This window comes from Bombina bombina, chromosome 4 (genome assembly GCF_027579735.1).
Source record: "Bombina bombina isolate aBomBom1 chromosome 4, aBomBom1.pri, whole genome shotgun sequence".
Taxonomy (NCBI): Eukaryota; Metazoa; Chordata; class Amphibia; order Anura; family Bombinatoridae; genus Bombina; species Bombina bombina.
The window spans coordinates 865,235,439-865,352,654 of record NC_069502.1 but is presented as its reverse complement, the minus strand read 5'-3'; the positions used below and the strand labels follow the sequence as shown (position 1 = coordinate 865,352,654).

The window sequence follows — 117,216 nt, the reverse complement described above, 5'->3', positions numbered from 1 at the left end:
TTATGCCCAGCATTGACGGGGTTAATTAGGTAGCTTGTAGGGAGCTTAAAGGGTTAATCAGCCTCCCATCTGATAAATCCCACCCCCTGATCCCTCCCAAACATCTCTCTTCCCTCCCCCACCCCACAATTGTCCCCGCCATCTTAAGTACTGGCAGAAAGTCTGCCAGTACTAAAATAAAAGGCTTTTTTTTTTTTATTAATTTAAAAAAAAAAAAAAAATATCTGTTTAGCTGTGATGGACCCCCCTTAGCCCCCAACCTCTCTGATCCCCCCAAACAGCTCTATATCCCTCGCCCACTACCTATTTGCATCCATCTTGGGTACTGGCAGCTGTCTGCCAGTACCCAATTTGCCTCCCCAAAAATTTTTTTTTAATGTAATTTAAATTTTTCTGTAGTGTAGCTGCCCCCCCTCTATACCCCCTCCCTCTCTCCCATTCACTGGTGGCAGTGGTTGTTGCGTAATCGCGCGTGCACATTCAGGAACCGGATGCCGGGTAGCGATGGGCCGCCCATCCGCCCTCCCTGCAGCTCCTCCCACCCACCAACGATTGGCTCTATCGCTACCGGTACAGAGAGGGTCACAGACATGCGCCGTTAAGGAGTTAAACGCTCCCTAAAGACCTTCTTGTTCAGGGAAGCCTATCACCAAATCCATGATGAATTCCACTTGCCTAATACTGTAGTTGCCCTCATCTAACTCCACACTAACATCATTCCCACCTTTGCAGCCCCCACCTCCTGTTTCTCACCCTCCTACCCATTTAGATTGTCAGTTCCCTCGGGAACAGGGCTCCCTATTCCCCCTGTATTTGTTTGTTAAATTTTGTCTGGTGTCTCATATTGCACTGTCCTTTTATCTTTGTTACCCATGGACAGCGCTGCAGAATCTGTTGGCGCTTTAAAAATAAATAATAATAATATTAAGAATATAAATAAGTGTTCTAGATTTAAAGGGACATTAAACCCAACAATTTTCTTGCATGATTCAGATAGAGAATACAATTTTAAACAAGATTCCAATTTACTTCTATTATCTAATTTGCTCCATTGTTTACATATTCTTTGTTTAAGAAATAACAATGCACACGGGTGAGCCAATCACACAAAGCATCTATGTGCAGCCACCAATTAACAGCTACTGAGAATATCTAGATATGCTTTTCAGCAAAGAATATCAAGAGAATTAAGCAAATAAGATAATAGAAGTAAATTAGAAAGTTGTTTAAAATTGCATGTCCTTTCCAAATCATGAAATAAAACATTTTGGTTTCATGTCCCTTTAATAAAACTTTCACAAGTAAGGGAGCTTATAATAAACGTTTGCATGCGCAAAGGGATCTACTGCACGATAATGGAGTACACATATATAATTCATATGTGAGACGTTTCTTTTTGCATGCAATATTTCCAATACTTAAAAGGTATTAGAAATTTTGCATGCAAATAGAAGCGTCTCACATATGAATTATATAGGAGTACAGTACTCCATTATTGTGCAGCAGATCCCTTTGCGCATGCGAACGTTTTACTAAGCTCCCTTACCTGTGACGTCTCCTAGCGCCACGTCATCACTGCAGAAGATGTGCCCAGCGCTGGCTCTGAGCACTTGCCGAACGCGGCCAATGAAAGTATCCCATTGCCTCACACTCATCACTCTATACCTTATATACAGATATATAATATTACAGAGGTTCCCATTGCCTCACACACCCACAGCGCCCTCCCCAATACCTTTTATACAGATATATATTATTATATGGAGATTTCCATTGCCTCACACACAAACACGTCCCAAGTACATCATATACAGATAAATAATTGTATAGAGTTTTCCTCTGCTTTACACACACAGCCTCATCCAGTACCTTATATACAGATATATAATATTATGGAAAGGTTCCCTCTGGCTGACACACATAGTTACTATTGAGAGGTTCCTACAGACACACCACAGGTAAATAATGCTAGTGCAGGACACACGTAACACTTACTATATACTTATATTGTGTGATGTCACTTCATCCCCCCCTGTAACGCCCACACAGCCCCAGCCCCCTAGAATCAATCAATCTATCGCTATATATCTGTAAATACACTTACACTGACTGATCCTTATGCTTCTTTCTCATTGGTCCTCATGATCCCTGCGCATACTTTTATTAATAAATTACCGATTTTACGTTACAGAAAACTTCTCTTCATGTCCAGGTCGTTGTATCACACATCCGGGTCCTCATAATGGTCCTACAATTTACAAATACTAAAAAACATGAGTAGCAGCTACATCCCGTGCAGCTAAAGGACCGGTGAAATCACAGAAGCCATTTGACTGCAGTGACATCATCGGTCCTTTAGCCGGATTGGATCTAGCCGCTACCAGGCAATAGATGCCGTGACAACTAACGGGACCCGCCTACGAGTGGAACTGTGGGTGCCGAGAGAGTGGGGTTAAGAGGTCGAGGTGTGGGTGCAGAGTGAGTTGTTAAGAGGGGCTTAGAGTCTACAGGGGCTACAGTGGGGGGGGGGGGGGGGGGGGCTAAGAACCTTTACATGGGCTAGGCCCGAGACAGCGGGGAAGGGGCTAAGAGTTTGTATAGGGGCTGGGGTGTGAGCCAGAGGGGGCTGATGGATGGGGCTGTGGTGTGATATAGGGGGCTACGCCTAAGAGTCTGTACAGGGACTGGGTTGTGAGACAGAGGGCGCTGAGAGTCTGTACAGGGGCTTAGGTGTGAGTCAGAGGGGATTGAAAAGTAATTCAAGGACTGGGGTGAGAGAGAGAGGGCTGAGTTGTGACACAGATGGGAACTGAGATTCTGTACATGGGCTGGGGTGTGAGGGGAGCTTAGGGTCTATACAGCAGACATCCCAATCTGCAAAAACTAATTTTAGGGAGGTGCGCCCCTCACTATACTATCTCACTGCATGCCAACCTCACTGTACCACCTCTGTATAGTACCTCACTGTTCCACCTCTGTATAATACCTCACTGTACCACCTCTGTATAGTACCTCACTGTACCACCTCTGTATAGTACCTCACTGTACCACCTCTGTATAGTACCTCACTGTACCACCTCTGTATAGTACCTCACTGTACCACCTCTGTATAGTACCTCACTGTACCACCTCTGTATAGTACCTCACTGTACCACCTCTGTATAGTACCTCACTGTACCACCTCTGTATAGTACCTCACTGTACCACCTCTGTATAGTACCTCACTGTACCACCTCTGTATAGTACCTCACTGTACCACCTCTGTATAGTACCTCACTGTACCACCTCTGTATAGTACCTCACTGTACCACCTCTGTATAGTACCTCACTGTACCACCTCTGTATAGTACCTCACTGTACCACCTCTGTATAGTACCTCACTGTACCACTGCTGTATACTACCTCACTGTACCACCTCACTATAGTACCTCACTATACCACCTCTGTGTAGTACCTCACTGTACCACTGCTGTATACTACCTCACTGTACCACCTCACTATAGTACCTCACTGTACCACCTCACTATAGTACCTCACTGTACCACCTCTGTGTAGTACCTCACTGTACCACCTCACTATAGTACATCACTGTACCACCTCACTATAGTACATCACTGTACCACCTCACTATAGTACCTCACTGTACCACCTCACTATAGTACCTCACTGTGCCACCTCTGTATAGTACCTCACTGTGCCACCTCTGTGTAGTACCTCACTGTACCACTGCTGTATAGTACCTCACTGTACCACTGCTGTATAGTACCTCACTGTACCACCTCACTATAGTACATCACTGTACCACCTCACTATAGTACCTCACTGTACCACCTCTGTATAGTACCTCACTGTACCACCTCTGTATAGTACCTCACTGTACCACTGCTGTATACTACCTCACTGTACCACCTCACTATAGTACCTCACTGTACCACCTCTGCGTAGTACCTCACTGTACCACTGCTGTATAGTACCTCACTGTACCACTGCTGTATAGTACCTCACTGTACCACCTCACTATAGTACATCACTGTACCACCTCACTATAGTACCTCACTGTACCACCTCTGTATAGTACCTCACTATAGCACTTCACTGTACCACCTCTGTATAGTACCTCACTGTACCACCTCTGTATAGTCCCTCACTATAGTACCTAAATTCCTCAGTGCTGTGATTATGAAATAGTTGAAAATGTTATCACATTATAGAGTATGGGAGTCTGCACAATATAGAGGTATGGGAGACTGCACAATATAGAGGTATGGGAGTGTCTGCACAATATAGAGATATGGGGGTGTCTGCACAATATAGAGGTATGGGGGTGTCTGCACAATATAGATGTATGGGAGTCTGCACAATATAGAGGTATGGGAGTGTCTGCACAATATAGAGGTATGGGAGTGTCTGCACAATATAGAGGTATAGGAGACTGCACAATATAGAGGTATGGGAGTCTGCAAAATATAGAGGTATGGGAGTGTCTACACAATATAGAGGTATGGGAGTCTGTACATCTCACCTATATATATATATATATATATATATATATATATATATATATATATATATATATATAATCAGGTCTGCTGCTGTCTCGCACCGCACTAGAGTAGAGATCAGAAAAGGGGAAAAATGTCTAGAAAGGAACGCAATAACTATTTACATTGAGCTATAACGGATCAGTGACACCTAGAGGTAGAAATGAAAAGTGCAGACACACATTTGATTTTTTCTGGCACCGCTATTTCTGGAAGATTGTGTTTCATTTGCATGTATCAGAGAGCAGCTTTTTCAGTGCGGAAGACTCCCGGACCTTCCGGGAGAGATGGGATGTCTGATACAGGGACTGGGGTTTAAGACAGGGTGTGAGATGGGGGGGCTGAGAGTCTGTACAGGGTCTTAGCTGTGAGTCAGAGGGGATTGAAAAAGCAATACAGGGACTGGGGTGTGAGACAGAGGAGAACTGAGAATCTGTACATGAACTTAGGTGTGAGAAAGGGGGGCTGAGAGTCTGTACAGGGGCTTAGGTTTATATCAGAGGGGATTGAAAAGCAATAGAGGGACTGGGGTGTGAGACAGAGGGGAGCTGAGAGTCTGTACAGGGGCTTAGGTGTAATTTAGATGGGATTGAAAAGTAATACAGGGACTGGGGTGAGAGAGAGGGCTGAGTTGTGAGACAGAGGGGAACTGAGAGTCTATACAGGGGCTGGGGTGTGAGGGGGGCTGAGGGTCTGTATAGAAATTGGGGTTTGAGATGGAGGGGAGCTGAGAGTCTGTACAGGACTAAAGTGAGAGAGAGGGGGTTGAGAGACTGTGCAGGGGCTGAGGTGTGAGAAAGAGGGGGGTTGAGAGTCTGTACAAGGGCTGAGGTGTGCTGCAGAGTGGGACTGAGAGTTTGTATAGGAGCTAAGAACCAGTACAGGGGTTTAGGTGTGAGGCAGAGAGGGATTAATTAAGGGAGTATGGCGGTTTGTGATTCATGGGCAGATTCTGGTTTGAGCATGAATAGCAGATGAAGAATTGAGGGGCAGCAGGACAGAGCAACAAATTTGGGATAATTCCATAAATTACAGGATGACTGGTAACTAGGGAGCTGTGGTACTACATGTTTTTCCTCTACTTCCTGATTTATCAGATAACTGCATATACCTGTATAGACATTTTAACAGTGCTCTATATGCAGCTGGTCACATATGTAGTATTAGATTGTGCATAAGTAAAATAAACCTGTTTAACATCACATAATCATCTCTACCATAAAATGAATACAGGAAGAGCTCTGATTCTTTCCCATCTCTCATGTTGCCATTTTCCCTTCTTTTTTCAGGTGTTACATTTATATCATCTGACACAGTCACTGACGATAAACAAGATGAGCAAATACAGGAAGCAGATGGCAGAGCAGTTCCTGAGTCAGGCCCTGGGCATCATCTGCCTGTTGACCGGAGAGGTGAGAGCTGCTGGGTAATGTCATATGACACTAGTCCTATTTACTGTGCTGCTTCTGATATACCAGACCTATCTTACTAACCATAACTTCATCTCACGCAGATCGTCTCACGAACCCTAACTTCATCTCACCCAGACCATTTCATTAACCCTAACTTCAGCTCACCCAGGCCACCTGACTAACCGTAACTTTATCTCATCCAAGCCACTCTACTAATCCTTAATTCAGCTCACCCAGTCCATCTCACTAACCCTAACTTCAGCTCACCTACACCATCTCACTTACCCTAACTTCATCTCATCCAGGCCACCTCCCTAATTCTTAAAGGGACAGTCTAGTCCAAAATAAACTTTCATGATTCAGATAGGGCATGTCATTTTAAGCAACTTTCCAATTTACTTTTATCACCAATTTTGCTTTGTTCTCTTGATATTCCTAGTTGAAAGCTAAATCTAGGAGGTTCATATGCTAATTTCTTAGACCTTAAAGGGACAGTATACACTCATTTTCATATAACTGCATGTAATAGACACTACTATAAAGAATAAGATGCACAGATACTGATATAAAAATCCAGTATAAAACTGTTTAAAAACTTACTTAGAAGCTGTCAGTTTGGCTCTGTTGAAAAGGCAGCTGGAAAGCCCACTGCAAGTGGCAAATAAGACCCTCCCCCCCCCCCCCCTTCTTTTGCATATGAGAAGACCCTTTACACAAACAGGAGCAAGCTGGAGAAGGTAGCTGACGGTATTAACATAAAACTTTGGGGCTTGGTTAGAAGTCTGAAAATCAGAGCAATGTTATTTAAAAAATAAGCAAAACGATACATTTATTTAAAAAAAAACTTTATGGGCTATATAAATAGATCATCTATAAAACATTTATGAAAAGAAAAAATGAGTGTATAATGTCCCTTTAAAGGCTGCCTCTTATCTTTTCACCACTAGAGGGTGTTAGTTCATGTGTTTCATATAAATAACATTGCGCTCACGCACGTGGAGTTACCTAGGAGTCAGCACTGATTGGCTAAAATCTGTCAAAAGAACTGAAATAAGGGAGCAGTTTGCAGAGGCTTAGATACAAGGTAATCATAGAGGTAAAAAGTTTATTAATATAACTTTGCTGGTTATGCAATACTAGGGAATGGATAATAAAGGAATTATCTATCTTTTAAAACCATAACAATTCTGATGTAGACTGTCCCTTTTAATTCAGCTCACCCAGACCCCTCTCACTAACCCTAACTTCAGCTCACCCAGACCATCTCACTAACCCTAACTTCAGCTCACCCAGACCATCTCACTAACCCTAACTTCAGCTCACCCAGACCATCTCACTAACCCTAACTTCAGCTCACCCAGACCATCTCACTAACCCTAACTTCAGCTCACCCAGACCATCTCACTAACCCTAACTTCAGCTCACCCAGACCATCTCACTAACCCTAACTTCAGCGCACCCAGACCATCTCACTAACCCTAACTTCAGCGCACCCAGACCATCTCACTAACCCTAACTTCAGCTCACCCAGACCATCTCACTAACCCTAACTTCAGCTCACCCAGACCATCTCACTAACCCTAACTTCAGCTCACCCAGACCATCTCACTAACCCTAACTTCAGCTCACCCAGACCATCTCACTAACCCTAACTTCAGCTCACCCAGACCATCTCACTAACCCTAACTTCAGCTCACCCAGACCATCTCACTAACCCTAACTTCAGCTCACCCAGACCATCTCACTAACCCTAACTTCAGCTCACCCAGACCATCTCACTAACCCTAACTTCAGCTCACCCAGACCATCTCACTAACCCTAACTTCAGCTCACCCAGACCATCTCACTAACCCTAACTTCAGCTCACCCAGACCATCTCACTAACCCTAACTTCAGCTCACCCAGACCATCTCACTAACCCTAACTTCAGCTCACCCAGACCATCTCACTAACCCTAACTTCAGCTCACCCAGACCATCTCACTAACCCTAACTTCAGCTCACCCAGACCATCTCACTAACCCTAACTTCAGCTCATTCTGACCATATTACTAACCCTAACTTCATCTCACCTAAACCATCTGACTAACCCTAACTTCATCTCACCTAGACCGTATCACTAACCCTAACTTCAGCTCACCCAGACCGTATCACTAACCCTAACTTCAGCTCACCCAGACCATCTCAATAACCCTAACTTCATCTTACCTAGACCATCTGGCTAACCCTAACTTCATCTCACCCAGACCATCTCACTAACCCTAACTTCACCTCATCCAGACCATCTCACTAACCCTAGCTGTATCTCATCCAGACCATCTCACTAAACCTAGCTTCAGCTCACCTAGTCCATTTCACTAACCCTAACTTCAGCTCACCCAAATCATCTCACTGACTCTAATTTAAAAGGACAGTCTACTTGATTTGTATTGTTTAAAAAATATAGATAATATCTTTATAACCCATTCACCAGTTTTGCATAACCATCACAGTTATATTAATATACTTTTTGCTGTATGATTACCTTTATCTAAGCCTTTGCAGACTGCCCCTTATCTCTCCTTATCTTTTTTTCCAAAATTGAATTTTAGCCAACGAGTGCTGGTTCATGCAACTCCACAGGAGTGAGCACAATGGTATCTATGTGGCACACATGAACTAGTACTTTTTGGCTGGGAAAAGCACTGAAAAAATGCAGCTTAGAAACAGGCAAAGATTTAGAGTTTTAGAGGTTATAAAATATTTACATTTTGCAATGTTGGTTATGCAAAGCTGGGGGATGGGTAGTAAATGCTTTAATCTATCTTTTTAAGTAATACAAAAAAAAAGTAGACTGTCCCTTTAAGCTTACTCACCTGCACAACCCTTCAACACAATCCTCCCAATACCCAGAGCCCCCTGCACAACCCTCTGCTGCCAAGAAAAAATACTAATCCTAATACACCAGATCGCTCCCACCATAAAGTAAAAGCCCGAGCATACAAAGCCCTACAACATGACCTCTAATGGAAAACTCCCTCCAGAACCTAAAGGCCCATCTTCATGACACCAACTACAAAAAAAGCCTTAATACCCAAGGGACCGCAGCACCAAATGAACCACCTGTAAACCAAGGGCTCAACTCCCCCATCACACCCTCTCAAATTGTATATCTTACATTAATGAATGATCCAGTAATGTCTATATTCCTGATTTCATGTCCTCAGTTTTTAGCAGCTTTTATCCTTAGAGGTCCCACACAATGATCCACTATATTTTATTCATTTATATGTTTTGTGATGATCAAGAGAAGGAAACAAAACTTTTAGTCCAGGCAAATGGAGTCTGATGATTTTCTTGTGCATATTATAGGAATACACCATTGTGAAGAAGACCTCACGCAGCAGCATTCAGCAGCTGAGCAGAGAGGTGAGTACTGCTAGGAAATGTGACATTATACCTGCACCAGGGCACAGTGACTCACTTTACTGACCTACCTGTGTCTCTGTATGTTCTCAGTAACATTACTCTGGCTCTGTCAGTAAAAGTGTGTGATAGAACCAGTCCCTGTGTCAGCGCTGAATGAGTTGTGTGTGTTTCAGGTGCCTATAAAGTGTGATGATGTTGCTGTGTATTTCTCTATGGAGGAGTGGGAGTATATTGAGGAACACAAGGAGCTTTACAAGGACGCCATGATGGAAACTCACCCAACACTAAGGACTATGGAGATCCCAGGAAATGAGAGCTCGGGTAACGCTGTGTAGTAATAAATATCTCACTTAGGTGATGCACTTACTGTACTGACGTGACTGACAGAGAGTAAATCTACAGTGAATCCGTCATGTGTGATCTAATAAGCTGCCTGGGTATAAACAAGAATAAAAAAATGTAAAGAGGAATACATTTAATTTAAAATCAATTATATATTGATCTATACATGTTCATGTTAATTTATATAAATATTTCATATGCAAAAAGTAACACGTTTTTTGTTTTTTTTAAAAATGAATACATTTTTAAGATTGTATTCTTTATTTTAATTAGCAGAATACAGTGATGAAATTCTAGACACAGGAGCACATACAAAACAGAACATTCAGCCAGTAGAGGCCCAGTCAGATTTCTCTGCAGGTGAGGGAACTACAGCAGAAGCTACTATTAATGTTTTTGCAACATTTGAAAACCCAGATTCTGAAATGATCTAAAGGAACATGAAAACCAATATGTTTATTTCATGATTCAGATCGATCACTCAATTTTAAAGAGACACTGAACCCAATTTTTTTCTTTCGTGATTCAGAAAGAGCATGCAATTTTAAGCAACTTTCTAATTTACTCCTATTATCAATTTTATTTCATTCTCTTGGTATCTTTATTTAAAAAACAAGAATGTAAGTTTAGATGCCGGCCCATTTTTGGTGAACAACCTGGGTTGTTCTTGCTGATTGGTGGATAAATTCACCCACCAATAAACACGTGCTGTCCAGTGTCTGAACCAAAAATGGTCTGGCTCCTTAGCTTAGATGCCTTCTTTTTCAAATAAAGATAACAAGAGAACGAAGAAAATTGATAATAGGAATAAATTCGAAAAATGTTTAAAAGTGCATGCTCTATCTGAATCACAAAAGAAAAAAATTGGGTTCAGTGTCCCTTTAAGCAACTTCCAATTTACTTAAAGGGACAGTATACTGTAAAATAGTTTTTCCCTTAATGTGTTCACAATTGCTTTTTTTTTTTACCAACTGCAGAGTAAAAAAATTATGAAAATTAGCTTTTTAAGGCTTATTTGTGTATATTAAAGCTCTGATTTTGTGTTTTAAAACCTAATAAAATGGGTTGAGCTTGTAGGTATAATCAGATCGCATTACTGTATCACATTGTGCACATATACCTGCTTCTTTATCTTATATCTGTCCTTAAAACAATCACCAGTACTTTGAGAGAACAATGGAAAATCAACATTGTATTACCTTATCTCTGCTATATCCCACTGGGAGTGTAATTTCTTCTGCTGGCTGTGTTTACAAAGCTTATCTATAGCTGGTACGCGCGGCCACAAACTTTCAGAATAGGTGGGGATACCACATGCTAAATCAACAATTTCAAATGCCAATATAAGGGTAAAGGAGCTACTTGTAAAGAATTTAATACACTCCAGCAGGTAAAGTGGATCATTGGGAACAAATTAAAGGGGAGAACATTTTTGAGTAAACTGTCCCTTTAATTCTCTTATTATTATTATTATTATTATTATTCTTTATTTATAAAGCGCCAACAGATTCCGCAGCTCTGTCCATAGGTACAAAGATATAAGTAAAACAGTGAAACAATACAATGTAAGACAACATTTTACAGACAAATACAGGGGGGGAATTGAGGGCCCTATTCCCGTGGGAACTTACAATCTAGACCAATTCTCTTGGTATCTTTTGTTGAAGGAGCATCAATAAATTACTTGGACAAAGCTGAACATATTGGGTGAGCCAATGACAAGAGGCATACGTATATGCAGCCACCAATCAGAAACTAACTCCCAGTAGTGCATTGTTGCTCCTGAGCCTACCTAGGTATGCTTTTCAACAAAGGATATTAAGAGAATGAAGAAAAGTAGATGATAAAAGTAAAGTGCAAAGTTGTTTAAAATTGTATGTTGTGTCCAAATTATTCAATTTTAATTTTGACTTTACTGTCACTTTAATTATTAATTATGTAAATGAGGGACAGACAAATTACAACCATGAAAAACTGATGTGTTGTTGAATACGACTATGTACAGAGCGGATAGGGATCAATTGCTCAGTGAGGTTAACACAATGCAGATATTTTTTTTTTTTCCTCTGCATTAAGTTTTATTTGCTTAAAACACAAGAAAAACTATTTTATTCTCTATTAGAATTAACAGGTTACAGTGATGTAAATCTACACACAGGAGGTGCAGAACTTGTACAGAATATTCAGCCAGTGGAGACCTTATCAAACATCTCTGCAGGTAACAGATCTATGGCAGTAGCGTCTTAATTTGAAACTTAGATTCTGAAATAATTTAATCCTCATTAATAACTATCGGCTAGATTGCGAGTTTTGCACTATACCGGGTGTGCAAATAACATAATAAAATAAGCGGCGGTACCGCACTTTCCATAGCGCTGCCATTACGAGTTACTCAAAAACCTCCTTGTGCTGTGCATTATGGTGCGTTAAGCTCCATACCGCACAAAAGCCAAGGGCTGAGTTTACGAGCTTGTGCACGCTTTTCCATAGACATCAATGGGGAGAGAGTGTTAGAAAAAAACTAACACCTGCGATCGCGGAATGGCAAATCACCTTAATGCAACCCCGTTGATGTCTATGGGGAAAAGAAAGTTCTGTTTAAACCTAACACCCTAACATAAACCCCTAGTCCGCCGCTCCCCGACATTGTCAACTCTAAATAAAGTGATTAACCCCTAATCTGCCGCTCCCCGACATCGCCGACACTAAATAAACCTATTAACCCCTAAACCACCGCCCCCCCCACATTGCAGCTAAGGAATAAACCTATTAACCCCTAAACTGCCCCCCCACATCGCAACTAATAAATAAAACTATTAACCCCTAAACTGCCACCCTCCACATCGCAAAACACTAAATTAAACTATTAACCCCTAAACCTAACACTCCCTAACTTTAAATGAAAAATTACAATATAACTATCTTTAAATAAATAAAAACTTACCTGTGAAATAAAAAAAACATAACATTAAACTATAAATTAACCTAACATTACTATTCTAATAAAATTAAAAACAAACTACCAATTAAAAAAAAACTAAATTACAAAAAATATTAAACACTAAAAATACGAAAAATAAAAACCTAAGATTGAAAAAAATAATAAACAAAATTATCAAAAATAAAAACAATTACACCTAATCTAATAGCCCTATAAACGTAAAAAAGTCCCCACAAAATAAAAACATCCCCTAACCTAGCAATAAACTACCAATAGCCCTTAAAAGGGCCTTTTGTAGGGCATTGCCCTAAGTTAAACAGCTCTTTTACATTAAAATATTACAAAGTCCCCCCTAAAAGTAAAAAAACCCCACACAACCAACCCCCCAAAATAAAAAAACCTAAATCTAAAAAAAATCCTAAGCTACCAATTGCCCCTAAAGGGTCATTTGTATGGGCATTGCCCTTTAAAGGGCATTCAGCTCTTTTACACTGCCCAAAGCCCTAATCTAAAAAAAAACCCATCCAGGTCATCCATCTTCATCCATGCGGCGAAATCTTCCTCCATCGCGGGACCATCTTCTATTTTCAACCCGATGTCGTGGAGCTGTAGAGGCGCGGAGCATCGTTGCCTGCGGCGCAGACATCCAGCGTGGAGGATCCTCTTCATACGGTCACTGCTGTACACTGAAGCTTGAATGCAAGGTACCCGTTTAAATATGGGGTATCTTGCATTCCTATTGACTGACATTTTCAAATCAGCCAATAGGATGAGAGCTACTGAAATCCTATTGGCTGATTTGAAAATGTCAACCAATAGGAATGCAAGGGGCCCCATTTTTAAACCGGGAACCTTGCATTCAAGCTTCAGTGTATGGCGGTGACTGTGTGAAGAAAATCCTCCGCGCTGGAAGTCCGCGCCAACGACGAAGATGCTCCCCAGCTCCACGACACCGGGATGAAGATGGTCGTGTTCACAAAACCCGATAGGAGTAAAATAAGTCTTCATGTGCGCTGAACCCGATACAAATTATTTTTGTATTGCTATAATACAAATTCATAGGGCTTAAAGGCAGGAAATTTTCAGAAGTAGCATGCTAAAATAACTCCCTCATAAGAGGGAAGGAATTTTAGTCTGTACTTACTGCCCACTTCCTTTTAGCGTGCAAAATAACGGGAATAATAGTTGTTGGCTCTCGAGAGTACGTTGCCTAGTAACAGTTCCCTTGCCGTATAAAAGCTTTTGCACTGCACATCTTTTCACCTGTGATCGGCTTTAGCACATTTGGCACAGGAAATTTTGAGCTGGTTGAGAGAAGTTCGTTTTTTGTTTAGGTACACACATAAATATACTGTATATAGTTTAGTTAAAAATACACTTAGGCTTACAATACATACAGCTACACACACACACCCCTTTTCCACACGTTACCCCTTCCTACCTTGACTGCTTTAACATTTCCTTTTACTTAACCCTTTACCTACCCCAAAGAGAATAACTTTAATTAACCTTTGCTTTGTGTTTTACTTTTGTTTTTTTTTCCTTTCCTTAGACTGGGAGAGGGGTAGAGGGGGGCAAGGGAGCGATAGTATAGGTTTAGGTGCTAGCTGGGATATTAAGGGTGGTCAGTTAGAAGTAGGTTGTGAAGTAGCTAGGGGAATAAGCAGCTGGAGGGCTAGTGTAAGGAATGGTGGTGGCTTCGTGCTACCTAGTGAGGGTAAACCAAAGGGGAGAGAGAAGCGAGTTAGTGTGTCCCACCCTAGGAAAAGTTTATCTAGAGTAGGGACAGAGGAAGGGAGGCCTGGGTCTGTAGAGAATCTGGGAGGTGATAAGAAGACTCAGGCCTTAGGGACAGATCAGGGAGAGAAGGCTGGTCCCTCATCACAGACAGGGGGGCACAAGTCTTCTGGTCTTCCTCAGAGGCCCAGGATAAGGGAGGAGCGATATAGTGAGGCTGAGAAATTGGCTTTGATTAAGGCATATGTGCAGAGAACTCCGCAATTAGAGAGGCGTAATTTAGACGGCAACATTAGAAGTAGACTATGGGAGGAAATCAGGGAGGCTTGCGTAAGAGTGAACAATCGCCAGCGTACCATGGACAGTATTAAGCACCGGTGCCAAGACTGTCGGCGGGTGGTGAAAGAGAAAATTAAATTGGAGGAAGAGCAGGCAAATCAACCCGGAGGCCAACTCATAGTCTATAGTGGTTGGGAGGAGCTGCTGAGGGATAAGATGACTGCAACGCCCAAGATCCCAGATGGACAAACAGCTGCATCTTCTGAAAGGCAGTTGTGTGAGTATAAAATGTCTTTTGTATTTGTATAATTTTTTTGTATTAAATCTGATCTATATTTAAAGGGATTTTCTATTAAAGAAGTTATATCAGGGAAATGAAAGTGAGGTAATTACATATATAGATATGGATGTTGGGTTAATAGCTAGACTATGCAGGTTAAGGGAGCTGAGGTGGTAGAGGGGGAGTGGTTGGGTTCCTTGTGCAGGCAGCTCCGGTGGTTTGAGGGGTCTGGAATGTCGGCAGGTGCTGAATGGGTGGTCGCTGTATTTGGCCTTTTCTATAGTTAACCATAATGGCAATTAGTTTGTACTTTATTATTTTATTCTTCTTAAGCTTTCTCATATAGATTCTCGCCTCAATTATTGGTGAACAATTCTCTTAATGCTATTGTATTTAGGTTTATATTAGTTGTTTCTTATAGGTGCTGTATTTAAAGAGTGAGATAGGGGTACTTCTGATAGGCCACACAGAATCACAGAAATGGCAGTATTTTGGCGAAAGAACATAGTGGTGCCAGTTAAGCGATGGTTAACTTTACTTGTCCTGAAACAAAGCAATATTTTACAGGGATTTTAGATGATCACTTCTTATAAGGATGCTCTCCAATCAGCGCTCTAGCTACCAAAAAGTGCCAAATGACTAGAGTGCTCAAACCGTTTGCTCACAAACAAAATATGAGTTTTGAAGTTAGCAGCTGGAGCACAGTGTTTTAGAATGGCACAGCTAGATTAAAAAGTACAGCACATCTTCAATAGAAGTGATACATTAAAGTACCTTTAAAATTTTGCTTAGATTCCAGATCTGATTTTAAAACATGTCCAGTTTACTATCACTTTAAAATCAAATTTGTGACTCTGCCTGCATATTTCATTTCTACCTGTAGGTGTCACTGTTCTGTTGTAGCTCAATGCAAACATTTACTGTGCTCCTCTCTCTTCTCTTTACTCCTCCTTCCTGAGCACCTGTGAGATGAAGGGTGACAGCACAAAGGGAAATATTTAGCAGGGAAGTTACACTGTCAGAATCAGCATTCATGATGGCAGCTGTTGCTTTCTCCCTTGCCACCTCTTAGCCACTCCATTAAAAGGGTGGATACACATAACAAGGGGTCACTTTTTTCTTCTGTGTTATTTGATAATATTTAGAGACTCAGTATTTATTTGTATGGATCTAAGATCATTATCATATCTGCCCTCAGCACCCTTTATGTCACCTGTGCCTTTAATAAAGCATAGCTTGTGCTATTAGTATGGTGCTATTATATTATATCTCAGGGTTCTTAAAACTTTTTTCCCCAAGACCTAGTGTCATGATACCACATACCATCGCAACCCTATTTTTATTCTTGGTCTAAAACATTCTGAAGTAATATACAAGATAGCTGCAATTTTTGGCAAAGTGAGTAAAATGTGTGCTTACTTTATTCCTGATTGTAGTGAAACTTAAACATCTTGTAAAAAGTAATACACACGCACACTCTCATATTAAACATATACACACACATACACACACTACACATACTCTCCTACAACACACAAGTCCTGACCCAGTAACCATGGTTTGTTTGTTTGTGCTCTGCAGCTTTTTTTTATTTTAATCCCCCCCTTGCCTTGTGTATATAATTGAAGTGCTTAGGTATTTAATTTGAGATAAAAAGGAGATAAATGGACACAATCTCCCAGGTCCGGCTGTCTACAACCACCTTAGTAAAGTTTAGTATCCCAACCTCAGCGGTAAATAGCCAAGATATTAAATGTGTATTTACAACATCAAATCTCACTGTGGCAACAATCAGTAATACATAGAAGTTCTTTTCCCTGTGTATTTACAACGTCAACATATTACCTTTACTTTTGGTTACTCAAACAATAATAATATAAAGTGGCATAAGTTGGGTTGTCTACTATTAACATTCAAGTTTACATAAACGAGTTACAAATAGTAATCAGTTGCCAAAGTAATCATATTGACTCTTCTTGAAACATTGAGCAGTATATGGCTTTATGGTTTCCTGTCTTTTATACAGTCAACATAATGTCCAACAATAGCTTGTGCTTTAAAGGGACATGAAACCCAAAATAATTATTTCATGATTCAGATAGAGAATAACATTTTAAACAACTTTCTAATTTACTTCTATTATCTAATTTGTTTCATTTTCTCGGTATTATTTGTTGAAGGAGCAGCAATGCACTACTGGTTTCTAACGGAACACATGGGTGAGCCAATGGCAATCGGTTGGTATATACAGTATATATATGCATCCACCAATCGGCATCTAGAATCTAGGTTCTTTGGTGGTCCTGAACTTGCCAAGATAAACCTTTTAAGCAAAGAATAACAAGAGAATGAAGCAAATTAAATAATAGAAGTCAATTTTCTCTATCTGAACCATGAAAGTAAAATTTTGGGTTTCATGTACCTTTAAAGCACAAGCTATTGTTGGACATTATGTTGACTGTATAAAAGACTGGAAACCATAAAGCCATATACTGCTCAATGTTTCAAGAAGAGTCAATATGATTACTTTGGCAAATGATTACTATCTTGTAACTTGTTAGACTAAGCTCTAAGAGTATAGTTGAACCAACAGCTGGCATATAATCCTTTTATATATACAGTTGGCTATAGAGGCGTTTTCTTATAATGAGCAATAGAGTTGCTAAATATATTTAATACCAAGAATGCCTTCAATGTCTCTAAATGCAATTTGTAACCAGCGACCCAGTCTAGTGCCTTTCTATAAACCTCTCTATATCAGCAGATGGCCTTTAATATGTAGTAACCAAGTAATAGCCAGGTTACGGTCCCAAAGGGTGTCCCACAGAGTGTAAGAGTACTTCAGAGGCATAAGCAATTCTTGCTGTTGGGTGGAATATAGGAGAGGTGTATGCACAACTTCTGTGTCTCATTCCTCTACTGCTGAGAACACGACAAGGGATCGCTCTCCGGTCCTGCGTCCCACATTGAGGTCTGTGAATAACGTTGCTTTACTGCTCCTTCCACACACAACAATATAATCTTCCCGTGGATTGGCTTCCCCTTTCACTCCTTTAGCTCTTTTGGTCTTTTGCCATTTCGCTCCTTAGATAAGCTTTGGCATCCATCTACTGGCTCTAGGACTGAGCGGCAAACCTTGTGAGAGGCAGTGTCTTCAGCCTCACTCCACTTTACTTTTATTGGAATCTGGTCGCGGCCTAGGCAAAACGGCCCTCTGCGGCCTAGCTTGGCTTCTTGGTTGATCCTCTGGACCGCTGTCCTAGGAACAGGTATGGGTCATTTAATGCCAGCAACGGACCGTACACCTTGGGCGAGAACGCTGTTGAGCTCTTCGTACAGCACGCCTGGAACCTGTGTGCAGTTTAGCTTTGCCCACCGGAAGCCCTGTACTCTGCAGCTTTTAAATCACTTGTGCCTTTAGTAAAGCATAGCTGGTGTTATTTGTATGGTGCTTGTTCTATCCTATCCGACCTCAGCAGCCTTTATATCACTTGTGCCTTTAGTAAAGCATAGCTTGCTTTATTTGTATTGTGCTTGTTATATCCTATCTGACCTCTGCAGCCTTTATATCACTTGTGCCTTTAGTAAAGCATAGCTTGTGCTATTTGTATGGTACTTAGTTACTCATTCTATCTGTCCTCAGCAGCCTTTATATCAGTTGTGCCTTTAGTAAGTATAAATTGTGCTATTTGTATGGTACTCAGTTACTCCTGTGTTTAGTAAATAACTCAGCCTCAGCCTTTAGTAAAGAATAGATTGTGTTATTTGTATGTGCTTAGATTGTCGTCCTATCTGACCTCAGCAGCCTTTATATTACTTGTGCCTTTAGTAAAGCATAGCTTGTGTTATTTGTATGGTGCTTATTATATCCTATCTGTCCTCAGCAGCCTTTATATCAGTTGTGCCTTTAGTAAGTATAAATTGTGCTATTTGTATGGTACTTAGTTATCCTGTGTTTAGTAAAGAACTCAGCCTTTAGTAAAGAATAGCTTGTGTTATTTGTATGTGCTTAGATTGTCGTCCTATCTGACCTCAGCAGCCTTTATATCACTTGTGCCTTTAGTAAAGCATAGTTTGTGTTATTTGTATGGTGCTTAGGTTATATCCTATCTGTCCTCAGCAGCCTTTATATCAGTTGTGCCTTTAGTAAGCATAAATTGTGCTATTTGTATGGTAATTAGTTACTCCTGTGTTTTTGTATTGGGCTTAGCTTGACTTGTCGTCCTATCTGACCTCAGGAGCCTTTATATCACTTGTACCTTTAGTAAAGCATAGCTTGTGTTATTTGTATGGTGCTTATTATGTCCTTTCTGACCTCAGGAGCCTTTATATCACTTGTACCTTTAGTATAGCATAGCTTGTGTTATTTGTATGGTGCTTATTATGTCCTATCTGTCCTTAGGAGCCTTTATATCACTTGTACCTTTAGTAAAGCATAGCTTGTGTTATTTGTATGGTGCTTATTATATCCTATCTGACCTCAGCAGCCTTTATATCACCTGAGCCTTAGTAAAGACTAGCTTGTGTAGTTACAGTGGATGGAGATGAACAGAACTACTGCACCCAGAGGAAAGAGACTGTTGCTAGGAGCCTTTATAAGCATAGCTTGTGTTATTTTTATGGTGCTTATTATATCCTATCTGACCTCAGGAGCCTTTATATCACTTGTACCTTTAGTAAAGCATAGCTTGTGTTATTTGTATGGTGCTTATTATAGCCTATCTGTCCTTAGGAGCCTTTATATCACTTGTACCTTTAGTAAAGCATAGCTTGTGTTATTTGTATGGTGCTTATTATAGCCTATCTGTCCTTAGGAGCCTTTATATCACTTGTACCTTTAGTAAAGCATAGCTTGTGTTATTTGTATGGTGCTTATTATAGCCTATCTGTCCTTAGGAGCCTTTATATCACTTGTACCTTTTAGTAAAGCATAGCTTGTGTTATTTGTATGGTGCTTATTAAGTCCTATCTGTCCTTAGGAGCCTTTATATCACTTGTACCTTTAGTAAAGCATAGCTTGTGTTATTTGTATGGTGCTTATTATGTCCTATCTGTCCTTAGGAGCCTTTATATCACTTGTACCTTTAGTAAAGCATAGCTTGTGTTATTTGTATGGTGCTTATTATAGCCTATCTGTCCTTAGGAGCCTTTATATCACTTGTACCTTTAGTAAAGCATAGCTTGTGTTATTTGTATGGTGCTTATTATGTCCTATCTGTCCTTAGGAGCCTTTATATCACTTGTACCTTTACTAAAGCATAGCTTGTGTTATTTGTATGGTGCTTATTATATCCTATCTGACCTCAGCAGCCTTTATATCACCTGAGCCTTAGTAAAGACTAGCTTGTGTAGTTACAGTGGATGGAGATGAACAGAACTACTGCACCCAGAGGAAAGAGACTGTTGCTAGCAGCCAGTAATGTATTGTGCAGCCAGCATCAAAGACCCACATAAAAGCTGCAGACAGTAGGGGCAGTGTTGCATCTGAAGCCAAACTAATAAGTAGACTTTAAGTCAGTCCTGCGTTTCAGTCTTCAGATCTGAGTGCTTCTCTTTATGTGGATGCTGGTGGCTGTGTGTGTGTGTGTGTATATGTGTGCAGATGTAGTTTGCAGTACTTTATGAGACTGTTAGTGATAGTGTACATGTGCAGAAGTCAGATTATGTGTTTGTGTGAACATGCAGTTTACAGTACTTTATGAGCTGTTCACTTCAAACAGCACTAAGTTTTCCTTATCACAGTGTAGCCAGAACGTGAATAATGCACCTTTTTTTTCTGTATTTTGATTTGTTAATAGACTTTTTTTTTTTTCTAATATTTTAATTCTTTATTGAAAATATAAAAGAAATTACAGCACTTAGACAATCATGTTATAGACATACACAAGACTTATTTTCATATCTATATCAAATAAATCACTATAATTGGTATCGACGTCTGTTGGTTAATAGACTTTTTAAATACAATTTTTTTTATCTGCACCTAATTTGCAATGCAATTTTTAATTGCTGCAATATATTATAAAACTTTAAAAATTGCTTTGTTCTTCTGTCAACACATAACAATTGATATTATGCTTTATTGTAACTGCCTAAGTACAAAGTACCTAAAGTACTGCAAACTGCATGTGCTGAGGCACACACACACCCTGTCAGCAACAGTCTCATAAAGTAAGGTAACCAAACAAACAAAAAACAATGCATCTTTATCTGTTTAAACAGAGTGAGAGCAAAAATTAAGAAAAAGCATTTTGGGAATGTTTTTCTCTGAAATCTCCAGTAGTGAAGGGGTTAAAAAGAGACCATACAAACTAATATTTCTTTGCTTTTTGCTTCAGGTGAATATGATGCTGTGATTGTATGTGATTCAGAAGAAACAGAAGATCCATGGCTAAGAAATATGACAGAAGTGGCAGAGCAGGAAATATGTGAAAAAGTTATCATTGGTGAGTATATGTGTGTGACATGAGTTAGGGACATAGGGTGCAAGTGAGTGCAGATTATTATTATTATCATTTATTTGTATAGCGCCGAAAATTCCAAAGATAGGGGTATACAATGACAAGGATTACTGATAAAATACAAAACATAACAAACTAAACAAATCTAGTACAGGAGGAAGATGGCCCTGGCCTGGAGCGCTCACAGTCTACAGGTTGAGTGTGCAGAGACATAAGGTTTGGGGTAGCTTTTCACATGGATTGTAGTTGCAGCAGTGAGTCTGGCAGTTCAATCATTATTTTGGTTAGGATGATAGATGGTAAGCTTCTCTGAATAGGTAGGTTTTCAAGGAGCATCTGAAGCTTTACAAGGTTGGAGACCGTCTTATCGAGAGAGGTAGAGAGTTCCAGAGGACAGGAGCAGCACATAAGAAGTCTTGGAGATGGGAGTGGGACGTAGAGATAACAGGAGTAGCGAGACGTAGGTCAGAGGTTGATTGAAGAGGACGGGAAGGGGAATATTTGGGTATGAGAGAGGAAATATAGTTGGAGTTAGACTGTTGAGTGCTTTGTAAGTTAGGTTTAATACTTTAAATTGTATTCTGGACTATATAGGAAAAAAGTGTAGAGACTGGCAGAGCGGAGCAGCTAATGTACATCGGCGACTTAGGTGGATGAGTCTAGCTGAAGCATTCATAATAGATTGAAGGGAGGAGAAGCAAAATTTTGGAAGGCCAATTAGAAGTAGATTGCAATAATCAATGCGAGACAACATGAGGTAATTAATTAGTATTGTTGTCGTTTTTTGAGTATGGATGGGACGAATTCTTGAAATGTTGTGTAGGTGTGCACGGCAGAATTTAGTAATCGCTTGTGTATGTGGTTTGAAAGTGAGTTCTGAGTCAAGTGTGACACCAAGACAGCAGACCTGGGGTGAGGTATTGAGAATAAAGTCTCCAAATGAACTGTCAGGTGTTGGATGCCTCCAAGAGGGGGGAATAAGAAGCAGCTCAGTTTTGGACACATTAAGTTGGAGACAGAGCCTTGCGGTACTCCAACTGAGAGAGGCAAAGGATCAGAAGATATGTTGTTAAAGGAAACTGAAAATGAGCCGTTTAAAAGATATGAAGCAAACCAGGAGAGGGCTGTGTCTCGGATGCCAAATGAATGTAGGGTTTTTAGGAGGAGAGGATGGTCAACTGTGTCAAAAGCAGCAGACAGGTCAAGAAGAATTAGTAAGAAGTAGTGGTCCTTTGCTTTATCTGTTAAAAGGTAATTTGTTACCTTAGTAAGAGTGTTTCTGTTGCGTGTTTAGGGTCGGAAACCAGATTGTAGTAGATCAAGTAAGGAGTTAGTTGTGAGAAATTGAGTTAGCCGATTAAAGACCAGTCGTTCCAATCATTTTGAAGCAAAGGGAAGTAAGGAAACTGGTCGATATTTAGAAGGGGTGGAGGGGTCAAGCGAGGGGAGCTCGCAGTCTACAGGTTAAAGATATCTGGTCTGTTTGGTTTGCCACGGTTGTCGGGGAGTGATTGATGTACGACGAACAGTAGAGGGTGCAGCTTTGTCAAGTGTTAATTTTAGTGTGGAATTATACTGTAAGGCCACAAGGTTTGGACAAGAGAGGGATGAAATGTTGGAGGGCAGAGGATTCAGTTGAGTGGAAAAGTCTGTGATATCCAAGTCATTTAAATTCCTGTAAAGTAGCAGTTTTTGGGGGGCTTGCAAAAATGCAGCAGGTAGAGTAAGAGAGAAAGTTAGTAGATGGTGGTCAGAGAGAGGAAAGGGTAAGTTTTTAAGAAGTTTGAAACGGCACAGAGATTAGTGAAGACCAGGTCTATGGAGTTTCCTTCACAGTGGGTTGGAGATGTTGTCCACTGGGACAGGTCAAAAGAGGTGGTTAGGGAAAGAATTTTAGAGGCAGCAGGCATGTTAGGATTCTCAACGGGTATGTTGAAGTCCGCTAAGATGAAAGAAGGACATTACAAGAGAGCAAACATGGAAGCCAGGCTTCAAAGTGGTCCAGGAATTGAGATGCTGGGCTACGGGCTGATAGATAACAGTTACAAGGGAGAAGAAGCGGATAGCATGATCTTCAAAAGATGAGAAGGAAAGAGATGGGGGTGAAGGAATGAAGTGAAAGGTTACTGTGTAATTTTTACTCCCCCTCCTTGTTTGTCTCCTGGCCTGGGAGTGTGACTGAAGTGCATGCCATCATAGGACAGAGAGGCTACAGCAGTTGTACTAGAGAAGGAAAGCCAAGTTTTAGTGAGGGCTTACAGGTTAAGTGAACGTGAAATGAATAGGTCGTAAATAGATGTAAGCTTATTGCATACAGAGTGTGTATTCCATAAGGCACAATAGAATTGTGGTGTACTAACAGAGATTAAGTTAATGAGGTTTAGAAGTTTATGTGGGAAAGATGTATGAGGTGTCATTCGGGGGAGTGAACTGAGGGAACCAGAGGGTGGACCTGGGTTAAGTGAGACATCCCCAGCTGCAAGAAGAGAAAGATGGTGAGAGAAAGAAGACGAGTGTGTGTCTTATGTGAGTGTTTAGGTTTATCAGTGAAGCATGGCTGGCTGAGGGATGTGAGATAGGAATAGAGTTCATGTGTGTTGTAGAGGGGGGGAAGGTAGAAGAGAAGGAGAAATATGAATGGTCTGAGTGCTGTTTGTGGAAGGAAGAGCTGTGACTTTAAGGAGAAGAGAGGTGAAAGTAAATGCAGACAGGAGAAAGTGTAGCATGTCAGCAGATAAGTTTAGAGAGATTTGAAAGTATTTTTTTCTGTGTTGTCTAATCCTTTGTCTAACTTTTTCTTATAACTCCCTACACTTATGAACTAACACACTTAGACAATTACACATGCTGCACTGATCTAACAAGCAAGCTTGGAGGGCGATTTATCAAGCTGAGACGAACAGGGGCGCATATACGCGCCCCTATCCGCCGCAGCTCGCCTCTGGCTTGCTGAATTCCCCTGGAGGAATTGGGCATTTCACATGAGCGCTATTTTGCGCTCGCGTGCAATTCTGCCCGCACATGATTGGCTGTGCTGTCAATCTCTCTGGTCAAATATATGGAAGAATGAAAACAGCATCAATCTGCAGGGAGGTGCACGTACCCAGGTCCTGCCAATGACCTCCAATAATGTCCAATCCACAAAAAGAACAGCACCATCCAAAGATAAGTTAAAAGTGTATCTTTATTGGGACATCTCCAAACACAGCACAAAACACGACGTTTCGTTCAGATGACCTTAATCATGTGATATTATCACATGATTAAGGTCATCTGACCAACAAACAAACAAAGGGTGGTGTGAGTGCTAATCAGGAAAAGGTTTCTGTGCTTGAATCCCTAATATGGTCTGATAAAATCTCCAATTACAGACTATACGATAAAGAGGTGAGAGTGGTGTGGGATAAGCGCTCCAGCTAAGTAGAGCCAACCAGATTATTAAAAAATAAAATGAAATAACAAGAGGAACTAATGATAATAAAAGAGAATTTTTATAGTGATTTAAGTAGATAACTAGTTAATGCATACAGAATATGTTAGCATATACTCAATTACATAAGATGCCGGCATCAGTAACAATCAAACATATTAATCATATTAAAAACAGAAAAATACAGCCGATATAACATTTCTAAAAGGTTCCCTGAGTGTTTCTTAAAAATATATACGAATATGAATAAACTTGATAAAGGTAAATGACTCTTAGCACAGTGAAATTTGCTCGGCTAAATGTTACCAGTATTATTTTTAAGCAATGGAATATTTGGTCACAGTATTCAGTGGAGGCGTCTGATCTGTTCAGCCGTTAGAAGTAACTGTGAGTGATGGATCGGGAGGTGTGACGTCACGTCACCTGACTATTGTATTCCTCCAATCTCTGTGATATGCTTAAACACAACAAGTTTGAAATTTGTATCCAATTCTTAATTGTAACAAAGTATACTTGTTTATGTGATGGTTAGTATCAATACTTGCAAGTGTCCAATGTCCAAAGAATCTGTCCAAATTTGAAAAAAACGGTTTGTTTTATCAGCAGCTCTGAATCCTATGGAGTGTTGATCCGTTTGGTTTTATGTCCGTTCTGAAATGTGAAACTTGTCCTTATCCGAAGAAGCTCCTAAGCACTTGGTTTTTAGTGTATATTAGGGCTATGATGGGAGCAAAGGAAGAAACAAGGGGGCACACAGGAATTATTCATACATCGATCTCAGTGTTGATTCAAGGAGATAGAAATGAACCTGTTTTTGTGCCAGTAAAACAATTTAGCAGTTCAATAGCCTTAGTATATAATTGGTTACACACAGGAATTACTCATATGTCCTCCCTCTATATTAATCATAGAGATAGGGATGAACCTGTGGAGTGTAACACTACCAGTAATAAAATTCTGAATTGACAGGAGTAAGCAAATCTACGCGTTTCGGCAGTGTTAGCTGCCTTTATCAAGATGCTTACTACATGAAATTACTGCCTTTTTATAAGGAGTGTTTGATTCAGGACAGGTGTGGTTAGAGGATAGTCTAAATTAACCCTTAAGTGCTTCTAAAGTGAATGTGTTGAGGGGTGGAGCCAAGGCAGGCATAATGGAGGACGTGTGATATGTGAGCTCCAGGTGCAGTGAATAAGAAAAGTGGAGAAAAGGTTATCATAAGCTCCCAGAGGGTCACTAAAACACCACCGGAGTGTTTATACATCAATCCTCTGTGTTTTATGACCACTCAGTTTGCTCAGTGTAAAAGCTAACATGCAGTCTTTGACGTCTTGCAAGCTGAGGAGTACAAGAACCAAAATGCCGGTCTCCTAAGAATCAGATAAGCTGGAGAGAAAACAGAGGATAAAACTGCAAGGAAGCTGCCACATCACAGGGTAAGGAGTTCAGAGGGGAATATGGCAAGCAATTAATCTACAGGGTGATTGAGGAAGAAAGACAATTTTAAGACGCCATAGCAGGGAATCAGCCACGTGGGAGGCAGCATGTTAATAAAGTGATTATAAACAGCCAGAGAGACTTGAACAGCAACATGCCTACTATTTAATAAAGACTTTTAACCCTACATGATGTTAATGAATCGGGCTGCAGAGGAAGCATAAGTAAATAAAGCATTAAAATGTGAAAGCTGGATCACAAAATAACACATAAAAAGAAATAGCATTGTATGGTGATATAGCACAGATTGTACCTATCTATAGTACACAGCATATCACCAAAACTACTCAGAAACTTTGGATGGAAGGAAAATAACTTTGACACAGAACATTCACCCTATATAAATCACTCCCTGCAATTTATTTTTCTCCTGTAAACCACTCCGGCTTTGCATGTGACTCCAAAGTGCTATTAAAACACTAGTGCTGCAGCAGACTTTCTCCCACTTCAGGACATAAACAGGGGTCTTGCTATCCTTTGTTCAACAGCTAGATCATTTCAAGTGTTCCTCCATTTTATTATATGAGCTATATCATGTCAGTCAGAAGACAAAGTAAACTAAATGCTACAAATAAACCTGCAGCAGCCAATATATTTTTTAAACCCCAGAAAGGAGAAAAGGCTCATGATAAAGAAATTGTTGTAACTGAGGAAGAAATGGAAGAAGTTCTAGAACCAACTTCGCCAGCAGGTAATAATATACCCATTACCAGAAGTGACATAAGGAACCTTGTCTCCAAACAAGACATATCCACAATATTTGACAAAATGTGGGAAAAGCTGGACACCCTCCAGAACACTGTTACAAACAGTCTCACTGAAATCAAACAGGATATTTCGGAACTGGGATCCAGGTTAGAATCCTTGGAAGAAAAAGAAGAAACACTGGAAGAAGACATTACAACCATAACTCAACAAATGGCTGATCAACAACAGGAATTGGCAGACATTAATGACAAGCTGGAAGACCTGGAAAATAGGAGCAGGAGGTGTAATATACGTCTAAAGGGTATCCCTGAAACTATAGTTACAACAGAATTAAGCAATTATCTTCTACAACTATTCCAGGCTATCACAAGCTCTGCTGAGGATGGAAAATTCCAAATGGAAAGGGCACATAGAGCTCTAAGAGCAAAACCAAAGGACACAGAACCACCAAGGGACGTCATAATTAAACTATTACGCTTCCAAGAAAAAGAAGAAATCATGACTGCAGCTAGAAAAAATCCAACCTTTAAATTTCAGGGCTCAGTCATACAATTTTACCAGGACCTTTGTATCAAAACACTGCAGAAGCGTTCTGCTCTCCGTCCGCTGACACAACTACTGCGAAAAAATCAGATATTATACAGATGGGGATTCCCTTTCGCACTTCACATACACCATGAGGGCAGAACAATCACTATCAAGGAGAAACAAGACATACCAGGTCTCTGCCAACTGCTTAAGCTGGATTGTCCAGAGATTCCAGATAACTCTCAAGACAATACCAAAAGACCCACACAGCCATTAAGAGGAACAGCTCAAAGTGAACGTTGGACAAAGGTCTCTAAAAGGAAACAAAGGCCCTGAAGGATTAAAGAGACTGAGAGAACTGACTGATGTTCTTTAACAAGTATAATCTTTCTTTGCCTTACTCCATGTGGAGGAGTTATTGTCACGACTCATGTTGTGGTAAAAGACTTGAATATCAATCTCCTAGTAGTAAATAATGGCACGAGCATAAAGTATATTTATTTATGTCAGTAAAAAGAACATTAAGTAAATTATAAAGAACTGGAGATTGATAAGATATGACTAAATTACACTATCCATGACATTAGTTATTATTATATGTTCCCTCTAGGAATAAAAGATCCACTTTTTCAATTCATTATTATATAAGATACACTATGTAATATTTAGCTGCACACCCACTTAGATAGATTTGATGTTGCAGACAAACAAGAATAACTTGAAGGATTACAGATTGTTTAATAGTTTGTTGTTGTTTAATGTTGAGCTATGTTTTTTATGTTTTTGTTGTTTTTTTGTTTCAAGTACCGTCGAGCAGTGGTCAGGAAAGTTTCTCCATAACAGGATGGACACTAAGAGAGCAGTTGTTAGTCAGAAAATAGAGGCATTGATGTTCAGGTATGAGGAGGGGAGAGGTAAAATGCTCAATTATGGATTCTAGATGGAAGATAATCTCCCATAATGTAAGAGGTTTGAATACCAATATTAAAAGGAAAACTGCACTTACCCAATATAACAATATGAAGGCTAAAATCATTTTCCTACAGGAGACACATTTTACACACCATCAAATCCCTAAATATTGGGACAAACAATACACGCAACACTTTCACTCCACAACCGATAAAAAGAAAAGAGGAGTATCAATACTTATTCATAATTCCATTCAATTTATAAAAGAAGAGGTGATAAGGGATAAGGAAGGCAGATATCTTATAGTGAGGGGGACTGTGCAAGACAAACAAGTCACACTCTGCAACATATATGCACCTAATGAGCAACAACACAAATTTTTTGATAATCTTTCGCATTTACTGACCCAATGGTCTCAAACCTTGATAATATTGGCTGGGGATTTTAATGTAAACTTAAAGATTTTAAGGGATACTAATACATCTAAACTTACAAATAAACAATTAAGACTTAACTCTATTACCAAATCCATTAGGGGATCTTTAGAGAATCATAATATATATGACACTTGGACGACATTATATGGACAAACAAATGACCACACATACTACTCACCTGCACATAAAACATATACCAAACTCGACTATATATTTATTAGCCAAATTCTATTACCAAACCTAATCTCTTCATCCATTCACGCCTCAGTATGGTCAGACCATTCCATAATACAGATACAACTAAAAGGTCTTATTAATGTAGAAAGACAAAGATCCTGGACATACGACCCTACAATACTAAAGCAACCAGGTATACAAACTAAAATATTAAAGAGTCTGGAAGAGTACTGGAAATTAAACGTAGACCCTGCAATCAACCCAGTAATCATATGGGCTGCACATAAGCCATATATTAGAGGGTTACTTATAAAGGAAAAAGCTTTATATATAAAACAGAGTAGGTTTGCGGTAGCTACCTTGCAACAAGAGATTGAACTCTTGGAAAAGGCACATCAAAATACACTATCCCAACTATCACTAGACACATTGACAAATAAAAGAAAAGAACTGGCTAAAATTTTATCTGATAATTCAGTGAGGTCCATTAATAAATTAAAAACATACTATTTCCTATATGCAAACAAGCCAGATAGATATCTGGCCCATAAGCTAAGAGAAAGAACAAAATCTTTCACAATAGCACAAATTCAAAAACCAGATGGTACTATGACATCTCATCCGCAAGAAATTACAGAATGTTTTGCCAAATATTATGAATCTCTGTATGATGGGAAGAAGGTGGGTCAATCCCCCCAGATAGAGACCCTAAGAAATAAACTACTAATGTTAGCGAATCTGCCAAAATTAGACAAAGCGGACGCAGAGGCACTGGATGCAGAGATCTCTGCTACTGAGGTGTCTGCAGCTATTAAAGATCTTAAAATAGGAAAGGCAGCAGGTCCCGATGGATTTTCAGGAGATTACTACAAGCTATTTAGAACCAATTTGACTTCCCACCTACATAAATTTTGTAAAGATGTCATGTCAGGCACGCCGGTTCCCTCTGAACTTTTACAGGCCAAGATAGTAGTAATCCCTAAGCCAGGGAAAAACCCCAAAATAGTACAAAATTATAGGCCAATTTCCTTAATTAACCAAGATCTCAAGATTCTCACCAAAATCCTAGCAAACAGGCTTAAACAATACTTACCTTCATTGATCCATCCTGATCAGGTAGGGTTTATTAAAGATAGGGAGGCCCCTGATAATGTAAGACGCATAGTGACGCTGATAGAATATCTGAAGGGAACAGAAACGCCTTCTCTGCTCCTTTCTCTGGATGCGGAGAAGGCGTTTGACAGAGTAGATTGGCAATATATGATGGCAGTTCTCGAATATATGGGATTCGGTAGTAAATTTAGGGGGGCAATCAAAAATATATACACAAATCCAGTAGCAACAATTAGGGCAGCGGGATATCAGTCTCGACCTATCAATATATTGAATGGAACTCGTCAGGGATGTCCGTTGTCTCCACTTTTATTTGCGTTGTGCATAGAACCTTTGGCGTCTTGTATTCGCAACTCTAAGGATATCCATGGGGTTAAATTAAATAAAGGGGAACAAACACTAACTCTATTTGCAGACGATATCTTGCTTACAATTACAAAACCAATGCTTTCCCTCCCTAGGTTGTACCAATTATTAGAAGATTTTTCCAATGTTTCGGGTTTCAAAATAAATTCGGATAAATGCGAAGCACTCCCTCTATCATTACCAACACACACACAAAAGTTGATAGAAGCGAACTTTGATTTTAAATGGGTTAATCATTCCCTAAAATATCTAGGCATACAAATCACAGACACCATAGAAACATTGTATAAAGCAAACTACATCCCAATTTACAAAACTATAAGAAGAGATATATTGAAATGGAAGAAAGGGAACTTTTCTTGGTATGGCAGATTATCGGCCATTAAAATGAATGTCCTACCAAGACTGTTATATCTATTTAGAGCTTTACCTATTAAAATCCCAATAAAAGAGCTTGAAGAACTACAATCTGAAATTATTAAATTTATAAGAGGACATAAAACAGCTAGAATAGCTGCTCATATTTTAAAACAACACAAGCTATTGGGAGGTGTAGGAGTCCCTAATCTTAGAGATTATTATCATGCTGCCAGACTGGCACAAAATGCTCTTTTATGTAAAGATTGCCAGGGGATGACATGGCCAGGTATTGAAGCAGATATTGGAAGACTAAGCACTCCGGGAGATATATTATGGAAACCCTCAGATCCAAAAGACCAGAGGATAATTAAACTAAAAACTACAGAAGATTCTAAGCTTATGTGGAGGTCACTAACACATACAATGAAATTACTCTCGCCACACACTATTATAATACCTCTAAGTACACTACTCCCAAAAGAATTTCAAAAACAAATAGATAAGTGGGGAAATAAAGGCCTCTATAGGGTAGCTGATTTCCTAGACAATGGGAAGTTGTTGACATTTACACAATTAAGAGATAAAATACACCCAAATACATTGCACTGGTTTTTATATCTCCAAATTTCCCATGCTATAAATACATATAGACTAGGCAGCATCCCAGCCTGCCCAAAAACTGCTCTGGAACAAATGATAATGACACCCGGTAGAAATAAAAAAATGATTACACGCTTATACTTAGCCATTCAAGAAGCAAATAGTTCAGCAAAATTGGTAATTTATGACAAATGGGAACAAGATTTAGCTATAACCTATGATAGAGAAGATTGGAGCCAGATTTTCTCCTCAATGAGGAGAAGCTTAATAGGGGCAGACCTTATCGAAAACTCAATAAAAACCTCATATAGATGGTACCTTACACCACTGAAATCCTCACATTACACCACACAGGGTAGTAGATTATGTTATCGGGGATGTAATGGGATAGGGACCTATTTTCACATGTGGTGGGAGTGTCCAAAGATACAACCTACATGGGACAAGCTTTCTCAACTATTTAAGGTGATTCTAGACGACTCCTTTACATTATCAGCCTCACAGGCCTTACTACATATCCCCCAGGAGTCAATGAACTCAATTACTAATAGATGGGTTAATATTATATGTACAGCAACCAGAATATGTATAGCTAGAAAATGGAAAGTGGGGGCTCCAGAATGGGGTGAGGTAATGATCAAAATTGAAGATGTTTATAATATGCTAGAATCAGCTGCATGGATACAGGGGACATCTGAGAGATTCCAAAACATGTGGATACACTGGATTTTAAATAAACAGAAATATGTAGGTACATACAGATCAACACTAAGTAACCAATAAGGCTTTTTTAGGGCAATTAAATTGGAGAGAATAGGAACTTTCTTAAATATAGATATAGCGTTCTAAAGAAATCTACAACATTGTCACTGCTCGACGGGAAAAGTTTAAAGTTAAAGGTTTTTCTTTGTATACAGTTATGAAGTTTAGGTTTAGGGAAATGGGATAAGAGGGGGGAGGGGGTGGAGAGGGAGTTAGGGAAGGGGGGAGAAAAATTGATGAAAATGATATAAACAGGGTGCTGAAAACTTTAATTGTTTTAAGAATACTAGGACATTGTAACCCAGCACACTGTTTTATTATGTTGTATTTGATGTGATCCATGACAATAAAAATTATTTCAACTAAAGTGAATGTGTTGAAGTCAGTTTCATAGATAGATGAGGTACATCTTATTAAAAAAGAATTTTTCAAAGACAATATTCCATCTAATTTCACTCATTAAGTGTTTTTGAAATGATTGCATTAGGATTAAATACATGAACAAAATACATAAACAGAATTGGAATATTGAATTAATGTTTAAATTTATGAGAAATCCCATCATTTCAGAATGTGAAATTAAGTATAAAGATATAGTCGCCTATATCTCAACATTATACTATAACCAGTTTTTCTTTAATGCAGTTTTTGTTGAAAGTTATTTTTATATATGTAAATATACATTGCTCCAAAGGTTTTTTTCATTTTATTATAATAATCTTGCAAAATTGCAATATCAGGTTGTTCTTTAGTAAGCGCTAAATCAACTTGTCTATACGCTAAGGGGTAAGGGGAGGATGTGATACAAAGTAAAAGTTTTGTAGATATAGCTTCAAGACGGCTATTGTACAGTCTCGTTTATGTTTATTTCGATAGTGTATGAGTTCAATTTTAGTGAAATAATATTTTATATGATAGATGTAATTTGGAATATGTGTTCAACTATTTTGTTTGTCTAGTAATTGTTTATAAAATAGAATTAAGATCAAAGGAACTATTAAGTCCCAATGGATGTACTGTTTTATATTCAAATATGAGTTCTGCTTCTTTTTTTAGGAGTACCTTTTCTATATTTCCCCCTCTCTTGTTCGGTCTAATTTTTTTCATTCCCCAACATTGAAAACATTTAAGGTCTCCATGGTGTATTTCATTGAAATGTTTGTAAAGTATGGTTTTTGTGGTTTTATGTTCTATGTTCCAAATATGTTCTCTCATTCTATCTTTGAATGTGCGACTGGTTTGACCTATATAGAATAAATTACACGAACATCTTATGCAGTAAATTATATTTGAGTCGTTACATGTTATGGTATCCTTGATTGTAAATGTAACCTGTTGGTTGATAAATGTTATCTTTTTAGTTTTATTACTATATCTACAGGATTTACACTTGTGACATGGATAGAATCCAAAAATTTTTTCTTTCTTTAAGTTCATATCTTTTGAATAATCATTTTTTGTTTTGAATTCACTTGGTGACAGATAGCTTTTGAGATTTTTAGCTTTTTTGAAAATGAGATCTGGGTGATTTTTAACTGTAGTTCCTAATATAGGATCCTTTTTGATATAGTGCCAGTGTTTTTGAAGGATGGTTTTTATTTCTTTGTGGTTTGAGTTATATTCAGTTATAAATGGAATAAAATTATTGACATTAGAAGGCATTGAATTATTTGTATATAAATTTTTTCTTTTGTTAGGTTGCTTTTGTAATAAGTTGGATCTATCAGTTTTTCTTACAGAAGTTATGGTTTCTTGGATTTTTTTCTGATTGTAACCTTTATCTGCAAATCTATTTAGTAGAATGTTACATTGTGAGTCATAAGATTCTATGTCTGAGCAGTTTTTTCTGACTCTTAGCATCTGACTTTTTGGGATGTTATCCTTCCACCTATTCAGATGGCAGCTTTGATAATGTATAAAATTATTTGAGTCTATAGTTTTGAAGTAGGTTTTGGTTTTAATTAAATTCTCTACTATCTCTACCTCAATGTCTAGGAAATGTATTGAACTAGTGCTGTGTTCATAAGTGAAAGTGAGGCCTACATCATTAGTATTCATGTCCTCAAGGAATAGTTCTAGAATTTCGTAGTCACCCCTCCAGACTAGGAAGATATCGTCAATAAATCTTTTATAGAGCACAAGGTTCGCTCCCCACACATCATTGGATAGAAAAGTTTCTTCAAAGAATCCCATAAATAGATTCGCATAGCTGGGAGCGAACCTTGTGCCCATAGCGGTACCCCTAGTCTGGAGGTAAAATTTGTCATTAAACATGAAACTATTGTTTTTTAAAATAAACTCAATGCTATCTAGAATAAATTTGTTTTGTTCTTGTAATAGATTGGGATCGTTATTTAAATAGTGTGCAATTGCTTCTAGCCCTAAATTGTGATTAATGTTCGTATATAATGAATTAACGTCACAAGTGACCATTATATAATTGTTTTGCCATTTAATTTCATTTAATACATTTAAAAAATGAGTGGAATCTTTTAAATGTGATGGTAGCTGCATAACATAATTTTGAAGGTAATGATCAACATATTGGGAAAGGTTGGAGGATATTGATTCTATTCCTGATATAATGGGACGTCCAGGGGGTTTGGTGAGATGTTTATGAATTTTTGGCAGAAAATAAAATGTTGGATTTTTTGGAAAATTAACTTTAAGGAAATTGTATTCAGAATCTGTAATTACTCCTGATATTTTTGCCTTATCCAATAACAGATTGAGTTTCTTTTTCTGAGTTTCTATTGGATTGTTTTTAAGACTAGTGTACGTCGTGTTGTCATGTAGAAGCCTATATGATTCTTCCAGGTAGTATTGTACATCCATAATTACAATACCCCCGCCTTTATCGGCGGGTTTTATTATAATCTCTTTATTATTTTGTAATGATTTTAATGTTTTACGTTCATTTGGTTTGAGATTATCTTTTATTTTGTTGTTGATTTCTAATTTCTCTAGATCTTCTTTAACGTTTATTTCAAAATTTTTGATAAAGTCTCCCTTTTCTTGCATAGGGTAGAAAGTTGATTTCTCTTTTAGGTTGGAATGTATATATTTACTAGGTGTGTTTTGTGTTCTAGTGAGTGGAGTAGTTAAAAAGTATTTTTTCAAAGTTAGTTTACGAACAAACTGGTTTACGTTTATTAGTGTTTCGAATTTGTTCATTTTGCACATTGGTGCAAAGGTTAGACCTTTTTTTAAAACTCTTTCTTCATCTATATTTAGTTTATATTTACTCAAGTTGAATATACCAGTGTTCTGATCAATTTTTGAGGTGATTATCTTAGTCTTTTTTGTGGGTTTTCTCCCTCTTCTCCCTCTCTTTCTCTTTTTCCTTTTGGTGTTCCCCAAATGGAATTTTGTGTTTTTGAAGTATTTTTTTGGTGTCCTGTATGTTGTGAAGTTTGTCCTAAAAAATGACTATTGGTTTTTTGAAAAGGAGCATTCTCAAAATTATCATGGGTGTCTGACAAAGGTTCAAAACTATTAGATAAAGGAATTCTCCAATTGTGAGTATTTGTTCTTTCTCTATAATTATTGGAAGATGAGTTTCCTGAATCACGATATCTATTGTGATAAGATCTATAGTGCATATTTCTTCTGTTATGTGTGATCAGTCCACGGGTCATCATTACTTCTGGGATATTATCTGCTCCCCTACAGGAAGTGCAAGAGGATTCACCCAGCAGAGTTGCTATATAGCTCCTCCCCTCTACGTCACCTCCAGTCATTCTCTTGCACCCAAAGACTAGATAGGAGGTGTGAGAGGACTATGGTGATTATACTTAGTTTTTAGAACTTCAATCAAAAGTTTGTTATTTTACAATAGCACCGGAGCGTGTTATTACCTCTCTGGCAGAGTTTGAAGAAGAATCTACCAGAGTTTTTCTTATGATTTTAACCGGAGTAGTTAAGATCATATTGCTGTTTCTCGGCCATCTGAGGGAGGTAAAAACTTCAGATCAGGGGACAGCGGGCAGTTGAATCTGCATTGAGGTATGTAGCAGTTTTTATTTTCTGAATGGAATTGATGAAAAAATCCTGCCATACCGTTATAATGAACATGTATGTATACTCTACACTTTAGTATTCTGGGGATGGTATTTCACCGGAATTACTCTGTAAAAGTACATTAAACCTTTTATTAGGTATTTTTCATGTTAAACGTTTTTGCTGGAATGTAGAATCGTTTGCATTAATGAGGTACTGAGTGAATAAGTATTTGGGCATTATTTTTCCACTTGGCAGTTTGCTTGTGTGAATTATGACAGTTTCGTTTCTCTCTCACTGCTGTGTGTGAGAGGGAGGGGCCGTTTTTGGCGCTCTTTGCTACGCATCAAAAATTCCAGTCAGTTTTTCTGCATGATCCGGTTCATCTCTAACAGAACTCAGGGGTCTTCAAACTTCTTTGAAGGGAGGTAGATTCTCTCAGCAGAGCTGTGAGACTTATATAGTGACTGTGATTTAAAACGTTGCTCTGTAATTTTTATGTTTAAAATTTAATTAGTGTTATTTTACTAATGGGAACAAACCTTTGCTAAAAAGTTGTGTTGTTTGTTAAGAGTGATGCTATAACTGTTTTTCAGTTCATTATTTCAACTGTCATTTAATCGTTTAGTGCTTCTTGAGGCACAGTACGTTTTTATTAAATAAAATTGTAACCGAGTTGCATGTTTATTGCTAGTGTGTTAAACATGTCTGATTCAGAGGAAGATACCTGTGTCATTTGTTCCAATGCCAAGGTGGAGCCCAATAGAAATTTATGTACTAACTGTATTGATGCTACCTTAAATAAAAGCCAATCTGTACAAATTGAACAAATTTCACCAAACAGCGAGGGGAGAGTTATGCCGACTAACTCGCCTCACGTGTCAGTACCTGCATCTCCCGCCCGGGAGGTGCGTGATATTATGGCGCCTAGTACATCTGGGCAGCCATTACAGATAACATTACAAGATATGGCTACTGTTATGACTGAAGTTTTGGCTAAATTACCAGAACTAAGAGGCAAGCGTGATCACTCTGGGGTGAGAACAGAGTGCGCTGATAATTCTAGGGCCATGTCTGATACTGCGTCACAGCTTGCAGAGCATGAGGACGGAGAGCTTCATTCTGTAGGTGACGGTTCTGATCCAAACAGATTGGATTCAGATATTTCAAATTTTAAATTTAAATTGGAAAACCTCCGTGTATTACTAGGGGAGGTCTTAACAGCTCTCAACGATTGTAACGCTGTTGCAATACCAGAGAAAATGTGTAGGTTGGATAAATACTTTGCGGTACCGGCGAGTACTGACGTTTTTCCTATACCTAAGAGATTAACTGAAATTGTTACTAAGGAGTGGGATAGACCCGGTGTGCCGTTCTCACCCCCTCCAATATTTAGAAAGATGTTTCCAATAGACGCCACCACACGGGACTTATGGCAAACGGTCCCTAAGGTGGAGGGAGCAGTTTCTACTTTAGCTAAGCGTACCACTATCCCGGTGGAGGATAGCTGTGCTTTTTCAGATCCTATGGATAAAAAATTAGAGGGTTACCTTAAGAAAATGTTTGTTCAACAAGGTTTTATATTACAACCCCTTGCATGCATCGCGCCGATCACGGCTGCGGCAGCATTTTGGATTGAGTCTCTGGAAGAGAACCTTAGTTCAGCTACGCTGGACGACATTACGGACAGGCTTAGAGTCCTTAAACTAGCTAATTCATTCATTTCGGAGGCCGTAGTACATTTAACCAAACTTACGGCTAAGAATTCAGGATTCGCCATTCAGGCACGCAGGGCGCTGTGGCTAAAATCCTGGTCGGCTGATGTAACTTCTAAGTCCAAATTACTTAATATACCTTTCAAGGGGCAAACTTTATTTGGGCCCGGTTTGAAAGAAATTATTGCTGACATTACAGGAGGTAAGGGCCACGCTCTACCTCAAGACAAAGCCAAAGCTAAGGCTAGACAGTCTAATTTTCGTCCCTTTCGGAATTTCAAAGCAGGAGCAGCGCCAACTTCCACTGCACCAAAACAGGGAGGGGCTGTTGCTCGTTACAGACAAGGCTGGAAGCCTAACCAGTCCTGGAACAAGGGCAAGCAGGCCAGTAAACCTGCTGCTGCCCCAAAGACAGCATGAACCGAGGGCCCCCGATCCGGGACCGGATCTAGTGGGGGGCAGACTCTCTCTCTTCGCCCAGGCTTGGGCAAGAGATGTCCAGGATCCCTGGGCGCTAGAGATCATATCTCAGGGATACCTTCTAGACTTCAAATTCTCTCCCCCAAGAGGGAGATTTCATCTGTCAAGGTTGTCAACAAACCAAATAAAGAAGGACGCGTTTCTACGCTGTGTACAAGATCTATTATTAATGGGAGTGATCCATCCGGTTCCGCGGTCGGAACAAGGACAAGGGTTTTACTCAAACCTGTTTGTGGTTCCCAAAAAAGAGGGAACTTTCAGGCCAATCTTGGATTTAAAGATCCTAAACAAATTCCTAAGAGTTCCATCGTTCAAAATGGAAACTATTCGGACAATCTTACCCATGATCCAAGAGGGTCAGTACATGACCACAGTGGATTTAAAGGATGCTTACCTTCACATACCGATTCACAAAGATCATTACCGGTATCTAAGGTTTGCCTTCTTAAACAGGCATTACCAGTTTGTAGCCCTTCCATTCGGATTGGCTACGGCTCCAAGAATCTTTACAAAGGTTCTGGGTGCCCTTCTGGCGGTACTAAGACCGCGAGGAATTTCGGTAGCTCCGTACCTAGACGACATTCTGATACAAGCTTCAAGCTTTCAAACTGCCAAGTCTCATACAGAGTTAGTTCTGGCATTTCTAAGGTCGCATGGATGGAAAGTGAACGAAAAGAAGAGTTCTCTCTTTCCTCTCACAAGAGTTCCATTCTTGGGGACTCTTATAGATTCTGTAGAAATGAAGATTTATCTGACAGAAGACAGATTAACAAAGCTTCTAAATGCATGCCGTGTCCTTCATTCCATTCAACTCCCGTCAGTAGCTCAATGCATGGAGGTGATCGGCTTAATGGTAGCAGCAATGGACATAGTTCCCTTTGCACGCCTACATCTCAGACCGCTGCAATTGTGCATGCTGAGTCAGTGGAATGGGGATTACTCAGATTTGTCCCCCACTCTGAATCTGGATCAAGAGACCAGAAACTCTCTTCTATGGTGGCTTTCTCGGCCACATCTGTCCAGGGGGATGCCGTTCAGCAGGCCGGACTGGACAATTGTAACAACAGACGCCAGCCTTCTAGGTTGGGGCGCTGTCTGGAATTCTCTGAAGGCTCAGGGACAATGGAGTCAGGAGGAAAGTCTCCTGCCAATAAACATTCTGGAATTGAGAGCAGTTCTCAATGCCCTTCTAGCTTGGCCCCAGTTAAAGACTCGGGGGTTCATCAGGTTTCAGTCGGACAACATCACGACTGTAGCTTACATCAACCATCAAGGAGGGACAAGAAGCTCCCTAGCAATGATAGAAGTATCAAAGATAATTCGCTGGGCAGAGTCTCACTCTTGCCACCTGTCAGCAATCCACATCCCGGGAGTGGAGAACTGGGAGGCGGATTTCTTGAGTCGCCAGACTCTTCATCCGGGGGAGTGGGAACTTCATCCGGAGGTCTTTGCCCAAATACTTCAACGTTGGGGCAAACCAGAGATAGATCTCATGGCGTCTCGCCAGAACGCCAAACTTCCTCGCTACGGATCCAGATCCAGGGATCCGGGAGCGGTTCTGATAGATGCTTTGACAGCACCTTGGAGCTTCAGGATGGCTTATGTGTTTCCACCCTTCCCACTGCTTCCTCGATTGATTGCCAAAATCAAACAGGAGAGAGCATCAGTGATTCTAATAGCGCCTGCATGGCCGCGCAGGACTTGGTATGCAGATCTAGTGGACATGTCATCCTGTCCGCCTTGGTCTCTACCTCTAAGACAGGACCTTCTGATTCAGGGTCCATTCAAACATCAAAGTCTAACTTCTCTGAAGCTGACTGCTTGGAAATTGAACGCTTGATTTTATCAAAACGTGGTTTTTCTGAGTCGGTTATTGATACCCTGATACAGGCTAGGAAGCCTGTTACCAGAAAGATTTACCATAAAATATGGCGTAAATACCTATACTGGTGTGAATCCAAAGATTACTCCTGGAGTAAGGTTAGGATTCCTAGGATATTGTCTTTTCTACAAGAAGGTTTAGAAAAGGGTTTATCGGCTAGCTCATTAAAGGGACAGATCTCAGCTCTGTCCATCTTGTTACACAGGCGTCTGTCAGAAAATTCAGACATCCAGGCCTTTTGTCAGGCTTTAACTAGGATCAAGCCTGTGTTTAAAACTGTTGCTCCGCCATGGAGTTTAAACTTAGTTCTTAACGTTTTACAGGGTGTTCCGTTTGAACCCCTTCATTCCATTGATATAAAATTGTTATCTTGGAAAGTTCTATTTTTAATGGCTATTTCCTCGGCTCGAAGAGTCTCTGAGTTATCAGCCCTACATTGTGATTCTCCTTATCTGATCTTTCACTCAGACAAGGTAGTTCTGCGTACTAAACCTGGGTTCTTACCTAAGGTAGTCACTAACAGGAATATCAATCAAGAGATTGTTGTTCCATCCTTGTGTCCGAATCCTTCTTCAAAGAAGGAACGTCTTCTACACAATCTGGATGTAGTTCGTGCCCTCAAGTTCTACTTGCAGGCAACTAAAGATTTTCGCCAAACTTCTTCCCTGTTTGTCGTTTATTCTGGACAGAGGAGAGGTCAAAAAGCTTCTGCTACCTCTCTCTCTTTTTGGCTTCGTAGCATAATACGTTTAGCCTATGAGACTGCTGGACAGCAGCCTCCTGAAAGGATTACAGCTCATTCCACTAGAGCTGTGGCTTCCACTTGGGCCTTTAAGAATGAGGCCTCTGTTGAACAGATTTGCAAGGCTGCAACTTGGTCTTCGCTTCATACTTTTTCCAAATTTTACAAATTTGACACTTTTGCTTCTTCGGAGGCTATTTTTGGGAGAAAGGTTCTTCAGGCAGTGGTTCCTTCTGTATAATGAGCCTGCCTATCCCTCCCGTCATCCGTGTACTTTTGCTTTGGTATTGGTATCCCAGAAGTAATGATGACCCGTGGACTGATCACACATAACAGAAGAAAACATAATTTATGCTTACCTGATAAATTCCTTTCTTCTGTTGTGTGATCAGTCCACGGCCCGCCCTGTTTTTTAAGGCAGGTACATATTTTTTAAATTATAATTCAGTCACCACTACACCCTTGGTTTCTCCTTTCTCGTTGGTCTTTGGTCGAATGACTGGAGGTGACGTAGAGGGGAGGAGCTATATAGCAACTCTGCTGGGTGAATCCTCTTGCACTTCCTGTAGGGGAGCAGATAATATCCTAGAAGTAATGATGACCCGTGGACTGATCACACAACAGAAGAAAGGAATTTATCAGGTAAGCATAAATTATGTTTTTGATATGATCTATTGTGATGGGATCTATCCTGGTATTGATTATTTTTATCATAATATTGCTGATTTGATCTATAATCATAATCATTTCTCTCATTGTAATAATTTCTATTTGGTATATAGAAGTTATTATTCGTGCCTCTATTACCAGATATGGATTGATTCCTTTGATGGTGAGGTTTGTTTTGAAAGTTATGAAAGTTGTGATTTCTGTTGTAATTATAATTATTATCATTGTGTGTATTAATGTTTTCTTTATTAGATGTTGTTTTATTTTATTTTATAGTTTTGTGTTTACTAAAGATGGATGCATTGATTTGGATGTTTTGTGGGTCTTTATTAGTGTGGAGTTTTGTTGTTTGATCTATTGTGGATGATGAACATGGAATAATGTCATTATCTTCTTCTTCTATTTCTGTGGTTATTTGACTATTCTCAGATTTATTAGCAATTTTATAATCATCCATATCTCTTTTAAATTTATTGTTTTTACCTATTTGTAACATTTGTTTAAATTCCATGATATTTTTAATCATGATTTGTTGTTTATTTATATATTCTTTATCGTTAGTAAACGGTTTTAATTTATCTTTAAATGTATCAATATCATTTTTTATTTGAGTTAGAGAACGATTTCTAGATTTAATTAATATTTTTAACAGATCTAGTGATGCATTTTCTAAGGTGCTGTACCACTCAGTTGCTAGATCTTCATTCAGTTCGAAAGTACAATCTTTTTTTAGTCTTAGTCCTCTAGGAACCATTTTTGATTCTATATATTTCTGGGTATATGATAATTCAACTGAATATTTAATCTCCTTTAGGAGTGTATCTTCTAATTCCTTACAAGTGTTGTGTAAATTAATATCATCCAGTGGTAGCGATTCCATTGTTTCAAAATTATTGGTTTGGATTTCTGATAACATATTTTCTCTAAAAGAAAATAGTTCCATTATGTGTGCAAAAAAAAGGTTTTTTATATTGCAAAGAAAACGTATCTACCGATACAGTGGTTTAGAAGTTATATGTGAAAACAGTGTGTATTTTTTAGAAGAAATATCTATTATGAACAAATTTCTCAAAATATAGAACTTATTGTGTTTGGAATATTTTTCTTAGTGAGTGACAAGATACTACAAACACCTGGAGATTATACTGATAAACAAACAAACAAAGGGTGGTGTGAGTGCTAATCAGGAAAAGGTTTCTGTGCTTGAATCCCTAATATGGTCTGATAAAATCTCCAATTACAGACTATACGATAAAGAGGTGAGAGTGGTGTGGGATAAGCGCTCCAGCTAAGTAGAGCCAACCAGATTATTAAAAAATAAAATGAAATAACAAGAGGAACTAATGATAATAAAAGAGAATTTTTATAGTGATTTAAGTAGATAACTATTAAAATGCATACAGAATATGTTAGCATATACTCAATTACATAAGATGCCGGCATCAGTAACAATCAAACATATTAATCATATTAAAAACAGAAAAATACAGCCGATATAAAATTTCTAAAAGGTTCCCTGAGTGTTTCTTAAAAATATATACGAATATGAATAAACTTGATAAAGGTAAATGACTCTTAGCACAGTGAAATTTGCTCGGCTAAATGTTACCAGTATTATTTTTAAGCAATGGAATATTTGGTCACAGTATTCAGTGGAGGCGTCTGATCTGTTCAGCCGTTAGAAGTAACTGTGAGTGATGGATCGGGAGGTGTGACGTCACGTCACCTGACTATTGTATTCCTCCAATCTCTGTGATATGCTTAAACACAACAAGTTTGAAATTTGTATCCAATTCTTAATTGTAACAAAGTATACTTGTTTATGTGATGGTTAGTATCAATACTTGCAAGTGTCCAATGTCCAAAGAATCTGTCCAAATTTGAAAAAAACGGTTTGTTTTATCAGCAGCTCTGAATCCTATGGAGTGTTGATCCGTTTGGTTTTATGTCCGTTCTGAAATGTGAAACTTGTCCTTATCCGAAGAAGCTCCTAAGCACTTGGTTTTTAGTGTATATTAGGGCTATGATGGGAGCAAAGGAAGAAACAAGGGGGCACACAGGAATTATTCATACATCGATCTCAGTGTTGATTCAAGGAGATAGAAATGAACCTGTTTTTGTGCCAGTAAAACAATTTAGCAGTTCAATAGCCTTAGTATATAATTGGTTACACACAGGAATTACTCATATGTCCTCCCTCTATATTAATCATAGAGATAGGGATGAACCTGTGGAGTGTAACACTACCAGTAATAAAATTCTGAATTGACAGGAGTAAGCAAATCTACGCGTTTTTTATATATTTACATATATAAAAATAACTTTCAACAAAAACTGCATTAAAGAAAAACTGGTTATAGTATAATGTTGAGATATAGGCGACTATATCTTTATACTTAATTTCACATTCTGAAATGATGGGATTTCTCATAAATTTAAACATTAATTCAATATTCCAATTCTGTTTATGTATTTTGTTCATGTATTTAATCCTAATGCAATCATTTCAAAAACACTTAATGAGTGAAATTAGATGGAATATTGTCTTTGAAAAATTCTTTTTTAATAAGATGTACCTCATCTATCTATGAAACTGACTTCAACACATTCACTTTAGAAGCACTTAAGGGTTAATTTAGACTATCCTCTAACCACACCTGTCCTGAATCAAACACTCCTTATAAAAAGGCAGTAATTTCATGTAGTAAGCATCTTGATAAAGGCAGCTAACACTGCCGAAACGCGTAGATTTGCTTACTCCTGTCAATTCAGAATTTTATTACTGGTAGTGTTACACTCCACAGGTTCATCCCTATCTCTATGATTAATATAGAGGGAGGACATATGAGTAATTCCTGTGTGTAACCAATTATATACTAAGGCTATTGAACTGCTAAATTGTTTTACTGGCACAAAAACAGGTTCATTTCTATCTCCTTGAATCAACACTGAGATCGATGTATGAATAATTCCTGTGTGCCCCCTTGTTTCTTCCTTTGCTCCCATCATAGCCCTAATATACACTAAAAACCAAGTGCTTAGGAGCTTCTTCGGATAAGGACAAGTTTCACATTTCAGAACGGACATAAAACCAAACGGATCAACACTCCATAGGATTCAGAGCTGCTGATAAAACAAACCGTTTTTTTCAAATTTGGACAGATTCTTTGGACATTGGACACTTGCAAGTATTGATACTAACCATCACATAAACAAGTATACTTTGTTACAATTAAGAATTGGATACAAATTTCAAACTTGTTGTGTTTAAGCATATCACAGAGATTGGAGGAATACAATAGTCAGGTGACGTGACGTCACACCTCCCGATCCATCACTCACAGTTACTTCTAACGGCTGAACAGATCAGACGCCTCCACTGAATACTGTGACCAAATATTCCATTGCTTAAAAATAATACTGGTAACATTTAGCCGAGCAAATTTCACTGTGCTAAGAGTCATTTACCTTTATCAAGTTTATTCATATTCGTATATATTTTTAAGAAACACTCAGGGAACCTTTTAGAAATTTTATATCGGCTGTATTTTTCTGTTTTTAATATGATTAATATGTTTGATTGTTACTGATGCCGGCATCTTATGTAATTGAGTATATGCTAACATATTCTGTATGCATTAACTAGTTATCTACTTAAATCACTATAAAAATTCTCTTTTATTATCATTAGTTCCTCTTGTTATTTCATTTTATTTTTTAATAATCTGGTTGGCTCTACTTAGCTGGAGCGCTTATCCCACACCACTCTCACCTCTTTATCGTATAGTCTGTAATTGGAGATTTTATCAGACCATATTAGGGATTCAAGCACAGAAACCTTTTCCTGATTAGCACTCACACCACCCTTTGTTTGTTTGTTTATCAGTATAATCTCCAGGTGTTTGTAGTAGCTTGTCACTCACTAAGAAAAATATTCCAAACACAATAAGTTCTATATTTTGAGAAATTTGTTCATAATAGATATTTCTTCTAAAAAATACACACTGTTTTCACATATAACTTCTAAACCACTGTATCGGTAGATACGTTTTCTTTGCAATATAAAAAACCTTTTTTTGCACACATAATGGAACTATTTTCTTTTAGAGAAAATATGTTATCAGAAATCCAAACCAATAATTTTGAAACAATGGAATCGCTACCACTGGATGATATTAATTTACACAACACTTGTAAGGAATTAGAAGATACACTCCTAAAGGAGATTAAATATTCAGTTGAATTATCATATACCCAGAAATATATAGAATCAAAAATGGTTCCTAGAGGACTAAGACTAAAAAAAGATTGTACTTTCGAACTGAATGAAGATCTAGCAACTGAGTGGTACAGCACCTTAGAAAATGCATCACTAGATCTGTTAAAAATATTAATTAAATCTAGAAATCGTTCTCTAACTCAAATAAAAAATGATATTGATACATTTAAAGATAAATTAAAACCGTTTACTAACGATAAAGAATATATAAATAAACAACAAATCATGATTAAAAATATCATGGAATTTAAACAAATGTTACAAATAGGTAAAAACAATAAATTTAAAAGAGATATGGATGATTATAAAATTGCTAATAAATCTGAGAATAGTCAAATAACCACAGAAATAGAAGAAGAAGATAATGACATTATTCCATGTTCATCATCCACAATAGATCAAACAACAAAACTCCACACTAATAAAGACCCACAAAACATCCAAATCAATGCATCCATCTTTAGTAAACACAAAACTATAAAATAAAATAAAACAACATCTAATAAAGAAAACATTAATACACACAATGATAATAATTATAATTACAACAGAAATCACAACTTTCATAACTTTCAAAACAAACCTCACCATCAAAGGAATCAATCCATATCTGGTAATAGAGGCACGAATAATAACTTCTATATACCAAATAGAAATTATTACAATGAGAGAAATGATTATGATTATAGATCAAATCAGCAATATTATGATAAAAATAATCAATACCAGGATAGATCCCATCACAATAGATCATATCAAAATATGCACTATAGATCTTATCACAATAGATATCGTGATTCAGGAAACTCATCTTCCAATAATTATAGAGAAAGAACAAATACTCACAATTGGAGAATTCCTTTATCTAATAGTTTTGAACCTTTGTCAGACACCCATGATAATTTTGAGAATGCTCCTTTTCAAAAAACCAATAGTCATTTTTTAGGACAAACTTCACAACATACAGGACACCAAAAAAATACTTCAAAAACACAAAATTCCATTTGGGGAACACCAAAAGGAAAAAGAGAAAGAGAGGGAGAAGAGGGAGAAAACCCACAAAAAAGACTAAGATAATCACCTCAAAAATTGATCAGAACACTGGTATATTCAACTTGAGTAAATATAAACTAAATATAGATGAAGAAAGAGTTTTAAAAAAAGGTCTAACCTTTGCACCAATGTGCAAAATGAACAAATTCGAAACACTAATAAACGTAAACCAGTTTGTTCGTAAACTAACTTTGAAAAAATACTTTTTAACTACTCCACTCACTAGAACACAAAACACACCTAGTAAATATATACATTCCAACCTAAAAGAGAAATCAACTTTCTACCCTATGCAAGAAAAGGGAGACTTTATCAAAAATTTTGAAATAAACGTTAAAGAAGATCTAGAGAAATTAGAAATCAACAACAAAATAAAAGATAATCTCAAACCAAATGAACGTAAAACATTAAAATCATTACAAAATAATAAAGAGATTATAATAAAACCCGCCGATAAAGGCGGGGGTATTGTAATTATGGATGTACAATACTACCTGGAAGAATCATATAGGCTTCTACATGACAACACGACGTACACTAGTCTTAAAAACAATCCAATAGAAACTCAGAAAAAGAAACTCAATCTGTTATTGGATAAGGCAAAAATATCAGGAGTAATTACAGATTCTGAATACAATTTCCTTAAAGTTAATTTTCCAAAAAATCCAACATTTTATTTTCTGCCAAAAATTCATAAACATCTCACCAAACCCCCTGGACGTCCCATTATATCAGGAATAGAATCAATATCCTCCAACCTTTCCCAATATGTTGATCATTACCTTCAAAATTATGTTATACAGCTACCATCACATTTAAAAGATTCCACTCATTTTTTAAATGTATTAAATGAAATTAAATGGCAAAACAATTATATAATGGTCACTTGTGACGTTAATTCATTATATACGAACATTAATCACAATTTAGGGCTAGAAGCAATTGCACACTATTTAAATAACGATCCCAATCTATTACAAGAACAAAACAAATTTATTCTAGATAGCATTGAGTTTATTTTAAAAAACAATAGTTTCATGTTTAATGACAAATTTTACCTCCAGACTAGGGGTACCGCTATGGGCACAAGGTTCGCTCCCAGCTATGCGAATCTATTTATGGGATTCTTTGAAGAAACTTTTCTATCCAATGATGTGTGGGGAGCGAACCTTGTGCTCTATAAAAGATTTATTGACGATATCTTCCTAGTCTGGAGGGGTGACTACGAAATTCTAGAACTATTCCTTGAGGACATGAATACTAATGATGTAGGCCTCACTTTCACTTATGAACACAGCACTAGTTCAATACATTTCCTAGACATTGAGGTAGAGATAGTAGAGAATTTAATTAAAACCAAAACCTACTTCAAAACTATAGACTCAAATAATTTTATACATTATCAAAGCTGCCATCTGAATAGGTGGAAGGATAACATCCCAAAAAGTCAGATGCTAAGAGTCAGAAAAAACTGCTCAGACATAGAATCTTATGACTCACAATGTAACATTCTACTAAATAGATTTGCAGATAAAGGTTACAATCAGAAAAAAATCCAAGAAACCATAACTTCTGTAAGAAAAACTGATAGATCCAACTTATTACAAAAGCAACCTAACAAAAGAAAAAATTTATATACAAATAATTCAATGCCTTCTAATGTCAATAATTTTATTCCATTTATAACTGAATATAACTCAAACCACAAAGAAATAAAAACCATCCTTCAAAAACACTGGCACTATATCAAAAAGGATCCTATATTAGGAACTACAGTTAAAAATCACCCAGATCTCATTTTCAAAAAAGCTAAAAATCTCAAAAGCTATCTGTCACCAAGTGAATTCAAAACAAAAAATGATTATTCAAAAGATATGAACTTAAAGAAAGAAAAAAATTTTGGATTCTATCCATGTCACAAGTGTAAATCCTGTAGATATAGTAATAAAACTAAAAAGATAACATTTATCAACCAACAGGTTACATTTACAATCAAGGATACCATAACATGTAACGACTCAAATATAATTTACTGCATAAGATGTTCGTGTAATTTATTCTATATAGGTCAAACCAGTCGCACATTCAAAGATAGAATGAGAGAACATATTTGGAACATAGAACATAAAACCACAAAAACCATACTTTACAAACATTTCAATGAAATACACCATGGAGACCTTAAATGTTTTCAATGTTGGGGAATGAAAAAAATTAGACCGAACAAGAGAGGGGGAAATATAGAAAAGGTACTCCTAAAAAAAGAAGCAGAACTCATATTTGAATATAAAACAGTACATCCATTGGGACTTAATAGTTCCTTTGATCTTAATTCTATTTTATAAACAATTACTAGACAAACAAAATAGTTGAACACATATTCCAAATTACATCTATCATATAAAATATTATTTCACTAAAATTGAACTCATACACTATCGAAATAAACATAAACGAGACTGTACAATAGCCGTCTTGAAGCTATATCTACAAAACTTTTACTTTGTATCACATCCTCCCCTTACCCCTTAGCGTATAGACAAGTTGATTTAGCGCTTACTAAAGAACAACCTGATATTGCAATTTTGCAAGATTATTATAATAAAATGAAAAAAACCTTTGGAGCAATGTATATTTACATATATAAAAATAACTTTCAACAAAAACTGCATTAAAGAAAAACTGGTTATAGTATAATGTTGAGATATAGGCGACTATATCTTTATACTTAATTTCACATTCTGAAATGATGGGATTTCTCATAAATTTAAACATTAATTCAATATTCCAATTCTGTTTATGTATTTTGTTCATGTATTTAATCCTAATGCAATCATTTCAAAAACACTTAATGAGTGAAATTAGATGGAATATTGTCTTTGAAAAATTCTTTTTTAATAAGATGTACCTCATCTATCTATGAAACTGACTTCAACACATTCACTTTAGAAGCACTTAAGGGTTAATTTAGACTATCCTCTAACCACACCTGTCCTGAATCAAACACTCCTTATAAAAAGGCAGTAATTTCATGTAGTAAGCATCTTGATAAAGGCAGCTAACACTGCCGAAACGCGTAGATTTGCTTACTCCTGTCAATTCAGAATTTTATTACTGGTAGTGTTACACTCCACAGGTTCATCCCTATCTCTATGATTAATATAGAGGGAGGACATATGAGTAATTCCTGTGTGTAACCAATTATATACTAAGGCTATTGAACTGCTAAATTGTTTTACTGGCACAAAAACAGGTTCATTTCTATCTCCTTGAATCAACACTGAGATCGATGTATGAATAATTCCTGTGTGCCCCCTTGTTTCTTCCTTTGCTCCCATCATAGCCCTAATATACACTAAAAACCAAGTGCTTAGGAGCTTCTTCGGATAAGGACAAGTTTCACATTTCAGAACGGACATAAAACCAAACGGATCAACACTCCATAGGATTCAGAGCTGCTGATAAAACAAACCGTTTTTTTCAAATTTGGACAGATTCTTTGGACATTGGACACTTGCAAGTATTGATACTAACCATCACATAAACAAGTATACTTTGTTACAATTAAGAATTGGATACAAATTTCAAACTTGTTGTGTTTAAGCATATCACAGAGATTGGAGGAATACAATAGTCAGGTGACGTGACGTCACACCTCCCGATCCATCACTCACAGTTACTTCTAACGGCTGAACAGATCAGACGCCTCCACTGAATACTGTGACCAAATATTCCATTGCTTAAAAATAATACTGGTAACATTTAGCCGAGCAAATTTCACTGTGCTAAGAGTCATTTACCTTTATCAAGTTTATTCATATTCGTATATATTTTTAAGAAACACTCAGGGAACCTTTTAGAAATGTTATATCGGCTGTATTTTTCTGTTTTTAATATGATTAATATGTTTGATTGTTACTGATGCCGGCATCTTATGTAATTGAGTATATGCTAACATATTCTGTATGCATTAACTAGTTATCTACTTAAATCACTATAAAAATTCTCTTTTATTATCATTAGTTCCTCTTGTTATTTCATTTTATTTTTTAATAATCTGGTTGGCTCTACTTAGCTGGAGCGCTTATCCCACACCACTCTCACCTCTTTAAGGTCATCTGACCGAAACTTCGTGTTTTGTGCTGTGTTTGGAGATGTCCCAATAAAGATACACTTTTAACTTATCTTTGGATGGTGCTAATCTCTCTGGTCAGACAAGACCGGGGAGATTGAATTTCACCATTTTAGATGTGGCGAAGAGGTTAGGACTGATGCTTGTTAAATACGGCATGCAGGTTCTCTTGTGAGAACCTGCAGCCATAGGGGGTCGAAAGGCTTGTAAAGCCTTTGATAAATCGACCCCTTGGTCTTACAAGATATGTAACATTAAGTGCAAAAGACAAAATATGACTATCTTTATATGATGCATATAGTGATGTTAAAAACAGTACATAGAATTTCAATATAGTGATTTTTTTTTTTTTTTTTTTTTAGGTGAAAATTATACTACGATTTCATATAACACAGAAGAAACAGAAGATCAGTGGTTACAAAATGTGCCTGAAGCTCCAGAGAAGAAAATATTTGACAATATTATTACAGGTGAGTTTAGATTTGTGCCTTGTCTAAGTGATGCAGGGCACAGGGGAGTGTATGTGTGACATGTCTGAGGGATGCATGGCACAGGTGAGTGTACATGTGTGATGTGTCTGAGGGACGCAGGGCATAGATAAGTGTATTTGTGTGTCATAACAACAAAAAGTAATGGTGCACATCCAACCACTTAAGTCCACTCTTTCATGGCATATTTGTATATGCTTCTGTCTGCCAAATAAGCTTACATAGCTTCTAATAAGATTGGGATAAACATCTCGCAATAATATTGGCTTATATTTGAGCTGCAAAAACAAATATACTTCTATCTGCTAAATATACTTACATAGTTCAAATAAAATTGGGATTAACATCTCGCAACAATATTGACTTATATTTATGCTGACACCTTGTAAGTGGTAACTGGCTTAGCAGAATATGATCATATTGTGTGACTAAGATCCCATTTCATTTAAAGGCATTTTTTACAGCAAAAAAAATTTTGCAGCATAAATATAAGTCAATATTGTTGCGAGATGTTAATCCCAATTTTATTTGAACTATGTAAGTATATTTAGCAGATAGAGGTATATTTGTTTTTGCAGCACAAGTATAAGCTCATATTATTGCGAGATGTTTATCCCAATCTTATTAGAAGCTATGTAAGTATATTTGGTAGACAGAAGCATATACAAATATGACATGAAAGAGTGAATTTAAGTGGTTGGATGTGCACCAATATTTTTTGTTGTTTTGTAATTGTTTTGGTCACTTTGGTAGCACTCCCACAATATGTGTGTTAAGATTAAACAGTCCTTTTGTGGTGTGCTTAACCAAAAAAAAACCTTTGTTGTATTTGTGTGTCATGTCTGAGGGACGGAAGACACAGGTGAGTAAGTGTAATGTGTGTTAGGGACATAGGGCACGTGCAGGGGTGTGAAAATTTCAAAAAAAAAAAAAAAATCTACTTGTCCCCGGGACTAAAGTGGTAGCCCAGTCTACACCACTGTTCCCTCTAAGGCCAGTTTTGTGAGCAGCCCAGCAGTGAAACAGTTAATTAGAGCAATTAGTGAACACTACCCAATGCAGACCGCAAGGTGTGGCTCCCTTATTAACTCTTTCATTGCTGGACCGCTCACAAAACTGACCTTAGGGGGAACACTGGTCTACACTTGTCCTGACACCACGCAAATGTAATGGGACATACACACACACATATACATACATTATATGTATATGTGTGTCCAACATTTTTGTTGTAGGTGTGTGCACTCTCACTATCTTTCGCCAACCGCCAGGGTGCTATAGAGATATTTCAATAGTTTTAGATAAGATAAGCACTCACTGGACTTCAGCCGTCTGTGTTATAAACAATTTTATTTGTGACGTTTCGGGACAAAAAAACAGTCCCTTCCTCTGACAAACAACAATACAACATGACAAACTTATAAAGGTGAATAAAACCCTCCCCTGTGTTCAGAACCAATCAGTGCAATCTGCGTGTTAGGACTGGAGAAACAAGTCTCCTGATAGGCTAAAGATCAAAAGTCAAACAAGATGATATGATAAAAAATGTGTCAAACAAAGTGTCTATTCCTATGAGCATCTAAAAGTGAAAAAAGTGTATGCAAATGTGTTTAAAAACAACGTCCAAGGTCAGCAAATGATTATTAACCTTATAGAGACATCCATGGGTGTAAATCATAATATAGAGTGGGGCTCGTGTGGCATAAATCTACACAACAAGAATAGCCAATAGCGTTAGTCAACACAAAATGCTTGGCTAGCTCAGCCAATCAACCAATCCGTCTAACCAGTGGTCAGATGAGTCACAGCTCATCCAGCCCCACCTTCAAATCTGTCCGTGACTCGCAGTGTCACTCTGTCAAACACATTCCTATTAATCAGATCCCATTTATCATATTAGAAAAATGTCTACATGGGACTCATATGTGTCACAACTGTGTTCAGACTGATCACAACCCAAGAGAAAGACCCGATCACGGATATGTTGATAATAAGTAGACGGCAATCTAAAACCATCATACCTAAAATAGTAACAGCATAACAATGCCGTATTCCCACATCAAGTCAACTCTAATGCACCTCAACACCGAGCGTAAATTGCCGCTGTCTTATCTGATCATAAATCAGTGCCCGACAATTATATTCATTGCTCCGCGCGTCTCTAACCAATAGTATGTCAGTGTGGAACCACACACCACTAAACCACCAATCCTATGCTTTGTTGTCTTAATATTGGAGTCATGCGTCTCCAGCCAATTGCATATCAGTGTGGAGCCACACACCCCTGAAGCACCAATCCTATGCTCTGCTGTCTAAGCATTGAAATCGCCATGTACGTTCATGTATTAGTAAATACTGTGCATCCCACAAACAGCGCTATCACGCTGTGTAGGTAAATAGAAACCCGCTAAGAGTGACCCATAGTAAGCAAAAAAAACTATATACACAAGGAGCCTACCAAATTTAAAAATAAATTCACAAACAAAAAATGCTCCTAATATTTATATGTCACCTTGTCCGCATTAGAAACCCCATCAGAGCCACTCATAAGCTGGAGAGTGTAAATATAAGCGCGCAAAAATATCAGCAAAGACTATCAGTCTGAATAACAACTGTATATTGTAACCTGATAACACAATTTGTGAATGTCGCGACAGAATCGCAATAGGTGCACCCCATACATAATAGTGTGTAATGTGGCAACAAGTCATTATCAAAGTCTAAACCAACTACTTTAACCTAAGCATACAAAATTCACATTTAATCCTAAAGAGTGACTTATATGACCACAACAACGTGTGTCTATGTGAATCCTAATATAATCCAGTCACCCAAAAACCCCCGTGATGCCCTCTCACAGCAAAATGACAAATAAACATGAATAGAAAAATTATCCAATATATGGATGGATAGCTCCAATAGTGCCTAGACTAAAACCAAGATCCTGGACATCCTAGGGACAATAGAAATGGTGCCGGCATTGAATCATGCTGTGTACAGATATATGCCCCCACAGCCAAATACTCTATTGGCACCAACATGGTTTTTGCTGGCCACGGAACGTTGTAGACCAAGTTAAAAACAATAAGTTCCTATGTTAAAAATACCCACTGATGAGATCATTGTCATAAGAGGAAAATAGTGGCAGTATAAGGAATAGTAACCATAGTAACAAATCAACTAATATACGACAATAAGTGCATACTATAAGTATAGCTATAAGGAAAAAACAGGAAAAAGTAGGTCCTATCAGATTCGTGGATCCTCATTGGTATATATGGATCAATAGACTCTCATTATTATCGATGGATTAATGAGCTCTCATTTATAGATAGCATTGCCATCCTGTATGGACGTCGAGACCCCTTGGTTGTAAAGTCCCCAATTCAAAGATCCATCTAGCTTCTTTTCTTAGGAGGATTGTCGCCCTGTCGCCTCCTCTGTTCAACTTCGGAACATGGTCAATTATCCGAAATCTCATGTCCGTCACTGTGTGTCCGGCTTCTAAGAAGTGACGAGCCACCGGTTGGTCTGATTTCCCGTTATTGATGGCCGATCTGATGCTGTGCCGGTGGTTTGCCATCCTGGTTCTGGCATCGTCTGTCGTCTTACCGGTGTAATATTTGCCACATGGACAATTCAAGAGATATACAATATACGTGGTGGTACAGGTCACCACATGTTTAATTTTGTATTTCTTCCTGCGTTCTGGGTGTTGAAAGTATGTCCCAGTGATCATCGCATTACAGGTGACACACCCTAAGCATCTGTAGCACCCCGGTTTTTTACTGAGCCACGTTGATTGTGTGGTATCTGTTATGTCCATCTTCATCAGAAGATCTCTAAGACTCCGGCCTCTTCTGTAGCCAATCCGTGGCGACTTCCATCTCAAAAAGGGTAAATTATGGTCAGCCTCCAATAATTTCCAGTCTTCTTTCACGGTTTGAGTAATCAGGTTCTTGTCAGGTGTGTAGGTGGTTACAAACGTCATTTGTTGTGACTTAGACTTTTCCACAGAGTTAATTCTTAAAGGCATAGTAGCCAGTGTGCGCATTTCAGTAAGCACCTTTTGACTATACCCCCTTTCTCTGAATCTTTGCGTCATTTCTTCAAGTTGAGTTAGGCACTTCTCATCTTCTGTGTGGTTTCTTATTACTCGCTGATATTGTGCTTTTGGAATGTTTTTAATTAGACTGGGTTGGTGGCAACTGCGGGCATGTAGGATTGAATTTCGATCGGTTGTCTTCCTATATAAGGTGGTTCCCAATTTAGTGCCATTCTTGAAGACCCTAACGTCTAAATAGTCCAGGACATCACTGTTAGTAGTATAGCTGAACCTGATTGTGCTGTCGATCTCATTTAGAGTCTGAATCCATGTGTTCAGTGTATCTGGACCATCTTGCCATATCAAAAACAAGGCATCAATATATCGACAGTAATATTTTATTTCTGGTTTTTCAAATATCTTCAATGTATTGACTTCATAATCAGCCATGAAGAGATTAGCTAGTGATGGGGCCACATTGGACCCCATCGCAGTGCCAGAGGTTTGCAGATAATAGATCTTGTCAAATCGAAAATAATTTTCAGAGAGGCATATGTCCAAAAGTTTAATCAATACCTCCTCAGAGGGGCCAATATATGGTACTCGTCTTAAACATTTGGCCACAGCTGCTATACCCGATGTGTGTGGTATAACCGTGTACAAACTTAAAAACGTCAAGTGTGGCCAAAATGTCAGTTGGTTTCATGTCTGTGATCCGTAATAAATGTGACATAAAGTCTGTGGAGTCACGTATATACTATTTCTGTTGCTTCACCCACGGTTGTAGAAAGGAGTCCACATATTCTGCCAGTGGTTGGAGCAGAGAACCCCTGGCAGACACAATCGGCCTACCAGGGGGATTTTTGATGTCCTTATGAACCTTGGGGAGTGTGTATAGTATAGGAACCACTGGAAAGTCCCGTTTCAGAAAACTGTAGTGGTTCTGGGTAATCTGACCCTCAGTTAACCATTGCTGTAGGCTAGCATCAATTCTCTTTTTGAGTAGTATTGTAGGATCACTGGGAAGAGGCTGATATGTATTTGTATCAGATAGTTGTCTTAAGATTTCTGCCTTGTAATCCATAGTGTTCATGACTACTATACCCCCGCCTTTATCGGCGGGGCGTATGACGATGGAAGAGTCATTCTGTAGTGAATCAATGGCAAGTCTTTCCTCTTTAGTCAAATTGTCGGACCAACGTTGCCCCGATCTTTTAGGTATCTGTTCCACTAAAAAATTGGTGACAGTCTGGATGGTAGCATTATTAGAATGTGGATCAAATCACCCTTTTGGTTTGAATCTATCTATATCTTCATCGTTTCCAGTACCAAAGTATTCCTTTAATCTGAGATTTCTCCCAAATTTTTGAATATCTATAAATAGATCAAAATCATCTTTCTTGGTAGCTGGTATAAATGATAGTCCTTTGTTTAGCAGACTCATTTCCGCCTCATTGAGAGTACGATTGCTAATGTTAAACACCATGTTTGTTTTTACAACTGTGTCGGAGGGCGGCGGGCAATGCCCCCCACCCCTCCTCGTGTGCGGCCTCTGCCTCGACCTAAAAAACGATTTCCAGAGCTGGGTGGTAATGATGTAACAGTATTTTTGGAGTTGTCCCACTGTTGGTAACCACGGCTTCCTCTGGAGCGTGTTGTAACCCCACTTGAGGATCCTTCAGTGGCTCCCTGGTCAATATCAGGATCAGAACTATCCCCAGAGCTAGAATCAACCGTCGTCATGTTCTTTTTAGTAAATCTTCTTTCACGACGAGGCCGAAATGCCCGTCTATCCTCCGGTGCCATCATCCATCTGTAGATACTTTTATAGGAGTAGTCTTGATTGACCGTCTGTAGTTTCCTGTTCTTAAAGGCTATCAGTTCTTGTTTATAGGTTTTTAATTGGATATCCAGTTTACTTATCCAATCTGTGTTGGTATCAACTCTTAAAATAGGTAGTTTCTCTGTTTCGTATATAGTGATTTCCGTCTTAATGTCTTTCAGAAGCCGACCAACCTCCCTTATTACTAGAAGCATAAGGTCAAAGGAGCACTTGTTAAGAATTTTGCACCAATTAATGCAAAATTCAGTGTTTGATCGTCCGATAGTGGGCACATTCCTAATCCTGAACCCCCTAGGGATCATGCGTCGTTTATGATAATCAGATAGGTATGTGCCATGTAGGTTCAGGTCAACCTCTCTCTGTTTTAATTTAATTAAGGTGTTGTATACTGACTGGTACGATTCCTCCACTTGTTGTTCCTCTATGGAACCAAAACGGATATTTTCAGCATCTTCATCTGTAAAGGTGAAAATGTCCTCGTGTTTATCTTCTAAAGTGATGGTGGGCACATCACTGATAGCAGATTCTGTGGAAGTCATCTTGACTATAAATATAAGGGGAAGGAATTCCAAAACAGCCCCTTTGTGGGTGCACTGCACAAAATGTATTTCCAAAATTTTTGTTGTAGGTGTGTGCACTCTCACTATCTTTCGCCAACCGCCAGGGTGCTATAGAGATATTTCAATAGTTTTAGATAAGATAAGCACTCGCTGGACTTCAGCCGTCTGTGTTATAAACAATTTTATTTGTGACGTTTCGGGACAAAAAGACAGTCCCTTCCTCTGACAAACCACAATACAACATGGCAAACTTATAAAGGTGAATAAAACCCTCCCCTGTGTTCAGAACCAATCAGTGCAATCTGCGTGTTAGGACTGGAGAAACAAGTCTCCTGATAGGCTAAAGATCAAAAGTCAAACAAGATGATAGGATAAAAAATGTGTCAAACAAAGAGTCTATTCCTATGAGCATCTAAAAGTGAAAAAAGTGTATGCAAATGTGTTTAAAAACAACGTCCAAGGTCAGCAAATGATTATTAACCTTATAGAGACATCCATGGGTGTAAATCATAATATAGAGTGGGGCTCGTGTGGCATAAATCTACACAACAAGAATAGCCAATAGCGTTAGTCAACACAAAATGCTTGGCTAGCTCAGCCAATCAACCAATCCGTCTAACCAGTGGTCAGATGAGTCACAGCTCATCCAGCCCCACCTTCAAATCTGTCCGTGACTCGCAGTGTCCCTCTGTCAAAAACATTCCTATTAATCTATAAATGAGAGCTCATTAATCCATCGATAATAATGAGAGTCTATTGATCCATATATACCAATGAGGATCCACGAATCTGATAGGACCTACTTTTTCCTGTTTTTTCCTTATAGCTATACTTATAGTATGCACTTATTCTCGTATATTAGTTGATTTGTTACTATGGTTACTATTCCTTATACTGCTACTATTTTCCTCTTATGACAATGATCTCATCAGTGGGTATTTTTAACATAGGAACTTATTGTTTTTAACTTGGTCTACAACGTTCCGTGGCCAGCAAAAACCATGTTGGTGCCAATAGAGTATTTGGCTGTGGGGGCATATATCTGTACACAGCATGATTCAATGCCGGCACCATTTCTATTGTCCCTAGGATGTCCAGGATCTTGGTTTTAGTCTAGGCACTATTGGAGCTATCCATCCATATATTGGATAATTTTTCTATTCATGTTTATTTGTCATTTTGTTGTGAGAGGGCATCACGGGGGTTTTTGGGTGACTGGATTATATTAGGATCCACATAGACACACGTTGTTGTGGTCATATAAGTCACTCTTTAGGATTAAATGTGAATTTTGTATGCTTAGGTTAAAGTAGTTGGTTTAGACTTTGATAATGACTTGTTGCCACATTACACACTATTATGTATGGGGTGCACCTATTGCGATTCTGTCGCGACATTCACAAATTGTGTTATCAGGTTACAATATACAGTTGTTATTCAGACTGATAGTCTTTGCTGATATTTTTGCGCGCTTATATTTACACTCTCCAGCTTATGAGGGGCTCTGATGGGGTTTCTAATGCGGACAAGGTGACATATAAATATTAGGAGCATTTTTTGTTTGTGAATTTATTTTGAAATTTGGTAGGCTCCTTGTGTATATAGTTTTTTTGCTTACTATGGGTCACTCTTAGTGGGTTTCTATTTACCTACACAGCGTGATAGCGCTGTTTGTGGGATGCACAGTATTTACTAATACATGAACGTACATGGCGATTTCAATGCTTAGACAGCAGAGCATAGGATTGGTGCTTCAGGGGTGTGTGGCTCCACACTGATATGCAATTGGCTGGAGACGCATGACTCCAATATTAAGACAACAAAGCATAGGATTGGTGGTTTAGTGGTGTGTGGTTCCACACTGACATACTATTGGTTAGAGACGCGCGGAGCAATGAATATAATTGTCGGGCACTGATTTATGATCAGATAAGACAGCGGCAATTTACGCTCGGTGTTGAGGTGCATTAGAGTTGACTTGATGTGGGAATACGGCATTGTTATGCTGTTACTATTTTAGGTATGATGGTTTTAGATTGCCGTCTACTTATTATCAACATATCCGTGATCGGGTCTTTCTCTTGGGTTGTGATCAGTCTGAACACAGTTGTGACACATATGAGTCCCATGTAGACATTTTTCTAATATGATAAATGGGATCTGATTAATAGGAATGTGTTTGACAGAGTGACACTGCGAGTCACGGACAGATTTGAAGGTGGGGCTGGATGAGCTGTGACTCATCTGACCACTGGTTAGACGGATTGGTTGATTGGCTGAGCTAGCCAAGCATTTTGTGTTGACTAACGCTATTGGCTATTCTTGTTGTGTAGATTTATGCCACACAAGCCCCACTCTATATTATGATTTACACCCATGGATGTCTCTATAAGGTTAATAATCATTTGCTGACCTTGGACGTTGTTTTTAAACACATTTGCATACACTTTTTTCACTTTTAGATGCTCATAGGAATAGACACTTTGTTTGAAACATTTTTTATCCTATCATCTTGTTTGACTTTTGATCTTTAGCCTATCAGGAGACTTGTTTCTCCAGTCCTAACACGCAGATTGCACTGATTGGTTCTGAACACAGGGGAGGGTTTTATTCACCTTTATAAGTTTGTCATGTTGTATTGTTGTTTGTCAGAGGAAGGGACTGTTTTTTTGTCCCGAAACGTCACAAATAAAATTGTTTATAACACAGACGGCTGAAGTCCAGTGAGTGCTTATCTTATCTAAAACTATTGAAATATCTCTATAGCACCCTGGCGGTTGGCGAAAGATAGTGAGAGTGCACACACCTACAACAAAAATTTTGGAAATGCATTTTGTGCAGTGCACCCACACAGGGGCTGTTTTGGAATTCCTTCCCCTTATATTTATAGTCAAGATGACTTCCACAGAATCTGCTATCAGTGATGTGCCCACCATCACTTTAGAAGATAAACACGAGGACATTTTCACCTTTACAGATGAAGATGCTGAAAATATCCGTTTTGGTTCCATAGAGGAACAACAAGTGGAGGAATCGTACCAGTCAGTATACAACACCTTAATTAAATTAAAACAGAGAGAGGTTGACCTGAACCTACATGGCACATACCTATCTGATTATCATAAACGACGCATGATCCCTAGGGGGTTCAGGATTAGGAATGTGCCCACTATCGGACGATCAAACACTGAATTTTGCATTAATTGGTGCAAAATTCTTAACAAGTGCTCCTTTGACCTTATGCTTCTAGTAATAAGGGAGGTTGGTCGGCTTCTGAAAGACGTTAAGACGGAAATCACTATATACGAAACAGAGAAACTACCTATTTTAAGAGTTGATACCAACACAGATTGGATAAGTAAACTGGATATCCAATTAAAAACCTATAAACAAGAACTGATAGCCTTTAAGAACAGGAAACTACAGACGGTCAATCAAGACTACTCCTATAAAAGTATCTACAGATGGATGATGGCACCGGAGGATAGACGGGTGTTACAAACTGCTATTTGTAACTGGCCCTTTAAATGGAAAATTGCCCTGCTTCCCTGGATTTTGGAAAAGCCTATTTGCCAGCCTCCTTCCACATGACTATGGCCCCTGGAAGATTGTGCCCCTGAAAACATATTAACTTTTATTGGGTGTGTATGGCCCTTTAAGAACCGTCTGGGGACATATTGTGACTTTGGTGAACAATGCCCCTTTAAGACTATGTCCCCAGACCTGTGAAATGACTTGTCCCTGGCTTTCTCCCACTTGGTTCAGTTTCATTGTGTGCCATTAAGTGCTATGTGACAGACCCTTCAGTCAGAACTACAGAGATAACTTTGTTCAGCTTCAAGAAGCATTCTGAATACAAGTTTGCTGGGATCAGCTCTAATTAAGTTTAGTGATAAAACATTCCCATTGTCTAATCAGACTTCTAGTAGTGATAAGGTGGACTGCATTGTTTTATTGTGTGTAAAATGTTATCTGCTGAAGTAATGTTGTGGCCTGTCAAAGGGAGTGTCTCTCTATCTAATATCAAATGTGTGATGGGGGATTTTATGCCTCCCCCTGAGAGTGTCCTGTTTGCATGTAACCTCAATAAAAAGCAGGCTGTGTGCTCCAGCACATCAGACCTATTTCTGTCCCTCTAACTTGCAGCTTTGACTCATGTTTGTAGGGGACAGCTTCAGCTATAATCACTACAGGGATTGCTATGCTTTTCATACTCCTTTAGCTACGGGGATTGCTACAGAAGGAAGAGGTTCACCTACTGGAGTCTGGTCGTAGGTCCAGGGCGCAGAGCAGACGGCGAGATACCAGCCCAGCAGCGGTGGTTCATAGAGTCTGCGTTACTTATGGTGGCTACGCAGCAGTTAGAGTGACTACGGTGCTGCTGCTCCTTTGGGGAGCGCTAGGAGCATCCTTTTCTACGGTCCAACTTCCAGCCAGCCTGGAGGCAACCGTAACAACAGGCATTTCGGCCTCGTTGTGAAAGAAGATTTACTAAAAAGAACATGATGGCGGTTGATTCTCGCTCTGGGGATAGTTCTGATCCTGATATTGACCAGGGAGCCACTGAAGGATCCTCAAGTGGGGTTACAACACGCTCCAGAGGAAGCCGTGGTTACCAACAGTGGGACAACTCCAAAAATACGGTTACATCATTACCACCCAGCTCTGGAAATCGTTTTTTAGGTCGAGGCAGAGGCCGCACACGAGGAGGGGGGGCATTGCCCGCCGCCCTCCGACACAGTTGTAAAAACAAACGTGTTTAACATTAGCAATCGTACTCTCAATGAGGCGGAGATGAGTCTGCTAAACAAAGGACTATCATTTATACCAGCTACCAAGAAAGATGATTTTGATCTATTTATAGATATTCAAAAATTTGGGAGAAATCTCAGATTAAAGGAATACTTTGGTACTGGAAACGATGAAGATATAGATAGATTCAAACCAAAAGGGCGATTTGATCCACATTCTAATAATGCTACCATCCAGACTGTCACTATTTTTTTAGTGGAACAGATACCTAAAAGATCGGGGCAACGTTGGTCCGACAATTTGACTAAAGAGGAAAGACTTGCCAATGATTCACTACAGAATGACTCTTCCATCGTCATACACCCCGCCGATAAAGGCGGGGGTATAGTAGTCATGAACACTATGGATTACAAGGCAGAAATCTTAAGACAACTATCTGATACAAATACATATCAGCCTCTTCCCAGTGATCCTACAATACTACTCAAAAAGAGAATTGATGCTAGCCTACAGCAATGGTTAACTGAGGGTCAGATTACCCAGAACCACTACAGTTTTCTGAAACGGGACTTTCCAGTGGTTCCTATACTATACACACTCCCCAAGGTTCATAAGGACATCAAAAATCCCCCTGGTAGGCCGATTGTGTCTGCCAGGGGTTCTCTGCTCAACCACTGGCAGAATATGTGGACTCCTTTCTACAACCGTGGGTGAAGCAACAGAAATCGTATATACGTGACTCCACAGACTTTATGTCACATTTATTACGGATCACAGACATGAAACCAACTGACATTTTGGCCACACTTGACGTTTCAAGTTTGTACACGGTTATACCACACACATCGGGTATAGCAGCTGTGGCCAAATGTTTAAGACGAGTACCATATATTGGCCCCTCTGAGGAGGTATTGATTAAACTTTTGGACATATGCCTCTCTGAAAATTATTTTCGATTTGACAAGATCTATTATCTGCAAACCTCTGGCACTGCGATGGGGTCCAATGTGGCCCCATCACTAGCTAATCTCTTCATGGCTGATTATGAAGTCAATACATTGAAGATATTTGAAAAACCAGAAATAGAATATTACTGTCGATATATTGATGACTTGTTTTTGATATGGCAAGATGGTCCAGATACACTGAACACATGGATTCAGACTCTCAATGAGATCGACAGCACAATCAGGTTCAGCTATACTACTAACAGTGATGTCGTGGACGTTAGGGTCTTCAAGAATGGCACTAAATTGGGAACCACCTTATATAGGAAGACAACCGATCGAAATTCAATCCTACATGCCTGCAGTTGCCACCAACCCAGTCTAATTAAAAACATTCCAAAAGCACAATATCAGCGAGTAATAAGAAACCACACAGAAGATGAGAAGTGCCTAACTCAACTTGAAGAAATGACGCAAAGATTCAGAGAAAGGGGGTATAGTCAAAAGGTGCTTACTGAAATGCGCACACTGGCTACTATGCCTTTAAGAATTAACTCTGTGGAAAAGTCTAAGTCACAACAAATGACGTTTGTAACCACCTACACACCTGACAAGAACCTGATTACTCAAACCGTGAAAGAAGAGTGGAAATTATTGGAGGCTGACCATAATTTACCCTTTTTGAGATGGAAGTCGCCACGGATTGGCTACAGAAGAGGCCGGAGTCTTAGAGATCTTCTGATGAAGACGGACATAACAGATACCACACAATCAACGTGGCTCAGTAAAAAACCGGGGTGCTACAGATGCTTAGGGTGTGTCACCTGTAATGCGATGATCACTGGGACATACTTTCAACACCCAGAACGCAGGAAGAAATACAAAATTAAACATGTGGTGACCTGTACCACCACGTATATTGTATATCTCTTGAATTGTCCATGTGGCAAATATTACACCGGTAAGACGACAGACAATGCCAGAACCAGGATGGCAAACCACCGGCACAGCATCAGATCGGCCATCAATAACGGGAAATCAGACCAACCGGTGGCTCGTCACTTCTTAGAAGCCGGACACACAGTGACGGACATGAGATTTCGGATAATTGACCATGTTCCGAAGTTGAACAGAGGAGGTGACAGGGCGACAATCCTCCTAAGAAAAGAAGCTAGATGGATCTTTGAATTGGGGACTTTACAACCAAGGGGTCTCAACGTCCATACAGGATGGCAATGCTATGTATAAATGAGAGCTCATTAATCCATCGATAATAATGAGTCTATTGATCCATATATACCAATGAGGATCCACGAATCTGATAGGACCTACTTTTTCCTGTTTTTTCCTTATAGCTATACTTATAGTATGCACTTATTGTCGTATATTAGTTGATTTGTTACTATGGTTACTATTCCTTATACTGCCACTATTTTCCTCTTATGACAATGATCTCATCAGTGGGTATTTTTAACATAGGAACTTATTGTTTTTAACTTGGTCTACAACGTTCCGTGGCCAGCAAAAACCATGTTGGTGCCAATAGAGTATTTGGCTGTGGGGGCATATATCTGTACACAGCATGATTCAATGCCGGCACCATTTCTATTGTCCCTAGGATGTCCAGGATCTTGGTTTTGGTCTAGGCACTATTGGAGCTATCCATCCATATATTGGATGATTTTTCTATTCATGTTTATTTGTCATTTTGTTGTGAGAGGGCATCATGGGGGTTTTTAGGTGACTGGATTATATTAGGATCCACATAGACACACGTTGTTGTGGTCATATAAGTCACTCTTTAGGATTAAATGTGAATTTTGTATGCTTAGGTTAAAGTAGTTGGTTTAGACTTTGATAATGACTTGTTGCCACATTACACACTATTATGTATGGGGTGCACCTATTGCGATTCTGTCACATTCACAAATTGTGTTATCAGGTTACAATATACAGTTGTTATTCAGACTGATAGTCTTTGCTGATATTTTTGCACGCTTATATTTACACTCTCCAGCTTATGAGTGGCTCTGATGGGGTTTCTAATGCGGACAAGGTGACATATAAATATTAGGAGCATTTTTTGTTTGTGAATTTATTTTGAAATTTGGTAGGCTCCTTGTGTATATAGTTTTTTTGCTTACTATGGGTCACTCTTAGCGGGTTTCTATTTACCTACACAGCGTGATAGCGCTGTTTGTGGGATTCACAGTATTTACTAATACATGAACGTACATGGCGATTTCAATGCTTAGACAGCAGAGCATAGGATTGGTGCTTCAGGGGTGTGTGGCTCCACACTGATATGCAATTGGCTGGAGACGCATGACTCCAATATTAAGACAACAAAGCATAGGATTGGTGGTTTAGTGGTGTGTGGTTCCACACTGACATACTATTGGTTAGAGACGCGCGGAGCAATGAATATAATTGTCGGGCACTGATTTATGATCAGATAAGACAGCGGCAATTTACGCTCTGTGTTGAGGTGCATTAGAGTTGACTTGATGTGGGAATACGGCATTGTTATGCTGTTACTATTTTAGGTATGATGGTTTTAGATTGCCGTCTACTTATTATCAACATATCCGTGATCGGGTCTTTCTCTTGGGTTGTGATCAGTCTGAACACAGTTGTGACACATATGAGTCCCATGTAGACATTTTTCTAATATGATAAATGGGATCTGATTAATAGGAATGTGTTTGACAGAGTGACACTGCGAGTCACGGACAGATTTGAAGGTGTGGCTGGATGAGCTGTGATTCATCTGACCACTGGTTAGACGGATTGGTTGATTGGCTGACCTAGCCAAGCATTTTGTGTTGACTAACGCTATTGGCTATTCTTGTTGTGTAGATTTATGCCACACGAGCCCCACTCTATATTATGATTTACACCCATGGATGTCTCTATAAGGTTAATAATCATTTGCTGACCTTGGACGTTGTTTTTAAACACATTTGCATACACTTTTTTCACTTTTAGATGCTCATAGGAATAGACACTTTGTTTGACACATTTTTTATCCTATCATCTTGTTTGACTTTTGATCTTTAGCCTATCAGGAGACTTGTTTCTCCAGTCCTAACACGCAGATTGCACTGATTGGTTCTGAACACAGGGGAGGGTTTTATTCACCTTTATAAGTTTGTCATGTTGTATTGTTGTTTGTCAGAGGAAGGGACTGTTTTTTTGTCCCGAAACGTCACAAATAAAATTGTTTATAACACAGACGGCTGAAGTCCAGTGAGTGCTTATCTTATCTAAAACTATATATATATATATATATTAGTCCTAAAGCCCGTTCACACATTTTTTGCAGTACAGCTGTCCCACCCTTGCTCTCTCTTTTGCTCTCTCTTTCCTCCCTCTCTTTTGCTCTCTCTCTCCCCCTTCTCTTTTGCGCTCTCTCCCCCTCTCTTTTGCACTCTCTCCCCCTCTCTTTTGCACTCTCTCCCCTTCTCTTTTGCTCTCTCTCTCTCCCTCCTCTCTTTTGCTCTCTCTCTCTCTCCCTCCTCTCTTTTGCTCTCTCTCTCTCTCTCCCCCCTCTCTTTTGCTGTCTCTCTCCCCCCTCTCTTTTGCTCTCTCTCCCCCCCTCTATTTTGCTCTCTCTCTCGCTCTACCTCTCTTTGCCCTCTCTCTCTCCCCCCTCTCTTTTACACACTCTCTCTCCCCCCTCTCTTTTGTGTTATCTCTCTTTTGCTCTCTCTCTCTTTTGCTCTCTCTCTCTTTTGCTCTCTCTCCCCCCCTCTTTTGCAGGCTTTCTCTCCCCCTCTCTTTTGTGCTCTCTCTCTCTCTCTCCTCTCTTTTGTGCTCTCTCTCTCCCCTCTCTTTTGCGCTCTCTTTCTCTCTCTCCCCCTCTCTTTTGCACTCTCTCCCCTCTCTTTTGCGCTTTCTCTCTCCCCCCCCTCTTTTGCGCTCTCTCTCCCCCCTCTCTTTTGCGCTCTCTCTCCCCCCTCTCTTTTTGCAGTACAGCTGTCCCCCCTCTCTTTTGCGCTCTCTCTCCCCCCTCTCTTTTGCGCTCTCTCTCTCCCCCCTCTCTTTTGCGCTCTCTCTCTCCCCCCTCTCTTTTGCGCTCTCTCTCTCCCCCCTCTCTTTTGCGCTCTCTCTCCTCCCCTCTTTTTTGCGCTCCCTCCCCCCTTTTTTTTTGCGTCTCTCCCCCCTTTTTTTGCGTTCTCTCCCCCCTTTTTTTTGCGTTCTCTCCCCCCTTTTTTTTTGCGTTCTCTCCCCCCTCTCTTTTGCGCTCTCTACCCCCTCTCTTTTGCGCTCTCTCCCCCCTCTCTTTTGCGCTCTCTCCCCCCTCTCTTTTGCGCTCTCTCCCCCCTCTCTTTTGCGCTCTCTCCCCCCTCTCTTTTGCGCTCTCTCTCCCCCTTCTCTTTTGCGCTCTCTCTCCATCCCTCTCTTTTGTTCTCTCTCTCCCCCTCTCTATTGCTCTCTCCCCACTCTCTTTTTCGCTCTCTCCCCCCTCTCTATTGCTCTTTCCCCTCTATTTTGCTCTCTCTCCCCCCTCTCTTCTGCACTTTCCCCTCTCTTCTGCTCTTCCCCCTCTCTCTACCTCTTTCCTATCTCTTTTTGTCTCTCCCCCTCTCTTTCTATTTCTCTCCCCTCTCTCGCGTCGACCGCGCCCGGCCATGCCCCGACCACGCCCATGCTCCAGTCCGACCACGCCCACCCGGCCACACCCACGTTCGCCGCAACAGCATGACAGGTAAGGCCAGGTGTGTTTGTCCTTGTGCTGTCTCTACTGCGCATGACAGCTTCGGACAAACACACTTGGCCTTTTATATCATAGAATATATATATATATATATATATATATATATATAATACATTTTTTTTATTTTTTTTAATCCTGTTGTATAAGAAAAGTTTTTAATGAAAAAAAGTCAATATTAAGTATAACAATTTTGAAAATGTTATATATATATATATATATATATATATATATATATATATATATATATTTATTTATATTCTTTATTTATAAAGCGCCAACAGATTCCGCAGCGCTGCCCATGGGTACAAGGATAACGGTACAATGGAGAAACAATACGATAAAAGACAAAATTTTACAGACAAATACAGGGGGAATTGAGGGCCCTATTCCCGTGGGAACTTACAATCTAGATTGGAAGGAGGATGGGATACAGGAGGTGGGGACTGCAAAGATGAGAATGATATTAGTGAGGAGATAGAGGGCAACTGTTAGTTAAGTGAAGTTAGTTTGTTAATAAGTCGGGTGATAAGCTACCCTGAACAGAAACGTCTTTAGGGAACGTTTAAAGAAGGAGAGGTTAGGGGCAAGTCTGACAGCTGGAGGAAGTGCGTTCCAGAGGGTTGGTGCCACACAAGAGAAGTCCTGTAGTCTAGCATGAGAGGAGGTGATGGTAGAGGACGCAGGAAGCAGGTCATTGTTGGATCTTAGGGGGCGGGCAGGAGTATATTTGTTGATCAGTGAGGACAGGTAGGGTTGGGCAGCATTGATGAGGGCTTTGTAGGCCAGGGTGAGAATTTTGAATTTAATTCTGCTGTGAATGGGGAGCCAGTGAAGGAACTCACAGAGAGGTGCAGCAGAAACAGAGCGTCGAGAGAGGTGGATTAGCCTGGCAGATGCATTTAGGATGGATTGGAGGGGAGAGAGGGAGGCCAGTTAGTAAGTTGTTACAGTAGTCAAGTCGGGAAATTACCAGGGAGTGGATAAGCTGTTTAGTACTTTCAGCATTTAGAAACATACAAATTTTGCAGATATTGCGTAGGTGGTTGTGGCAGGATGAAGAGAGCAATTGGATGTGGGCAATAAAGGACAGATTTGAGCCAATGGTGACTCCGAGGCAGCAGACTTATGGTGATGGGGAGATAGTGGTGCCGTTAGCAGTGATAGAAAAATTAGAAACTGGAGTAGAGTTAGAGGGGGGAATTAGAAGTAGTTCGGTCTTGGACATGTTTATTCTTAGGTGGTGAGAGGAAATCCAACACTGCAGAATCAATTGAAGAAGAAAAAAATGCTTTTTCTTTTAGTACTGGCAGACTTTCTGCCAGTACTTAAGATGTTGGTGACAAGTGTGAGGTGGGGGAGGGAAGAGAGCTGTTTGAGGGGGGTCAGGGAGGGTTCAGGGGGTGGGAGGTGTCAGGTGGGAGGCTGATCTCTACACTAAAGCTAAAATTAACCTACAAGCTACCTAAATTAACTCCTTCACTGCTGGGCATAATACAAGTGTGGTGCGCAGCAGCATTTAGCAGCCTTCTAATTACCAAAAAGCAACGCCAAAGCCATATATGTCTGCTATTTCTGAATAAAGGGGATCAGAGAGAAGCTTTTACAACCATTTGTGCCATAATTGCACAAGCTGTTTGTAAATGATTTCAGTGAGAAACGTAAAATTTAGAAAAAAAAATTACGATTTTTTTTTTTTATTTGATCGCATTTGGCCGTGAAATGGTGGCATGAAATATACCAAAATGGGCCTAGATCAATACTTTGGGTTGCCTACTACACTAAAGCTAAAACTAACCCTACAAGCTCCCTAATTAACCCCTTTACTGCTGGTCATAATACACATGTGGTGCGCAGCAGCATTTAGTGGCCTTCTAATTACCAAAAAGCAATGCAAAAGCCATATAAGTCTGCTACTTCTGAACAAAGGGGATCCCAGAGAAGCATTTACAAACATTTGTGCCATAATTGCACAAGCTATTTGTAAATAATTTCAGTGAAAAACCTAAAGTTTGAGAAAAAGTGACCGATTTTCTTTATTTGATCGCATTTGGCGGTGAAATGGTGGCATGAAATATACCAAACTGGGCCTAGCTTAATACTTTGGGTTGTCTACTAAAAATATATATATGTATGTATATATATATATATATATATATATATATATATATATATATATATATATATATACATATACATATACATGTCAAGGGATATTCAGGGATTCCTGACAGATATCAGTGTTACAATGTAACTATCGCTAATTTTGAAAAGATAGTGGTTTGGAAATAGCAAAGTGCTACTTGTATTTATTGCCCTATAACTTGCAAAAAAAGCAAAGAATATGTAAACATTGGGTATTTCTAAACTCAGGACAAAATTTAGAAACTATTTAGCATGGGTGTTTTTTGGTGGTTGTAGATGTGTAACAGATTTTGGGGGTCAAAGTTAGAAAAAGTGTGCTTTTTTCAATTTTTTCCTCATATTTTATAAAATAAAAAAATTATAGTAAATTATAAGATATAATGAAAATAATGGTATCTTTATAAAGTCCATTTAATGGCGAGAAAACGGTATATAATATGTGTGGGTACAGTAAACGAATAAGAGGAAAATTACAGCTAAACACAAACACCGCAGAAATGTAAAAATAGCCTTGGTCCCAAACGGTCAGGAAATTATGAGCACATTTTCAACTAAACATTGTCGTATAACAAACTTATAATAAACACGGCTTTCCAGGAATCTCATTTACAAGACTATCATAATTTTTGGGAAATAAATGTTGAGTGATTCTCTTTCCATTATCTAGTTGCACATAAATTCTACTTGATGGTTAAATAGAAAAAATGTTTACCTACAATAACAATACAGTACACAAATACATCTAAAAACATTTAACAGTTTATTTTAACACATAATCCTAATTTGTATTTCATGGCTAAAACCGCTGTTTGACCCTGATAACATTTCAGAGGCAGGTGAAACACAAATAAAATACCAAGGCTCCAAAGTTAAAAAAAGCAAAGTGTGGTATAGATGATAAACATCACCTTATTCACGTAGTAATTCACTGTTCCTAAAAGACTTGATATTCTAACCATTTGAGCTTGAGTAAGTGCATTTCAGTATAGAATAGAAACATTTTTGCAATATACTCGTATTAGATATTTTTTTCAAGAAACATTTTTGCAATATACTCGTATTAGATATTTTTTTCAAGAAACATTTTTGCTTCGTTTCGGGGGCCCAGTCTATCCACATTCAAATGCTATGCCAGCTAGTGGAGATCTTAGTGTGTTTTTATAGAAACACTTCATAGATTATCAGAAAGTTGTAAGTCTACTCTAATTATGTAAGGTTCCGTAAAATGTAAAAAAAAAGTTGACATTGCAACAACGAGTGCTCCCTGCCCGCCATTACTAACGGTCCCCTTGGCAACCTCCGCACACGCCCAGTGCCCGCCTCTGTTTCAGTGAGACTGCAGTCCAAGACATTTACGTTTTTGGTTAACTCTGTCTGTGACTAGCTACTGCAGCTACTCCCACTCTCCTCATAAATATTCATATTCCCTCTGCAAAGCAGGGTCTCCATGCTCGTGTATGATTAACAGCCTCTCCCCCGCCTCTGGACTATCTCCACAGCTTCTTTTGCTTCTCCTGTGCAGCTTTTCATACGCTTCCTGCTTTACAGAAGGAATATTTATGAGGAGGCAGGAGAGTGGGACTAGCTGGGGGGGAGGTGGAGCTCCGGATGTTGCCGAGGTGCAGGAGAAACATCTTGCCATGGGTGAACAATTTTTTTATTCAACACCGGGTCCAGTGCACTGCTAGCCCGCAGCAGGGCTAAATGTGGGGGAAAATCCACCTGCCCGGTACTGCGTGTCCCGGGCAATATAAATTGCGAATCCCTGAGGTGAGTGTAGGTGTGTGACATTTCTGAGGAACGCATGGCACAGGTTAGTGTACTTTTGTGATGTGTCTGAGGGACACAGGGCACAGGTGAGTGTATGTGAGTGATGTATCTAATTGACATATATTATAATTTCCTTGTGCAGTGCTAAAAAGCTAAACTTTAACAATTGTTATATTATCTATGCAGGTGATGTTAAGACTGAAGTTACACATAATGCTGAACAAACATATGATCTGTATCTAAAGAGTCAGCAGGAAGCTGTGAAGCAGGAAATCAGTGACAATATCAGTATAGGTGAGTGCACGTGTGTGATGTCTCTGAGGGATACAGATCATCTGCCCCACTAAGTACAGGGAGGTTTTTATTAGGGGGAGAGAGACATTTTTAGAGCCTCATCTTCGCCCAATAAAACGCATAGATGGAAACTCCTGTAATTTGTGATTTTAATATAGTTGATGTATTAGAGAAATCCAAGTCTAAATACAATCGGCTAGATTACGAGTCTTGCGTTATGAGATTGCATCAGCCAATAGGATTTTTTTCAACTTTAATTCCGATTAGCTGATAGAATTCTATCAGCCAATCCGAATCTAAGGGACGCCATTTTGGATGACGTCATATAAAGGAACCTTCATTCATCGTTAGTTGTCGGATAGAAGAGGATGCTCCACGTCGGATGTCTTGAAGATGGATCCGCTCTGCACCGGAAGGATGAAGATAGAAGATGCCGTCTGGATGAAGACTTCTGCCCGTCTGGAGGACCACTTCTCCTGGCTTCGTTGAGGACTTCTTGCTGCTTTGATGAGGACTTCTCCCGGCTTCGTTGAGGATGGATGTCGGATCTTCAAAACTGTAAGTGGATCTTCAGGGGTTAGTGTTAGTTTTTTTTTAAGGGTTTATTGGGTGGGTTTTATTTTTAGGTTAGGGCTTTGGGCTGCAATAGAGCTAAATGCCCTTTTAAGGGCAATGCCCATCCAAATGCCCTTTTCAGGTCAATGGGGAGCTTAGGTTTTTTAGTTAGGGTTTTATTTTGGGGGTTTGGTTGTGTGGGTGGTGTGTTTTACTGTTGGGTGGGTTGTTTGTATTTTTTTTCAGGTAAAAGAGCTGATTACTTTGGAGCAATGCCCCACAAAAGGCCCTTGTAAGGGCTATTGGTAGTTTAGGTTAGGCTAGGTTTTTTTTATTTTGATAGGGCTATTAGATTAGGTGTAATTTAGTTTAGATATCTTGTAATTTGTTTTTTATTTTGTGTAATTTAGTGTTTGTTTTTTTTGTAATTTAGGTAATTTATTTAATTGTAGTGTAGTGTTAGGTGTTGGTGTAACTTAGGTTTTAGTTTACAGGTAAATCTGTATGTATTTATTTTAGCTAGGTAGTTATTAAATAGTTAATAACTATTTAGTAACTATTCTACCTAGTTAAAATAAATACAAACTTGCCTGTAAAATAAAAATAAACCCTAAGATAGATACAATGTAACTATTAGTACAGTATATACAGTATTTAGTTTTAAATAGAAATTATTTAGTTATTAATAGTAGGTTTGATTTAGATTTAATTTAATTATATTTAAGTTAGGGGGGGTTAGACTTAGATTTAGGGGTTAATAAATTTAGTATAGTGGTGGCGACGTTCGGGGCGGCAGATTAGGGGTTAATAAATGTAGGTAGGTTGCAGCGATATTAGGGGTGGCAGATTAGGGGTTAATAATATTTAACTAGTGTTTGCGAGGCGGATTGCGGCGGTTTAGGGGTTAATATGTTTATTATAGTGACAGCGATGTCCGGAGCGGCAGATTAGGGGTTAATAAATATAATGTAGGTGTCGACGATGTCGGGGCGGCAGATTAGGGGTTAATAAGTGTAAGATTAGGGATGTTTAGACTTGGGGTTCATGTTAGGGTGTTAGGTGTAAACATAAAATGTGTTTCCCCATAGGAATCAATGGGGCTGCGTTACTGAGCTTTACGCTGCTTTATTGCGGGTGTTAGACTTTTTCTCAGCCGTCTCTCCCCATTGATGTCTATGGGGAAATCGTGCACGAGCACGTACAACCAGCTAACCGCTGACTTAAGCAGCGCTGGTATTGGAGTGCGGTATGGAGCACAATTTTGCTTTACGCTCACTTCTTGCCTGTTAACGCCGGGTTTATAAAAACCTGTAATACCAGCGCTGTAGGAAAGTGAGCGGTGATAATAACGTGCAAGTTAGTACCGCACCCCTCATAACGCAAAACTCGTAATCTAGCCGACTGAGTGCAAAAGGCTGAAAATGTCTGCATTAGAGGAGCGAGATGTGGCTCAGTAGTGATATTTTATTAACTTTTATTTTTAAAAAATACCCTTAACTAGAAGCAAACCTGGAATTGAACTACAGCGACCGTTTATTACTTTGTGTTTTCCAGATAATCAAGGGATTAATCCACTACTGTGGTTTACAGCTGTGATTTGAATCCTTGATTGTCCATATGTCTTAGGACAAGCAGGAGTTAGATTACTGTTGTGGGATATTCTAGGCAACCAAATGGTTTAGTAACTATTGTGAGTGTGATTAATTCATTATCCCCTTCATTTCCTACATATGTTACAAACGTTATTTAAATCAGAACTGTGAGTATAGATTGCAGCATTGTTTTAAACGGATATTAAACCGTAACAACAAAATCCAAAATAAACTAACTGGCACATTTCTGAAACAATTGTGCTACATAAATAGTTTTATAACCAAGTTCTTCAAAGAAGTATATGGTTATTTTAAAAAGTGTCCTCTGTTTAGCTTGGTCCTGCTCATCCATACACAAGTGTCAAAAGAATTGCAGAGCGCATGCGCCAAGAAAAGTTATATCAACACACGCAAGTGTCCTTTTTACTGGTTGCTAGACACCACAGTGATCGAGCTTATACAGTGCACCAGTAGTACTTCCAGGGCCGCCAATAGAAATTGTGGGGCCCCTGACATAACCATTGATCAGGGCCCCCCCCCCCCCCCCTTTGACATGTGCAATTTTTGACCAAGTGACTAAAACGTATATGCACTTTATTCTTAAGTGTCTATTTAAACTTGGAAATGTTGTAAAGGTAGTAACATACAAACACACACACACACACACTCACACATAATGATTCACATATAGACACTCTAGCAGACATGCAAAGAAACACAAAAACACACTCAGACACAGACACCCAAACAGACACTCAGCACTTGATTACATTGACCTGACAAGTAATGAGGTAGACTACAGTTTTGTAAAAAAAAGGAGATTTAGAAAACAAAATATGGAGTTCTGATTATCTTTTTGTAAAGGAAGATGCCAACTAAATGATGACAACAGTCTTCCGTGGCTGAAAGGAAGGGCCCTGAACTGCCTAAACAATAATTTAAAGGTTAAATGGTGGATTGGTGACTTCCGTAAAGGTCTCATTAGTCTCAAAGTCTGTAGAAAGATGTGAATAATCAGTAGTAAGGTCAAAATGTCCTAAAAAGGATGACAATGGACACACACACACACACACACACAAACTCAAACTTGCACATACACCCAAGAAAACACAGACAGAGACAGCCTCAGAAAACACACAAAGACATACACACACACACACACACAGACACCCACAGAAAACACAGAAAGACATACACACACAGAGAGACAACCACATAAAACGCAAAAAGACATACATACATACACCCTCGCTGAGACAGCCACAGAAAACACACAAAAAACATACACACACCCTCACAGAGACACCCACAGAAAACACACACCCTCACAGAGACATCCACAGAAAACACAGACATACATACACACACACACCCTCTCAGAGACATCCACAGAAAACACAGACATACACACCCACCCTCACAGAGGGATCCAGAGAAAATACACAAAGGCAAACATACACACACCCTCGCAGAGACAACCATAGAAAAAAGTTCAAAGACATATGAACACACCCTCACAGACATTCACAGAAAATGCACAAAGACATACACACCCACCCTCACAGAGAGACCCATAGAAAAAAATACATACACACTCATAGAGACACAAACCAAAGCACAAAGACAAACACAGACACCCACAGAAACACACACAGGAGGAAACATTTATGTACCTTGCATCCCCTAAATCAACAGTGTGTGACATGCATGATAAAAAAAAATGCAGAAATTAAGAGATCGCTTTTTAAAGAATCATATTTGTAATTGTGTAAACAAAAATAATTCTGTGAATTCAAAATTGTACATTAATGATCTGGGTAGATGGCTAGATGAAGAAAAGTACTTTTAAAAGGTTGACATATGTTTGTTTGTTTTTTCCCCATTTTCCCCAACCAAGAGCACCACTTCAAATATAGTGTACAAATGTTCCCATCTGTCAGCTGTACTCTATATGGTCTTGGTGGAACCATAAGCTGTGGTACTCATACCATTAAATCTGGTTAAATGCAGGATTTAGGCTTGTTGGTATGTATTTCAAAATTAAGTCAGTTTAAAACAAACACTGAGCAATCTTAGTCTGAGAGTATAACATTTTATGCAGATGTAAAAATCTTAGATAAAATGCCCCCTTGCATCTGGAAAGTCCTTGCATAAGGGGGCAGTAAACAAATGTAATTAATATATATATATATATATATATATATATATATATATATATATATATATATATATATATATATATATATATATATATATATATAAAATGCATATCTGCCAAAAGGGCACCTACCCTTTGGGTATTGAGGATGAAACATTTCTGCATGGTTTTAAATATAGAATTTATACAGCATTGTCAAATAATCATAAATACACTACTGCTAAAAAAAACAGTTTTTATGGACCCCTGGCCCCACCATACAACTACTACCACACTGAAGTTACAATCCAAAATTGCACAAAGAAATAAAAAACATTTGCTAAGTAAGTCCTACCTCCTCTGCAAATTAAAGTGATCTGCCGTCTCACTGTATAAACAAAGTGCCAAGTCTGTCTCACACTGTGCAAAGTGGTTTAGTGCACACTCAGAAATCCTCTCAAATGCTAATACTTTACTCTTTGTAATAACATTTCCCATGCTCAATTAGCACTCTGCTGTAGTACCCACTGGTGGCTGCCAAAATTTTTAAAAAATAAAAAAAAAATTTTTTGTTCTTGCCTCATGGGGCCCCCCTGGCCCATTGGGCCCCTGACAGGAGTCACCCCTGTCACCCCCTGATGGCGGCCCTGAGTACTTCTATATATTTGTTGTTTACACAAGCACTGTAGAGGGCTAGGAACCAGGGCCGCCATCAGGGGGTGATAGGGGTGACTCCTGTTAGGGGCCCAATGGACTAGGGGGGCCCCATGAGGCAAGAACTAAAAAAAAAAAATGTTTTTTTTTTTTTTTTTTTAAATTTTGGCAGCCACCAGTGGGTACTACAGCAGAGTGCTAATTGAGCATGGGAAATGTTATTACAAAGAGTAAAGTATTAGCATTTGAGAGGATTTCTGAGTGCACACTAAACCACTATGCACAGTGTGAGACAGACTTGGCACTTTGTTTGTACAGTGTGTGCCTGAGTCAGTCGGCTGATCACTTTCATTTGCAGAGGAGGTAGGAATTACTTAGCAAATGTTTTTTATTTCTTTGTACAATTTAAGATTGTAACTTCAGTGTGGTAGTAGTTGTATGGTGGGGCCAGGGGTCCATAAAAACACATTTTTTTAGCAGCAGTGTATTTATGATTATTTGACAATGCTGTAGAAATTCTAAATTTAAAACCATGCAGAAATGTTTCCTCTCAATACACAAATGATATATATTATATTCCAGTTTACTGCCCCTTTATGCAAGGACTTTCCAGATACAAGGAGGCATTTTATCTAAGATTTTTACATCTGCATAACATGTTATACTCTCAGACTAAGATTGCTCAGTGTTTGAAATGAGACAGGTTAACTTAAAACTGTTCAGTTTACACTACAGCTGACTTAATTTTGAAATGCATACCAACAAGCTTAAATCCTGCATTTAACCAGATCTAATGGTATGAGTACCACAGCTTATGGTTCCACCAAGACCATATAGAGTACAGCATTTTCAAAATCCACAAGTACAGCTGACAGATGGGAACATTTGTACACTATATTTGAAGTGGTGCTCTTGGTTGGGGAAAATGGGGAAAATATCAGACAAACATATGTCAACCTTCTAAAAGTACTTTTCTTCATCTAGCCATCTACCCAGCTCATTAATGTACAATTTTGAATTCACAGAATTATTTTTGTTTGCACATTTACAAATATGATTCTTTAAAAAGTGATCTCTTAATTTCTGCATTTTTTTTATCATGCATGTCACACACTGTGGATTTAGGGGATGCAAGGTACATAAATGTTTCCTCCTGTGAGTGTTTCTGTGGGTGTCTGTGTTTATGTCTTTGTGCTTTGGTTTGTGTCTCTATGAGTGTGTATGTTTTTTTTTTTTTCTGTGGGTCTCTCTGTGATGGTGGGTGTGCATGTCTTTGTGCATTTTCTGTTGATGTCTGTGAGGGTGTGTGCATATGTCTTTGAGCTTTTCTATGGGTGTCTCTGTGAGGGTGGGCATGTGTTTGTCTTTGTGTATTTTCTCTGGATGCCTCTGTGAGGCTGGATGTGTATGTATGTGTTTTCTGTGGATGTCTCTGTGAGGGTGTGTGTTTTCTGTGGGTTTCTCTGTGAGGGTCTGTGTATGTCTTTGTGTGTTTTCTGTGGATGTCTCAATCAGGGTGTGTGTATGTATGTCTTTCTGTGTTTTATGTGGTTGTCTCTCTGTGTGTGTATGTCTTTGTGTGTTTTCTGTGGGTGTCTGTGTGTGTGTGTGTGTGTGTGTATGTCTTTGTGTGTTTTCTGAGGCTGTCTCTGTTGGTGTTTCCTTGGGTGAATGTGCAAGTTTGTGTCTGTGTGTGTCCATTGTCTGTTCCTTTTTAGGGCATTTTGACCTTACTACAGATTATTCACATCTTTCTACAGACTTTGAGACTAATGAGACCTTTCCGGAAGTCACTAATCTACCATTTAACCTTTAAATTATTGTTTAGGCAGTTCAGGGCCCTTCCTTTCAGCCACTGCATGCTGTTGTCATCATTTATTTGGCATCTTCCTTTACAAAAAGATAATCAGAACTCCATATTTTGTTTTCTAAATCTCCTTTTTTTACAAAACTGTAGTTTACCTCATTACTTGTCAGGTCAATGTAAACAAGTGCTGAGTGTCTGTTTAGTTGTCTGTGTCTGAGTTTCTTTGCGTGTCTTCTAGAGTGTCTATATGTGAATTCTTATGTGTGAGTGTGTGTTTCAGTGTATGTTACTACCTTTACAACATTTCCAAGTTTAAATAGACACTTAAGATTAAAGTGCATATACGTTTTAGTCACTTGATCAAAAATTGCACATGTCAAAGGAGGGGAGGGGCCCTGATCAATGGTTAAGTCAGGTGCCCCAAAATTTCTAGTGGCGGCCCTGCTAGGAACATCTAGGTTATAGTATGGCACCAACCTGCAGAGGGTACAGATGGCTAAGCAAGAAAATTCAATAATATGTGTGTGTTCTAGTATTGTATCACATGCATTCTTGTTTTTATATTACCTTTTAATGATTCAATATTTTTCTGAGATTTAATGTCCCCTTAACTCCTTTGTTTTTGGCAGCCATGGGTTAATTAATAATGTGACCATTCCAGAATTACTGGCTTGTGAGTTTTTGGTCTGCCCCATTGTTTTAAAAAAGTTTGTTAGACCTGCAGTCCCCGCTACAGAAAAGGACAGTCATTTATTTGTAATATAATAAGGAGAAAAGCTATGGGATTACTTTACCCTTAAAGGTACATTATACACTAGATTTGTATTTGCATAAGTGTTTTGTAGATGATGATCTATTTATATAGCCCATACAGGGTTGTTGTGTTTTTTTTTTTTTTTTAATAACATTGCTCTGATTTTCAGACTCTTAACTAAGCCCCAAAGTTTTATGAGAATACCGACATATACCTCCACCAGCCTGCTCCTGTTTGTGTAAAGAGTCTTTTCATATGCAGGGGGAGGGGGAGTGTCTGATATTTCCCACTTGCAGTGGGTGTTTCAGTAACCTTTTCAACAGAGCTAAGCTGGGAGCTTCTAAGTAAGTTTTAAAACGGTTTTATGCTGTATTTTTATATCAGTATCTGTGCATATTATTCTTTATAGTAGTGTCTATTACATGCAGTTATATGAAAATTGATGTATACTGTCCCTTTAAAGGGACAGTGTACACTATTTTTTTCTTAATTTTAATTTCTTCCCAATTATCCATCTTACCTGCTGGAGTGTATTAAATTGTTTACAAATACCTCGTTTACCGTTATTTCTGATTTTGTCTGTCGTATCCCCACCGAAACTCAAATTGTCAATACTTAATTATTAGTTATAGAAAAGCTGTATAAACATATCTGGCAAAAGAAATTACACTCTCAGCGGCGTTTAGGAAAAGTAGGTAATAAAATGTTATTTTTCAATTGTTCTCTCTAAGTGTCAGGCTTTGGTGTACAGAGATAAGAAAAAAAAAAAGCATGTGTGAGTCTAGAAAGTGATAAGAACTCGTTTTAATGTGTTGGGTTGTGATTTCAAAGAACAGAGCCAGCTATTTCAAAAACAAAAATAAACACAAGGAAGCATTTTCTCATACATTTTATATTGCTGGCATAACAGGTAATTGGAAACACATTAAGGGGGAAACTATTTTACGGTACAATGTCCCTTTAGTTCAGTTTTATTTTAATATTTAGTTTTAGGGCATTTTAAAGCTTCCATATTGTTTGCATTAAATAGGCATATATATTATTTTAAGATGATATCATAAGAGACTAAAATTCTTACCTAGCTGAAAACTCTGGCTTAATTTCATGCTGGTAACCCAGAGCTGATATGGGAGTAATTAATGGGTGTGGTCTTTTCGGGGAGTGTGTTTATCATGGGGCAGAAGTCGCCTCCAGAGGTACAGGTGATATGAAAACTTTTGCCTTGTTTCATTTAAATCCTTTTGACAGGTATGTTTTGCCTTCTTTTAGGAAAATTTATTTTTTCAAATTATTTTTAAATATATTGTTTTTTTGTGTGTGTTTTTTTTATGAATCTGAATTGAAAAACTGCAAGACAATAAAATAACCACACTTTTTTATTGAAAGTAACACACTAAAATTGGACAAAAAATATCTTAAAACAATAATATGCTACACTATAATTTTACCAAGAAAAAATAAAGGCAAAAAAAAATGAAACCGAAAAACGATAATGCCATTTGCAGCCAAAATGTTTCTGCATCCCTACTTAAAACAATATTAAATATCAATATGTGATCCAATATGGTTTTATAACTTAGTGTATGAATGCATCTTGTGTATACAAAGCCCCGTGTTTACTACTCACTCTGGAGTCCCACTAGTGCGGTTAAACTCGGGCTGATGCAAAAGTTAAAATTTTCATTTACCCAAGGTAAAACACATAATAAGGAACAAAGGCTTTACCCCTCATCAAGCGGTATGTAAGGAGTCAAGTTGATATCGTTGTGGAATCCTCCTATTGTGACAGGTACTCACTTTTTCACCCAGTGCGGCGTGTAAAGCCAAAATCACCTGTGATGTGTGAAGCCTCGTTCCGGTGCCGGCAATACGTCACCCAGCACGGCTGACCAGTGAGATCTCAGGGATCCTCCACACCCCCGCAGCAACGCGAAAACGACAATAGTACCAGAATTAGTAGCGATCTCACCGAAAATGAGCAAGGAGAGAAGGTATGAAGTATAAAACAATCCTTTATTTCATCTGTTTAAAATCAAAGTAAAGGCACAGCACAGCAGAGGACACAGCTGACGCGTTTCCTGCCTCAGAGGCAGTTCATCAGAGCTAACAAACAAGCGTCACTTACAGCTGTTAAATAATCAGGGAAGGAGGTATTTCGGCCAATCACAACTTATTCAACACCTACACAAGTTTAACACATTCAGTACCTCCATTCCAATAATCATTATACTTTATACAAAAATATACATAATCCTTTAACAACTACTAAGAGAGCTCATTTAAAAATGTACAGTTTAAAAAGTAAGACATTTGGAAAGAAAATATTAACAACCTAATGCAAAAAGATGTTTTCCATACACTATAAATTTAGATGGCCATGGGAAAAGAAACACACAGAGATTGCAAACAAATAGTATGAATAAAATATAAAAGTCAAATGCCATAGAGTCATTAATACTTGTCCAATCTCTGCGTATTTATTACCCAACATTATATCATAGTCTAACAAAGAGAGTTTTAACTTACTGGGATATTGTTTTTTATACAATCACATGTATCACACGAAAACAAACAAAAAGCAGAATCTGGAAGAAAAAGCTTAAACATGTCAAATATAATTTATATATAAACAATGTAAGATCTAACATAGAGTGGAATAATTATATCTAATTCCTATCTATAAACAGTTTGACATTGCTAATCTTATTTATACCATTAGGGGATCCAGTTTTTAGTGTATAAATCCAGAAAACTTCCTTTCTACTTAATGCTTGATATCTATCCCCTCAACAGATTCCTAAGGTGACATGCTCTATTCCTTGGAAACTAAAATGGCCCAAATTACTATCATGTAGTGCAAAGTGTTTAGCCACTGGTGTCTTTGGTATTTCTGCCTCTATTGATAGTAAGTGCTCCCTTATCCTGTCTTTTAATAATCTTGAGGTGAGTCCTACATATTGAAAATTACAATATATCTAGTGTACATTTTGATGTTATCTATAAACTCATTGTGCTCATTAAATATTGTCTCTGTCTCAAAATTTGCAAGGTAAAGGTTTGCATACGATGGGGCAAATTTCGCCCCCATCACAGTGCCTCTTAGTTGTAAAAAAAAATTCTCAATTAAAGATAAAAAAAGTTGTGCTCTAAGAGAAAGGAGATGGCTTGTAGAATGAAGTTGATTAAATTGATATCATACTCTGAATATTTTTCTAACATTCTCTTGACTGCACTAATCCCCAAATCATGGGGAATACATGAGTATAGGGATATAGCATCAATGGTTACAAATTTGTAACCATCTCTCCATGTGAAATTTTGTAGTAGTCTCAACAAATGCTTTGTATCTCTAAGGAAACCTGGTAAAGACTGTACAACTGGTTGAAGTTGTGCATCAACCCATTGTCCCAATCTCTCTCCCAGGGAGCCAATAGCAGAAATGATTGGTCTCCCTGGGGGATTTTCCAACGATTTATGTATTTTTGGTAGAATCTTGAATACCGGAACTCTGGGTGCATCAACATAGATGAATTCTCCAGTTTTGATGGTCAATATTGAATCTTCTATTCCTATATCTAATAAATGTTTTAACTCTCTCTGGTATTTAACTGTTGGATTAAACGTTAGTTTTTTTGTATGTATGTATATCCCTCAGTTGTCTATACACCTCAGTTAAAATTTAGCAAACCGTATAATGATATTTGCAACATTATAAGAAAAAGGTTGCCGATATTAGAGAATGACAAAGATTTATAATCTATTTCCGCCATGTGTAATTTTGTCTCTAGGAAATCTGAAACCATCAGTGAAAAAGTTATGAAGAATTTTAGTTCTAAAATAAATCAAAATGAGAAGAGTACAAACAAAAATTGGTTATCTAAAAAAACTGGTTTCTATTTATGTGGGGGCAGGCCTTGCAAATGCTGTGAGTTTGCCAAAATAAGTGACAGTTTCACTTCAACTAATACAGGTAAATCATTCAAAATCAGGGATCGCATAGATTGTAACTCAACATATGTTGTTTACCTTATTACTTGTCTATATTGTAATTTTCGATATGTAGGACTCACCTCAAGATTATTAAAAGACAGGATAAGGGAGCACTTACTATCAATAGAGGCAGAAATACCAAAAACACCAGTGGCTAAACACTTTGCACTACATGATAGTAATTTGGGCCATTTTAGTTTCCAAGGAATAGAGCATGTCACCTTAGGAATCCGTGGAGGGGATAGATATCAAGCATTAAGTAGAAAGGAAGTTTTCTGGATTTATACACTAAAAACTGGATCCCCTAATGGTATAAATAAGATTAGCAATGTCAAACTGTTTATAGATAGGAATTAGATATAATTATTCCACTCTATGTTAGATCTTACATTGTTTATATATAAATTATATTTGACATGTTTAAGCTTTTTCTTCCAGATTCTGCTTTTTGTTTGTTTTCGTGTGATACATGTGATTGTATAACAACCAATATCCCAGTAAGTTAAAACTCTCTTTGTTAGACTATGATATAATGTTGGGTAATAAATACGCAGAGATTGGACAAGTATTAATGACTATATGGCATTTGACTTTTATATTTTATTCATACTATTTGTTTGCAATCTCTGTGTGTTTCTTTTCCCATGGCCATCTAAATTTATAGTGTATGGAAAACATCTTTTTGCATTAGGTTGTTAATATTTTCTTTCCAAATGTCTTACTTTTTAAACTGTACATTTTTAAATGAGCTCTCTTAGTAGTTGTTAAAGGATTATGTATATTTTTGTATAAAGTATAATGATTATTGGAATGGAGGTACTGAATGTGTTAAACTTGTGTAGGTGTTGAATAAGTTGTGATTGGCCGAAATACCTCCTTCCCTGATTATTTAACAGCTGTAAGTGACGCTTGTTTGTTAGCTCTGATGAACTGCCTCTGAGGCAGGAAACGCGTCAGCTGTGTCCTCTGCTGTGCTGTGCCTTTACTTTGATTTTAAACACATGAAATAAAGGATCGTTTTATACTTCATACCTTCTCTCCTTGATCATTTTCGGTGAGATCGCTACTAATTCTGGTACTATTAAATATCAATATACTGTATTATTCTGTATTTAGTTCTGTGTAACAGAAGTATAACCCTAGAAAACTATTATTAATACAAAACAGTAAGTCAAGTAATGAATTCAAACAGCAGCCCTAGGCTAGCATCAAATTTGAAATATGCTACACAATTTTACAAAAAATAACAGTAAAAAAAAGCTCCCAAGACCGAAATAACCGAAAATGCCATTTTCAGCCGAAACGTTTCTGCGGCCGAAATGTTGTTGCATCCCTAATAACATGATCTGTCTGAATCATGAAGTGAAAATTTTGGGTTTCATGTCCCTCTTTATACAGTGTAGTTTTGTGACTGAAGTCATTTTATTACTGAAACGTGAGCATCATTATAAAAACACTAAATATGTTTTAATTACATTACAAAAACTTAATAGCAGAATTAATTCAATACATTCGTATTTGCATATGTTCACTTTATTATTATTTTAAACCTATATTTAATCTGATGTTTAGAAAATCTTAGTTCCATTTATACCACGTCCTTTACATGTAACATTCTAAAAAACTAAAACTAAATGATTTGTGCAGACAAGTAATAATTATAAAGAGTAGCTTTGAAACTGAAATGATTAATGGGACAGTTCACTGTAAAATTGTTTTTCTCTGAATGTGTTCACCATGACTTGTACCAGCTGCAGTGTACAACATGAATGAAAAATGGCTAATGTATGCTTCTTTTTGCAAATAAATAGCTGGATTTGCTCTTTGAAACCACAGCCCATCAAAATAGACTTGGCTTGCTGACATATCAGATCTTGTTATCTTCTCACTCAAATGCTTCCCCTTCTTATCTCTGTTTCTTCTATAAGGTAAGACGAGTCCACGGATTCATCCTTTACTTGTGGGATATAGTCCTGCTAACAGGAAGTGGCAAAGAGCACCACAGCAGCGCTGTCTATATAGCTCCTCCCTTAGCTCCACCCCCAGTCATTCTCTTTGCCTAATCTAAGTACTAGGAAGTGTAAGGTGAAAGAGGTGATAAAATATTAGTTTTTAATTTCTTCAAGCAAGAGTTTTTTGTTTTAAATGGTACTATTTACTCTCAGGCAGAAGATGGATGAAGACTTCTGCCTGGAGGATGATGATCTTAGCATTTATAACTAAGATCCAGTGCAGTTCCCACAGAGACTGAGGAGTACAGGAAACTTCAGTGTGAGGAACGTTTTCATGCTATACAGCAATGAGGTATGTTCAGTCATTTTTTCTGGAGAGACTGTATTTCAGAAAGGCTGACAGTATCCCCATGAGGGTAAGCAGTAATCCTAAGAGCTATAGACAGGCATTACTAAGCTTGCATAAAGGGCTAATTAAAAAAATGGTTGACACTGAGTTTTGAATGTTTGTGGGCAAACGTTTTTATGAACTGGGAGTGCTTTTAACGTTTTGTGGGCAAACTTTATTGAGGGTACACTTGGCTTATTTTTGTGTCTCAAAAGCCACATGGCTAGTTTAAAACCGCTCTGGTGCGGTTCTTTAAGGCTATAGAGACATCGAGTGAGATGGGTGGGGTCTATTTTCGCGCCTCAGATGCGCAGTTGTTTTCTCGCAGCAAGCTCCAACTCTTGAGGGCCCTTGTAGATGTTTTGGGCCAAATCAAAGCTTTAACCCCATATTTACCATCCCTGAGGGCAGGTAGGGCCACAGCAGGGTTGTGGCAAGGTGCTGGGGGTGTTTTTTTTCCGGATTTAGGCCTTATTTCAATCTGGTTTGCACATTAAGGGGTTAAATGTTAATTTTCCTTGTGGGGCAAACTTAACTACATATATTGAGTCTGCTATAAAAGATTTGAAAAATTTGGTGAATTTTAAAGGAGTTTTACAGAATGTGTATTCTTTTTTTCTCTTAAAGGCGCAGTACCGTTTTTTTAAGATTGTTAATTTTTTCACTGAATAAAGTGTTTTCATGCTTGTTTGTAGTCATTACTAGTCTGTTCAATATGTCTGACATTGAGGAAAGTCAATGTTCAATATGTTTTAGAAGCCATTGTGGAACCCCCACTTAGAATGTGTCCCTCATGCACTGAAAGGTCAATAAATTGCAAAGAACATATTTTAGCTACTAAAAGTATGTCGCAGGATGATTCTCAGTTAGAAGGGAATCCGGTTTTGCCATCTAATTCTCCCCAAGTGTCACAACCATTAACGCCCGCACAAGTGACGCCAAGTACTTCTAGTGCGTCTAATTCTTTCACCCTGCAAGATATGGCCGAAGTTATGAATACTACCCTTACAGAGGTTTTACCTAAGCTGCCTGGGTTGCAGGGGAAGCGCAGTAGGTCTGGTGTGAGAGTAAATGCTGAGCCCTCTGACGCTTTATTAGCCATATCCGATGTACCCTCACAATGTTCTGAGTTGGGGGTGAGGGATTTGCTGTCTGAGGGAGAGATTTCTGATTCAGGAAAGATGTTCCCTCAGACAGACTCAGATATGATGGCTTTTAAATTTAAACTAGAACACCTCCGCTTATTGCTCAGGGAGGTTTTAGCGACTGGATGATTGTGACCCTATTGTAGTTCCAGAGAAATTGTGTAAAATGGACAGATTTCTAGAGGTTCCTGCCTACACTGATGTTTTTCCGGTCCCTAAGAGGATTTCCTGTAACTACTGCAGCTTCTTTTTGGTTCGAAGCTCTGGAGGAGGCTCTTCAGGTTGAGACCCCATTAGATGATATTCTGGATAGAATTAGGGCTCTCAAGCTAGCTAATTCTTTCATTACAGATGCCGCTTTCTTTTCAACTGGCTAAATTAGCGGCAAATAATTCAGGTTTTGCCATTTTAGCGCGTAGAGCGTTATGGCTTAAGTCCTGGTCTGCTGATGTGTCATCAAAATCTAAGCTTTTAGCCATCCCTTTCAAGGGTAAGACCCTATTCGGGCCTGAACTGAAAGAGATCATTTCAGACATCACTGGAGGGAAAGGCCATGCCCTTCCTCAGGATAAGACAAATAAGATGAGGACCAAACAAAATAATTTTCGTTCCTTTCGAAACTTCAAAGGTGGTCCCTCTATCTCTTCCCCTGCTGCAAAGCAAGAGGGGAATTTTGTTCAATCCAAGTCAGTCTGGAGACCTAACCAGACTTGGAACAAGGGTAAACAGGCCAAGAAGCCTGCTGCTGCCACCAAGACAGCATGAAGGGGTAGCCCCCGATCCGGGACCGGATCTAGTAGGGGGCAGACTTTCTCTCTTTGCTCAGGCTTGGGCAAGAGACGTTCAGGACTCCTGGGCTTTAGAAATCATAACCCAGGGGTATCTTCTAGATTTCAAAGAGTCTCCTCCAAGGGGGAGATTCCATCTTTCTCAATTGTCTGTAAACCAGACAAAGAGAGAGGCGTTCTTATGCTGTGTAGAAGACCTATATACCATGGGAGTGATCTGCCCAGTTCCGAAAACAGAACAGGGGCAGGGGTTCTACTCCAATCTGTTTGTAGTTCCCAAAAAAGAGGGAACTTTCAGACCAATTTTAGATCTCAAGATCCTAAACAAATTCCTCAGAGTTCCATCCTTCAAGATGGAGACCATTCGGGCTATTTTGCCAATGATCCAGGAGGGTCAATATATGACCACTGTGGACTTAAAGGATGCGTATCTACACATCCCTATCCACAAAGATCATCGCCAGTTCCTCAGGTTCGCCTTTCTTGACAAGCATTACCAGTTTGTGGCTCTTCCTTTCGGGTTGGCCACAGCTCCCAGAATTTTCACAAAGGTGCTAGGGTCCCTTCTGGCGGTTCTAAGGCCGCGGGGCATAGCAGTGGCGCCTTATCTGGACGATATCTTAATTCAGGCGTCAACTTACCAACTAGCCAAGTCTCACACGGACATCGTGTTGGCTTTTCTAAGATTTTACGGGTGGAAGGTGAACGTAAAAAAGAGTTCACTTATCCCTCTCACAAGAGTTCCATTCCTAGGAACTCTGATAGATTCGGTGGACATGAAAATTTTTCTGACGGAGGTCAGGAAATCAAAGATTTTAACCACCTGCCGAGCTCTTCATTCCATTCCTCGGCCGTCAGTGGCTCAGTGTATGGAGGTAATCGGACTAATGGTAGCGGCAATGGACATAGTTCCGTTTGCTCGCTTGCATCTCAGACCACTGCAATTATGCATGCTCGAACAGTGGAATGGGGATTATGCAGATTTATCTCCTCAGATAAATCTGGATCCAGAGACTCTCTTCTTTGGTGGTTGTCACAGGATCATCTGTCCCTGGGAATGTGTTTCCGCAGGCCAGCGTGGGTCATAGTGACGATGGACGCCAGCCTTTTGGGCTGGGGGGCAGTCTGGAATTCCCTGAAAGCACAGGGATTGTGGTGTCAGGAGGAGGCTCTCCTCCGTATAAATATTCTAGATCTGAGAGCGATATTCAATGCACTTCAGACGTGGCCTCAGCTGGATTCGGCCAGATTCATAAGATTCCATTCGAACAATATCACGACTGTAGCATATATCAATCATCAGGGGGGAACAAAGAGTTCTCTAGCGATGATAGAGGTTACCAAAATAATTTGATGGGCAGAGACTCGCTCTTGCCATCTATCAGCAATCTATATCCCAGGAGTGGAGAACTGGGAAGCGGATTTTCTAAGTCGTCAGACTTTTCATCCAGGGGAGTGGGAACTCCATCTGGAGGTGTTTGCACAATTGATTCAGCAATGGGGCACACCAGAATTGGATCTGATGGCGTCTCGTCAGAATGCCAAACTTCCTTGTTACGGGTCCAGGTCAAGGGATCCTCAGGTACTACTGATAGATGATCTAGCAGTACCCTGGTTGTTCAACCTGGCTTATGTGTTTCCACCATTTCCTCTCCTTCCTCGTTTGATTGCCAGAATCAAACAGGAGAGAGCTTCGGTGATCTTGATAGCACCTGCGTGGCCACGCAGGACTTGGTATGTAGACCTGGTGGACATGTCATCTTTTCCACCATGGACTCTGCCACTGAGACAGGACCTTGTGATTCAAGGTTCGTTCCAGCATCCAAATCTAGTTTCTCTGCGGCTGACTGTTTGGAGATTGAACGCTTGATTTTATCCAAGCGGGGTTTCTCTGAGTCGGTCATAGATACCTTGATTCAGGCTCGAAAGCCTGTCACTAGGAAAATGTATCATAATATATGGCGTAAATATCTTTATTGGTGTTGAATCCAAGGGCTACTCATGGAGTAAGATCAGGATTCCTAGGATTTTGTCCTTTCTCCAAGAAGGATTGGAGAAGGGGCTATCAGCTAGTTCCTTAAAGGGACAGATATCTGCTTTATCAATTCTACTACACAAGCATCTGGCAGATGTTCCAGACGTTCAGTCGTTGTGTCAGGCTTTAGTTAGAATCAAGCCTATGTTTAAACCTGTTGCTCCGCCATGGAGTTTGAATTTAGTTCTTAAGGTTCTTCAAGGGGTTCCGTTTGAACCTATGCATTCCATAGATATTAAGCTTCTATCTTGGAAAGTTTTGTTTTTAGTTTCTATCTCTTCGGCTCAAAGAGTTTCTGAACTATATGCATTGCAATGCAACTCGCCTTATCTTGTTTTCCATGCTGATAAGGTGGTTTTGCGTACCAAACCTGGGTTCCTTCCTAAGGTTGTTACTAATAGGAATTTCAATCAGGAAATTGTTGTTCCTTCTCTGTGTCCTAATCCTTCCTCTAAGAAGGAGCGTCTGTTGCACAACTTGGATGTGGTTCGTGCTTTGAAGTTTTACTTGCAAGCAACCAAAGATTTCCGTCAAACATCTTCTTTGTTTGTTGTCTATTCTGGAAGACGTAGAAGTCAAAAGGCTACGGCTACCTCTCTTTGTTTTTGGCTGAAAAGCATCATTCGTTTGGCATACGAGACTGCTGGACAGCAGCCTCCTGAAAGGATTACAGCTCACTCTACTAGAGCGGTGGCTTCCACATGGGCTTTTAAAAATGATGCTTCTGTTGAACAGATTTGTAAGGCTGCGACTTGGTCTTCGCTTCATACCTTTTCCAAATTTTACAAATTTGATACTTTTGCTTCTTCGGAGGCTATTTTTGGGAGAAAAGTTCTTCAAGCAGTGGTGCCTTCTGTTTAACCATCTGTCTTGTCCCTCCCGTTCATCCGTGTCCTGTAGCTTTGGTATTGTATCCCACAAGTAAAGGATGAATCCGTGGACTCGTCGTACCTTATAGAAGAAAAATACATTTATGCTTACCTGATAAATTAATTTCTTCTATGGTAAGACAAGTCCACGGCCCGCCCTGTCATTTTAAGACAGATTATATTTTTTTGATTTTAAACTTCAGTCACCTCTGCACCTTGTAGTTTCTCCTTTTTCTTCCTGTACCTTCGGTCGAATGACTGGGGGGGTGGAGCTAAGGGAGGAGCTATATAGACAGCTCTGCTGTGGTGCTCTTTGCCACTTCCTGTTAGCAGGAGGACTATATCCCACAAGTAAAGGATGAATCCGTGGACTCGTTGTACCATAGAAGAAATTAATTTATCAGGTAAGCATAAATTTACTTTTCTGTACAATTGAACAATTGCAAACGATCATTTTAGAGCTTTATCTCTTCCCCCCAATAGCCTATAACTGGGTATGTAAACTTTCAGTATAGGTATGGCTACTACAGGCTAAATCACCTATTCCAAATGCCAATATAATGGGTAAGGAGACATTTGTAAACAATTTAATACACTTCAGCACGTAAAATTGATAATTGGGAACAAATTAAAGGAGAGAAAGTTTTGGGTTAAACTGTCCCTTTTAAAGGAATTAAAAGGAACTATGTTGAGTATATTCATGCTGAGTATATTCATATTCATGAACTCAAATCAGCATGGTTTTATAAGACAACTATAACAAACTAATCTAATTAGATTACATTAGGAAGTAAAAATATAGATAAAGGGGAATCAGTTGATGTGATATATTTGGATTTTATAAAGGTGTTTTAATACAGTGCCACATGAGAGATTAATGTACAAAATTAGGGGACTGGGAATAGCTGAAAATGTTAGCGCATGGATAAATAACTGGATAAAGACCAGAAGTAACGAGTAGTAGTAAATGGATCGTGCTCAGACAGGACAAAAGTAATCAGTGGAGTCCCCTAGGGATCAGTACTGTGCTCTGTTCTTTTTAATACTTTTATTAATAACTTGCAGAAAGGATTAAATAGCAACATCTCTATTTTTGTAGCTGATACAAAGTTGTGTAAGGTCATTAGGTCAGGGCAGGATGTAATTGCTTTGCAAGGGGATTTACAAAAATTGGAAGAATGGGCTGGTAAAATGAAAATGATATTTCCATCTTAATGTGAGGAGAGTCCACTGCTTCATTCATTACTTGTGGGAATTAAGAACCTGGCCACCAGGAGGAGGCAAATACACCCCAGCCAAAGGCTTAAATACGTCCCCCACTCCTCTCATCCCCCAGTCATGCTTTGCCTTTCGTCACAGGAGGTTGGCAGAGAAATGTCGGAAGATTGGAGTAGTCTCTTATGGAGGGTAATACTCTTCAAAATGGGAATAGAGTGTTAAGTAACCCTGTCAGCCTCTCAGTGAGAGCATGGGTGAAAGTTAGAGTCCGGAGATGCAGGGAGAGTCTTTCTGCAAAACCATCCCGACTCATGATTAACAGCTCCTTAAGCAATCGGCGTTGACAAATTTTGCTGCCTGCTTTATGCACTCAAGTCCATGTCGGGAGCAATGCTACTAACCTGTCACACTTGAAAGGCCGTGTTCCTGTTCCACAGCATAGATTCTGGTAAGATTGTTTCATTTACACACATATGATAACGCATGAAGACAGGGTCACAGTGTCTCCTTTATCTGTATATAATCAAGGGTTAATATCCCTGGACGAGGGATTATTAAACGGGGTTTATGCATAATATCTTTAATAGTGTTTGATGCTGCGTCATATGTGAGATGAGGCTCTAGTAATGTGTGAACAGTCAGAGATCATCGCTGTCTTTTTTTTGGCGCATTTTTTCAATAATGCAGGCACGGTCCTGCATGGCCCTCCATGTGACTGGGTGTGGCCTCTTTCACTTCCTCTTTCCTGATTGGCAATTGCAGGAGACGTAACGGTTTCTCTGGGGTCATAGGAGGTGGTGAGTGCCCTGGCCATTGGTGTATAAAGGTGCCATTTAATCTATCTAGTCCGTATTAAAGGCGTAAGCTATGGAGGACTCTGATATGTTAGAGGATACTCCCTCTTTAATTAAACCTAATACCTGTATTTATTGTGACGACGTGCAGGTTGATCCGCCTGCTCAACGGTGTCCCACATGCTTTGACAAGATTGCAATGTCTATAAAGAATAAGATTTTAGTACTACTGAGCCTTTCACCTCTGAGATCTCTCCGTCCCGCGAGGTGTGTTCCCTACATTCATCTCCGATACACATGCAGCTCCCTAGGGCCCTACTGATCCTCCCGAGGGAGGGGCCTCTTGGTCGCCCGACTTCGCTGCCCAGTTGAAAACAGAGGTTTCTGAGGGCTTTCATGCACTACAACGTCCTGCGAAGCGCAAACAAAGGGAAAGTCATAGCCTTCCGTCCTAGGGGTCATCTGCTTCATTGGATGTCTCTGATAGATTATCTGCTGATGAGGACATCTTCGATAATTCGGAGGGCGCTCTTTCTGGGACGGAATCAGCATCTTCTAAACCTCCGGCTGCGGAGGGACCAGATTTTAAGTTTAAAATTGAGCATTTGCGCTTTTTACAGAAAGTGCTTGCTACGTTGGAGGTTCCGGAACCGAAACTTCTGGAAGAAGCTTCGATCCCTAAGCTAGATAGGATTTACGAGGACAGGGTGGTGCCTCAGACCTTCCCAGTTCCCATGAAGGTGTCTACTATTATTTAGAGGGAGTGGGAGAAACTTGGCTCGTCCTTTTCTCCTTCTACCTTCTACGCTCGCTAAGTGTATGACTATTCCCCTCGGGGATTGTTCAAGGAGCCCATGGATAAAAAATAGGAATCCATGTTGAGAAAGATATTTCAACCGGCAGTGGCGATCGCTGCGGTGTCTGGTGCGGCTACCTATTGGTGTGATGCATTATCCGCTATGGTCAAGGTGGAGACTGCCCTCGAGGAGATAAAGGAAAATATTAAGGCCTTAAGGGTAGCTAATTATTTTATCTGTGATGCAAACATGCAGGTTATTCGCCTGAATACCAAGACATCAGGTTTCTCAGTGCTAGCCCGCAGGGCTCTTTGGTTAAAGTTGTGGTCTGCTGATATGACTTCCAATTCTAGATTACTATCTCTCCCTTTTCAGGGGAAGTTTCTTTTTGGTCCGGGACTGGACTATCATATCCACGGTTACGGGAGGCAAGTGTGCTTTCCTTCCGCAGGACTTTTCGTCCCTTTCGTTCAGACAAGTCTCAACGCCAGCAGTCTGCTGTGAAGACCGAGCAGGCCAAGGGATCTTGGAAGCCAGACCACTCCTGGAACAAGTCCAAGCAGAGAAAGAAGCCAGCTGAGACAAAAAGAGAGAGTCTGCATGAAGGGGCAGCCCACCGAGCCGTATCTGGATTGCTTAGGGGGCAGACTATCTCTGTTCGCAGAGTCTTGGATGAGAGACGTACAGGATCCTTGGGTTCTGGAGGTTTTCGCCCAGGGTTACAGGATAGGGTTCAAGACTCATCTGCCCAGGGGCAGATTCCTCCTGTTGAGCCTATCTTCAAGACCAGAGAAGAGAGATGCGTTCCTCGAGTGTGTGAGGGATCTCTGCTCTCTCAGATTAATTGTTCCAGTACCTCTAGTGGAAAGGGGTCTAGGGTACTATTAAAACCTTTTCGTGGTCCCAAAAAAAGAGGGCACATTCTGCCCAATTCTGGACCTAAAGTGTCTAAACAAGTTTCTGTCAGTGCCATCGTTCAAAATGGAGGCGATCAGATCGATTTTGCCCCTTGTTCAAAAGGCGCAATTTCTGACGACAATAGATTTGAAGGACGCTTACCTTCACATGCCAATCCACAAGGACCACTTCAAGTTCCTAGGATTCACATTTCTGAACCATCACTTCCAGTTTGTGGCCCTACCGTTTGGTCTGGCGACTGCCCCAAGAATCTTTACGAAGGTTCTGGGAGCGCTGCTCGCGGTTGCGAGAGCCAGAGGTATTTTGGTGGCTCCTTATCTGGACAAATTCCTGGTCCAGGCTCCGTCCTACAGTCTTGCAGAGGACCATTCGAGGGCTCTTCTCCTTCTCCTTAGATCCCATGGATGGAAGATAAATGAAGGAAAGAGTTCTCTGGTCCACAGCAACACAGTGGAATTTCTGGGTACGATAATAGATTCCATATCAATGAAGATATTCTCGACAGATCAGAGACATTCCAAGATTGCGTCCAACTGTCTTGTCCTTCAGACCTCCTCAGGGACATCTGTGGCCAGGTGTATGGAGGTGATTGGGCTCATGGTATCCAGCATAGATGTCATTCCATTCGCCAGTTCCATCTCAGACCTTTTCAGTTATGCATGTTAAGACAGTGGAACAGTGATCACTCAGATCTATCCCAACAGATTTCTCTGGACTACCGAGTGAGGGAATCCCTCTCTTGGTGGATCCACCCGGGAAAGCTGTCCCAGTGGACATCCTTATTGAGACCATCTTGGGAGATTGTGACCATGGACGCAAGTCTATCAGGATGGGGTGCTGTTTGGGATGCCACAAGGGCACAGGGCAGTTGTACTTGAGAGGAGTCGACTCTACCAATAAATATTCTGGAACTTCGAGCAATATTCAACGTTTTGAGGACTTGGCCCCACCTGGGGTCATCCCGATTCATCAGATTCCAGTCGGACAACATTACTTCGGTGGCTTACATAAACCATTACGGGGGGAACGAGAAGCTCCCTAGCCATGAGGGAGGTATCTCGGATTCTGCAGTGGGCAGGGACCCACAACTGTTCGCTCTCAGCGATCCACATTCTGGGTGTGGACAACTGGGAGGCGGATTTTCCCAGCAGATTGTTTTCATCCGGGGGAATGGTCTCTCCATCCCGAGGTGTTTGCGGGGATCCGCAATAGATGGGGGCCGCCGGAGATAGACCTCATGGCATCCAGACTCAACTTCAAGCTACCCAGATACTGGTCGCGGTTCAGCGACCCACAGGCAGAGCTGATAGATGCCTTAGCGGTTCCTTGGGAGTTCAACCCAATTTACATTTTTCCACCGTTGCCACTTCTTCCTCGAGTGGTGGCCCGCATCAAACAGGAGCAAGCTTCGACCATTCGGATTGCTTCGTCGTGGCCACGGAGGACGTGGTTTGTGGATCTGGTGGGAATGTCGTCATCTTCGCTATGGAGGTTATACTGTCGCAGAGATCTGCTGGTTCAGGGTTCCTTTCTCCACCAAAATCTCTATTTTCTGAGGCTGACTGCATGGAGATTGAACGCCTAGTCTTGGCTAAGAGAGGGTTCTCAGAGAGAGTGATTGATACTCTCATTCAGGCCAGGAAACCGGTCACTCGTTGCATCTATCATAAGGTGTGGAGGACCTATTTATCCTGGTGTGAAGAATGTGGCTATCCCTTGCACAAGATTAGGGTATCCAGGATTCTGGCTTTTTTCCAAGATGGTCTGGATAAGGGTCTTTCCGCCAGTTCCTTAAAGGGACAGATTTTGGCCTTATCGGTTCTGTTGCACAAGAAGCTAGCAGAGCTTCCTGATATTCAGTCCTTTGTTCAGGCTTTGTCCAGAATCAGACCGGTGTTTAAACATTCTGCTCCTCCTTGGAGCTTAAACTTGGTTCTGAAGGTCTTGCAGTGGGCTCCGTTTGAGCCTATGCATGCGCTTGACATTAAGATTCTTTCCTGGAAGGTTCAATTTGAGCCTCCTTACCTGTTATTTTACGCTGATAAGGCTGTACTTCACACTGGATGGGGTTTCCTCCACAAGGTGGTATCAGAGCGTAACATCAATCTGGATATAGTAGTTCCTTCCTTGTGTCCTAACCCTTCTTCGTCGGAGAGGTTAGTTCATAACTTGGATGTGGTTCGGGCCTTGAAGTTTTATCTTCAGGCCACAAAGGATTTCAGACAGACTTTGTTGTTATTTGTTGTGTATTTAGGGAAGCATAGGGGTACAGGGCCTCTTCCAATTCACTGTCTTTTTGGTTGAGGAGCATGATCCGTTTGGCCTATGAGACAGCGGGACATAAGCCTATTCAGAGGATTACGGCTCACTCAACAAGGGCTGTGGCCTCTTCTTGGGCCTTTAAGAACAAAGCCTCTGTGGAGCAGACTTGTAAGGTGGCTACTTGGTTCTCCTTACATATGTTTGTGAAATTCTACAAATTTAATGTTTTTGCTTCGTCGGAAGTTGGTTTTAGAAGAAAGGTTTTGCAGGCTGTGGTGCCCTCAGTATAGGGTCTGCCTTTTTTTTGCCCTCCAGTTTTGTTCATTCAGTGTCCTCTAGAGCTTGGGTATTTGTTCCCACAAGTAATGAATGAAGAAGTGGACTCTCTTCCCATTAAGATGAAAAACATAAATTATGCTTACTTGATAATTTAATTTCCATCTGTGGGAGGTAGGGTTGCAACAAAAAAGAAAAATTCGCCAGGCACCTTATAAAAAGTAAAACTTTAGACTTTATTAAACATGAGAGTTAAAAATTCAATACATAGAGAGTGGGATAAACCCCTGAAACAGACTGACGTGTTTCGGCTAGAGGAGCCGTACTCATAGTCCCTAAGATTGTGAAAGACAACCAAACTTAAAAACCTAGTGTTCCAATCCCATTGGTGGATCTACTAATCACAATTTAAAGGCACAGGGGTTAGCATGAAAATAGAAAGATATATACTTCACTAATACTAACAGTATATCTATGTATATATCAACTTATATAAACCTAAGTTAATTCAATTTCCATACAAAAGATCGTTTCACATATTTAAACAATGCATAAAAATATTACAATTTATACTGCTGCAAGCCGATATTGCTATAGAGAAAAATATGAATATAAATATAAAATTTAATATGGTGACTATGGATGTCTTTAAGTATTTGGAAATCCGTAGGGACCAGGGATAGAGGGAGGGGTGGGGTATATGAAACGGGTATGGTGTGAATACTAACCTATTCAAAAATATATGTACTTAACCGAACCCAGAAATTATAACCCAATCATCAAACACTAGTCCCTCATGCTGTTTATGGAAGCTAGCACATTCCTGAATACATAAATTACTGGATGATGGAGAGCCCTTTATATACCAATAATACTATTAGGACTTAATCAAGTATCTATGACCAATAGTTAATAAAATCATACTCGGAGTTCAGGCCCAGTGGTCTTTTAGTCTGGAGCCTGAATATCCAGTAGATTTATTGTCTTGATAAAATTTTGTAATGATCTCCCCCTCTCTTTTGGGGTTGTATTTTCTCAATGATCATCCATTTGAGAGAATGACAATCTTTATCATGTCGTTGAACAAAATAAGTCACAAGGGGTGTACTACTTGTACCCACTCGGATAGTGGACAAGTGTTCACGTATCCTCGAGCGGACTTCCCTAGTGGTCAACCCTATGTATTGAAGGCCAAAGGTTGAGCACCAGAGCAAGTAAATACAATACATGGATCTGCAGTTTAGGCAAGAGGAAACCTCAAAGATTTCCCCTGTCACCACGGAAGAAAATGTGGATCCAACCTGAACGTGTTTGCATGCCTTGCATTGCGAATAGCCACATTTATAGGTACCTTTATGTCTGAGCCAAGAAGATGCTGTTGCAGAGCCCGGTTTCTTTAATTGGGAAGGGGAGATTAAATTCCCTATGGATTTATTCCTCCTGTAGGAAAATCTACAACCCTTTTTTACCGTCTCTGCAAGAGCATCATCAGCCACCAGTAATCGAAAATGATTGCAGACCACATCACAGGTTTCTCTATATTGGGCCGAATAGTCCGTTACAAAAGTCGGCACATTCTCTGAATTCTTATGAGGGGCACCTCTCTCCTTCAAGAGATGCTCTCTAGACATGAGATTCACCTCATTCCTGGCTCTTTTAATGACCTTCCTACTATAGCCCCGCTGTTGCAAACGCTTCTCCAAGTCATCTGCATGTTTGTAGCTTTGAGGCAAAGTACAGTTTCTTTTAAGCCGTACAAACTGGCCCTTGGCAACGGAGTGGGGCATGTGCCTAGGATGACAGCTCCTCGCATGTAGGAGACTGTTTCCTGATATTGGCTTTCTATAGACCTCTGAGGTGAACCTACCTGAGGGCCACCCTCTGAGTTCCAGGTCCAAGTAATGCACCAAATCCCAACTGTACTCAAATGTAAAGGGTAGATTCAAGTCATTAGCCCCAAGATAATCAACAAAAATGTTCACCAGATCACTGTCACTCTGCCAAATAAACAGCAGGTCATCAATATAGCGGAGATATAGCTTAATGGCAGACCTGAGGGGGTTTCTATCTGCATAGATGTGAGAACGCTCCCACCACCTCATGAATAGGTTGGCATAGGTGGGTGCGAATTTCGCCCCCATGGCGGTCCCACGCCACTGTAGATAGAACTCCCCCTCAAATTGAAAACAGTTATGGGACAAAAGGAATTGAGTTACCTCAAGTACAAAGGTTCTGAATGGCTCACTGTGTGTGGTCTCACTCTCCAAAAAAATAAGCTACCGCTTTTAAACCCCAAACAAGGTGTATGGAGGAATATAATGAGACCACATCTACAGTGAGCCACCCACAATCATGTGACCACTGTACCCTCTCCACCGGATTCAATACCTGTTTGGAATCTCTAGTGTAGCTGGGGAGAGATCTTACTAATGACTGTAACACGCCGTCCAGCCACTCGGAAAGATACTCCAGCATAGACCCTATGCCATTCACTATGGGTTTACTCTGAACATTTTCCAGAGACTTGTGCACCTTTGGCAGATGGTGGGACAGGGGAATCACCGGATGTTCTACATAAAGATATTGTGAGGTCTTCACATCAATGAGACCATCTTCCACTGCTCTATCCAAAAGGTGCACAAGCTCATACTGGAATCTATTAGTTGGATCCTGCTTTAAATATTCATAGTTATCCGTGTCTTCCAATTGTCTTAGGGCTTCTTTAATATAGTCAGCCCTATTCAAAAGAACCACAGAGCCCCCCTTGTCTGCCTGCTTGATAACTATATTTACATTCTGCTCCAGTGACTTAAGGGCCATCTGTTCATTCCTGGTTATGTTTTTACTGGGGTTCATCTGAGAAAGAGATAATGTCTCAAGCCGGACTCTACTCTTTTATAGAAAGTCTCAACTATGTTTCCTCTGCTCTGGATGGGGTAGAAGGTAGAGGGATTTCTATATCTTTTAACCCTTTCTGGGTTAACTTCCTCAATCATTCATGAACCCTCTCTCTCCAACTCCCTCAGAGCAATCAGGTCACATGTCTCCAGAAAATCTAACTCATGGTGCATATCCCTTGAGACAGGGTCCTCAAAGGGTACCCCCGCTTGGCCATGGCTTGTGTCAGAAAAGTGTTTGCATAAACTAATATTACGGATAAACTTATTCAAGTCAAGCATAGTTTTAAACAGATTAAAGTTTACTATGGGCAAATCCAAGACCAAGTGACAGCACCGTCTCCTCATGTTGTGACAGAACATGGCTAGATAGGTTTATGACAGTTTGTATTTGGACGGGGCACGACTCTGTCGTAACGGATATCTTCTGTGTTGGGGTAACTGCATGTTCGTGCCCCCGCCCTTTCCGCGAATGCTGGCCCATCTGAAAAACCTGTTCTAGCTGTACCAATTCGTCATCCCTACTTGTGGTGCTGTTATTCCCTGGTTGTGTAGAGGGAGAGGGGTAGTCAGATGTTGGCTGATATCTTCTGTGTTGGTATTGTCGCCCTCTAGGCTGTACTGTATGCTGTGCTGCTCTTGCTCTATTTGGTACATATCTGTTCCCCATTCTAGTCTGGAGATAATTCCGTCCCCCTGTCCTATTGTAGTTGGTGTTCATATTAACCACTTCCTGGGGGAAGTTGTCCTCATTTTCAGATTGTGTACTATCTCCAACTGAGTCAGCTTCACTATCAGAAAAAGTCACTGTCTTATTCCCTCTACCTCTCTATCTTCTCCCCCTACTCCGTCTGCCACCTCTGGAGGAGTTTTGATATCTCCTGTACTGAAATCTTTGGCTTTTGCTCCATATATAGACTTATATATGGTCTTATCTTTGATAAATTTTGTATGTTTGATGTTAACTATCTCACCCTTAACCTCTAGTAAGGTCTGCTGCAACACATTATCAAAGTTAGGATAATCCACTTCATTGCAAAAGCTATTCAGGAGTAATTGGACCAAATCAATTTTCAGATCTAATCATAATCAATAAGTTAGACTTAAAGGTAATCAAATGTTTCATCAACCTTAATGAACAGTCACTAAGCACAGTGTTCCACATGTCAATAAATTCCTGATCCTCAGTCTCAAAGGTGGGGAATTTATTCATTCTAAGACCCCTTGGTATCATCTTTAGGGCCAAATATTTCTCCAGGGTCCAAATGTCCCATTTTAATTTTTTCTCTTTAACCAACAAACGTTCCATGTCATCAAACAACATCGGTAAATCAAAATTGTTACGATCTTGGGAAAAAACTTGTTCAATTTCTCTGTTATCCACATCTCTCTCTTCCACTTTCTTGATGGAAAAAAAGGAAACTAATGTCTCCTCTTGTATTTGTTGCATTTTAAATAAATCTAGCTAGGACAAGTGGCTTGCCACTTACCACTCAAAAATACTTCAGACAAAAAGGAAAAAGAGTCACAACAGGATATAAATATGTATATGTATGTAAACTGCCCCAAAAGGTTTCACCAGATAAGTACAATACTTCTGCTTTACAGTCTTTAGGGAAATATCGGAAAATGCATGCTACTAATAAAAGACAAGCTTTCTTTCTTATATCACTTTATAATATTGCTTAAACTTGGTATCCGGTATGCCCAGTCAACGTCCGATAACAGTGACAATAAACACAGGGATAAACCGAGACATGGGGCTGTTAATGTCCACAGATAATCCATACATCCATAACCTCTCCTCAGGTTTCCATGTCAAAACTCCTTACTAGGTACAACAAGCACTCAATACTATCCCCTTAATCCGTACCTTGAAAATGTGCTTTACGTTCACAAATCCTCAGCTTGTCTCAAAAGACACTCACCGGCCAAACATGCTCTCTCGGGCTTCAGCCCGTCCACCATCCGCGGATCGAGCGTTCTTGCTGGATGCCAGGTGTTGTCCGCAAGTTGGGCGTGACTCGATCCTCTTCGTTGATTGGTCCGCGTAGGGTAACGTACCTCCTACGTCAGCCTCTTTCGTTCAGTAGTACAGCGGTAATACCTGATGACTTGAATGGGGAGATGGGTCGTCCTTGTCAGCTATACCGGGTACCGTTAGTAAGGAAGCATGTAAAGCAAACTCCTCTTATGATAGGTAGTACAATCCCCTGCTTAAGACGGCTCTGGTGGGCAGTGCAGCTAAGGCGCTGGCTGGTGGCAAACATATAGACCACAAAAAAGAAAAATTCGCCAGGCACCTTATAAAAAGTAAAACTTTAGACTTTATTAAACATGAGAGCTAAAAATTCAATACATAGAGAGTGGGATAAACCCCTGAAACAGACTGACGCGTTTCGGCTAGAGGAGCTGTACTCACAGTCCCTAAAATTGTGAAAGACAACCAAACTTAAAAACCTAGTGTTCCAATCCCATTGGTGGATCCACTAATCACAATTTAAAGGCACAGGGGTTAGCATGAAAATAGGAAGATATATACTTCACTAATACTAACAGTATATCTATGTATATATCAACTTATAAAAACCTAAGTTAATTCAATTTCTATACAAAAGATCGTTTCCAGGGCCTCTTCCACTTCACTGTCTTTTTGGTTGAGGAGCATGATCCGTTTGGCCTATGAGACAGCGGGACATAAGCCTATTCAGAGGATTACGGCTCACTCAACAAGGGCTGTGGCCTCTTCTTGGGCCTTTAAAAACAAAGCCTCTGTGGAGCAGATTTGTAAGGCGGCTACTTGGTTCTCCTTACATATGTTTGTGAAATTCTACAAATTTAATGTTTTTGCTTCGTCGGAAGTTGGTTTTGGAAGAAAGGTTTTGCAGGCTGTGGTGCCCTCAGTATAGGGTCTGCCTTTTTTTGCCCTCCAGTTTTGTTCATTCAGTGTCTTCTAGAGCTTGGGTATTTGTTCCCACAAGTAATGAATGAAGCAGTGGACTCTCCTCCCATTAAGATGAAAAACATAAATTATGCTTACTTGATAATTTAATTTCCATCTGTGGGAGGTAGGGTTGCAACCCAGACGGTAATTTGTGATTAGGAGCCGGTGCCGGCATTAGTAATATACTGGCAATGCAAAAGCCGGGGTTTTTTTTGTAGCCCAGTGTCAGTACTCACTGTTACTTTCCTCCTCACAAAATGTTTACTGTTCACTAGTACTTATGTTTACTGTTCACTAGTACTAGCTACACATACTGAGAAAACTCAGGGCGGCTATAAATAGAAATATTTTGAACTGCTCCTGGTGCCTGGAAAACTTCAGTTTCTCATGCTATTTCAAGAAAAACAGTTTTGCTGCAATTCCGAGTTCTGCCAGCAGGTGTCAAAGTGAAGCATAGCAGAAAACTGAATGGTAGCTGCTTGTTTACAGAGATTCTTGCGTGATCGTGGGGATTAAGGTGACAACTTTCCTGCTACTGAATCTGACTCAGCTCTAACATGCTTCACACAGTCCACAGATGATCTTGTGGTAAGCCTGATAGAGAACTGCTTATTGACATTTTGTTAATTAAACAGCAACTGGTTCTCTTTAAACGCCAACTTAAAAAAAATGTACAGTAAACAATTTATTGAAGTTATGGGTGTAAAAAGTCAAATGAACAAAATGTAAGAATTCATTTGCACGGTAATCATATTAATTACAATAAAATACACCATCTTTGCTTTCATCTCATAAATGCAATTATTTAGGAGCTTAGCAGAAATTTGGAAGTAAAGTACAAACATTTTATAATGTCCACATTTAATACTGTATTCTTAGAACACATTTGTATATTAATCATAACTTTTTCCCTTTAAATAATATTACAGAATTTTAGCATTATAATGTATAGAATTTATAATTGTTTATATCCATGTTGAATGGGACTGTTTAATACACACACACAGTCATACATTCATTCACACACAGCTTCAGACCTGAGTAGTAGAGAGTAAATTGTATGAAGCTTATTATTTTATATTGCATGTTAGCCCAATAAAACAATTGTTACTACTGACTGCAATACTAGCTATCATTTTAAAATAATGTACAGTAATATCACATGGCATGTTATAATGGGGATAAATGGATCATGGATGGCATAGAGATATTTAAAAGATTAGATAGATAAGATGATATAAATTTTTTTGTTTGTGTTTTGGGGTTTTATTTTGTTTAATGTGCCAGTATTTGAAGTTTTTTTTTCCTTTTTAAAGATTTTGACATAGAAATCAAAACTCATGTACATTAAATGCTATAGTATATTCAACATATTCTTGTATTTTTAAAATACAATTTTAGCAGACTTTATACCATATCTATGAAATCAAGGGTTGTGATAGGTGGGAAAGTGACCTAATTTTGTTTTGTTTACGCAAATTGCGCATAGGGCTTGTGTGGTGAAATTTGCTATTTATAGCTATAACAATATATTTTGTAACTATATGATATTTCTCTCTTTTTTGGCTCCGCCCTTTGTGAACCTGCCCTTTTTAGCTCTGCCCTCACCCATGGCCGATATTTTTTTTTAGAAAAAATGTGGCAACCCTAGTGGAGAGTCTACTGATCCCGCCCATTTACTCCAATGGGTGGACCTAAATTTTATATTGTTCTTCTGGCACATTTTATACCCTGATATTTCTCCTACTGTTCCTTGTTCCCTTGACAGAATGATTGGGGGATGAGGGAGTGGGGGAGGTATTTAAGCCTTTGGCTGGGGTGTCTTTGCCTCCTCCTGGTGGCCAGGTTCTTAATAGTCACAAGTAATGAATGAAGCAGTGGACTCTCCTTCCACAGATGGAAATTAAATTATCAGGTAAGCATCATTTATGTTTTAATACTAGAAAATGTAAGGTTCTACATTTTGTAAGTAAAAATAAGCAGGCAATCTACTATTTAAATGTGATTATGGCATTGATGCAATAGAGGAAATTATATTTCTGTCACTATATAAATCCCTGGTAAGACCTCATCTTGAAGTGCAGTTCTGGGAACCAATTTAAAAAAAAATACATTGCAGAATGGGGAATCTAAACCATTAGGCGAGGTTATCCAAAGTGGGTTTGTTTTCTCTAGAAAAAAGGCACATAAGAGGTGATATGATTTCTTTATATAAATATATTCAAAGCCCATATTGCCAAGTTGCTAAGCCCTTTTTATTCCAAGAAAATTGTTAGTGACAAGAGGTCACAATTAAAGGCTGAAGAAAAGGAGATTTAATCTCCTGCAACATAAATGTGTTTTCATTGTTAGAGCAATCGAATAGTGGAGCTCATTGCCTATGGAGGTAGTAAATGCCAATACATTACATTTAAAAATTACAGATACATTTCAGGTTAGAAACAGAATTCAGGTATATGATTGCTTGTGTTAAATGGGTCACCTTTTTAATGGAATTAATTTAAGCTCAATTGGAGCTTCTTTATTGTAATTCAAGTAGGATCTGTATAGGTTGAACTCGGTGGACTTCTGTATTCTTTAAAATTCAGCTAATATGTTACTATGTATTACTAAAATTATCTGTGAACACAATTTTAAAGGCTCTAAATACATAAGGAAAAATAATATGTAAACAAATTACAAGAGTTATTTCTATTTATTTTAGATGAGATTTATTATTTTTATGGAATGCTGGGGAGTCATTTAAAAAATATTACCTAATGTCAAGTAAACTGGCCTTAAGCCTTTGCATGGAGTTTAGGGAAAGGTGTAAGGATCCAAAGCCAGTCCCTTACCCCTGAAGTAGATACAGAACAGTTAAAGTGTTCTTAAGATAATTATGTAATTAATAAATAACATTACTACCATTGTATTTCTTGTTAACAGGTGAATTCACAGACTTCAAAACTCCTAGTCACCGTCAGAGTGCTGAGGTTTCTTTCAATCTTCTTCAGAATCAAAGCAGTCACATGGGAAATGTATGTTCTGGATGTGGGAAATGTTTTACCTGGAAATCGCAACTTATTAATCATCAGAAAATTCATACAGGAGAGAGAGCATTTTCATGTACTGAATGTGGGATAGGCTTTATCAGGAAATCAAAACTTATTGACCATCTTAAAATTCATACAGGAGGGAAATCATTTTCATGCTCTGAATGTGGGAAATGTTTTACTCAAAAGTCAAATCTTATTGCACATCAGAAAATTCATACAGGGGAGAAAGGATTTTTGTGTTCTGCATGTGGAAAGTGTTTTACTCAAAAATCACATCTTTTTAGTCATCAGAAAAGTCATACAGGAGAGAAAGAATATTCATGTTCTGAATGCAGCAAATGTTTTACCTGGAAATCAACTCTTACCAATCATATGAAAATTCATACAGGGGAGAAGGATTTTGTGTGTTCTAAATGTGGGAAATGTTTTACTCAGCAATCAACTCTTATTAATCATCAGAAAATTCATATTAAAGAAAATCAGAGCTTAAACTCTGAAGTGCAGAGGCTGACACGTAGTTGTCATCCATACAATGTTTAAATGCTGATGATGTCTACATGTTGTCTTCTGGGTGAGCACTTTTGGGGGCTGTTTGAAGCCCACTCTGCACATCAAGCAGTGTTTTAGTGGTCCAGTGTGTTTGTCCTCCCTGGGGTATCCATATAGTTTTAAATAGCCAAGTGATCTCTTGGTGTAAATAAAATGTACATTTACTGGAGTACAGGTTCATAGAAGGGAGCACCCATTTGCAGATCAGAGTTATATAAATATACCCAAAGGCCCTCATTTATAATAAACACTTCTTTGAAATTTGTGTATTATAGTCAGGTGATCACTAACATGACAGTGTTTCTATAATTTAAATTGATCAGGTGTACAGGGTAAACCCCTATGTTAACATCAAAAGTGCAAGAGGTTTTCAAAAAGGCCTTGTAAGGATTAAGGCTGTGACACACTGCAAGCAGAGCGACGTGCAGCGTGTAGATGCAGCTGTGCGCGCTCAGTGTGTCTTGCCTTTTCATCTCTGAGCACTCTGCTGCGTCAGGTCGCGTAGCTAAGCGCTCAGAGATGAAATATTTGAACTTCAGAAGCGATGCGGAGCAAAGCAGCTGCTTTGCCTCGCACCGCATCGCTTGCAGTGTGTCACAGCCTTTAGAATAGCCCCTCTGGTTGCATGAAATGTATTGAACATAAATAAAATAAAACAAAACATTATATATATATATATATATATATATATATATATATTGTCTTACTTTTGATTTTCGGTTGCCAAGTCATATGTAAAAATACTGAATTATTTTCTATATTTTCTACTTCTGTGTTTGGAAGGTTACCTAATACAATTATAGATTCACAAAAGTTTTGACTGTAGACAACTTGTACTGTATTGTTTAGAGGTGCATATTTTCACACCTTTTTGTTTTAGATTTCTCATAAAATATTGGTATTGTTTGAATCTGCTGGATGTGCTTAAAAAAAATTATTGAAAAATCGTAATAAAGTAAAAAATAAGGCTCTGGTGTGTGGGATAACTATACAATTTATTTATACAATAAGACAATACAATTAAAAATAACACTCAATTCCAGACAAAAATAAATGCATATATATCACAATTTGCCACACTGGTACAGTTTACCATTGCAAAGACAATTGTGTATGTAATAGTACAGTAATATGTTTTCCTCAGGCCTTCCCGGTTCCTTTTAAGATGGCTAATAATATTAAGAATGAATGGGAGCGATTAGGTTCTTCCTTTTCCCCTTATTCCTTTTAAAAACTGTTCCCCGTTCCGGACTCTCTGCTTGAGCTGTGGGGAACTGTCCCTAAGGTGGATGGTGCTGTCTCCATGCTCGCGAAGTAGACAACTATTCCCCTCGAGGATAGTTCATCGTTTAAAGAGCCCATTAATAAAAAGTTGGAAAACATTAAAGGGACATCAAACCCACATTTTTTCTTTAATGATTCATATTGAGAATACAATTTTAAACAACTTTATAATTTACTTCTATTGTCTAATTTGTTTTATTCTCTTGGTATCATTTGTTGAAGGAGCAGCAATACACTACTGCTTTCTAACTGAACACATGGATGAGCCAATGAAAAACATAATTTATGTAAGAACTTACCTGATAAATTCATTTCTTTCATATTGGCAAGAGTCCATGAGCTAGTGACGTATGGGATATACAATCCTATCAGGAGCGGCAAAGTTTCCCAAACCTCAAAATGCCTATAAATACACCACTTACCACACCCACAATTCGGTTTAACGAATAGCCAAGTAGTGGGATGAAAAAGAAAGGAGTAAAAAGCATCAACAAAGGAATTTTGGAAATAATTGTGTTTATACAAAAAAACATAACCACCATAAAAAGGGTGGGCCTCATGGACTCTTGCCAATATGAAAGAAATTAATTTATCAGGTAAGTTCTTATATAAATTATGTTTTCTTTCATGTAATTGGCAAGAGTCCATGTATGTGACGTATGGGATATCAAATACCCAAGATGTGGAACTCCGCGCAAGAGTCACTAGAGAGGGAGGGATAAAAATAAAAACAGCAAATTTTTGCTGAAAAATTAATCCACAACACAAAATGTAAGTTTATTCTGATAATGAAAAGAAAAACTTAAAATATCAGCAGATGAATCAAACTGAAACAGCTGCCTGAAGAACTTTTCTACCAAAAACTGCTTCTGAAGAAGCAAATACATCAAAACGATAGAATTTAGTAAATGTATGCAAAGAAGACCAAGTTGCTGCTTTGCAAATCTGATCAACTGAAGCTTCATTCTTAAAGGGACAGTAAACACCAGAATTTTTGTTGTTTAAAAAGGTAGATAATCCCTTTATTACCCATTCCCCAATTTTGCATAACCAACACAGTTATAATAATATACTTTTTACCTCTGTGATTACCTTGTATTTATGTCTCTGCAAACTGCCCCCTTTTTTCAGTTCTTTTGACAGACTTGCATTTTTAGCCAATCAGTGCTGACTCCTAGGAGCTTCACATGCCTGAGCTCAATGTTATCTATATGAAACACATGAACTAACGCCCTCTAGAGGTGAAAAACTGTCAACATGCTTTAAGATTAGAGGCAGTCTTCAAAATCTAAGACATTAGCACATGAACCTCCTAGATTTAGCTTTCAACTAAGAATACCAAGAGAACAAAGCAAAATTGGTAATAAAATTAAATTGGAAAGTTGTTTAAAATTACATGCCCTATTTAAATCATAAGAGATTTTTTTTTACTTTACTGTTCCTTTAAAGGCCCATGAAGTGGAGACTGATCTAGTAGAATGAGCTGTAATTCTTTGAGGCGGGGTTTGACCCGACTCCAAATAAGCTTGAAGAATCAAAAGCTTTAACCACGAAGCCAAGGAAACAGCAGAAGCCTTCTGACCTTTCCTAGAACCAGAAAATATAAAAATAGACTAGAAGTCTTCCTGAAATCTTTAGTAGCTTCAATATAATATTACAAAGCTCTCACCACATCCAAAGAATGTAAGGATCTTTCCAAAGAATTCTTATAATTAGGACACAAGGAAGGGACAACAATTTCTCTATTAATGTTGTTAGAATTCACAACCTTGGGTAAGAATTTAAATGAAGTCTGTAAAACCGCCTTATCCTGATGAAAAATCAGAAAAGGAGATTCACAAGAAAGAGCAGATAATTCAGAAACTCTTCTAGCAGTGCAAAATGCGGTTTTGCAATCGCCGTTAGTGTGTAACTTGCTAACTTGTTATTGTCAGCTGACTATATCAATGGGTAACACAACTATTCACATCGTAAATTCTGAACTCATCGTCAGGTGCATTTTTGACCAATAAATGAAACGTTAGGGCCCCAATAGAATAGTGATCAAACACCACTTGTCAAATTCTGAATCCAAGCTATATGTTGTCTGTATGATATTAAGATTTTGTCAACATGGGCTTGTTGTTTGTTCACACCCTTTGAGTGATGTATCGCACTCATCATAGTGCATAGTTTCATCCGTACACTATTGCACAACGATATCTGACCAATCACAGATAGAGACGTATTTGATTGACAGGCCATGGTCAGACATGCGCAATAGGTTTTGCAGGATGCCAGTTACGATGTTGCTATTTCTAACCACATTGATCAAGTTACTAATGCGAGTTGAATAATATTTTCTAATTACAATTTGCAACAATACAGATTTGAGAAACATTACGAAGTATAACTTCTGCACGATTATGTTAGGTAGGTTTTTCTCCATCTGATCATTCTGATCTCTACTTTATAATCTCTGGTATAGTATATTGTTTCTATGACTAACTGATTAATGAAGTTTTAGCATACATATATATATATATATATATATATATATCATGAAATTTCTGCTGACTTGCGATACTGACAATCATTTGTGGTTTACTGTTTTGATTGAGACTTTGTATGCATATTGTTAATGTTTAATCCACATTACTATTATCAATCTGATTGGATAGTAGAGCATCATCAAGGATTACAAACCACCAGGGGCGTATTAAGGCATAGGCCAACAAGGCCGGTGCCTAGGGCAGCAGATTTTTAAGGTGCAGCAGAATTTTGAGTCCCTAGGGCCACTCTACTGAACTCAGGGCCGGGTGGCTAAATCAACCAGGGCCCGGCTATTGCTATCCTATGGGATTGCATGTGGGTGCGCATGACGTATTGACAGTGGAGGCGGAGCGCACTTGTGCAGCTTGGCCTGGACTGAGAGGGAATGCAGTATTCTTCCTGGCTCCACCGCGTGATTGAGACTCACACAGACTACACAGTGCAGTGTGCACTACACCGTGACCACTGTGAAACAGAATATGCCTTTCTCCCTTCAATACATCTTCATTAGGCATTAAAATACTTAAACAGATTAATCACTAAATACTTGTACATTTACTGTTTGTCTATCTGTCATACATGCAAAGAATAAGTATTTATTGCTGAATCTATACAACCATGTGAATTAAAACACAACTAAAAATATGTTGTATGCATTTAATACATTCAGAAACAATACAAGTATATACTTTATTATGATTGTATCATGTGACTTTATCCCCTACGATACAATTCCTAAACATATCATAACTACTGGGGTTTTTTTAAGTACTTTTAAAGGCCAGTTTGTATATTCATTACATATTTATCCAAGCAGATATTTTGCTTAAATAACTGTCAATCACCAAAGAAGATGTTTAAGGTTAAACAACTACCTACTGACAAACTATCATACAGTGAAGGATATTTTTTTCTGATATAAACACTTTAATCATCTGACTTGCAAAATAATGTCTTAAAATATATATATATATATATATATATATATATATATATATATATATATATATATATATATATATATATATATATATATATATATATATATATATATACAGGGAGTGCAGAATTATTAGGCAAATGAGTATTTTGACCACATCATCCTCTTTATGCATGTTGTCTTACTCCAAGCTGTATAGGCTCGAAAGCCTACTACCAATTAAGCATATTAGGTGATGTGCATCTCTGTAATGAGAAGGGGTGTGGTCTAATGACATCAACACCCTATATCAGGTGTGCATAATTATTAGGCAACTTCCTTTCCTTTGGCAAAATGGGTCAAAAGAAGGACTTGACAGGCTCAGAAAAGTCAAAAATAGTGAGATATCTTGCAGAGGGATGCAGCACTCTTAAAATTGCAAAGCTTCTGAAGCGTGATCATCGAACAATCAAGCGTTTCATTCAAAATAGTCAACAGGGTCGCAAGAAGCGTGTGGAAAAACCAAGGCGCAAAATAACTGCCCATGAACTGAGAAAAGTCAAGCGTGCAGCTGCCAAGATGCCACTTGCCACCAGTTTGGCCATATTTCAGAGCTGCAACATCACTGGAGTGCCCAAAAGCACAAGGTGTGCAATACTCAGAGACATGGCCAAGGTAAGAAAGGCTGAAAGACGACCACCACTGAACAAGACACACAAGCTGAAACATCAAGACTGGGCCAAGAAATATCTCAAGACTGATTTTTCTAAGGTTTTATGGACTGATGAAAGGCGTGTGTCTTGATGGGCCCGTGGCTGGATTGAGTCGGACTGGAGCTCTCTGCCCTTTACCAGACGCCAGCAAGGTGGAGGTGGAGTACTGGTTTGGGCTGGTATCATCAAAGATGAGCTTGTGGGGCCTTTTCGGGTTGAGGATGGAGTCAAGCTCAACTCCCAGTCCTACTGCCAGTTTCTGGAAGACACCTTCTTCAAGCAGTGGTACAGGAAGAAGTCTGCATCCTTCAAGAAAAACATGATTTTCATGCAGGACAATGCTCCATCACACGCGTCCAAGTACTCCACAGCGTGGCTGGCAAGAAAGGGTATAAAAGAAGAAAATCTAATGACATGGCCTCCTTGTTCACCTGATCTGAACCCCATTGAGAACCTGTGGTCCATCATCAAATGTGAGATTTACAAGGAGGGAAAACAGTACACCTCTCTGAACAGTGTCTGGGAGGCTGTGGTTGCTGCTGCACGCAATGTTGATGGTGAACAGATCAAAACACTGACAGAATCCATGGATGGCAGGCTTTTGAGTGTCCTTGCAAAGAAAGGTGGCTATATTGGTCACTGATTTGTTTTTGTTTTGTTTTTGAATGTCAGAAATGTATATTTGTGAATGTTGAGATGTTATATTGGTTTCACTGGTAAAAATAAATAATTGAAATGGGTATACAGGGAGTGCAGAATTATTAGGCAAGTTGTATTTTTGAGGATTCATTTTATTATTGAACAACAACCATGTTCTCAATGAACCCAAAAAACTCATTAATATCAAAGCTGAATAGTTTTGGAAGTAGTTTTTAGTTATAGCTATTTTAGGGGGATATCTGTGTGTGCAGGTGACTATTACTGTGCATAATTATTAGGCAACTTAACAAAAAACATATATACCCATTTCAATTATTTATTTTTACCAGTGAAACCAATATAACATCTCAACATTCACAAATATGCATTTCTGACATTCAAAAACAAAACAAAAACAAATCAGTGACCAATATAGCCACCTTTCTTTGCAAGGACACTCAAAAGCCTGCCATCCATGGATTCTGTCAGTGTTTTGATCTGTTCACCATCAACATTGCGTGCAGCAGCAACCACAGCCTCCCAGACACTGTTCAGAGAGGTGTACTGTTTTCCCTCCTTGTAAATCTCACATTTGATGATGGACCACAGGTTCTCAATGGGGTTCAGATTAGGTGAACAAGGAGGCCATGTCATTAGATTTTCTTCTTTTATACCCTTTCTTGCCAGCCACGCTGTGGAGTACTTGGACGCGTGTGATGGAGCATTGTCCTGCATGAAAATCATGTTTTTCTTGAAGGATGCAGACTTCTTCCTGTACCACTGCTTGAAGAAGGTGTCTTCCAGAAACTGGCAGTAGGACTGGGAGTTGAGCTTGACTCCATCCTCAACCCGAAAAGGCCCCACAAGCTCATCTTTGATGATACCAGCCCAAACCAGTACTCCACCTCCACCTTGCTGGCGTCTGAGTCGGACTGGAGCTCTCTGCCCTTTACCAATCCAGCCACGGGCCCATCCATCTGGCCCATCAAGACTCACTCTCATTTCATCAGTCCATAAAACCTTAGAAAAATCAGTCTTGAGATATTTCTTGGCCCAGTCTTGACGTTTCAGCTTGTGTGTCTTGTTCAGTGGTGGTCGTCTTTCAGCCTTTCTTACCTTGGCCATGTCTCTGAGTATTGCACACCTTGTGCTTTTGGGCACTCCAGTGATGTTGCAGCTCTGAAATATGGCCAAACTGGTGGCAAGTGGCATCTTGGCAGCTGCACGCTTGACTTTTCTCAGTTCATGGGCAGTTATTTTGCGCCTTGGTTTTTCCACACGCTTCTTGCGACCCTGTTGACTATTTTGAATGAAACGCTTGATTGTTCGATGATCACGCTTCAGAAGCTTTGCAATTTTAAGAGTGCTGCATCCCTCTGCAAGATATCTCACTATTTTTGACTTTTCTGAGCCTGTCAAGTCCTTCTTTTGACCCATTTTGCCAAAGGAAAGGAAGTTGCCTAATAATTATGCACACCTGATATAGGGTGTTGATGTCATTAGACCACACCCCTTCTCATTACAGACATGCACATCACCTAATATGCTTAATTGGTAGTAGGCTTTCGAGCCTATACAGCTTGGAGTAAGACAACATGCATAAAGAGGATGATGTGGTCAAAATACTCATTTGCCTAATAATTCTGCACTCCCTGTATATTTGTTTTTTGTTAAGTTGCCTAATAATTATGCACAGTAATAGTCACCTGCACACACAGATATCCCCCTAAAATAGCTATAACTAAAAACAAACTAAAAACTACTTCCAAAACTATTCAGCTTTGATATTAATGAGTTTTTTGGGTTCATTGAGAACATGGTTGTTGTTCAATAATAAAATTAATCCTCAAAAATACAACTTGCCTAATAATTCTGCACTCCCTATATATATATATGTGTGTGTGTGTGTGTGTGTGTGTGTGTGTGTGTGACCAGAGTGAATGCAAGCCCTGGTGAACATCTACTTAAAAAGACATAATTTTTTTTAAATTTTTACACCCTGCCCCAAAAATATGTCTAAAAAAAAAGGCCTTAAACCTGGGGTGGGGTGGGGGGGCAGCAGAATTTTAAGTGCCTAGGGCAGCACAAAACCTAAATACGCCCCTGCGAAACCACCCCCTCACCATGTTCTATTACCAATCCGATTGGATAGTAGAGTATTACCAATTAGTATGAACCTCACCATGTGATATGTATTTTTTAATTAGAGTAAGGCATATATAGCAAGTGTGCACATTTTTATTAAGCCTGATGAAATAGCTACTAGCTGAGAAACGCATTGCTTTTGTTTTTAAACATTTGAATAAAGTAAATTTTTTACTTTTAACACTTGCTGCCTTTTTTCCTTGGACCCTGTTTGTCAACCTGGGGTCCCTTTATATTTTGGACTGCTGTCTTATCCTGAGTGCCTTTGTACCAAGTCTGTTGGGTGACTGTATTGACCCGATCCTGCTCTACTAGCATCAATGGAGATGCTACAACTATTGTGAGTATTACTCTTTACATTTGCTTACATTCACCATTGTCTAAGCAATACTAGGCCATATAGGCACCTTGTGTCTTTTATATCGTTTTAATACAGATATCACACTTCTTTTGGTAGGTTGGTCTTCTGGGTGACTGTTAAAGATCCCAGACTGCTTCTACAGCACTAATTGAAGTGCTTTTTTAAATGTGAGTTTATTTCTTAAATATTAATCACCATCATTTGGATCAAACAATATTGGGCCATATGGCGCATCTGTCTCCTCTTGTTCTTCTAGCAGAAGAGGTAGCCAAAAGGAACAACACTTTCCAAGAAATTAATTTAATGTCCAAAGAATGCATAGGCTCAAAAGGAGGAGCCTTGTAAAGCCTTAAAAACCAAATTAAGACTCTAAGGAGGAGAGAATGATTTAATGACAGGCTTGATACGAACCAAAGCCTGTACAAAACAGTGAATATCAGGAAGTTTAGCAATCTTTCTGTGAAATAAAAAGAAAGAGCAGAGATTTGTCCTTTTAAAGAACTTGCAGATAAACCCCTATCTAAACCAACCTGAAGGAACTGTCAAATTCTAGGAATTCTAAAAGAATGCCAAGAGAATTTATGAGAAGAACACCATGAAATGTAAGTCTTCCAAACTCGATAATAAATCTTTCTAGAGACAGATTTATGAGCTTGTAACATAGTACTAATTACTGAGTCAGAGAAACCTCTATGACTAAACACTAGACGTTCAATTTCCATACCTTCAAATTTAATGATTTGAGATCCTGATGGAAAAACGGACCTAGGGACAGCAGGTCCGGCCTTAATGGAAGTGGCCAAGGTTGGCAACTGGACATCCGAACAAGATCCGCATACCAAAACCTGTGAGGCCATGCTGGAGCCACCAGCAACACAAACGATTGTTCCATGATCATTTTGGAGATCACTCTTGGAAGAAGAACTAGAGGTGGGAAAATATAAGCAGGTTTATAACACCAAGGAAGTGTCAATGCATCCACTTCCAACAGATACTTCTGAGACAGGATCAGATTGAGATATCTTGCAAAATGTAAGAGAAAAAACAACATATAAAGCAAAATTATCAATTTCCTTATATGGCAGTTTCAGAAATGGGAAAAAATGCAAACAGCATAGCCCTCTGATATAGAAAAAGGCAAGAGGCATATAGGAATGGGGATTTAAATAATGAAATTATTTGGCGGCAAGTATGACGCACAACGTAACTGAAATTTTTTTGGCGCTAACAACATCCGGAAATGACACACTCACGTCACTAACGACGCAACCTTGTGCAAGGAACTCGGCATCAACAAAGACGCCGGAAATGACGAATTTACGTCATCAGACGTACCTTCACGCCAAAAAATTCCCGTGCCAAAAATGACGCAATAAACTTTGGCATTTCGTGCACCCGCTGGCCTAATTTCACCAGCAAAAAGCAGTCAATTTGAAAAAAAGACTAAACCCCAGGTAAGAAAAAA

General features: G+C 39.1%; 1 protein-coding gene across 5 annotated transcripts; it reads left to right on the top strand.

Moving 5' to 3' along the window:
- Positions 1 to 2,345: 2,345 nt before the first annotated feature.
- Positions 2,346 to 108,126, top strand: LOC128657337 (zinc finger protein with KRAB and SCAN domains 3). 5 transcript variants are annotated; one of them, XM_053711645.1, is made up of 11 exons: positions 2,346 to 2,478; positions 5,831 to 5,953; positions 9,304 to 9,360; positions 9,534 to 9,681; positions 9,976 to 10,062; positions 11,825 to 11,920; positions 14,196 to 14,936; positions 21,278 to 21,385; positions 51,604 to 51,711; positions 72,695 to 72,802; positions 106,500 to 108,126. In XM_053711645.1, the coding sequence occupies exons 2-11, from the start codon at positions 5,876 to 5,878 to the stop codon at positions 107,147 to 107,149; spliced, it is 2,181 nt and encodes a 726-aa protein (XP_053567620.1). In that variant the 5' UTR covers positions 2,346 to 2,478; positions 5,831 to 5,875; the 3' UTR covers positions 107,150 to 108,126. The 5 variants fall into 5 exon arrangements, with proteins under 5 accessions (XP_053567620.1, XP_053567623.1, XP_053567621.1 ...); XM_053711648.1 differs by having other exon boundaries at positions 2,359 to 2,431; positions 9,979 to 10,062; XM_053711646.1 differs by having other exon boundaries at positions 2,359 to 2,431.
- Positions 108,127 to 117,216: the final 9,090 nt, after the last annotated feature.

What these genes read in the sequence shown, in the direction of transcription:
- LOC128657337 (XM_053711645.1), top strand. Translation starts at nt 5,876, where the DNA reads ATGAGCAAATACAGGAAGCAGATGGCAGAGCAGTTCCTGAGTCAGGCC. An exon ending in CTTATCAAACATCTCTGCAG is followed by an intron (nt 11,921 to 14,195) that starts GTAACAGATCTA and finishes TCCTTTCCTTAG; the next exon opens with ACTGGGAGAGGGGTAGAGGG. An exon ending in CAGTGACAATATCAGTATAG is followed by an intron (nt 72,803 to 106,499) that starts GTGAGTGCACGT and finishes TCTTGTTAACAG; the next exon opens with GTGAATTCACAGACTTCAAA.